At 63.9% G+C, this 120,989-nt stretch overlaps 11 protein-coding genes across 24 annotated transcripts; 5 read left to right on the forward strand and 6 right to left on the reverse strand.

Annotated features, from left to right (window-relative positions):
* Positions 1-2,624: 2,624 nt before the first annotated feature.
* SAFB2 (scaffold attachment factor B2) lies at positions 2,625-22,326 on the reverse strand. Of its 5 annotated transcripts, XM_040990711.1 has the most exons (22): positions 21,995-22,326; positions 20,926-21,016; positions 17,704-17,768; positions 17,405-17,608; positions 16,346-16,408; positions 14,723-14,750; positions 13,678-13,835; positions 13,283-13,635; positions 12,795-12,860; positions 12,331-12,415; positions 11,260-11,409; positions 11,048-11,160; positions 8,501-8,628; positions 8,024-8,115; positions 7,392-7,528; positions 5,768-6,061; positions 5,487-5,627; positions 4,924-4,966; positions 4,274-4,404; positions 3,221-3,333; positions 3,070-3,136; positions 2,625-2,902 (listed from the first exon to the last, which is right to left on the reverse strand). In XM_040990711.1, the coding sequence occupies exons 1-22, from the start codon at positions 22,181-22,183 to the stop codon at positions 2,740-2,742; spliced, it is 2,874 nt and encodes a 957-aa protein (XP_040846645.1). In that variant the 5' UTR covers positions 22,184-22,326; the 3' UTR covers positions 2,625-2,739. The 5 variants fall into 5 exon arrangements, with proteins under 5 accessions (XP_040846645.1, XP_040846644.1, XP_040846643.1 ...); XM_040990710.1 differs by having other exon boundaries at positions 8,501-8,631; positions 12,331-12,449; positions 12,811-12,860; positions 13,283-13,835; positions 16,355-16,408; XM_040990709.1 differs by having other exon boundaries at positions 12,331-12,449; positions 12,811-12,860; positions 13,283-13,835; positions 21,995-22,325.
* Positions 22,327-22,746: 420 nt separating this feature from the next.
* Positions 22,747-45,261, forward strand: SAFB (scaffold attachment factor B). Of its 7 annotated transcripts, none has more exons than XM_040990723.1 (23): positions 22,747-23,059; positions 25,101-25,185; positions 31,245-31,309; positions 31,689-31,877; positions 34,126-34,188; positions 35,394-35,421; positions 36,350-36,507; positions 36,550-36,902; positions 37,339-37,388; positions 37,872-37,966; positions 38,955-39,104; positions 39,189-39,271; positions 39,408-39,547; positions 39,640-39,728; positions 40,070-40,176; positions 40,645-40,651; positions 41,006-41,292; positions 41,799-41,936; positions 42,127-42,169; positions 44,331-44,446; positions 44,592-44,698; positions 44,780-44,846; positions 44,960-45,261. In XM_040990723.1, exons 1-23 carry the CDS (start codon positions 22,871-22,873, stop codon positions 45,087-45,089), a joined length of 2,739 nt encoding a protein of 912 aa, XP_040846657.1. In that variant the 5' UTR covers positions 22,747-22,870; the 3' UTR covers positions 45,090-45,261. The 7 variants fall into 7 exon arrangements, with proteins under 7 accessions (XP_040846657.1, XP_040846659.1, XP_040846655.1 ...); XM_040990725.1 differs by having other exon boundaries at positions 44,598-44,698; XM_040990721.1 differs by lacking the exon at positions 40,645-40,651 and having other exon boundaries at positions 41,002-41,292.
* On the forward strand, positions 34,901-56,379 carry RPL36 (ribosomal protein L36). 2 transcript variants are annotated; one of them, XM_040990975.1, is made up of 5 exons: positions 34,901-34,910; positions 42,127-42,134; positions 55,318-55,415; positions 56,039-56,173; positions 56,251-56,379. In XM_040990975.1, the coding sequence occupies exons 3-5, from the start codon at positions 55,323-55,325 to the stop codon at positions 56,338-56,340; spliced, it is 318 nt and encodes a 105-aa protein (XP_040846909.1). In that variant the 5' UTR covers positions 34,901-34,910; positions 42,127-42,134; positions 55,318-55,322; the 3' UTR covers positions 56,341-56,379. The 2 variants fall into 2 exon arrangements, with proteins under 2 accessions (XP_040846909.1, XP_040846910.1); XM_040990976.1 differs by lacking the exons at positions 34,901-34,910; positions 42,127-42,134 and adding an exon at positions 55,015-55,114 and having other exon boundaries at positions 55,321-55,415.
* MICOS13 (mitochondrial contact site and cristae organizing system subunit 13) lies at positions 46,628-48,716 on the reverse strand. The gene is made up of 4 exons (XM_040990982.1): positions 48,622-48,716; positions 47,276-47,453; positions 46,998-47,049; positions 46,628-46,810 (listed from the first exon to the last, which is right to left on the reverse strand). Exons 1-4 carry the CDS (start codon positions 48,648-48,650, stop codon positions 46,713-46,715), a joined length of 357 nt encoding a protein of 118 aa, XP_040846916.1. The 5' UTR covers positions 48,651-48,716; the 3' UTR covers positions 46,628-46,712.
* On the forward strand, positions 49,930-53,791 carry HSD11B1L (hydroxysteroid 11-beta dehydrogenase 1 like). 2 transcript variants are annotated; one of them, XM_040990911.1, is made up of 7 exons: positions 49,930-50,068; positions 50,162-50,292; positions 50,535-50,646; positions 51,417-51,508; positions 52,468-52,561; positions 53,101-53,266; positions 53,540-53,791. In XM_040990911.1, exons 1-7 carry the CDS (start codon positions 49,996-49,998, stop codon positions 53,736-53,738), a joined length of 867 nt encoding a protein of 288 aa, XP_040846845.1. In that variant the 5' UTR covers positions 49,930-49,995; the 3' UTR covers positions 53,739-53,791. The 2 variants fall into 2 exon arrangements, with proteins under 2 accessions (XP_040846845.1, XP_040846846.1); XM_040990912.1 differs by lacking the exons at positions 50,162-50,292; positions 50,535-50,646.
* A 956-nt stretch (positions 56,380-57,335) lies between the features above and the next one.
* Positions 57,336-66,168, reverse strand: LONP1 (lon peptidase 1, mitochondrial). Its single transcript, XM_040990716.1, has 18 exons — positions 65,734-66,168; positions 63,210-63,298; positions 62,984-63,103; positions 62,432-62,660; positions 61,906-61,967; positions 61,672-61,801; positions 61,509-61,592; positions 60,865-61,085; positions 60,431-60,569; positions 59,924-60,102; positions 59,289-59,376; positions 59,081-59,203; positions 58,876-58,992; positions 58,566-58,706; positions 58,319-58,484; positions 58,022-58,239; positions 57,768-57,932; positions 57,336-57,666 (listed from the first exon to the last, which is right to left on the reverse strand). Exons 1-18 carry the CDS (start codon positions 66,166-66,168, stop codon positions 57,490-57,492), a joined length of 2,883 nt encoding a protein of 960 aa, XP_040846650.1. The 3' UTR covers positions 57,336-57,489.
* A 573-nt stretch (positions 66,169-66,741) lies between these two features.
* CATSPERD (cation channel sperm associated auxiliary subunit delta) lies at positions 66,742-84,458 on the forward strand. Its single transcript, XM_040990222.1, has 22 exons — positions 66,742-66,821; positions 67,502-67,556; positions 68,103-68,179; positions 68,694-68,766; positions 69,640-69,754; positions 70,392-70,459; positions 71,563-71,676; positions 72,669-72,752; positions 73,073-73,223; positions 73,992-74,087; positions 74,847-74,929; positions 75,561-75,737; positions 77,048-77,158; positions 77,620-77,709; positions 78,211-78,269; positions 79,396-79,474; positions 81,065-81,117; positions 81,418-81,492; positions 82,069-82,197; positions 82,847-83,030; positions 83,783-83,940; positions 84,227-84,458. The coding sequence occupies exons 1-22, from the start codon at positions 66,742-66,744 to the stop codon at positions 84,456-84,458; spliced, it is 2,343 nt and encodes a 780-aa protein (XP_040846156.1).
* Positions 84,459-84,942: 484 nt separating this feature from the next.
* PRR22 (proline rich 22) lies at positions 84,943-86,682 on the reverse strand. Its single transcript, XM_040990223.1, has 3 exons — positions 86,400-86,682; positions 86,243-86,305; positions 84,943-86,045 (listed from the first exon to the last, which is right to left on the reverse strand). Exons 1-3 carry the CDS (start codon positions 86,530-86,532, stop codon positions 84,943-84,945), a joined length of 1,299 nt encoding a protein of 432 aa, XP_040846157.1. The 5' UTR covers positions 86,533-86,682.
* Positions 86,683-86,867: 185 nt separating this feature from the next.
* Positions 86,868-90,941, reverse strand: DUS3L (dihydrouridine synthase 3 like). 2 transcript variants are annotated; one of them, XM_040990773.1, is made up of 13 exons: positions 90,835-90,941; positions 90,129-90,429; positions 89,491-89,982; positions 89,342-89,383; positions 89,065-89,217; positions 88,852-88,968; positions 88,673-88,738; positions 88,386-88,496; positions 88,198-88,294; positions 88,040-88,115; positions 87,767-87,955; positions 87,097-87,225; positions 86,868-87,017 (listed from the first exon to the last, which is right to left on the reverse strand). In XM_040990773.1, the coding sequence occupies exons 1-13, from the start codon at positions 90,939-90,941 to the stop codon at positions 86,945-86,947; spliced, it is 1,953 nt and encodes a 650-aa protein (XP_040846707.1). In that variant the 3' UTR covers positions 86,868-86,944. The 2 variants fall into 2 exon arrangements, with proteins under 2 accessions (XP_040846707.1, XP_040846708.1); XM_040990774.1 differs by lacking the exon at positions 89,491-89,982 and having other exon boundaries at positions 90,336-90,429.
* A 12,523-nt stretch (positions 90,942-103,464) lies between these two features.
* Positions 103,465-105,793, forward strand: NRTN (neurturin). The gene is made up of 2 exons (XM_040990954.1): positions 103,465-103,615; positions 105,384-105,793. Exons 1-2 carry the CDS (start codon positions 103,465-103,467, stop codon positions 105,791-105,793), a joined length of 561 nt encoding a protein of 186 aa, XP_040846888.1.
* Positions 105,794-107,665: 1,872 nt separating this feature from the next.
* Positions 107,666-108,742, reverse strand: LOC121163356 (4-galactosyl-N-acetylglucosaminide 3-alpha-L-fucosyltransferase FUT6-like). The gene has a single exon (XM_040990893.1). The coding sequence runs from the start codon at positions 108,740-108,742 to the stop codon at positions 107,666-107,668; it is 1,077 nt and encodes a 358-aa protein (XP_040846827.1).
* Between the last annotated feature and the right edge of the window lie 12,247 nt (positions 108,743-120,989).

Consider the following 120,989-nt stretch of genomic DNA (forward strand, 5'->3'; position numbering starts at 1 on the left):
CTGACCTCCGCGTGGGTCCACCTGCTCCCGCTGGCCAATTTCTCTTTGTATGTCATTTTGTCTGTCCTTTTATAAAAAAAAAAAAATGTTTTGAAGGCAGAAAGAGAGAGAATATCTTCTCACTGGCTCACCCCCCCTAAGTAGTGGCTAGTGCTGGGCCAGGTCCAAATGAGGAACCAGGAACTTCCACTGGGGCATCTGATGCCATAACCTACTGCTTTTCCCTATCAGGGAACTGGTTGAAAACGAGAGAAGCCAAGCCCTGGAACGGCATCCTGACAGGGGACGCCAGCATATTCTGCTATGCCCATCCCCTGAGGGTTCAGCATTGTGCCTTCCCGAGTCCAGCCACCCCCTGCGGCACCCACATTCCGTGTGGGTACTAGTTCCAGTCCTGGCTGTCCCACTTCCCACCCAGCTCCCTGCTAGTGGTCTGAGAAAGCCACGAGGGAAGGACCTGGTGAGGTAGCCTAGCAGTTGAAGTCCTTGCCTTGCACATGCCAGGATCCTGTATGGGCTGGTGTCCCAGCAGCCCCGCTTCCCAGAGGAAGATCTTCCGTCTGAAGGTTTACCCCAAGCAGCTGCTAATGGCCAGAGCTGAGCTGATCCAAAGCCAGGAGCCAGGAGCTTCTTTCCGGGTCTCCCACGCGGGTGCAGGGTCCCAAGGCTTTGGGCCGTCCTCCACTGCTTTCCCAGGCCACAGGCAGGGAGCTGGACGGGAAGTGGGGCAACTGGGACACGAACCGGTGACCCTATGGGGTGCTGGTTTTGTGAGTGCGAACCTTGAAGGCGGAGAAGGGTGTGACTGACCCTGTGGGATGCCGACCCTACAACCAGAGGCTTATCCTACTGCGCCTCAGTGCCTGCACAGCCCAATTTGTTTTTTTAATTTTGACGTAAGGTGGGTCCCCCAGCCAGCTAAACACTGTTCACAGAAGGGGCCTCTGGACTGGAGGGTTACTGCGTAGATCTCCAAGTCTGGGAGAGAGAAGCTGTTGAACTTGAAGGCACTGCAAGCCCCCGGGTTCCTGACTTTGCTACCAGAATCTATTGAGGCTCTGCAGCCAGGTGCCTGCGCTGGACAAATGCCATTGCCAGGACAAGAAGCGGGGCCACTGGGATTAGAACCGGTGCCCATATGGGACGCTGCAATGTGCAAGGAGAGGACTTTGGCTGCTAGGCTACTGTGCTGGGCCCCACACAGGGCCCTTCTGACCTCATTTCTGGCCTCCACCCCACCCTGTGTCATAGTAGTGAATCCAGGGTAGTTGAGCTTCTCCACCAGCTGGGCAGATTTCTGTAACTGTTCTTCAAATTCAGCTTCTCAGTGGGAACAGGCCACACTGGACAGGGGCCGCCTTCTCCCCATGCCAGCCAGCCAGCCCAGAGGGCACTGCCAACGCACTGGGCCGGCCACAGGCCACCTGGTCGGCTGATGAGGGAGCCATGGCTGGCAGGGATTTTAGGGGTGAGAACTGGCATGAGCGTTGGGGTGCAGCAGGTCAAGCTGCTGCTCACAGTGCCGGCCTTCCCCACAGGAGTGCTGGGCTTCAAGATTCCTAGCTACTCTGCTTTCGATCCAGCCTCCTGCTAAGACGTGCGGGGAGGCCACGGTGACAGCCCAAGTCCTTGGGCCTCTGTCCTCACCATGGGGATGTGGGTGGAGCTCCCGGCTCCCGCCTGGCCCAGTCCTGGCTGTTGTAGCCATGTGGGGAAGAGAACCCGCAGAATGCGGGGTCTTTCCTTGTTGCTCTGCCTTCCACGTACGTACACGCGGGAAGGATGCCACTGGGCTCCTGTACACCCTGGCATGCAGCAGGAACCGAGTTCTCCATCCCCCCACCCACGTGGGACACGTGTGGCTCCCGGGCTCCCAGCTGTTGTGGGAACAAAAATTTTGTCCACATTAGATATGTCACCACACAGGATGTCATTCCTGTTCCAGGATGCAGCTGTGGCCCCCGTGGGCAGGGTTCGGGCACTCACAGCAGGGCAGGCAGCCACGGGCCTGCTACACACTCACCCGCTGGCTCATTCCTGGTGTCCATCACCCCAGCCTTGCCCATGAAAACAGGCATGGTGGCCGGGGGCCTGGCCCCAGGCTGTCACGCACCCGTACCCCGAGGACCCCAGATACAGCCAGTGACCAGCCGGGTCCAGGATGCAGCCCCAAGGCAGCCTCCTCCAGTGTAAGCTGGCTTTGGACAGCCTGATCAAGGGAGGCGTGTGCCCGCTCAGGATGCTGAGCCAGTGGAAGACTGGCTGGCAGCTGCTGGTGCTGTCATTAACAATGCCAGAGGCTGGTGCGACTGCCTGGGGATACGGCAGTCCAAAGCACACCCTTCCACCAGCCTGGTGAGCACGGCTGCTGACGGGGCTCGGCTCGGCTCGGGGTCGCCAGCTGCAGTCACCCTGGATGCCCGGTGCCCTCGGTCCCCGCTCTCCCCTGTGACTCTGTGTTAGGTACACATGCGCACGCCAAGTGCAAACCTTATAGACTTTATTCACGGAAAACGGAATGCCTCCTTAAACAGAAACCTCGTCTTCAAAAAAAATGGCAGGACGAGCACATATTTATTTAAAAAAAGAGCGAAACGAAAAAAAAAAAAAAAAAAAAGTGAGTCCCCGTTGCTCTGGCTTGAGCCAGGAGCCGTGGCAGAGCCGGTGTGCGGGACGTCTCCCCACGTCCCGGCCTCTCTGACCCGCAGTGCTGTCCACGTGGGCAAACGCAGCGAGTGTTCAGTAGCGGCGGGTGAAGTGGGGGTACGGGTGAGGGTGGGGATGCGGGTGGGGGTGTAGGACTCGGCCACCCCGGTCCTGGCCGGCCACTCCGCCACCTTCCGGCCCAGCCCCTGGTACCACGTGGCCCTGGGAATGTCCGCCTTGTGCAAAGCCGCCTCGCCTAGGGACAAGGGGACAAAGGTCCGTGTGGGTCTCCTCCAGGCCACAGCTGCATGCCCGCCGCACCATGGGACTGCTCTCCAACCGGTTCCCCGAGCATGCGACCCAGCGAGGTCATCACGCACACCCAAGAGGGAAGAGGGAGCGGAGGGGGGACGGGCTCCTTACCCCGCCACGCCGCCACGACTCGCCGCGTGCGCCGGCCCCGAGGGCCCCACCAGGCCTCTCTCAGTTCCTGCAGGAGGACAAGCGTTAGTGGCCACTCCGCTCCCAGGCAGGGCCACTGAATGCTGGGGACCGGGCTCCCCCCACAGAGTACCTGGCCACCTGGCGTGTTCCCGCACGGCCACGCCCTCGTCCGCAGCACCCTGCCACGCCCGAGCGGGAGGTTCCGGCATTCGCTGGTGGTGCTCGCCCCAGTCTCGGCCGCCCCTGTGCCAACAGAGAACACACACACACACACACGGTTGTGGATGCAAGATGATGCCGCTGCTGCGGGAGGCGCCTGGCAGTGCCCGGGCCAGCTAGCTGTCCAAGGGAGCCGAGAGCGGGTGCTCCAGCGTGGCCTCATGCTCCCACGTGTTCCTGGCAGCGGGATCAGGACGGACTCAAGAGTGGACAGAGCCCATATGTGCGTGAGCACTAGGGCAGCTGAACACCACGCAGGATGCCCACACACCTGGCATCCCGCAGCTGCTGCACCTGCGCCAACAGTGCTACATGGTGGGCAGTGCGTCATCACAGCTGTGACGCCGGCACCCCACAGCCCAGCTCCCTGCTCAGGCACCCGGGAAAGCAGCAGGGAGCAGCGCCTGCCTCCTATGGCTGACCCGGCTGGAGCGCCTGGCCTAGCCCTGGCTGCTGTGGACAAGCAGGCAAGGAACCAGCGGCTGGGTCTCTCTTTTCTTCCCGCCTCTCTGTTCTGGTCCTCTGTTTTTTGGAAAAATCTTCAAAGGGCCCTGGGCACATGGCGCTGCCCGAAGGTGCAGGCCACGGCCCACGGCCATCGCTGCTCCTGGGACAGGCCTGGCATGAACTCCAGGACCAGGTGCAAAGCAGGTGTCAAGTGGGTGAACATGTGACATGCACCCGTTACTTGGGGGGCAGCCAGCAGTCTACAAGGTGGCCAGGGCTAAGAGGGGGGCTGACCTTGGTGGGCAAGGCCAGGGCCAGAATAGAGGGCTTTCTGGCCAGCCCTGGGCCAGGCGGGCAGCCTGTGGCCACTGCACTGGGGGAGGAAGCTCGCCGGCCAGAGCCTGCTCCTCACCCCTCTTGAGAGACAGGGTTCAGAGACGCAGAGAAGGCCGCCACCTCCGGTTCTCCATGACAAGCTGCTAAGAGATGCCCACCCTGTCGTGGCCCCAAGACCCACCTGGGGGGAGGCGGTGGCCCCCGGCCTTCGCTCATCCTCTTGTCAGAGCTGTAGCCCCCCCAGCCATCACGGGAGTCGCGGCTGTGGCGCTCTGGGGCCCCTCCGTGGCCATGGCGCTCATCCGGGTAGTGCTGGAACGCAGGGAGGGATGGGGTGACGTGCTCGCTGTGTCACCCCAACAGGCCTGGCTCACGGAGCCTCGCCTCCCAGGGCCTGTCCTCTGCAGCTCTGTCACGGGCCACCTGCCCTGCTGCCCAGCACTGCCCTGCTGCCCAGCACTGCCCTGCTGCCCAGCACTGCCCTGCTGCTGGGACGGTAAGGGCCCTCTCCCCCGGACAGCAGGACCACCTCCTCACTAGAGACAGCATCAGTGCCCGGCCAGCGGCTCTCCTTGCGACCAGGAGACAAGGGCGCACTTGAGAAGCCTGCCCACCCCCCACCCCGAGGTGGCAGGACAACTCCCCCAACTGGTCACCAAGCTACCACGTGGGTCCTCGGGGGTGCCTGAGCACAGAGGCCAGGAGCCCCTCAGGCAGGAGGGGGGCAGAAGGTGCCAAGCAGTGGCACCTTGAACATGGCCAGCTTCCAGCAAAGAGTGCGCAGGCGCACTGCCAGCTGCCGGCCACGGTGGACGCTGGCAGCAAACTCACCTGCCCGTCGCGCTCGCCCAGCCCAGGCCTGGAGCTTTCCCTCCTGTAAAGGAAAAGCATCCTACTTCCATGGCAGCTAGCGGGGCGGGGAGGGAAAGGGCTGTGTTCCTCCCTCAACCGGCACCCCATCTCACACCCTCACTCCTCCCAGCGAGGCCCCAAGGTGGCACACATCACGATGCCCACACTGACAGGCCAGACAGGCAGGCCTGGAAAGAGCAGGCTGGCCTCCTGCCAGGAGAGCTTGTCCATGCCGCTCCCCGTGCCTCCCCCGGCTGTCCATGCCCTGAAGTGTCACAGTGAAGGGCCACTGCCCAAGCCAGAAAAGCACAGAAGAGAAACGCAGCGGGGAGCCCCACCTTCCTAGGGCTGCTGCGACAGGGAGACGGGCATGGGAGGAGGGAGAGCGGCCGCGGGCTGATGCCCCCTGAGCACTGGGAGGAGGGAGAGCGGCCGCGGGCTGATGCCCCGTGAGCACTGGCCCCCGGAGGAGGGTGTCGCTCCCAGCAAGCTGCTCGGGCAGGACGGAGGATGCGGGTCACAGGGCGGGCATGGCTCCTGACCTGGCGGCTGCGTGCTCCGGGTACTGGCCCCGGTCCCGATGGTCAAAGTCGTGGAAGCGGTGGTCTGGCCGGGGGAAGTCGGCGCGGTACCGATCCTCAAGTGCCATGCGCTTGCTCTCCAGCCAGTACGGGTCCTCTCGCCTGGGCACAGGTGAGAAGGAACATTTAGGGCCCAGCCTGGGGGAAGCAGGCAGGCGGTGGGCAGGTCCACGCAGCCCATCACACGCCCCCCCAGGCCAAGTCGCCTGTCCAGGCAGCCCCCCCTCCCGAGGCCCACGCACCTGCCGTCCAGGTCGTACGGCCGCCGCCCGGCCGGCCGCCGCTCCTGCTCGTAGCGCAGCTGCTCCTGCTGCCGCCGCAGCTCCTCCCGCTCCCGGTGGATGCGCTCCTGCTCCTTCCGGCGCTCCCGCTCCACGCGCATGCGCTCGCGCTCCAGCCGCTCCCGCTCCATGCGCTCGCGCTCCAGCCGCTGCCGCTGGCACTCGAGCTGCAGGCGCTCCCGCTGCAGCCGCGCCTTCTCCTTGCGCTCGTGGAAGGCCTCCAGGCGCTGCTCACGCTCCCGCTGCTCGCGTTCCCTGGGGGGGGGACAGGCACGGAGCACCCTGATGCACCCATCACTGCCCCCCAACTTCCTAACTCTGCCTCTGCCCAGGCTGGGCCCAGTGGGGTGCCCAGGAGTGTCAGGGCAGCCTTGAGTGAAGAACAGCCGGCCGGGCTCGGCCCAGCAAGAAGCCAGCAGGAGAAAAAGAGACAAGGTCATGGAAAATGGCCCCAAGGGGGTGCTGGGCAAGCAGCTCTGCTCTCAGTCAGGGCGTGCGGAAGCTCACTCAGCTCAACTAAATACAAGTGTAAAAAACCAAGCTTATGTGGGTGTAAGAAGTGTTCTGAGGGCCTGGTGTGACGGCCTAGTGGCTAAATCCTCGCCTTGCATGCACTGGGATCCGGGTACGGGCGCCAATTAATGTCATCTAGCTCCCTGCCTGTGGCTGGGAAAGCAGTGGAGGACGGCCCAGAGTCTTGGGACCCCGCACCCGCGTGGGAGACCCGGAAGGAACTCCTGGCTCCTGATTGGCTCAGCTCCGGGCTGTTGCAGCCACTTGGCAAGTGACCTAGCGGACGGAAGGTCCAGGCACAGCCTTTCACAGCCCGCGCTGTGATCCTCTGAGTCCCTGGATTTCAAATCCTTTAACTTCGTTTCCTGCAAACAGTTGCAGGACCCTGCTAGAGAACCACTAAGGACCACACTGGGACGGGCACTCACAGCCCACCTCAACCCCTCCCAAGCCCCAACATGACCCTGCAAGCTGCTCCGCTGCCCACATGGCTCTCAGTCCAGGCGCCTTGATGTACGCAGGCCTCCTGCCTCAATTCCCGAGAGGCGCAAGGTGGACACAGCCCCGGGCTTCGGGACCCGAGATAAGGAAGCCCCGGCCTGCAGTGGCTTCCTGAGGCCACCCTGCTGACCTCGTGTCAGGCCAGGTACATCCCAACCTGTCTCCGCCAAAGGCTGCAGCTTAAGCGACAGCATCATTCTGACGGAGCCCGGGAGGACGCGGGTTCAGTACCCAGTCAGGGCGCAGGTCTCTGCACCCAGCCGCTCTGGGCCTCCCAACCTCAGGCAGTGCTGGGAAGGGCTCCACGCCCTCAAAGAGAAACAAACATGTCCCACTGGCCTCTCACTGCCAGAGCCAGCGGTGGGCAGGGCCGCAGCCCGTCACTTTAGAATGGCAAATGCACCTCGGCTGGCACAACTCAAGGATGCAATCGGTGGACCAGCCCCTTCACGGGCACGGCCCCGGCGGAGGCCAGGCTCGGACAGCCGCCCTGCCCCGTGCCGCGGAGGGGCTGTGCCCAGGCCCGCTCACCGCCCGGCCGGCCCGCTCACCGCCCGCCCGGCCCGCTCACCGGCGCCGCTCCGTCTCCCGGATCTCGCGCTCGCGCTGCCGCTGGCGCTCCCGTTCCCGCTGCTCTTTGATTTTGTCAAAGGACAGGATGTCCCGCTTCTCGTTGCTCTCAGACTTGCGATCCTGACTCTGGGAGTTCTGTTCGTGAGAGCGGCTCTCCTCAGTGCGGGAGGAACGGGGAAGGCCCTGCTCCCCGACACACACACCAAACGCGCTCATCTGCACAGGCCGCTGGGTCAGGGTGGCCAGGTGGCCTCAGGGACGGAAGGTACCCTCTGCAGGCCATGGCCGCGGATGCCCTCGGGCCCCAGCGGGGCTTCGGTCACAGCCAGCGCCCGCCTCCCAGCCTCCCCGACCCTGCGGAAAGGCACGTCTCAGTGTGGGAACACCCCCAAAGCATTCCTGCTGCCCATGGCCATCTGCTCCCAACACCAAGGGCACAGCAGGCATGTGGCATCTGGGGTTGGGGTCAGTACCCGCTCTCCTTTTCTGGCTGCTCCTCATCTCTGGGAAGGGGAACAGGCCACGGGCACTGCTCCACAGAGAACCCAGTCCAGGCTGGGCTCTGCCGGGCTCTTCCCACAGTGCACCCCAAGAACACCAAGGGCCCAGTCAGACGGGGCACCCACTCACCCTGTCCTTGGACCTGCTGCTGGTCTTGACGCTGATGACGGGCTCGCCTTTGGACTTGTCCATCACCACCGTCCGCTCCGGGCCTCTGCTTCCTTCCGGAAGACACTCAGTGACCCACCCCGATGAGCCGGGCCCCCCCGGATGCACCCCCGCCACACCCCCACGATCTGGCACGAAGCCGGTGTGAGGCGGCTTCACTGGGGCTCGGGCACGGCCCCTGGTGTGAGAGCCAGCACGCCCATCCTACTGGCCTGATGGGGATGGCTCCTGGGCCAGGACAAGCAACTGCTGCTTCAATGCCCTCAGTGCCCCCTGCCCTCGCACTGACTCCGGGAAGGGACCGGGACAACCCCGCAAACCCCACACTATCATGTGCCAAGGCCGCGGGGCCCACGAATGCCCAAGGCCCTTGTCCTGCCCCACCTCCCATCATCCGGGGCCCCCGGCTCTGCGCCTCCCTGCCACCCAGCCGCTCACCTGACGCAGTGGCCCGGGACCGCTCCGCAGGCCCTGCTCTCAGCTCGGCTTGCTCTTTCTCCTTCTTGCCGTCTTCAGGCTTCTTCTCGTCTTTCCTCTCCATCTTCTCCTCCTTCTTGGTGGCGGTCCTACTGGCCAACACGGGGCACTGTGGGCCCTGAGAGTGGCCACGGGTGGCTTGTCCCACGGGTCACCTGAACTCACTGCCACAGCCATGCTGAGCAGAGTCACCCAAGGGATGGCCACCGGGTGGGTACTACTGGTGACGCCGCCCTCCGGACGTGCGCCTGCTACGCCCAGACACATTATCTGCACCTTCAGGGGAGGCGGCAGGCGCTCCCCGATTCAGATGTGCCAGCCTAAGGGGCAGGGGGAAGGGCACCGCCTCCTACTCACTGCCAGCCTGTCTCAGCAAGCTGTGTGGGAAGTCAGCAGGGCAGGGATGGCCCCGACATAAAGGGGAGTGCCCTGCTGCTATCACTCCATCACTGGCAGTCTCACTGAAATAGATCAATCACATAAGCCGTGGGGTTCGGTCTCTAAGGTCCCCCTACCGCAGTCACTGGCCCCGACCTCTCCTCCTGTGGCAGCCCACCCCCACTTCCCATGGGCTCCCATGCACAGCCCGGCCCCCCACCCTCAGGACATCCCGCAGACCTGGCTCCTTCCCACGGCGTTCCCAAGGACAGGTGAGGCTGGCCGTAGCCCACAGCGGGGTCCCAGCGCCCCCACTTCCAACCTAGCTCCCTGCAGACTGCCCAGGAGGCAGCCGTGGCGGCTGGAGCACCTGGGGTCCTGCCACCCACGGCGGGGGGCTGCGAGGGGACATCTCCTGGCCTTTCTGTGTCTGTTATTCTGGCTTGAAACTAAGCACGGATATGGAGAACACACTGTGACCCTCGCCTTTCTGGAAGGAAGCTGACCAGTGGTTCTGAGCACACTGACCATGATGAACGGAAGCTGATGAAGGTGTTCACTGGGTAAGAAACGAAACACACTCAGGCTGCTAGGCAAGTGCCTGAAGGCAGCTGTTTTTGGTTTTAAACTTATTCCTGTACTTGAAAGGCCAAGGAAGGGCAGAGCCAGCAAATCCTGGGGCTTAAGCATTGCATGGACTCAGCCAGCCCTGATTCTAACTGGTAGTGTGACCTGGAGCTGGGCTCCTGCCCTCTCTGGGCTATGTAACCTGCAGCCGGGCCCCTGAACCTCCTCCTGCACCCAATACACGGGCCTCCCAGGCCCACTGCCCACTAAGGGGACCGCTGCTACTCCAGGCAGCCCCCCTGATTCTGGTGACCAGGAAAGCAGTGGAGGAGCCGTGCCCTGGGTAGTAAGAACACCCAGGACTTGCAGTTCCTGTTCCACCCACATGGGGCAGGTCCCATCACAGCTGATGGGGAAACCTGAGGTGGCTGCTGGTGAGCAGGAAGCCTGGGCAGGATGCTCAGAGGCTGGGTCCCTGGGCTAGGACCCGACCTGGGCACACGGGGTTCAGAACCCAGGGAGGGGCAGTTGACACTCAGCTTGGGGTGCCAGGATCCCCACCTGGGAGGTCAGGGATGGACTCCCAGCTGCATCTGTGACCCCTGCACCCCGCAGGCAGCAGCAGGGTGAGGGTAAGGCCCCCTGCACCCACGTGGGACAGCCGAGTGAGCTCCCAGCTCCTGCCTTCGACCTGTCTCAGTCCTGGCTGGGGGGTGCACCAACGACTGGAAGATCTACTTCTCTCTCCGTCAGTTGGCCTTGCAAATAAATCATTCTACTGAAACAAAAAGCCAACAGCAGGGCCCCACGCAGTAGACTAGCAGCTGGAGCGCTCAGCTTGCATGCACCAGGACCCCATGTGGATGCTGTTTCATATCCTGGTGGCCCTACTTCCCATCCAGCTCCCTGCCTGTGGCCTGGGAAAGCAGTGGAAGATAATCCAAAGCCTTGGGACCCTGCACCCGCGTGGGAGACCAGGAAGAAGCTCCTGGCTCTGGCTTGGGGCTGGCTCAGCTCTGGCTGCTGCAGCCACTTGCGGAGTGAACCAATGGATGGAAGATTTTTCTGTTGCTCCTCTTCTCTATATATCTGACCAATAAAAATAATCCATAAATCTTGAAAAAAAAAAGCTAACAGCAAAATGGAAACATGACTGCCTGGTTCTCAGCTGGGGGCACGGTCTCTGGCAGTGTCAAGTGGACACAGAGGAAGACACGGGTGATGGTGACCACGGGGACTTCACGCAGTCCCTGGGCTGGCCACGCCTCACACCATGTCCCGTCTGTCCCCGCAAGGGCTGGACCTGTGACTACGGTGCCAGCACAAGGAAGCCACGCCTGTTTCTGCACGGAAGCCCACGGTGTTAGAGAGAGGCCCGTGATGAGGGTGCGGACAGAGGGAGGCCTGCCCCGCTCCAGGGCATTGGAACACCTCTCATTCTGAGGTCAGCTCATGCTGCACCCTGAAGCTGGCCGCCAGGTCACCCCACCCCAGCTTCACGGGGGCAGCCCCTGGCCTGCCCCTTAGGGACCCAAAGGGGAACGCTCTTAGCAAGCACCTTACTTTTCTACTTTGATCTCCACAGAATGGTGTCTGTCGACGCTGGGCAACTTCTCCTTCTTCACCTCGCACTCCTTTCTGTCAGACAGCTTTTTCCCAGCAGGTTCGTTTTTGGCCTGAGAACACACCGGGGAAGTGAGGGGAAGTGAGCGAGCCGCGGGGCAGGCCGGCCCGAGCCCGCGGGGGTGAGCCTCGGCGAGTGGACGCGGTCTCACCTTCTCCACGGAGATCATCCTGCCGTGCAGCTCGGTTCTGTGCAGGTGGCTGATGCACTTGGTGGCCTCGTCAGACGTGGACATCGTGACAAAGCCGTAGCAGCGGGCCCCGGGACTGCGTGCGTTCGTCACCACTTTGGCCCCAACCACCTTCAACAGAAAGGCCCGCTCAACGCCACTCACCGCTTCTCCCGGCTTGTCTGCGCCAGGGAGGCAGGCGGCAGACGGGCTCTGTCCGTCCAAGTCCCAACGCTGGACATGCCGCCCTCACCGCGCAGACCTTGGCGAGCCCACGGAAGCCTCCAGATGCCCCGACCCACACTGACGCAGCACCGCCCGCTGCTGCCCAAAACCAAGACATGGGAGGAATGGCTGGCAGCAGTGTGTGCACACACTGGGCAGGGGTCCCCAAGAGAGAGCCAGGAGGGTCCTGGCCCAGCGCCTGACCACCTCGGGCACTAGCAGTGGGGGCGGAGAGCCCCCAGTCCGCAGAGGGGAGACCTGGGAGAGCCCATGAGCAGCAGCTGCAGGAGGGCGCTCCCTCAGGGAGCCTCAGGCCCAGCCTGGGGTTACTAAAGGCGGATGAGCCACATACTACACCAGCCGCCACCGCAGCCCCTCGTGAGGGGAGGCAGTATCCGGAAGCAGGCTCCAGCAGGGACAGGAAGAGGAACTCCCCACCCCTGGTGGAATCTTCCCTGTCTGCTCCCGAGCCCCGGGCCTGGGCATGCTGTCACCGCCTGCACCTGCACACCCCCGGGAGGGCCAGGCCTCAGACCTAATGACCCAGAGAAAGCTGCAAAGACCAATACCACGGGTCCTCCACTCTGAGGCCCACTCCTGGTCGCGGGATTTCCACAGACAGGGTGCGCACTGCACGTGGCGCTGGGCCTCATTGCCCCATAGAGGGGCCCCAGCAATTGGCAGAGAGCTGGGGCGCCTAGGCAGAGTGGCATGGCACAGCACCTCACGGCCATGCCAGGGGGCTTTCTGCATGCCATGTGCCGGGAGCTGGGGACACAAGCACACCTGGCACTGGGGCTCATGGGGTGCGCTGAGCCACGAGCATACCTTGCCGTACTTGCTGAAGAGGTTCTTGAGGTCTGTGGCGCGTGTGGTGGAGGACAGGCCACTGACCCACAGGTTCCGTCCTGAGCTGCCGCTGCCACCACCACTGCTGCCACTGCGGCCTGCACACAGGCGAGGCGACAAGTCCGATGAGGTCCAACCCAAGGCCCCCCGCCCCATCCCGCCCGGCTGTAGCCTGCACAAAGCCAGGGACTGTGGAGCGGGGACAGGACCAGCGTGGTTCAGAGTGTGCATGGCTGCCACCCCACTGCATCCTCCGCTGCCCAGCCTGGCCCGACAGCAGCTGCTACTCCACTGCCCATGCCATGGCAAGGCACGAGAAAGCTGAGAACGCCGCCACCTGGCAGCGCCCACAGCCTCTCTTCGGGACCCACTGGGTGGCCAGTCCTGGCACCCATGGCCTTCCTGGACCCCACATATGTCCAGGCCGGTCCCTCCCCATGCACACCCGGCCCAGCTCACCTTTTTCTTCCTTAATGACTGGCTTTATGTCTTTCTCTTCTTTCAAAGAACTAGAGACAAAAAGGCGTATCACTCAAGAGGAAACGCGGACGCGAGCGAGCTAAATTTTAAAAAGTATGGTATGTGCTAGAACCGCATACCTACCAGCAAATTAGTCTGAGATACAATGTTAGCAGACACCTCTGCAGGTCTAGCAAAATCTGACCCCACCGATACCATGTCAGATTCGATTTGGCGGAAGATAAACAATTAACGCCCTTAAGGACACAACCGGGGTCGGTTGAGGAAAAGCGGAGGTCTCTAATCACCCGTTTTACAAATGCACCGAGAGAAATCAAACATTCTTTAGAGGTGGACTAGGGCCTCGGCAGCCTGGCAGACCGGCCAATCGCAGACAAAACAGCTTAGGCGTGGCATTAATGACCCATGAAAAGGAGATAGCGTCTTGGTCTAAAACTGAGAAACAACAAACCTCATGTTCTGATCAGCGCCCTCACTGGTTGAGGACTCGTTAGGAGCCGGAGGGACTTCATTACAAGCTTCAAAAGCAAACTTCTTCACGTCTTCTTTGCTATCTCTGGGCTCTGGGCTTGGGGCTTCCGTGGGCGCCTCCGCGACCTCCTGGCTAGAGGGCTCCGCGGGCTCGGCGGCCGCCGCGCTACTCTGCCCAACTGGCTTCGCTAGCCCTACAGGCTCACAGTCCGTCCTGGCGCCTCCTCCGCCTGTCTGCTCCACGGGCTCCCTACCCGCGGCTAACCGGGGCTCTGCCTCGCTCCACTGAGCTCGTGTTGACTCGCTGGCCAAATCTAAATCTCCCTCTTCCTCCTCCTCCTCCTCCAATGCCTCCTCCTCCTCCTCCGGATGAGCATGAGCGCTGTCAAAAAGGTCCTCTTCCTCCGCAAGCTTTCTGTCTGGCCCCACGCTACTTGTTTCCTGTGCAAATGGCTGCTCCAGCTCGGAACCTTCTTCTTTTACTGGCTCAGATTTACAAGTTTCCCCCAAAATGTCGAGTATTTTCTCATTTTCTACGGATTTAACAGGAATAGAATGGCACAAGGTTTAATTACCAGGGAAATCAAGCAATCACAAATGCGGCACGGGCACGGCGGCCACGCTCACACGCAGAGAACCGCTAGCTACACAGAGATTGGAAAACCCGCGGGACCCACGGTTACGCTGCTGCGCTCCTAGCTGGCCGCTACACTACGCGGATGTCAAAAGCCCCCAGACTTAACACCTGCACCCGCTGGGCAGCTTCTCGGCTCTTCTTCAAGGCTCTCTTCTGATTGGTCTTCACAGCGCAGGCGCTCCACCGAGCAGTCATCCCTGAAGGCTCCCAGCGTCTTCAGGTCCCGTGGGACGCGACAGTCCTCGTGCACACCCCGCCGACTCTTCGGGTGGGCGTCGGCAGAGGAAGGCAGCCCGCGAGGCGGGGGTCGGGGTGCTGTGGGGTCGGAGATTCTCTCCACGAAGGCGGTTCCTCTTCCGGAAGCCGTGGCCGAGTTCTCAGGCTGACTGTGCCCTGACCACAGCTTTCTCTGCCTCAGCTGTACCCACTAGGAGTGCTGCCGCATATCACAAGATCTGTTTCATGTGGGCAAACACGGGGACGGCAGGGGGCAGGCGGCCCCTCACACGGACGCCCTCTGCGGGGTCCTGGGGTTGGAGCGGGGTGGTCATACATGGTGGTTCCCCCCCAACACATGTGCCCTCGGGCAGCCGCACAGCGGCGCCCACAGATCTGGTGATACGAGTGGGTTTCCAATCTCTGGTCCTGGATGAGTTGGAGGCTGCACCGTTAGGTACCCAACATGACCTTGACATGACCTTGGCTTAAGATAGACACAGCTAAGAACCCAGAGCAGCATGTACGCTGTCAGACCACGAGCAAGTGTGCGTCTCCTATCAGTACCTGGCTCCAACAGGGCGTGCTCCATGTCCTAGAGAGAGAGAGAGAGAGAGAGAGAGAGAGAGAGAGAGAAGCTTGGTGGGGGGGCCTGTGTCAGCACACATCTTCTAGTCCTTTCCCCCAGAGCTATGTCCGTGGCGACCTGCTGCCGTGGGCCAACAGCCCGCCGGGAGCGTTCTGTGGTGCCAGCTTTCCTGACGGAGCACTCCACCCATCCTCTCACAGTGTCCCTCCGTCCCGGGTGACCACCGCACCCCGAGCCACCCTTGAGTGGCAAAGGCTCCTGGGGTCAACACAGAGGTCACAGATGTGGCCCCGAACCTGTCATCTTTGAGGAAGGCATGTCTCCACTCAGCCGGGACGGTTCTCCCATCTGGCTCTTGGGGACAGGAAAATCGTTCTTGCCAGGGCACAAGTGCTCTGCGGGCATGGCCCCCATGGCAGCCCCAGTTCTGGGCTCTGCCTGACCTGGGCTGCCCCTCGCCTACTCCTCCTTATCCCCATAAGGCAGCGTCACACCGTGCAGCGTGGCCTTCTGCAAGGGGCCTCGCGGGGTGCACTGCTAACCCCTCACCCTTCTTCCGGCCACTCATGCTGTGCCACCTGTTGGTGCTGCAAGAGGCCTTCAGAAGCTCTTGTGGGAGCCAGCAACATGCGGTATGAGATTAAGCGAATCCCGCAATGCCGGCATCCCACGTGGCCACCATTTGAGTCCCAGGGGCTCTGCCTCTGAGCCCAGCTTCCTGCTAACCCGCCTGGGAAGGCGGTGCCAAATGGCCCAAGTGTTCAGAGCACTGCCAGCTGCAGAGGCCTGAACGGAGCTCCAGGCTCCTGACTTCGGCCAGGCCCATTTCTGGCCCTTACGACCATTTTTTTTTGGAGGGGGGCAGGGACAGAAGATTTCTCTAAAATAAATAAACCTTAAAAACAAACTCATACAAATGCAAAGTAGGGACAAGCTTTCCATGGATTCCAACATTTTTTTTCCATGTGTTAAGTTTTGGGGGGCCTTCACTGGACCGCAGCAGGTTAAGCCACCCCAGTTCAGGGCCTGCTGGATCCAGTGGGCAGCTGGCCGTTTGGCAGTGAACCGTCTTTCCTTCTCTGGCACTGCCTTTGAAACTGAAGACACTGGCTTTCAGAAAGGATTGAGTCCTAGCTCTGCGAAAGGCAGACGGTCAGAGACACGGGAAGCGGGGCGAGGACGAGGAGAGGTCACACGCACCCCCCCCTTCAGTCGGCCCGTGGCCCTCAAGGGCTGAGGCCGGCCAGGCCGACGCCAGGAGCTCCAGCCGGGTGGGCCACTTGGGCGTCAGCCCCAGCTGTTTCCCAGGCACATCGACTGGGAAACAGATTCAAAATGGCACAGCTGGGACTCGAACTGGTACCTCATGCGGGATGCCCGCAATGCACACAGCTTAACCCAACACACCACAATGCCGGCCTCCGAACTGCACTCACACTCCCTCATGTGACCCATCACCTCTGCCCCGTCGCCAGGCTCACCTGTGTCTTGGTGCCCCCTTGGCATGTTCACTAACACACTGTGACAAACACAACCCCCGCTCGGCAAGCTCGCCCACGCGCCCTGCAGAACCAGCCGCTCGACAGCCGAGGGACCCTTACCGGACTCACTCGGAGGTGCAAGGCCGACGCGTCCAGGGTGTCCTCGAAGGCTTCCTCATCCACCTAAAACACATCACGTCACATGACTGTGGGGACCCGGCTCTCCCTGGCTGCACTGGGCAGCGGGGCCAGCCCAGCACCTCGCCTGCGAGCAGTGACAGGCGCCCTGACCTTTGAGAAACGGGCGTCCTCGCGCCCACTGCATTTAAAGGCTGCTGCCTCCCGAGGGCTCACGTCCCGCGCAAGCAGCCTGCTTTCTCAGCCCTTCTCTTTGAGCCCGCCAAGTTTATGCCCCGTCAGCCCAGGACCTGCCCCGCAAACAGCAGTGTGGTCACAAGGCGGATACAGGGCAAGCCGAGCTGCTTGCCACACCCCTATGCCAACCTGAGACAAACCCCAAATATACGAGTTTTGAGGCCAGAGCCAGCAACTCAATGCAGGCCACTGGCAGGTGGCTGGCACTCAAATACTTGAGCAGTTAGAGAAAGAGAACGCCCATCCATCCACTTGTTCACACCCCAAATGACTTAGAATTCCATGGCCAGGCGGAAGCAGGATGCAGAAGTCCCAGGGGGACAGGGCCCAGGCACTTGAGCCACCCTCAGCTGCTTTCCTGGGACATCAGCAGGAAGCTGGGTTGGAAGTAGAACAGCGGGGACTCAAAGTGGCGCGAGTACAGCACACCAGGGTCGCAGGTGGTGGCTTAACCCAGTACGCCCAGGACCTGCTCCGTGAAGCACTGTTGCTCGCACACAGTGGTGTGGCACTGGCCTAACATCGGCCCCCAAAATGAAGCTTTGAAAGGGAAAAAAGTTGTTAGCTGCGCCTGCTGTGCATTTTATAAGCGTTCTTCACTCCAGGCCTGCGACAAGCCACCTGCCGGCTAAGGCCGGTTCTCGGGCGTTCCATTAGGCAAGACGTCCCCGACTCTTGGTTTGGAGGCCATTATGCATTTGCGGCGAATTCAGCTGTGCTCCACTAGACCCCCAAAGCCCCTGGCGCTGGCGGGCAGGGAGGACAGGGCGAGAGGGTGCCACTGTGGGGCCCCCAGCTACCTACAGCGTGCTCCGCGAGCTGGCCTGGAAGGGGTCTCAGCTGTGTGGCCCCAAAGTCTTTACTGTCACAAAAGGGGGCGAGGAGGCTGCCGCCAGCAGCCTCCCCCCAGTCCGCAGTGCCGCCACTTCCCGCCTCGGCCTCATCCAGCACGCTAATGTCCACCATCTCCATGCTCTGCCAGGCCTCTAGGCCCGTGTCGGCGTCCTCCTGCAGGCGGGAAGGAGGCAAGCCGTGAGCGTCGGGCGCGTGGGGGCGGGCACAGGGGTGCAGCCGTCCTCTGCCCACCACGGAGGGCACCATACCTGCCCATCTCGGGAGTCTTCCTCCAGGCCGTTGTCTTCAGGGCCTCCGTCCTCGGTCTTCTGCCCTAATGACGGGTAACACTCACCGTTAGCGGCCCCGGCGAGACAGGCTGCAGGGCATGCTGCAGCCCTGCTTCAGCCGGCTGGCGGTGGCAAGGGGAGGTAGCAGCAGGATGCCAGCAGGGCCGGCCCCTCGGCCGTGGGGGGGTCTCCACGGGGACTGAACATCTGGGGTGTCCGTCGTGTGCATTCCGTGGATTCTGTACCCTCACCAACACTGGGAAGCCCCAGGAGCCCTCACCAGGGACCCCAATGGAACCGAATGTCGACTCGAACAGGGGTGGGCGTTCTTCGTAGGAGCCTAGCGCAGTGCCTGGTGGAGGGGTGGGGGCAGTCCTTGAGCCATGGGGCTGGCATGGCCTCTGGAGCTCTATAGCTCAGGAAATGTTCTTTCCTAAGGCCCAGGCTTGAAGCCCGCCAGGTGGAAAGCAGTTACACGGGGTTTTGTGAATGCCAAGGAAGGAGTCTGCTCTGCCCGTGCCCACCCCTACCAGAAGCCTCAGCCACGGTCAGGCTGGCCCTGCAGGTACAGCTGCCACTTGTCTCGGCCATGCGCCCTGAGTTCCGGCCGTTCCCTTCTGCAGCAGGTGCCTGGGAAGGAGGCTGGCGGATGGATGTAACGCTTGGCCCAGGCTCCGGTGGCAGGCAGAGGATCTCTCTTCTCTTCACATCAGTTAACGCCCAGACCCGCGTGAACACGTGCACGCATGCACACACAGACGCCCTCCATCCGGGAATCCCACCCGGGATGGGCCCTAGCCGCGGCCCAGGCGCCTTCCCCGTCGCACGCAGCGTGCCAGCGGGTCCCTGCCACGTGGCATTTTCCATCTGGAGAAAAAAAATCACTGCTCTCTCCTGAAGCAGTTTCGTGTTCCCACGTGCGCTCCGTCATTTTCGTATGCTGCAAGGGTTCTGATCACTGTGCCAAAGAGTCAGACTTAACCTAGCCGGCCACATCCAAGCAGTGGGTCTACCACACCAGAAGGGCTGCTGCTCCGTCAGCAAGGCTAGCGCCACGCCTCAGGCACCAAGCACACACTGCCCCTCACCGCCGAGCCACCAGCAGGGCTCAGCTCCTGCGGCCACGTGTCAGAAGCGGATTCTGACCTCCCACATGCCACCGCCTCATGGTGCTCTGCCCGTGAGTACCCCTGGCTGTGCCCACCTCCAGGCAGCAGATGCCAACAGGTGCCAGGCTGCAGACTAAAGCACAACCTCGACCGGTCCCAGCCCACAGCGGGGCCTTGGCGGCCTGGACAGGCTGCAATGCCCCCTCTCACAGAAACGCATCCAGGCTGCAAGTGGGCAGGCCCTACAACCTCCAAGCATGCTGCCCGAGGCCCTGAGCACCAGGGCCGCCCACAGGAGCGACTTCTTTAGCTGCCACGGGAGGCGGGCACTGGCCAGTACCCGGGATGGGCTGCACAGCCTCTGCAAAGCTCTGACACCCGCTAGCTGCCACCTGGAGAACTCGCCTTGTACCAGGCAGCTGCCAGGTCAACATCTCCTGCAGCAGCCCCGCCAGGGCACTCTGTGTCCAGGAAGCGACTGAGCCCCGTGGCTCCAACACAAGGCTAACGCCCACGCGCTCCTGACTCCACGCAAGCTGGCTGCGTAAATTCCTCACCTACCCAAAAGGCTCGAGCAGAGAGCGAGCGATCTTCCATCTGCTGGGTTGCACCCCAGCCCCTCAAGAGCTGTGGCCGGGGCAGGCTGAAGCCAGGAGCCACAGCTCCACCCATCGCAGCTCTCCCCTGCAGGGCACACAGTTCTGAATGTGCGAGCTGCCAAACGCACCGAGCCTCGGCTCAGGGGCTCTAACTTCAGGGAGCGCCTTTCCGTGCGCTCGCCTGCTCGCCTGCACCTTCACACACGCACGAGGTTCCCCAGCTGACCGCTCAGTCACACGCTGCCTTCCAGCCCCCCACGACCAAACTCCCATTCGTGCAGCAGACAGACATGAGGGCATTTCCTGCTAGGCGCAGCGGGCAGGCAGAAGTCACAGTGACAGAAAAGAACAAAAACAAAACCCACACAGTTAGATGTCAAGTGGGCTCCATCAGGTCTGCTAAGTGTCACCCAGAGTGGTCCTTCACCGGGAAACCCATTACACAGACGCTCAGAACTGGGGAGACATCCTGCTGGCACCCCCTGCCTGACTCGGGCACACAGCCTTGCAGTAAGAGGAGCCTGCCACACGGGCACCCCACGCACGCTGTACCATCCTCGATCCCTCGCTGGAAGACCCACGTAGGTCTGCAATGCCCAGCCTGATGCAATGATTCCTCCCCTAAGTGGCCTCTGCCGGAAGGATAAGCAGAGCAGCACGCGTGGGGACAGAGCTGGCACCCAGACGCCCGGGATATAAACCGTCTGCTACAGGCAGCTCCGTGGGGACAGAGGAACAGGATGGCGACCACCGGCAGGGATGAGATTCCCGGGGGGCGGGGAGGGGGGAAGGGAAGGAGAATGTTCCAGAATGAGATGGTGAACAGGAGGGCCAGGCTTGCCAACCACACCTTCAGACAAAACAAAACAAGATCGGGGTCGTGGCGAAGCGTCTCGGGCTGCCTCCTGCGATGCCCGACCTGGAGTCCCAGCTGCTCCACTTCGGACCTAGGTCCCTGCTGAGACGCGCCTGAGGAAAGCAGCCGAACACGGGCCAATCCCACCACCCACTCACGTGGGAGACCTAGGCCGAATTCTGGGCTCCTGGCTTCAGCCTCGCCCAGCCCTGGCTATGGCAGCCATTTGGAAAGTGAACAAAGTGGAGGGGTGGATGAAAGATCTCTGGGTGTCAACTTCAAATAAATCATAAGCCACACACACACACACACGAAGCAGCAAGGACAGAGCCCCCGGCTGGCAAGCCCAGAGAAGCTGGGTCCTACCCGGTCTCGGCTTGGTGACCTGATTTGAGGGGGGAAGCCAAGCAGGTGACTCGGGGTCGCCGTAAGCCTGCATGTCACTGTGGTCCTTTTCTGTCTGGCCCTGGTGATCAAGGGCGTCCCTGCCCCAGCGCACTGCGCCTGCTTGACCCCTGACTGAGCCCCCCAGCCCACCACGGCATGGCCACGAGGTGAATGACAAGTCTCAGGCCAGAAGGGGACGCTGGCGGTCTGAGCTGCAGGCAGGCAGGCGGGTAGGCGTGGGTCCGAGTACCTTTAAGGCAGCATCTCCTGGGGGTCTTCCTGCTGGCGCCCTCCAGCTCCAGGCCCATGTCATCTGGATCTTGCCCCTCCTCCTTCACCGCCTGGGGATGAGAAGTTGGAAGAGAGACGGTCAGGACCAAGGCAGGTAAACGCTGTGCCTGGGGGGGGGCAGCCACACCAAAGACAGAGGGGGGGAGCGCGTGTGGCTACACTCTTGCCCACAGGAAGGAAGAGGGTGGCAATGAGGGCGCCAGGGGTCAAGGACCCGGTGTGCAATGGCCACAATCACCACACCACGCCCAGGCTGCGGGAGAGAGAGAGAGAGACAGAGAGAACAGAGGCTGTGCCAGTCGGGTCCGGCTCCCGGCCACCAGCAAAGGGTGGGTGGGGATGGCACTCCTTTCTGGCAACAGGTGCGTCAAGCACCCTACTACGCTCCCTGCGGTCAAGGCAACAGGAGCTGGACACTGGACGCAGACACGATGCACCTGCTTGTTCACACACACACACACACACCGTGGATGTTGGAGGGCATGGGGGGTGGGGACAGGTATTCAACCCCACGCCATGACAAGGAGCTTTCAAATGGCCTTTGACCGGGGCAGTCCCTGGCGGAGGGCACCCCCCCCAAGTTCAAAGGTCCAAGTCCAAGGGGAGGGGTGCAGGGACCCCCGCCCCCCAACCCCTCTCCTCTTTCCGGAGACCCATGCTTGAAGGATGCGGACACAGGAAGGCACTTGCCCAAGGTCACCGGGGCCCCTCAGGAAGTGGGACTGCCTTTCGGGGGGACATCTTTTTTTGGGGGGCGGGGGGAAGGGTGCAGCGGCCTTCTAGAAAAAGAAAGGCTAGCAAGGGTGGGTGGGGGACAAGCAAGGCGTAGGCCACCAAGCAGGAGGGGGAGCAGTGACGGGGCCAAGGTCACACGCACGCAGAGCTCGGAGCACCCCCTTTTCTAAATTGCTGTGCTATGGGGCCCGGGACTGCTCCGTCCGTGGGGAGGCGGTGTCACCCCAAAAGTGACAGCTCCCCGCTCGCGGGGTGCGGGTGGGGGGCGTGCCCCTCGGGTACGTGCCCCTCACCTTCTTGAGGCGCTCCATGAGGGCGCTCTTGTTGCCGCCCGTGTCCAGGTTCCGCTTCCTCAGCTCCGCTCGCAGCTCGATCACCCGCAGTTCGCTCAGCCGCCGCGTCGCCGTCGTCCCGCTCTCCGACACAGCGGCGGCGGCCGTGCCACACCCGGGGTCGCCCGGCTCCGTCAGCGTCTCCGCCATCCTCCGCCTGAGCCAGCTGCTTAGCTGCACTCAGCCGCTCATCGTCCTCCCGCGCCGTGCCAATAGCCTCGTCCGCGTCCGCAACGACGGCGGCGGCGGCGACGGCGGCGGATCGGGGCACAAAATGGCGTCGCTTGAGAGGGGGGGAAAAAAAAAAAAGCCTTCTCTTCTTCCCGCCCCGCTTAGCGACCGCGCATGCGTACCGCCACCTTAGCAACCAGCTCGCCCAATCACTCTCTTGTCCTCCCTCCCCGCCTCAAGGCGCAGGCGCAGAGGCTGCAGCACGCACGCGCGCCGCGCCTTAGCAACCAGCTCGCCCAACCATACGGTTGCCACCCTCCCCAGCTCAAGGCGCAAGCGCGGAAGCGGCAGTACGCATGCGCGCCGCCCTTGTGTTTTTTTTTGGTTTTTTTTTGGGGGGGGGGAATGCCTCCCGGGAGCCGCGCGCGTCTGAGTGTCCGCTCCGCCTCTCCGGGAGATTCTCCACTACGCATGTGCAGAGGCGACCGGGCGCGTCGGGCGCGCGCCGGCGGCGCTTGCGCACAAGGCCGGCGCGTCGGGCGTCTGGAGCGGTTCCCTCTCAAGCGGCGCCATTTTGTGTCTAGACGCCGACCTCAGAAAAAAAAAATAAACAAGCACCGGGCCGGTTCTGTGGGGAAAGTGGACAGCCGAGCCAGGGTTCCTGGAATGGCGGAGACTCTGTCGGGCCTGGGAGATCCGAGTGCGGCGGGGACAGCGGCTCTGAGTTCCGCGTCGTCGGAAACCGAGACGCGTCGCCTGAGCGACTTGCGGGTGATCGACCTGCGGGCGGAGCTGAGGAAACGGAACCTGGATTCGAGCGGCAACAAGAGCGTCCTCATGGACCGGCTGAAGAAGGTGAGGCCGGCTGCGGGGGGCGGACCGGGGGGCGCTCTCGGGGACCCCCCACCACCCCTCAGAGCCGCGGCCTGCTCTGGCGTCTCTTGTTCGGAGAGGCGGGGACGTGGGGAGAGGGAAGGCAGAAAAAGAAAGAAAGAAAAAGAAATCATGGGAACGCGGGGTCCCGAGGGACAGAGGGTCTCAAGCCGCTTCTCTGAACTCGCTGGCCAGGGCACCCCGAAATCGCACTTCCGGGATCAAGTTAGGAAAGGGATTCGGCCAAGGTCAGCGTGCCAGAAAGCTGGCGGGGTGGGGGGAGTTGGGGTTAGAATCCGGGTTAATGGTGGTGGGTGACGGGGTGAGGTGAGGTGAAGTGGGGAACCCCCCCAAAAAAAAGGCCGACGGAAGGGGTTTGGCAGCTCTGCCTTGGAGGTGGGGAAGGTTGGGGGTCCGCGGTCGCAGGGTGGGCTTGCCTGGGCGGCCGGGCTTTCTGCCGTTCTTGCTTTTCCTGCCAAAAAAACATGAGAGAGGACAGGAAGAGAAAGTGCTTTGTTTGGGGGTGCCAGCCAGGCCCTGGGGCTTTAACCCACCTCCCCCCAGCTGCACCTGCTGGGCAGTGGTTAGCGCCCCTTGGCCAGCTTGGCCAGCTGCTCCGCCCTGGCCTCCGGGTCACCCCCACCTCCGCAGCAGGGATTTTTGTTGTCACCTGCAGAGGATGGGGGGGCTGCGTGGGTGTTTGGGGGGTGTCTTGGGGCCTCCTGGAAGCTCCAGCTTGGGCTCAGGACCCCTTGGCCTTCCTCCCGCCTTCTTGGGGAGGGAGATGCCCACCTCCCCGCCACCCCACCCGATTGCAGGCAGGGTCCTCTCTCGGGGTGTTGTCTAGAGCAGCAGGCGGGGAGGCGTATGGAGCCTTCGGGTGGCTCGCCTGAGGACGCTGCCCGCGGGGAGACATGGCCCACGGGCGCCCGGCCTGCGGGGTCAGGCGCTGCAGGAGGTTCAGGGGGGCCGGGCCCTGTTCCCTGGGGGCTCCGCTTTCACTGTGATTTGTTTGAGAGGCAGTGGGACAGAGCTGTTCTGTCTGCCTGTTCACCCCCAGATACTGCGCAGCCAGGTGCAAGCTGGGAGCCAGCCCTGGGCACGTGGGCCCTCACCCCTGCCGGGCAGGAGTGCATCAGCAGGCAGCGGGCATGGAGATGTGGAGCTGGCACATGCATCCAGGCGCTCACGCGTAGGATGCGGGCTCCCCACGCAGCTGCCTGGCTGCTGCAGGAAACACAGCGTGTGCCCACGGGATGCTGCAGTGAGGAGAGGCAGGGGTGCCAGGCACTGTGTTCATGGCGGTGGCAGTGGCAGCATCGCCCGTTTGGGACTGGTCTGCCAGTGTCTGCCGGGTGCCAGGCACTGGCTGAGCGTGGGCAGTGTCTGCAGGGTGAATGGTGCCGGCTTGACAGTGGGAGGGCGGGCCACCTAGCACCCCAGCCTTGTGTGTGATCGTGGGGGCTTAGGGTGAGGCAGGCCGCTGCTGGTCTCTGGCCCGCCACGCACCGGGTGCTCCTCCGTGGCGGCCTGGATGGGGTTGCCACGGGGTTGGCAGCACTGTCTGGAGTTCATTTTCAAGTGGCCCAAAGGCAGAGGTAACGTCTGTTGTTCACTCCCCAAATGGCCTTAGGAACCAGTAGCTCCCCTGGGGCTCTCCCCCGTGGGGGCACGGGCCCAGGCCCAGGGAGCTGGACGGGAAGTGGAGCAGCCAGGCCAGGAAACGGGTATGCTGGCGTCGTTGGCAGCAGTTTTACCCACTGTGCTGCAGCGCTGGCCCAATTGTTGAAGTCTTTGCCGTGGGGGATGATGTGTTCAGCGCTTACTGTGACTAAGCGATAGTTTGAGTACAGCTTTGTTAGGTAACTAGCCCTGAGTCCCAGAGGACGAGGGAAACTCCGTGGTGGCTGAGCCCGCCCGAGCCCTGGGCCCGATGGCTGCTGGAGCCCTGCGGGGCTGAGCGGAGGGCGGGCCGGGCTCTGGGGGTGCCTTTGGGGGTAACTGGCGTTTGCTTTGCCCTTAGGCCATCGAAGATGAAGGAGGGAATCCCGATGAGATTGAAATCCCCTCCGAAGGAAATAAGAAGGCTTCCAAGAGGTCCAGCAAAGGTACCGCTGGGCGGGGCGGGCTTGGGGTGCCCCCCAGGGCAGGGGCTCCCGGCGGCCTCCTCTCGCAGGATGGGTGACTTGCCCCTTGTCACACCGTAGGCCCATTTGGGTAGAGCGCATTCAGGAGCGAGGCCTCGATGGCTTCACCGTGCAGCAGGTGGCTTCCTCCGAGGGCCACCGGGCTGAAGCAGGTGTGAGCTGTAGGCATGCAGACCCCAGGCCACGTTTCACGGCGCTCATGACTTTGACCTCAGCCATGCTGCTGCCTGGGGCTCACACCTCTGGCCCTCTGGCTGCCCCGTCTGCACAAGCACGGCCTGCAGAAAGGACAGCTGCTGTCCCTGTCGCAGGTGCTCAGCCCCCTACCACCCTGGGCTCAGTGCTGGCGGGGCTGCGCCCTGTGCCCTGGCCCGGACTTTGTCCTCCGTGGCCTCCCGCGGTGACATTCTGTTGCTCATGGCAGAAAGAAGCCACGGCAGCCGCAGATTGGCTGAGTTGTCATCCAGGCAAGTGAAGATCCTGTTAACTCGGCACCCCAGCCAGGCGTGGGGCCTGGGGCATGGTCGGGGTTCAGGAGCAGACCTGTCAGCCGCAGCGTCTGTCCCCACAGGCCCTCCTCCTGCAGAGAAGTCACGTGGCGGGTCCACGCTGTGTTGTCATCCATGCTAGCTTTGGGCCAAGGGTCAGCGGTGTCCTGGAGAATACGCCAAGGGAGGCAGTCACCCGCGGGGCTCGTGGCTCTGCTCAGCGCAGTCAACAGGACCTGGCCCCGAAGGCTGTTGGGGTGCACGTCAGGCCAGCAGTGGAGGCAGCCATTGTTAACAACGGGGGTGAATGTCCGAGACCCATGCCCGCCTGCTGCACGGCCTGTCCCACATGCTGCTGCTGCTGCCGGTGGGGCAGCCCGCTGGGCACCTGCCAGCTGCCCGGGGAGTCGCGGGCCCGTGTTCACCGCGACCAGGGCCGTCTGTGGAGGAAGGGCTGCTGGGGGCTGGCACTGACGTCAGGGCAGGGCTCCGACGTTTACTTTTGAATTTTAATTGGTTTTTACCAAATTCGGTTTTCACGGAGACCTTTCTGAGAATATGGTTCCCTCTTCCAGCCTCCTTCCCGCCCGCTGGCATCCTGCTTTAAAATAGCTGCTATCTACACAACGCTGAACGGTAGATACTGCCTGTGTGGGTGCTGTGAGCTGCGTGGGTGCTATGTAGGTGCTGTGAGCTGTGTGGGTGCTTTGTAGGTGCTGTGAGCTGTGTGGGTGCTGTAAGCTGTGTGGGTGCTTTGTAGGTGCTGTGAGCTGGGTGGGTGCTGGGTGCTGGGTGGGTGCCAGGTGCTGGGTGGGTGCTGTGAGCTGTGTCACCTGTGCAGGTGCATGGTGTGTGGCAGGATTTTGTCACGTTCGTGCGCATCTCTCGCAGGTAGGCAGCCTCTTGCTGCGTTCTGCAGGGCACCCTGCCGGGCCCTGTCCCCGCAGTCCTGTTCCCCGGCTGCTTCGGGGCGTTCTCGTGCGGGGCTGCCCTGCCCTGGTCTTCTGACGCAGCGTGGTGGGGAGCAGATTTTATTTTACGGGAAGTGTTCCCTGAGACTTGTAGGTTTTGTGTTGTGTTCCGCAAGGCAGCCCTTGACGTTAGTTCTTCCAGCTCCAGTGGAGTCATCTTTGCATTCAGTGTTTAATTCCTTTAGCGTGTTTGCATGCGATGGGGGGTGGCAGGAAGCCAAGGTGGCACGTCTGTCGCGGGGAAGTGGCCGTGCGGCTGCCGGTCCCGTGGGCGCCAGCAGGAGCGGAGCCAGAGCGCCGGTGTCCTTACGGCTGCTCGGACTCGGTCACGAGGTTTCTCTTACTTGCCGAGCCGTGATTGGTCTTACTCTAAAAGCTTACAGATTGCCTTTGGTTTTTGTTTGGTTTTCATTATTCAGCAAATCTACCCCTTTCGCTGAATCATTTTTTGCTACCTTGCCATATTTTTTTTTATGATTTCTATATTTTTACTTGAAAGCCAAAGTTCCAGAGAAATGGAGAGCGCTGTGCACCTGCCGGCTCGCTCGTGCCGCGCGGCCGGGCTGAGAGCTTGCACCGGGCTCTCCCGGCGCCGTGCCCCAGCTTGCCCGCCACGGGACCCGAGGGCTGCTGCTGAACGAATGAGCTCCTGTCGCTTTGCAGTCCTAGCAGGCCCACCCCAGGGCGTCACCCCAGGGCGTCACCGCGCCCTCGCAGAGGCTTTACACCAGTAGCAGGCCGAGCGACAGCCTGTCGTTTCTTGTTTGCTTGCAAAGTAGGGTTTATTCGGGAAGATGGGGGCGAGGGGCTCCCGCCGTAGTGGCAGGAGGAGGGAAGACCCCAGGTAGTGCTGGAGGCGGGGTCCTCGTTTTATTCTTTTCTACATGTTACAATTCTCGTTCCTTTTTTTTTTTTTTTTTTTTTTTAAATTGGGAAGTTAGACTTGCAGAGAGGAACGTCTTTGATCCGCTGGTTCTCTCCCCAAGTGGCCACAATGGCCGGAGCTGAGCTAATCCAAAGCCAGGAGCCAGGAACCTCTTCTGGGTCTCCCACGCGGGTGCAGGGTCCCAAGGCTTTGGGCCGTCCTCCACTGCTTTCCCAGGCCACAGGCAGGGAGCTGGATGGGAAGTGGGGATGCCGAGGTTAAACCCGGCACCCATATGGGAACCCGGCGCATGCAAGGCGAGGGCTTTGGCTGCTAGGCTACAGCACTGGGCCCGAGATGGTGTCTCTTTTGCACCAGCCAACGGGAGTTACTCAAAGGACAAAATCTTTCGCAGTAGCATCTGGTTTTGCATCAGATCTTGTTTAGCAAACTCTAATTGTCTGCAGCAGTAGATGCCGCGTGGTGAGGTCGTCACGGAAGTTCCTGACTGTTCTGTCCTGTTGGGCGCTGGGCAACTGGGCAGCCGGCCTGTTTGCCTAATCCTGGGCTGCTCTAGAGGAGAGTTCCAGGAATGGCGTAAGGCCTTCCTCCCCGGATGTCCTCAGTCCAGGGTTGGCCTTGCACGGCCTGCGCCTCATTCTGTTGACGGAGTCCCACGTGCTGGAGCATTTCCCCAGAGCAGCTGTTACATAACCACAGCTGGAGAGGCCGCCTCCTGCTTCAGCTAACCTTGGACCTTGTGGGACTCGAGCTGCTGCCTCTGATGTTTATGCTCTCTCTCTGTTTTTAAAGATTTATTAGGTTTTGTTGTTGTTGTTGGAAAGTCAGACTTACAGAGAGGAGAGGCAGGGAAAGGTCTTCTCTCCACTGGTTCACTCCCCAAGCAGTCACAGTGACTGGAGCTGAACCAATCTGAAGCCAGGAGCCAGGAGTCTTCTTCCGGGTCTCCCACGCAGGTCCAGGGTCCCAAAGCTTTGGGCCGTCCTCCACTGCTTTCCCAGGCCACAGGCAGGGAGCTGGATGGAAAATGGGGCAGCTGAGACATGAGCCTGTGCCCATGTGGGGTCCCGGCGTGTGCAAGGCAAGCCCTTTGCCGCTAGACTAGCATGCCTCGTTCTGCTGGGCCTCGCGGGAGATGCAGGGCTGTGCTGTCTCCCGACAGCTGCCGGCGAGGTACAGACCCCCGTCTGCTGTCTTGTTCTCAACTTGACCTGTATTATTTTGGGTTCTGCCTTACTTCCCTGTGGGATCCAGTTGATGCCTGCCTGCCCATCTCAGCCAGCGGCAGGTGCTGGCCCCCCAATCCCCCACTGCGGGGAGCAGCACCTCGCTGTCTCAGCCCGGGGAGACATGGAGACCGTGTAATAGCCATTCACCCCTCAGCTCTTCTCCCGGAATGCTTGAATGCCATGTAGGGATTTTGGGGTCCAGATCTCCAGCTGTCGGCAGGGTCCCGCGCTTAGCTGAGGTGGGTGGGCTGGGTCAGGGTGCTCCCTCTGTGGGAGCCCAGCACCCCGCCCGCGTCTGCAAGGTGCAGCCAGAGCCCTGTGGGCTTTATCTTGCTGTGTTTTGTGTGGCAGTGGTGGCTTCTCGTTGCCATATTCTTCTGTTCCTTGCTGGGAAGACCTAAAATGAGACAAACACAAGGTGTGGAGGAAACGTGCTCAGCCCCCCGAAGGAAGGTGGCATCAAAATGAAGAAGCGCAGCGTGAAGGCAGGAGACCCTGAGGCGCGGGACGGACGGCAGTGAGCACTCTCCCTGCCGCCCGGTGGGACGGCAGCCTGGGGCTCAGACACGAGTGCGAGGCCCAGCTGTCCACTTCTGATCCGCCTGCCTGCGGACAGCTGGGAAAGTTGCCGGAGTTGGACCCTTGCGTTCATTTGGGAGACCCCAAAAAGCTCCTGGCTTCCAGCTAGCCTGCTTGTCTATTCTGATCGTCCGGTGCATGAGACAGTGGGCGAAAGAAAGAGTCAGTCTGTCTCTCTCTGTCTCTCTCACAAATGCTTCTCTTTCACATCAGTAAGGTTTGGGTTTCTTGTTTTGTTTCGGATCCCACGCACTGTCTCGGGCTGGGTTCTCACCCCGCAAGTATCAGGATCCACATGGATGTTGGTTCATGTCCCAGCTGCTCCATTTCCCGTCTAGCTCCCTGCTTGGGAAAGTAATAGAGGCCGGCTCCCTGCTTGTGGCCTGGGAAAGCAGTGAGACCCTATACCGGCGTGGGAGACCCGGCAGAGTCTCCTGGCCCCAGATAAGTTCAGCTTTGGCCATTGCAGTCACTTGGGAATGAAGCAGCAGATGGAAGCAGGTTGGCAGTTGAAGGTGGCCTGGCTAGTCCAGCCCTCCTGACAGGACCAGCATGCTGTGTGGGCCCTGTTAGCGTCCTAGCTGTGTCGCCTCTTCTGCAGCTCCTGGCAGTGTACTGGCGGGCCGGCTCGGTGGCTCACAGGCTCGTCCTCTGCCTTGCACTGCCAGCATCTAGTAGGGGCGCCGCTGCTTGTGCCGGCTGCTCCACTGCGGAGCCAACTCCCTGCTTATGGCCTCTGAGGATGGCTCAGGTCCTTGGGCCCTGCGCCTGCGTGGGAGCTCCTGGCTGCTGGCTTTGGATCGGCTCAGCTTGGCTGTTGGGAGGAGTGAAGTAACTTTTTAAAAATGCATGCAGCCCTGCTTCCCATCCAGCTCCCTGCCTGTGGCCTGGGAAAGCAGTGGAGCACAGCCCAAAGCCTTGGGACCCTGCACCCGCGTGGGAGACCCGGAAGAGGCTCCTGGCTCCTGGCTTGAATTCAGCTCAGCTTAGCTCCAGGTGTTTTGGCCACTTAGGGAGTGAACCATCAGACAGGAGATCTTTGTCTCTCCTACTCTCTTTTTATTTGTATTTATGAATAAATATTCATACACAGTGCACACACTTGTGGTTGCTGCAGCTCCCCTTTCTGGTTCCAGAGTCAGAGTGGCAGGGAGTTGTGGAGAAGAATACCAGCAAGATGCTGTTAGATTTCGGGCTGTGGAAGAACGTGGCGGGGCCAGGGGAGCAGCCCTGCTGGAGCTCCATGCCGCCCGCCTGGCTCCTGTGCTCATTGCCCTGGCCCTCAGCCTGGGGGCGGCAGGTGGTGGCCCCTCTTAGCCACAGCGAGGCATGGAGGCAGCACCTGGTCTTGGCCTCAGCTGGGCATTTGAGGAGGGAATTGGCGGGTGGAGAATCTCTTTCAACTCATTCTCTCTGCATTTCAACTAGCTGAAAAGAAAACATTTTAAAAATCCATGCCAAGCTGTTTGAAGGTTGTTCAGTGAAAAGCCTGCGCAGAGCTGCGTGCGGGGCCCCTCGTCATCGCCGTGGTCTTCCCCAGCACCTGCAGGCCGGCACGGTGGCGGGAACAGGAGCTCACTCGGCTCAGCTCGTTTGTGCTCCACGCGCTAGCGTCGTGTCCGTGGGAAAGGGTGCTTTGCAGGCCCCGCTACAGAGTGGCCTGTTCTCGGCCTGGGCTCTCCCCGCAGCGCCTCCTCTGCGGGCTGGCTTCACGGAGTGGGCTCCTGCAGTGGATGGGGCACCGCCGGGTCCCCAGGCCGTGGCCCTTCTGGGCCTGCCTTGGGAGGGCCCTGCGAACGTGAAGGCCCTGCACAGCGTCGGAAAGAGCGTCTCGTTGGTCTCATGCTGTGCCTGCTCATCTCTTTAGGGCGGAAACCAGAAGATGAGGGTGTGGAAGATAATGGGCTCGAGGAGAATTCTGGGGATGGGCAGGTATGTGCAGCCCTGCCTGCTGAGTCGCTTCGAAGGGTGGATGCCGGGAGGCTGTTCTTGGAGGATGGGTGCCGGGTGGGATTCGTGACATCCTTGGAGGGACCCCTGATGTCCTGGCAGGGTGGCCGCCGGCTGGGGACCCGTGACGTCCTGGCAGGGTGGCCGCCGGCTGGGGACCCGTGACGTCCTGGCAGGGTGGCCGCCGGCTGGGGTCCCGTGACGTCCTGGCAGGGTGGCCGCCGGCTGGGGACCCGTGACGTCCTGGCAGGGTGGCCGCCGGCCGGGCCGTGATGTCCTGGCAGGGTGGCCGCCGGCCGGGCCGTGACGTCCTGGCAGGGTGGCCGCCGGCCGGGCCGTGACGTCCTGGCATCCGCCACAGGAGGATGTGGAGACCAGCTTGGAGAACCTGCAGGACATTGACATGATGGACATCAGCGTGCTGGACGAGGCCGAGATTGACAGCGGGAGCGTGGCGGACGGCACGGAGGAGGACGACGCCGACCCCCTCCAGGAGGCCCTGTGTGACAGCAGAGAACTGGCGGAGGCGGAGCTGCTGCCTGAGCACGCTGTAGGTAACTCGCCGGGGCAGTGCCACCAGCAGCCCAGTGGGTGGCAGGTGCCCATTTGGTAGAGTTACTGCCCCAGTCTTCACGTGCCAGGGCGAGAGCCTTCCCCAGGGCAGCTGGCGGCCACTCGCATTGGAGGCAGTAGCTCCCGTGTGTCCCTGCAACCGGGCTGCCAGGACAGCGCTGAAGGGGTGTGGTGGTTGCGTGCGGGTTCGTGGAGCTCCATGAGCAGACGCGAGGCACGAGGGCTCCTGGTCCGTGGACATTGGTCATTGGGGCTCCCGTGGGCCTCTTTTCCAGCTGAGGAAATGGAGTGGGGGGCAGGGAAAGGAGAAATACTGCAGGCAGCAGCACCCGACTCGCGCTGGCTCAGTCCCCGCGTGGAGCTGCGGGCTGCCACGTGAGCTTGGCAGCGGTCACCATGGAATGTGATTGACATGGGGGTTCGTGTCTGTCAGGTCAGTGGGAGGCCACGGAGATGACCAGCTGTGCGGCCCCTATGGGAGCTCCGAGTGCTGGCCCGGGGGGCCTCAGCCCAGGCGTGGGGACCTGCCCGCGTGCCTATGCCAGCCCTCAGCAGGGCCCTTCCGCCACGTGCTTCTGCGTTTCCTCTTGGACCTCGTCCAGAGTGTCCTCAGCGGGGACAGCCACTCTTCTCCAGTGGGGCTGGGACTTGGGGACACGGCTGGACGCAGAAGGAGCGCACAGCCTCGATGGGCTGCGGAGGGCGGGAATGGCCGCAGTGTCCGCACAGCACGGGGCGCCCAGCTTGGCTCCTGGGCTCTGACCACTGCTTCTCCCTGCCTGTCTAATAACTTGCAACACAATCCTGGAACCTCCTCCACGTGCATAGACAATGGTCGAGTAGTTGTCCCTTAGTGAAAATAGGATGGCTGACTGCCTTGTTGGTTTGAAAGGAAGAACAGCAGAGAAACAGAGAGGGAGACAGATCTTCAACTGCTGGTTCCCCACCACACAGGGCTCCAGGAGCCAGAGCTGCATCCGGGCTCCCCCGTGGGGTGCGGGCCCTTGGTGGACCGTGGCTGACATCTGACATCCCTTGGGTGTGCGTTAGCAGGAGGCTGGATCAGAAGAGGAGGTGGGGCCAAATCCCAGATACTCCCTTGTGGGGCGCTCAGGAGATGGCTGCCCGGGTGTGCAGTGCCCATTGGCCCCGAGAACAGACACCGAAGCCCTGTGCAAGTGCCTGACGCTCGTGGTTACAGAAGGGACCAGCCTGGAGATCGCACAGGGCGTAGAGCAGCCACCCTCCGGCTGGCCGTGCCCGTGGTCGGCAGGGAAGCTTGTCTGTCGCTGCTGCTGCCTGCGATGGCTTCCTAGCTGGAAATCGTCCCTAGTTCCTGCCTACAGGAGCTCGCCCGGCCTAGAGTCAACGCCCAGCGTGAGCAGGCCCTGTGAGTTAGGGACCTCCCAGCCGCCAGCACTGCAGTATTGACCAGAGACAAACTTGAAAGGGCTGTGGTAGACAAAAGCCAGCTCCAAGGAAGGTTGCAGGTGTGGCACAGTTGCCCCGGGGTCCCAGGAAGGAAGGAAGGAGTAAGGGTGGTGGGGGTTTTACTATTTGACCTTCTTGGTGAGTCGGTCTTAGTTCAGGGAAGGTAACAGTAAACTGTACTCACTGTAAGACGGTGGAGAAAGTCCTCTCTGAACATCTGCTCGACTTACAGGATTCAGCAGCAGGCGGCCCCAAATCTTTGGAGCCACCAAGCACCGGAACCCCTTTCTGTGTCTGGGGAGCCCTTTGCCTTGTTGGGCAGAGTCAGCCTGGGAGAGAGGAGTGTGCGGCCTGCCAGGGTGGCTTGGGTGGGGCCGGCCCCATCCACACACGTGGCTTTGGGGTTGATGCCACGGCACAGATTCCAGGATGCTGTTTCCAGTCTGGACCACAGTCCCGGCCTCGGGGCACCGTGGCTTGGGCTGAGGGCTCACTGCCCAGTTAGAAGTTCCCAGAACAGCCATGCCCACATGCAGTGCCACATTGAGCCCAGAGATCGCCTCTACGTGCCTTTGCACATTGGGCTCCCTGTGGGCGGGAGGCGTCCTGGCCTCGCTCTAGGTGGCCCTGTGCAGGTGGCATGGTGGAACTGTCCCACGCCGGGGCTGCTGGTGTGCCTGCAACCTGCTGGAAGGGACGCCACACGTGACGGCCCAGGCTGGCGGCTTTGCAGCACACAGGTGCACGGGGTCGCCTCGTGTCGCCGTGCGGACCAGGTCTGCCTTGTGTTGCAGGTAGAGGACAAGGAGCCTGTAAACAATGTGGATACGTCATCGTCTGACTTCACTATATTACAGGTAAATGGTTTTGTGTCTTAATGTTGGCATCGAAGTTTAGGCCAGCCTTGGTAAACAGCTGCTCCGGGCCTTTTGTAACAGCTGGGCATCGCGCCCACTGGGAGGTTGGTCACTTTGTCGGGGTCTCCATCAGCGGGGCGTGCGTTCTCACCTTCCTCTGTCCCCAAGGACGAACTCTCAGCTCTCCGTGTGGCTGGCCTTCTTGCTCAGGCCACGGCACGGGCGGGGCAGCATCCTTCGTGGTGGCCGCCCCTACACAGACTCACATGGCTAGGAGGGGTGCCCGTGCCCAGGGCACAGGGCGGGCGGAGGTGGGCAGAGCAGCACCGGGCACGCAGGCACAGGGCGGCCCTGGGCATTGTTCCCACAGACACTGCCCGATCTCTCGTGAGCCTCTGTCAGCCTGGCTGTTTGTTCACCCCGTGTGTAAGTAGGAAGTCGAGGGGAACTAACTTTGAAGTTTGCTTTCATAAATGTGGGTCTTCCCGTCCTGCTGCACTGCCAGAAGGAAGCGGGTGAGATGCGCTGCCTTCAGGACGTGTTCTGTGAGGGGGTGAACACGGGGGTTGCTGTGTCAGCCCTCCCTGTCCCCCCCATTCTTCCTTTTAATTCCCCCTGTGCTGCTGCCATGGAAAATGCTGGGCAGAGGGCAGATTGCAGGCACCCCAAAGCCCAGGCCCTCCCCGACTGGCCTCTCTCTCATACTCCCGAGGGCCGTTCTGGTCCGCGGCGTCCCGGTTAGAGCGGGCCCACCCAACGCCCTTCTCAGAGGCAAGTTGGAATCGACCGGCTCCCAGCCAGAGAAGGACTCCGAGAAGCCTCATTGGGCGGCCATGGCCCGGCTTCATTCCCAGCAGGGTGGGCTGTGGGAAGGTGGGAGATGGCCTGGGTCACGGCCAAGGGCGGGACAGGAAGCAGGGAAAGGGCCAGCACCTCGCTGAGAGCCAGGTAGCCTGCACTGGCAGCAGCAAGGTGCCAGCGGGTGGGGTGGGGTGTTCATGGATGTGCCCGGATGCCAGCCGTGTTCTCCAGAGGAGCAGGGCCAGCTCCCCAGGCCCGTGGCCAGGAGCACACGTGGCCCCGGGTGGGGTGGGTGCCGGGTTCGGAGCCCTGACCGTTCCCTTCCAGCTGGATCCCGTGGTTCGGGCGGTTCAGGGCCGGTTCCATCCCTCAGGCACCATCTCATCGATGTCCTTCTGTTGCAGGAAATTGAAGAGCCATCCCTGGAGCCAGGTACTGTTAAACGAAAAACTTAGCAGCGGGGGTTTGGAACCATTCTAGTTTTCCACCTTCTCTAATTTGAATCCTTTAATTTTGCAAGTTGCCTTAACTGTAGTGTACCTTGTTCTAAGGGCTGCCGGCCCAGAGCACACCAGGGGCATAGAGATTGGAAACCCACCATATCACAAGATCTGTGGCAGTGGCGCCTTCCGGCTGCGCACGCGCATTGGTGAGGGGACGCGCCTGGCGCCTTTGGGTGCAGGGCAGGCTTGGAGCGGAAAGAGCGCGCATGCCTCCTCAGACTTGGTCCTCGCGGCGGCCCACAAAACAGATCTTGTGATATCGGGCAGTACCCGAGCTGTGTGGTGTTTGGTGCAGGCAGCGCAGGCAGTGCTAGGGGGACACGTGTTCCATCTCTGAGCCTCGACCGGAATCCAGAAGAGGAGAGAGAGCAGCCTCGCGACACTCGCAAACAGAGCCCGCTTGCCTTCGGGACCGCGGCACCTCGGCGCCCACGCAAGAGATTCTGGCTCTCACGTCCGACTCCTGTCGCTAAAGAAACGCAAAGCATGTGGAAAGGAGCCCGTCAGTCACGGCGAGACACTGAGTTCAGCGACTTGCTCTTCGGAAGCTCAATGTGGAAGAGTCATATATTTGTACTCGGCGACAGAACGAAGACTGCCAAGAATCAGCCAGAAGGTTTTGGGGGTTAAGTCTCTGGGATCCTTTTCCGTGTAGCGTAGAGGCTTGAGCTAGCAGTCGGTCGCAGCGCAGCTAGGAGCGCAGCAGCGTAACCGTGGGTCCCGCGGGTTTTCCAATCTCTGTGTAGCTAGCGGTTCTCTGCGTGTGAGCGTGGCCGCCGTGCCCGTGCCGCATTTGTGATTGCTTGATTTCCCTGGTAATTAAACCTTGTGCCATTCTATTCCTGTTAAATCCGTAGAAAATGAGAAAATACTCGACATTTTGGGGGAAACTTGTAAATCTGAGCCAGTAAAAGAAGAAGGTTCCGAGCTGGAGCAGCCATTTGCACAGGAAACAAGTAGCGTGGGGCCAGACAGAAAGCTTGCGGAGGAAGAGGACCTTTTTGACAGCGCTCATGCTCATCCGGAGGAGGAGGAGGAGGCATTGGAGGAGGAGGAGGAGGAAGAGGGAGATTTAGATTTGGCCAGCGAGTCAACACGAGCTCAGTGGAGCGAGGCAGAGCCCCGGTTAGCCGCGGGTAGGGAGCCCGTGGAGCAGACAGGCGGAGGAGGCGCCAGGACGGACTGTGAGCCTGTAGGGCTAGCGAAGCCAGTTGGGCAGAGTAGCGCGGCGGCCGCCGAGCCCGCGGAGCCCTCTAGCCAGGAGGTCGCGGAGGCGCCCACGGAAGCCCCAAGCCCAGAGCCCAGAGATAGCAAAGAAGACGTGAAGAAGTTTGCTTTTGAAGCTTGTAATGAAGTCCCTCCGGCTCCTAACGAGTCCTCAACCAGTGAGGGCGCTGATCAGAACATGAGGTTTGTTGTTTCTCAGTTTTAGACCAAGACGCTATCTCCTTTTCATGGGTCATTAATGCCACGCCTAAGCTGTTTTGTCTGCGATTGGCCGGTCTGCCAGGCTGCTGAGGTCTTAGTCCACCTCTAAAGAATGTTTGATTTCTTTATTTATTTTACACTTGATTATATAATCTTTTTTTGTTTGTTTGTTTTCTTTTCTCAACCTATCATGGTTGTTTTCTTTAATTCTTCCTAATTATCTTTTGCCCAGCAGAATTAATTAACTCCTGTGGGTCTGAAATCTTATGGTTAGGTCAGATTTGCAATACCAGTTTGTCGGGGTGTTTTTTCAGAACTAAATTGCGGGTAGGTATGCGACCTCAGCACACGCTTGGTGACTTTGAGTTGGTCTCCCGTGTGCCGCTGCGTCCGGGCTGACACTGTCTTTTCTCTCTAGCTCTGTGGACGAGGACTCGGAAACGAAGCGGCTCTCCAGAGAGGAGAAGGGTAGGTCACCGTGGCCTGGCGGGGCCCCTCTGTTGGTCGCGTGCTGCGTGTCTCGCCCCCTGTGCCCGGTGGCCTGAGCCCTTGGAGCAGATCGGGACTTCTGAGTTTGGCCCCTGCCGCTCCGTGTTTCTGGCTCGTTGGTTCCATGAGCTGTTACCACAAGCATTCAGTGAAAAGGAGTTATAGAAATAGGCATCAGGCGTACCGATGAGTGGGAGGAAGCAGCCGCGGCCGGGGCCTAGCTGCCCGATTGCGTGGCGAGCCTCGCCGTGCGCTGCTTGTGCGGGGACGAGCTGCCGGCTGCGTGTCTGGCCAAGTCATCTTGCAGAGTTCTGCTGAGGGCAGTGACCGGACCTCGCCCCCCTAGCCAGGTTGAGTGATGTGCTGTGTTGGGGACAAGTGGGGACATGTCTGCTCTTGGGATGGGCGTCTTGGTTCATAACCTTTGGGGGTTGTTTTTGATGGAGAACTCTTGTGACGCAGGTCGCAGCAGCTGTGGCCGCAATTTCTGGGTTAGCGGGCTGTCCTCTACGACCAGAGCTACGGACCTAAAGAACCTCTTCAGCAAGTACGGGAAGGTGAGCACCACAGGCCAGTCCCTGTGCCCACCCGTGAGGGTCCTGGCGCCCCACTGCTGCCGCTGTGGGGCTGCTCCCATGGCCCACGTCCACTGTGGGGCTGCTCCCATGGCCCACGTCCACTCGGTCGCCTGCCCCGCGACTTCCTGTGCCTCCAGTCCCATGTCTTAGGCCCTGAACGCCCAGGACGGCTGCTAGTGTCAAAGCGGGGCAGCCGATGGCCCTGGGCATTCCTGCCGCTCGAGCTTGCCTCTCCTGCTCCTCAGAGGGGCTTCTTGGGTTCCACACGGAGGCCACCTCCGGCCCCTTCTCGTCTGAGACACCTGGTGGTCCCCCCAGATCAGCCTCTGGGAGCACAGACCACCCGCTCTGTGTCTGCCCTCTTTACTGATGTCCGGGGCTCACGGGAGGAGACCTTGAGCCATAGCTAAGGGCCGCCTGGGCTGCAGCAGCACGGAGGGGTGCTGGGTGTGCCATGCCTCTCCCCTGTGGGGTCCCTGGGCTGGGGTGCTCGCCGGGCCCCACGGGGCAGTGTTGTCGCTTAGCCTGTGATGTCTTGGGTGCGCCCTCGGTTGATGAGGACACAGTGAGTGAAGTGGCCTCTGCCGCCACAGGCAGGTCCTCCTTGGCCAGGATAGCTGCGCCACTCGCTTCCCGCAGCATCTTGAGAGCTCGCCTGTGGAGGACACTTCCTCACCAGCTCTCCCGCATGCAGGGGCACGGCAGAACTGCCACTCTTCCTTCGCTTCCCTCTGCTCCTCCGCGCTGCAGCTGGGTCCCTCTGACATGCGAGGGGGTGCTTGAAGGAGTGCGGAGACAGCCTTGTCCTGCCCAGGGCCTGCGCCTGCCACATGTCCTGGGGCTGGGGCTGGGCAAAGCTGCGTGCCCTCCCTGCCTCCCCAGTGGCTCGGCTCCCGGGACCCTGGGGCCTTGTTGCGGGAGCAGGTGTGGGCTCCGAGTCCGAGCCATGGTACCTGCCTGCCTTTAGGTGGTGGGCGCCAAGGTGGTGACAAACGCCCGGAGTCCTGGAGCCCGCTGCTACGGATTTGTCACTATGTCCACAGCAGAGGAGGCGACCAAGTGTGTCAACCACCTGCACAAAACAGAGCTGCACGGGAAGATGATCTCCGTGGAGAAGGTGCGTGCCCGTGGGCTCTTGGCTCGGGGTTGCTGTGTCGGGATACGATCGTGCGCTAACGCCTGCCGCGCCTGGCTATTGCAGGCCAAAAATGAACCCACGGGGAAGAAAACCTCTGACAAAAGAGACGGTGAGGGGAAGAAGGAGAAGTCGAGCAACAGTGACAGGTAGCTGTGGGCCCCGCCTGGCCGCGACGGGTGGGAAGATGAGCCGCCCGGGCAGCGGGGTGTCCTCAGCAGGCACTGGCACCCGCTGCGCGGCCAGGGGCTGGCCAGCTGCCTTAGACGCCCACTCTGCCTGCAGGGCTGCCAACGTCCGGAGGGACGAGAAAGCCGACAGGAAGGAGGAGGCTCGCAGGAGTGAGGATGGGCCTGGCGACAAGAGTAAGGACCCAGACGAGCAGAAGCCAGGGCCCTCGGACCCGTCCCGGGCTACCAAGTCAGGTAACTCCCTTCGTGGCACCGAGATTCGAGTGGGCTGGTTGCGCTGCTGTTTGGGTGTTGGTTCTCATCGTGCCCGGGCCCTTGTCCTCTAGGGAGCCGCGGCACCGAGCGAACCGTGGTCATGGACAAGTCGAAAGGGGTGCCCGTGATTAGCGTCAAGATGTCGGCGACCAAAGAGCGAGTGAGTGTCCTGCCCGAGGCCCCGGCTCTCCTCCCTCTGCCACCAGCGCGCTGCTCTGCCCCAGCAGCAGAGCTTTGCGCCTTTCCAAATACGGAGCGGGGGAAGCTTGTACCTGGGGGGGGTGGCGAAAGCACACTGCAGGAGCGGGGAGCAACCTCGGCGTCCCTGGGTTTGGCTTTAGGCGCCTGGCTCACTCGGGCCGCCTGGCGTGTTGGGGAAAGCATGTCCCACGCGGGACGAGCCTCTCGCTGAGTAGTTCTGGTCTCCACGCTGGCTGCACAGACACAGCTGAGGGTGTTCCTTTGTCCCTGCCCCCCTGACGTTGTATTTTTGTGAACTAGGCCTCCAAAAGCCAAGACCGCAAGTCAGCCAGCAGGGAGAAGCGGTCCACCGTGTCCTTCGACAAGGTCAAGGAGTCTCGCAAGTCCAGGGACTCAGAGTCCCGCAGGTGAGAGCCTGAAAGGGCAAGACGATGCCAGGGCCTCGGGCAGGGATGGGCGGCTTGGGCAGCCTCGCTCGTGTCCCTGCCGGAGTGCAGCCAGCTGGGCAGCTGCCCGAGGGAAGGCGCTGCTCGGCCTCGGAAGCCCTAAAGGGAGATGCTGAGGAAGCTGAAGGGATTGAACTGCACTGTGGAAAACCACACAGATGGGAAAATGAGAGATGGGCAGAGGCCATGACAGCAGGCCCCGAGAGCTCACCGGGGGGAGGACATTGACTCGCACCCAGGCACAAGCTGGGGAGGCAGGCGTGCCGTCGGGTGGGTGCTGGCCGTGGCATCCTGTGGGTGCGGGGCTCTCCATCATGGGTGAACCAAGGAGGCCACACCGACTGGTGTGAAGTGAGGCAGGCTCACACGTATCCGTGGGTGCGAGTACTTGCGTCTGAAGACACGCGGACATGGGATCCGAGGTGTCAGCCGTGCCGTGCCAGCCACCCTGCACAGCATGCTGTGCTAGCCTTCGGCTGAAGTGCCTGTTGTCAGACACCCGGAGGCCGGTTCCGGCTGTCCAGAGGCAGGCCCTGTCCCAGCTGGCTGCCGTGTCCGCGAGGCTGGGGTCCCGGTCACGGCCCAGCGACTCCTGCGTGTCAGTCCCACCTTGCTCTGTGTCTGCCAGCGTTGGCATGACTGGGAGCAGGTGCTCGCCTCCTGCGGGGGCTTGGGAGGCAGCGGTTTTCTGGCTGCCCCCAGTGAAAGGCGGTGGTCCAGGACAGGGTGCCCCATGCTGGGTCTGCCCCCCGTGACGCTGCCTTCACGGCTGCCGTCCCCACGCAGGGAGCGCGAGCGCAGTGAGCGGGAGCAGCGGCTGCAGGCTCAGTGGGAGCGCGAGGAGCGAGAGCGGCTCGAGTTTGCCCGCGAGCGGCTGGCCTTCCACCGGCACCGGCTGGAGCGCGAACGCATGGAGCGGGAGCGGCTGGAGCGCGAGCGCATGCACGTGGAGCAGGAGCGGCGGCGTGAGCAGGAGCGCATCCACCGGGAGCGGGAGGAGCTGCGGCGGCAGCAGGAACTGCGCTACGAGCAGGAGCGGCGGCCGGCCGGGCGGCGGCCCTACGACCTGGACGGCAGGTGGGCCCGCAGAGGCCTCTGCTCTAGTCGGGGCTGGGCGTGGGCCGAGCTTGAAGATGGGCTTGGGTCCCTGCAGCTAGTGGGCTGTCGGGCTCTGTGAGCAGCCAGAGGCCACCAGGCACCAGGCCAGGGTCAGCTTGACTTTCCTGAAAAGACCCCAACAGGCTGCACATCAGCAAGGGAGCCCACGGCCAGGCCTAGCCGTCTAAAACTGGGGACTCGGCCAACATGCTCGCGGCTGGCCTGGACCCCGCTTGCCATCCCTTTGCTGTGTGGATTAGCACGCATGGTGCTGTCGGGCCCAATGCCTTCGGGGTCCACCGGGGTCCTCTGTTGAGGCAGCCCAGTTGGTGCTGCTGCCCAGCAGCGCCTCTGCCAGCTTCCCACAGTGCGGGCCCCTGCTGCCCGGGTGGGACCAACGGAGCACAGGCCAGCAGCCCTGGGCGCGGACCCGGCCCCCTGCTGCTGCCCCCCAGGGATGCATGGTGTTCTCTGTCCCCACGCAGGCGAGACGACACCTACTGGCCGGAAGCCAAGCGGGCTGCGCTGGACGAGCGCTATCACTCGGACTTCAACCGGCAGGACCGTTTCCACGACTTTGACCACAGGGACCGGGGCCGCTACCCCAACCACTCGGTGGACAGGTGCGTGGGGGCCCTGCGTGCGTCTCCGACGGGAGCAGAGGCTGGCCGTTCCCAGCCCTGGGCGCTCTCCACCCACTTCAGCCGCGTGTGGGGCCAGCCCCGCATCCCTGGCCTCGCGCCAGGCGACAGCGTCGGCCTCTGCTGGCCCTGCCCCCTCTGCTGCTGGTTTGATTTGAACTCCCTTTTTCAGGAGAGAAGGTTCGCGATCCATGATGGGAGAACGAGAAGGACAGGTGAGTCGGAGCCACGGTCTGCACGCTGCTTTCGCTACAGTGCGCCCCCTCATCCCGCCTTGCGAGGTGGGGAGCGCAGCACCCCTGTCGGAGGGATGTCGCCGGGTGTGTGTGCGTCTAGAGTTCTCGGTGCCCTTGCACGGGGTTCCGTGGGCCGTCTGCGTGACCACACGTGTCTGCGATGCTGCTGTGTCGCCGTGTCCCCGCCCAGGCCTGCTGCAGCCGTCCTCTACAGAACAGAGAGAGGGCGCAGAATCGGCACAGAGCTCGGTTTTCCGTGCTCCCCTGCATCCGCTGGGGTTCAGGCTGTCCCGGCAGGGCCCCCGCCTTGCTCGCAGGGCCATGGTTTTTTGTTTGTTTTTTTTTTATAAGATTTATTTTTATTATTTTTTAATTGGAAAGGCGGATATACACAGAGGAGAGACAGAGAGGAAGATCTTCCATCCAATGATTCACTCCCCAAGTGAGCGCAACGGGCCGATACTATGCCAATCCGAAGCCAGGAGCCTCTTCCGGGTCTCCCACGCGGGTGCAGGGTCCCAAAGCTTTGGGCCGTCCTCGACTGCTTTCCCGGGCCACAATCAGGGAGCTGGGTGGGAAGTGGAGCTGCCGGGATTAGAACCGGCGCCCATATGGGATCCCTGCATGTTCAAGGCGAGGACTTTAGCCACTAGGCCACGCCGCCGGGCCCACCAGCTTTTCTTGACTTGCATGTGGCTCCCTTTTGAGCCTTACGTCCACCTGCCTCGCTTCCTTAGTGTAGCTGAGGGGACGGCCCTTCCGCTCTCCCAGGAGAACCCGAGGGACCCTTGGTCCCTGCTGTGGCAGTGATGAGATGCAGTGCCATGGCGAGCCAGCCTGCGTGAGGTTTGTGCAGGCAGGGGAGGGCAGCCCAGTAGTGAATGTCCAGGCTGCAGAGTTTGGGAGGACAGGCCCCGGGGAGCGTCTGTCCATGTGCACCAGGACAGGAGGGTGTGATGTGTGCCATGTCACACCTGGGCTCAGGTGCCAGCTGCCTTTCCTTGCTGCCCAGGAGGGGTGGCACACTGGCCCCAGTGACCAACGCTGACACTGGACCCGAGCCATCCTTCGGGACCTGGTGAAGCTAGTGTGGGTCGGAGAGGCGGCGGCCGGGCAGGTCTGAAGTGACAGGGAGGGAGGCTGGTCCTGAGAAGCAAGTCTTGCCACGCGTCCCCTCCCATGTGGGCTCCTGAGCCAGAGGCCGTGACGCAGCCTGCCAGGCCTGAGCTCTGCCCTGCAGGACACCTGAGCCTGCGGCACCGGGGCTGCCGTCGTGCGCAGGTGGGGGGGGATGGTCACCGGGGAGACCCGGGCTTGTGGTGCTGTGTGCTCTGGGCAGGTGAATGTGGATTGACGAGACAGTGGAGTGTGCAGAGGGGCCGCTCTGGCGCTGTTCAGCTGTGTTGGCTTGTGAGGCAGCAGCCCCAAGGGCCGTGGCCCCTGAGAGTCTGGGTACAGCAGTCTCCCCGCTGCACAGACAACCTCTGGGGTAAAATTTACCTTCACTGTAAAAAAATGTGCTTTAGGTGGCGGCTTCAGACAGCAGGTGGAACAGGCCCAGGAGCCCACGGCCTGCTGGCCGCACAGCCGACAGCAGCTAGGACTCGGAGCAGGGAGTGGGTGGTTGGCCGAGTGGACCTAACAGAGGCGCCAGGCTTTGGAGGGGCCCTGCGGACTGGGATCCCAAAAGGGGCACGATGGAGTCACTGCGTGGTTTACTCCTGTGTAGCTCGTGGAGATTGTGCCATCTGTGGCAGCCGCTCAGGGACAAGGGGCCGTGACGTGTAACTGAAACACTGGTACAAGGTCGAGGTTTACAAGCTGGGGTTCCTTCATGGTTGCCACGGTCAGCCAGGAGCCAGGAGCCGCATGCAGGTCGGCTCTGTAGACGCAGGGCTGAGCACTGGAGCCATCTCCCTCCCGCGCGGGGAGCTGGAGCCACGCCACGGGCTGGCTCTCCGGGAGGCTGCTCTGGCAGAGACCGCACCTGGACGCCTTGGGCCTGCCTTGCCCTCACTGTTGTGGGTGTCCTGCCTGTCCCCATCCTGCCCAGGGGCATCAGCTGTGGCCGCCAGCTTCCCCGGGGGCTCCGGGCCTGGGCTTGGTTCCTGACCTTCCCTTTCCTTCTGGCTCTTTCCAGCATTACCCCGAGCGCCACGGAGGACCCGAGCGCCACGGCCGAGACTCCCGTGACGGCTGGGGCTACGGCTCAGACAAGAGGATGAGCGAAGGCCGGGGACTGCCCCCGCCCCCAAGGTTTGTGTCCCCCACCTCCCACGTCAGCTGGTGCGCAGTGAGCACCCAGGGCCCAAAGCCCACCCCTGCACCCCTGCGCGGAGGGGTGAGGCACAGCTTGTCCTCGGAGCCGGGGCAGCCCAAATCAGAGATGTCTCTTTCCAAGGGGCAGACGCGAGTGGGGGGACCACAGCCGGCGGCTGGAGGATGAGCGGGCGTGGCAGGGCGCCGCCGACGGTGGCATGGTGGACCGGGATCACAAGCGGTGGCAAGGTAGGGGAGCGGCTCCTGCTGGACCGGGGTGGCAGAGGGCTCGTGCCCAGGGCTCCGGGCACAGCATATCCTGTATTCCAGGTGGAGAGAGAAGCATGTCGGGCCACTCGGGGCCGGGCCACGTGATGAGCCGGGGAGGCCTGTCAGGGTAAGGGGCCTGCCCATGCCTCCCACGCCTCCTTCCTGCTCAGCCTGCGGGGTCGCGGGGGGCCCTGCTGGGCCACAGGGAACTCCACAAACCGAGGCCTGCCTCTGTTGCAGGCGGGGCAGCTTTGCGCCTGGCGGGGCCTCCCGGGGCCACGTGATCCCACGCGGTGGCATGCAAGGTGGCTTCGGAGGACAGAGCCGGGGGAGCCGTCCCAGCGACGCCCGCTTCACCCGCCGTTACTGAGGCCTCGGGCGCCCGTGTCCTGTCATCCCCGGCAACCAGGGGGGCCCTGGGAGTTCACCGCAAACCTTGTACAAATCATTTTTTATCTGCTGCCACGTTCTAGCTAAATACAATGTGAATTTGTTTCTTGTTTTTGTTCTCGTTTTTTGTAATAAACGTGTTTCTGTTCATACACTTTAAAGTGTCATTTTGTACATTTTCTGCCTGTGTGGCACACCGAGGCGAGCCCTCTCCTGTCGCGCTGGCATCCGCTTGGCCACCAGCTCGGTCCTGCGCCCAGGGAGGCCCGGACGCGCCTCAGGATTGGTGGAAGAGCTTTTCTCTGTGTGACTCTCGTTTCGAATAAATAAGTTTACTAAACTCAGTTGTGCTCTGTGTGGTTGAGCCCCAGCTCCTCCCTCAGGAGCTTCCAGAAGCCAGGGGTCTGGCTGGAGGACCTGTGGCGGCCAGCGTGAGGGACAAGCGGGTGGCTTTGCATCCCCTGGGAGCCCTGCCCGTGAGTCTGCCATCCCCAGGCTGTGCACGCCTCGCCACGTCACAGGACTCCAGTGTTTCCAGGGTCATGCCGTGTGGGGCCGGGCAAAGCTGCCCCCTGCCATGCCAGCGTCCCCCACTGCACCATCCTGTCCAGCCCCCTGCTTGTGTGCTTGTGCCACTGCACCCACGGGGGAGCACCAGGGACCCTGACTGCCCTGGCCAGGCGACGGGAGACCTGTTGCTTTGCTTTAGTGTTGGGAAGTCGGATGTTTATTTTGCTGTCAGATTTTTAAAAGGCAGGATCGGTGCAACTGCTCTTCGACTCCCCAGAAGGCCCTGGCAGCAGGGAGCTCCCACGTGGGTGGTGGGCACCCAGGGACCCATGCCGTCACCTGCACTGCCCTCCAAGATGCACTAGTGGCAGCTGGGCCATGATGCCCACCCCAAACACCTAATAGAACTTTCTGCTGGCTTCATAACGCCCTCACCCCTGTGTCCCTCCAGACGGGGGCCAGTTCCAGCAACGTGTCGGACACGGACACGCCTGGTACGGTGCAGGGCCTGCCCCCTGCCTCCACACTCAGCCCAGGCACCACGCCGAGAGCAGCTCGGCCAGACGGCAGGCTCAGACGTGCGCCTGACTGAGGATGGGCACGCTGGGCGCACGCGCTGGGGCTGAGGGCTGCCGAGGTCTAGGATCACTGCGAGGCAGCAGGTACTCGCCACCAGGAGACCTGGATGGAGCCGCCCCCCGACGGCCGCTGCTCGGGACACTGGCACATCCACCTCGCACATCCTGGCCTCCGGTGCCCAGCACCAGCCCGGACGACAGCACCACTCCTAGAACCCAGGCCAGTGTACGGCTCCCCACCACACCCAGAGCAGACCCTGAGCTCCACTCGCCCTACCCAGCCTCGTGGGACACCCACTGGTGCTGTGGAGGTGCGGGGAGCAGGACCCGGAAGAGCAGGGGGCTTGGCCGTGGGCCCCGGGACGGGATGGAGACAAGACCCCTTAACCTGCGGTCCAGGGGGGCAGCACACAGGTCAGCAGTGGCGGGGTACTTGCAAAGTCCTTTATTGGGCCAGGCCAGGCCGTGAGCTGCCGCTGTGGGGTGTGGGGTCCCGGCGTCCAGGCAGCCGTCCACTACTTGATGCGTTCCCTCACGTACTCCCAGCCCTGCCTGGAGTACTCGTGGGCCTTGGCGGGGGCGGTGGACAGCGCCGACATGACCCTCAGGATGCCTGCGGGGAGCAGTAACCCCGAGGGGAAACAGCCATGGGGCTTACACAGACCCGCCCCTAGACATGTCCTCCCTTCCTTGTCCCCGGGTCCCCAAAGAGGCACGCACAAAGCAAGGAAGCAAGGGGAGCAGGAAGCAGGGGGCTGGGGGGGGGGTGTTGGTCCCAAGCTGAGGGGGCAGGACGCTACCTGAGTTCCAGGTGTCCTGGATGGGGAAGTTAATCTTTGGAAGAGCTGGAAGCTGGGGAAGAGAGGGGTACCAGGGGGCCAGTGAGGAAGGTAAGAGCTCCGGGGCCTCTCCCAGTTCCCCCATGCCAGCCCAGGGACCCCCCCGGGCCCCCATCCTGGCCCAGGGCATCGCCCCATGCCGGCCCAGAGCCAACCCAGTCCAGGGCCCCCCCAGTGCCCCCCATGCTGACCCAGGACCACCCTGGTCCCCTCCAACCCGGCCCAGGGGCCCCCAGTACCTGCGGCATCTGCAGGCCCGTCTGCTGGCAGACGTACTGGCTGAACTGGTACATGGCTGGGGGTACCAGCTCCTCGGCCTTGTGCAGGGCCGCCTCGCCCCTGTCACTGGAACCCAGCAGATCCTGGTCGTACGCCAGGTACACGGCGCCCCCGGCCACGCTGCCCTTGAGGAGGAACCTGCAGGGGACACACAGGCGCTCAGGCTGCACCCCAACCCCGCCAACCAGTACCCCACTATCCAGGGAGCTCAGGGAATGCCTCCCAGAGCTGACCCCTGACCCGTCCTGGACAGGGCTCCCCAGAGAGTCGGGTCCAGCCCCCCACTCACCCCATCACTCCCTCCAGCCCCCCACACCCCCCATCACTCCCTCCAGTCCCCCACACCCCATCACTCCCTCCAGCCCCCAAAACACCCCATCACTCCCTCCAGCCCCCAAAACACCCCATCACTCCTTCCAGCCCCCCACACACCCCATCACTCCCTCCAGCCCCCCACACACCCCATCACTCCTTCCAGCCCCCCACACACCCCATCACTCCTTCCAGCCCCCCACACACCCCATCACTCCTTCCAGCCCCCCACACCCCATCACTCCCTCCAGCCCCCAAAACACCCCATCACTCCCTCCCCACACCCCATCACTCCCTCCAGCACACCCCATCACTCCCTGCAGCCCCCCACACACCCCATCACTCCCTGCAGCCCCCCACACACCCCATCACTCCCTCCAGCACACCCCACACCCCATCACTCCCTCCAGCACACCCCACACCCCATCACTCCCTGCAGCCCCCCACACACCCCATCACTCCCTCCAGCACACCCCATCACTCCCTGCAGCCCCCCACACACCCCATCACTCCCTCCAGCCCCCAAAACACCCCATCACTCCCTCCAGCCCCCCACACCCCATCACTCCCTCCAGCACACCCCATCACTCCCTCCAGCACACCCCATCACTCCCTCCAGCCCCCCACACACCCCATCACTCCCTCCAGCCCCCCACACACCCCATCACTCCCTCCAGCACACCCCATCACTCCCTCCAGCACACCCCATCACTCCCTCCAGCCCCCCACACACCCCATCACTCCCTCCAGCCCCCCACACACCCCATCACTCCCTCCAGCACACCCCACACCCCATCACTCCTTCCAGCCCCCCACACACCCCATCACTCCCTGCAGCCCCCCACACACCCCATCACTCCCTCCAGCACACCCCAGCACCCCATCACCGCCCACCCCCCACCACTCCCTCCGGCACCCCACAATCCACCCAGAGCTGACCCCTGACCCGTGCTGGACAGGGCTCCCCGGAGAGTCGGGTCCAGCCCCCACACACCTCATCAGCGCCCACACTCGGGCCACCATGGTCACTCGGCTTCGCGAAGGACACCCGCTTCGCCCGCCGCTTCCGCCGGCGGGACCGCGCAGAGCACACTGGGAGTTGTAGTCTTGGGGAGGGGGACGCGAGCGAGCGGGTCCTACCGCAGAGAGGCTTCTGGGAAATGAAGGCAGGAGGAGACGCGACGGCGCCGCAAGGACGTCACTCACCCCTGGGCCGCGGCGCCTCCTGGGAAGTGCAGTCCGGACTTGGCCCTGGTGCTGTGAGCGGACAGAAAAGTCCGGAAAAGGAAGTCTAAGGTCGGAGTCGCCCGCGCGCGCCTGCACGGTTGCCACGGAAACACCAGAGCGAGGGGCGGGGCTTTTCCCGTCACGTGCTCGCACACTCACGGAGGTAGCCGGAACTTCCGTCCGCGGAGGGGGCGGGACCAGCGCCGGGAATGCCCGGGCGGAAGCCGTTGCCAGGGCAACGCCGGGGCGCGCTGTCCCCGACAACCCCCACCCCGCCCTCGAGGAAGCGGGCTTGGTGTCACGTGACTCGGGCCCTCCGGGAGGGGGCGCGCTCGGGGGGGGGACCCTGAGAAAGGCAGACCTTTAGGGGCGTCGGTGTGTCCCCCCCGAGCGAGGGCTGACGTGGGTGAGTGCTCCGTGGGGGACACGCCGTGGGGGCGCCTTTGTCTGGACGCTGAGGTCCGAGGGCAGCACTGCGAGGGCCCCCGTCTTCCCCCCTTGGACCCCCATCTTCCCCCCTTGGACCCCCATCTTCCTCCCTTGGACCCCCTTCCCTTCATCTCCACTTGGACCCCATCATCTCCCCTTGGACCCCATCGTCCCTCCTTGGACCCCCATCTCCCGTTGGACCCCCATCATCGCTTCTTGGGCCATCGCGCTGTCCAGAGTCCCCCGACCCACCTGCCTGCTGCCCCCTTCCTCTGTCCACCTCGACCTACCTGCCCGTCACCCTGTCCTCTGTCTACCCGACCCACCTGCCTGTCGCCCCTTCCTCCACCTGCCCATTGCTGCCCCTGTGTGTCCATCCCTGGAGCCCTGCTCTCCTATCTCCCAATCACTGTGGTCAGATCAGGGTTGGGGGGAGCCTGGGTGACCCACCACCCTGTAAGCTGTCCTGGACTTGGAACGTTGCTCAGGGGATTACCTGGCCTGGCCAGAAAAAGGGGAGGCATGAAGGGTGGGAAGGTCCCCCCAGGAGGAGGAGGAGGGCTCAGGGGTTCACACCTCGCTTGGCTCCAGGAGCTGCAGCAGAAGGGGAGCAGGAGGGCCAGGCACCAGATGCCCCATGCCACAGGTGTGGCTGTGGGTGGGCCCAGGCTTGCCCCCATCCCTCCCTCTCCAGGCCCAGGGGAGGGAGACCATGAAGCTACTACTGCTTGCAGGGCTGGGGGCCCTGTTCTTTGCCTACTATTGGGATGACCACTTCGACCCAGGTGAGTGTCTCTTGGGTGGAGGAGGAGGCAGGGCTCTGGCTGGCCGTCCGCTCCCGCCCCTCCAAGGCTGATAAACTCCTACCCCGCTGCCAGCCAGCCTCCAGGGAGCTCGGGTGCTACTGACCGGGGCCAGCGCGGGCGTTGGCGAAGAGTTGGCTTATCACTACGCACGCCTAGGCTCCCATCTGGTGCTCACGGCCCACACCGAGGCCTTGCTGCAAAGGGTGAGCCTGACAGCAGCCAGGGGAGGCCGGGGGACAGTGCCTGGGCTGCTCCACCTCTGCCATAACTGTGTCTCCAACCCTTGCCAGCTTCCAAACCCAGTGTTGGGGAAGAGGCCTTGGGGCCTGAGGCTCAGGGCAGGGGAGCGGGGCTTCAGGCTGCAGACCTCTCGGGACCAGCAGGTGGTGGTGGGAGGGGGCCAGTAGGTGGGGGACAGGTCCCCCACCCCCCATCTCCCCATCAGGTGGTCGGGAACTGCCGCAAGCTGGGAGCGCTCAAAGTTTTCTACATAGCAGCCGACATGGCCTCCCCCGAGGCCCCGGGACACGTGGTGCAGTTTGCACTGGACAAGCTAGGTGAGAGAAGGGTTGGCCTTGGTGTCGGCGGGAGGACTGGGATGGGGGTGGGGGAGTGTGGGGGTACTGTAGAGGGTGGAGATGTCTGGGGGTCCTGCAGGTGTGATGGAACAGAGTCACAGCCTCACTGCTCAGGGCGCTGGACAGGGCCAGGTGGGCTGGGGTCCAGGAGGGCTGGGGTCCAGGCGGGCTGGGGTCCAGGCGGGCTGGGGTCCAGGCTGGCTAGGGTCCAGGCGGGCTGGGGTCCAGGAGGGCTGGGGTCCAGGCTGGCTAGGGTCCAGGCGGGCTGGTGGGGTCCAGGTGGGCTGGGGTCAGGAGGGCTGGGTTCCAGGCGGGCTGGGGTCCAGGTGAGCTGGGGTCCAGGCAGGTTGGGTCCAGGTGAGCTGGGGTCCTGGCGGGTTGGGGTCCAGGTGAGCTGGGGTCCAGGCGAGCTGGGGTCCAGGCAGGTTGGGTCCAGGTGAGCTGGGGTCCAGGCGGGCTGGGGTCCTGGCGGGCTGGGGTCCAGGTGAGCTGGGGTCCAGGCGGGCTGGGGTCCTGGCGGGCTGGGGTCCAGGTGAGCTGGGGTCCAGGTGGGTTGGGGTCCAGGCGGGTTGGGGTCAGGATGGTTGGGGTCCAGGTGAGCTGGTGGGGTCCAGGCAGGCTGGGGTCCAGGCGGGCTGGGGTCCAGGCACCACGTGGGGCTGAGTCTCACACAGTGGGCGGATGCGGTCCGGGGGTGCCCAGGGCGAGTCTCGGGGTTCACTCCCCGCTGACCCCGTGTTTCTGCGCAGGCGGGCTGGACTACCTGGTGTTGAACCACATCGGCGGTCTCCCGGCCGGAACGCGCGTGCGCAGCCCCAAGGCAACCCGCTGGCTGCTGCAGGTGCTCCGCCCCCGTGCCGGCCACGCCCCGGGCCCGAGACCCCGCCCACAGGGCCGGACTACTGGCCCTGACCACGCCCTGCTTCCCGCCTCGGCCCCGCCTACAGGGCGAAGCACGTAGCCCTGGCCACGCCCCCACTTCCTGCCTTGATCCTGCCTACAGGGCGGGCTCGTAGCCCTGACCACGCCCTGCTTCCCGCCTCGGCCCCGCCTATAGGGTGGGGCTCCTAGCGCCGACCACACCCCACTTCCTGCCTTGACCCCGCCCATAGGGCGGGCTCCTAGCTCTGACCACGGCCTACTTCCTGCCTTGACCCCGCCTATAGGGCAGGCTCCTAGCTCTGACCACACCCCACTTCCTGCCTTGACCCCGCCTATAGGGCAGGCTCCTAGCTCTGACCACACCCCACTTCCTGCCTTGACCCCGCCTATAGGGTGGGGCTCCTAGCTCTGACCACACCCCACTTCCTGCCTTGACCCCGCCTATAGGGCGGGCTCCTAGCTCTGACCACACCCCACTTCCTGCCTTGACCCCGCCTATAGGGCGGGCTCCTAGCTCTGACCACACCCCACTTCCTGCCTTGACCCCGCCTATAGGGCGGGCTCCTAGCTCTGGCCACACCCCACTTTCTGCCTTGACCCGCCTATAGGGCGGGCTCCTAGCTCTGGCCACACCCCACTTCCTGCCTTGACCCCACCTATAGGGCGGGCTCCGAACCCTGCCACGCCCTGACCCCACCTACAGGGCGGGGCATTGCCCCTCCTACTCCTGGCCATACCCCTTTTGTCCAAGGCCCCGCCCCTGGGTGGGAACTCCCCGCCAACAGTCACCCCACCCCGGGCCACGCCCGTCATTCTGGGGCTCCACCCCTTCTCTGCGCTCCACCCTCCTGTGGCCCGGGCTCTAAGCTCCGCCCCTTCTCTAAGCTCCGCCCCGTGACGTGTGGGCTCCTGCTGCAGGTGAACTTCCTGAGCTACGTGCAGCTGACGTCACTGGCGCTGCCCAGCCTGACGGACAGCAAGGGCTCCCTGGTGGTGGTGTCCTCGCTGCTGGGTGGGTGCGCGGCCCTGGCTCCCCGGGGGCGGCCGGTGGGGTCTGCAGGGGCTCCCCGGGGTGGGGGTCCCCTGGGTCTGCAGGGGCTCCCCGGGGTAGGGGTCCCCTGCTCGGTGGGTGCATGGCATGGCCCGGCTCCCCGGGGGCGGCCGGTGGGGTCTCCAGGCTCCCTGGGGTGGGGGTCCCCCGGGTCTGCAGGGGCTCCCCGGGGTGGGGGTCCCCTGGGTCTGCAGGGGCTCCCCGGGGTAGGGGTCCCCTGCTCGGTGGGTGCACGGCATGGCCCGGCTCCCCGGGGGCGGCCGGTGGGGTCTGCAGGGGCTCCCCGGGGGGCGGCCGGTGGGGTCTGCAGGGGCTCCCCGGGGGGCGGCCGGTGGGGTCTGCAGGCTCCCCGGGGTGGGGGTCCCCTGGGTCTGCAGGGGCTCCCCGGGGTGGGGGTCCCCCGGGTCTGCAGGGGCTCCCCGGGGTGGGGGTCCCGGCCCCCTGCCCCTGGGGAGGCCTCGGGGAGCAGGCCGCTGAGGGCCGCCCTCCCGCACCCCCAGGCCGCGTGCCCGCGTCCTTCTCGGCCCCCTACTCGGCGGCCAAGTTGGCCCTGGACGGCTTCTTCGGCTCCCTGCGGCGGGAGCTGGGCGTGCAGGACGTGAACGTGGCCATCACCCAGTGCGTCCTGGGCCTCGGCGACCGCGCTTCGCCCTCCGAGCGCTTCAGGTGAGACCACCCGCCCCGGGGAGGGACGGGGGGCTGCCCAGGGGCGACCCCAGCACCCCCAGCACCCCCTGCACCCCCAGCACCCCCTGCACCCCCAGCACCCCCTGCACCCCCAGCACCCCCAGCACCCCCTGCACCCCCAGCACCCCCAGCACCCCCAGCACCCCAGCACCCCCAGCACCCCAGCACCCCAGCACCCCCTGCACCCCCAGCACCCCCAGCACCCCCAGCACCCCAGCACCCCAGCACCCTCTCCCTCCCTCCCTCCACCAGGGGCATCTCCAGAGCCAAGGCGGCCCCGGGACCCAAGGCTGCCCTGGCCGTGATCCGCGGCGGCGCCACGCGAGCGGCCGGGGTCTTCTACCCGTGGCGCCTGCACCTGCTGTGCCTGCTGCGGGCCTGGTGGCCGCACCCGCGGGCCTCGTGGTTCGTGCGCCAGGAGCTCAACGTCTCGGCTGCAGCTGCGGCCTGAACCGGGGACAGACCCCCGGGGGTCAAGGCGGACCCAGCACCGGGTGGACGCGGGGGACACGGGCCGGGGGCAGGCGGAGGCTGCGTGTCCCGGACACAGGTCGTGCTGCCCCGGAGCTCTGCTCTCCCGCCGCGGCTACCGTTGTCCTTGCTGTCCCTTCCCCGCCAGCACCCCCGGACTCCCAGCCAGGGACTCGGGGTGCTGCCGCGGGCTCCTGGGAGCAGCACGGGCTCTGCCACGCTCCCCGATTGTGTAATAAAAACAGACTCTTGCACACCTGTTTTTTTTTTATAAAGTTGTATTACTAGTTTTTTTTTTTTTTTTTTAAGCTTTATGGTTGAAAAGTCAATGAGAAAGAGAGACAACGTTCTTCCATCTGCTGGTTCACTCCCCTGTGTAGCCACAATAGCCAGAGCTGTGCCAATCCAAAGCTAGGAGCCAGGAGCTGCTTCCAGGTCTCCCATGTGGTGCAGGGTCCCAAGGCTCTGGGCCGTCCTCCACTGCTTTCCCAGGCCACAGGCAGGGAGCTGGATGGGAAGTGGAGCAGCCGGGAATAGAACCAGTGCCCCTGTGGGATCCTGGTGCATGCGAGGCAAGGACTTGAGCCACTAGGCTGTCATGCCCGACCCTCATACAGGTTAAAGGTTTCGGTTCTTCCCCCCTTGCTGGCAGGGTGGCCGCTGGGGCTTGCTCAGCCCACACCCGCCTCTCAGGGGGGAGGAAGGTGAGGCGGGAGCGAGGGCGGATGCGCTGGGGCCCAGGGGCTTTGCGGAAAATGCACTTGGGGGGGAGCGCTCCTGCTGCTGCGGTGCACCGGGCTGGGCCGGGCTGCAGCCGGGAGCGGGGCGGTCTGTGCTGGGGGGGCTCGCGTTGCGGGCTGGGCTCAGAGCAGGTGCGTCACGCGGTGGTGGTTGCACAGCCAGCGGGAGAGTGGCAGAGCACGGGCCTGGGGCTCTAAGACCAGCCGCACCCGGAGAAGAACCCCGGGTGCCGCACCTGCACTTGTTCATGCGACTTGCAAGCAGCTTGGCGTGGTGGCTGCCCTCGTGTGACAGACGGAGGAATCGAGAGGTCGCGCTGGGTCGCTCGGTCCACGCACAGCCGCGGCGGGGCGGACGCGGGACTCGAACCCTGAACGCAACGGTGGAGGGGGCGGAGCCGCCGCAGCCACGCCCTCCGCCACATCTCCGTCATCACGCTCCAGGAGGGCAGGCGCATGCGCCCAGCATTCCTGCAGGGACTCCCTCCCGCCGCCAGAGAGAGCGCGCGTGCGCCGTGCCGGCCTCTCTATCCCGCCGCGTGACGTCACGGGTAGCTATCCCAGCGTTCCGCGCGGCAGCCGTCCTTCCTCCTCGGGTTCCGGCGGCGAGCGGCAGGTGTGTGGGTCGGCGGGGCCGCATCCGCGTCCATCGGGGTCCGTGGGGGTCCGTCCGCGTCCGTCGGGGTCCCCCGGGGTCCGTCCGCGTCCGTCGGGGTCCCCCGGGGTCCGTCCGCGTCCGTCGGGGTCCCCCGGGCGCGGCTGGCAGCGGCCAGGGCCCAGGTCCGCCGAAGGCCTCACCCGCACCCGGCTTTTCCCAAGCAGCCATGGCTGTGCGTTACCCCATGGCCGTCGGCCTCAACAAAGGCCACAAGGTGACGAAGAACGTGAGCAAGCCGAGGCACAGCCGGCGCCGCGGGGTGAGTGGGGGGACGGGGGGCTGGGGGCGCGGGGGCTGCGCGGGGGAAGAGGGGTGGTCCTGGGGATGAGGGGTGGTCCTGGGGATGAGGGGTGATCCTGGGGAAGCGGGGGGCTGCCCGGGGGATGAGGGGTGGTCCTGGGCAAGTGGGGAGCTGATCCCGGGGAAGCGGGGTGCGCTCGTCCACGCCATCCTACGTAAATGGTGGTTGGGGGGCCGAGGGGTCAGCTGCAGCATGTTCTGGGCATCTTGGGGTGTCCTTGGTGGGGGCTGAGCGCAGGCATCGCGGTGCTGTCTGTCTGTGCGCCCCAAAACACACACGTACACCTCCCAGCCATGCGAGGGTCCCCCACCACACAGGGACAGACAGGACAGACAGGGTGGGTCTCAGGGATGCACCCCAGGACAGGTGGAAGGGTGGGTGAGGGGGTCAGGGGGTGCTGGAACGGGGGACAGTGGGGTCATCCTGGGTGAGGGGAACAGCGGGGTCAGGCTGGGCGAGGGGTCAGGGGGTGCTGGAACGAGCAACAGCGGGGTCATGCTGGGTGAGGGGACTGGAGGGGCTGGAACTGGGGGACGGCGGGTCGGGGCCACCCCGTCCTCACGGCCGGCCGCGTCCCACAGCGGCTGACCAAGCACACCAAGTTTGTGCGGGACATGATCCGGGAGGTGTGCGGCTTCGCCCCCTACGAGCGCCGCGCCATGGAGCTGCTCAAGGTCTCCAAGGACAAACGGGCGCTCAAGTTCATCAAGAAGAGGGTAGGTGGGGGGCGTGCGGGTGAGGGGGCGCCCGCCGAGGCCGAGGGGGCCAGCTGACGGGGCTCTGCTGCCCGCAGGTGGGCACACACATCCGCGCCAAGAGGAAACGGGAGGAGCTGAGCAGCGTGCTGGCCGCCATGCGCAAGGCCGCCGCCAAGAAGGACTGAGCGCCCTGCCCCGCACCCCGAAATAAAGCTGTAAAACTAGAGATGGCTCGTGGTGCTCGTTCTTCTCCCCGCTGGCTGGGGTCGGTGGGAGGCAGCCTGTCCACCCTCTGTGAGAGGGACAGAGGGTCTCTTGGGTCATAGAGATCTTTATTTGTTAGAAAGTCAGAGTACAGACAGAGGAAGAGGTTCCATCTGATGGCTCCCAAGCCCTGGGCAGGCGCTGTGCGCCGACCCGGAGCCAGGGAGCCGGGAGCCCCCTCCAGGTCTCCCGCAGAGGGTACAAGATTCCCAAAGCACTAGACCGATCCTCAACTGCACTGCTCTTCCCAGAACACAAGCAAGGAGGTGGATGGGAAGTAGAGCAGCCGGGATACGAACCGGCACCCTTTGGGATCCCGGCGCGTTCAAGGCCAGGGCCTTTAGCCTCTAGGCCACGCCGCCGGGCCTGCAGTCAGGGAGGATCTTAACCCCTATGTAGATCTGCCTGCATGGTCTCCACCTGCGCCCAGGAAGGCTGCGGCTGCCCAGCCAAGGCAGCGGCTCCCATCCCTGAGGGGTCAGAGGCCACCCCTGGAGCACTCGGGGTACAGTCCCCCCTCTACACCCCGGGGCTGAGGTGGGGCTGGCTTGGCCCTCCTGGGATGAAAGGAAAGGCAGACACAGGAGTAACGGGTGCACTTCACCCCCAGCGCTGATTGAGTCAGGAGCCTCTTCCAGGTCTCCCACGCGGGTGCAGGTCCCAAGGCTTTGGGCCGTCCTCCACTGCTTTCCCAGGCCACAGGCAGGGAGCTGGATGGGAAGTGGGGCCTCTGGGATTAGAACCGGCACCAGCTTGCTGATGCCCATCCTCTCCCTAGAAGGCCAGCAAAGCCCCACTGGGCACACAGCGAGACACTGTGGGCTAAGCTGCTGCCTGCACGCGGGGTTCGATCACGGCCTGGACTGCACTGTCCCCCGTGGTGCTCCATCTCTGGGTAGGGGGACACACACAGCTCTACTAGAAAGCGTCTTTAATCAACATGGTTATTAAATATTCCCTGTGCCCCACGTTCCAATCAAGCCATCATCCAGGTGTCCAGGGCCGAGCCCCCCAGCGCGCCCGGCAGCGTGCCCAGGCGTCCGTGCAGCCGAGCGTGGCCGAGGCGGCCGTCACCGCTCCACGGCCAGGGCTTCTGCCTGCGGCTCGGGGAAGGCGATGTGGAAGATGTCGCTGTACTGCTCGGCGAAGTGCACCTCCAGGCCGTCGGTGATGAAGGCCGCCAGGTCGTGGAAGTCCTTGCGGTTCTCGGCGGGCAGCACGATGCACGTCACGCCGGCGCGCTTGGCCTGGGGGAGCCCGTGTCCCAGGTCAGCACAGCCCTGCGTTGGGGTGCCCCCCCAGGGCAACTCGCAGGAGGGCTTGGGGGGCATGGGAGAGGGGCGCTCACCGCGATGGTCTTCTCCTTGATGCCGCCCACCGGCAGGATCTTGCCCGTGAGGGAGACCTCGCCCGTCATGGCCAGGTTCTGGCGCACGGGCCGCTCCATGGCCAGCGACAGCAGGGCCGTGACGATGGTGCAGCCGGCGCTGGGGCCGTCCTTGGGGGTGGCACCCTGTGGGGAGAGGCCAGTCACCCACCAGCAACCCCGCTGGGGGCCCGGGGTGGTGGCTGGGGGCCCGGGCAGCAGCAGGGCGGCCTCACCTCCGGCACGTGCAGGTGGATGTGGGAGGTGAGCAGGCGCTGGTTGGCGGGGTCGTGCCGCATGAGGAAGGCCCTGGCGAAGGTGTAGGCGATGCTGGCGCTTTCCTTCATCACCTCGCCCAGCTGGCCCGTGAGCTCCAGGCTGCCGTCCCTGTCCTTGTCCCCCGTGCCCGTGGGCGGCCGCCTCAGCGAGGTCTCCACAAACAGCGTTGAGCCTCCTGGGAGACACGGAGGCCCCTGTGAGCCAGCTGCAGGCCCCCCGCCCAAGGGGCGACCACCCACATCTCCCCCACTCACCCATGGCTGTCCAGGCCAGGCCCATGACCACACCGGGCGGCGTCACGTCGTACATGCGGTCCACGGTGAAGATGGGCTTGCCCACGAAGTCCTGCAGGTTCTCGGGCGTCACCTCCACGGTCTCGGCCTCGCCGCTGACGATCTTGTAGGCCGACTTGCGCAGCACCTGGGCGGCAGGCAGTGAGGTGCTGGGGACTGGGTGCCCGCAGAGCCAAGTGTGGGGGGCCCTGGCGGGGCGGCCACTCACCTTCTCCACCTGCTTCTGCAGGTTGCGCACCCCGCTCTCACGGCAGTACTGCCGGATCAGCAGCGTCAGCACGTCCGACGACAGCCGGGCCTTGCTCTCGTCCAGGCCGCACAAGGCCCGGGCCTGAGGCACCAGGTACCGCTGCGGACAGACGGACGGCTGGGGTTCCGCTCCAGGCCGACGGGGCCTGCACCCCTGCCCCGACGCTGGGAGTCCCACCCTGGAGCCGAGGGCCCTGGCCTCCCCACCCGCACCTGCCCAGGTCAGGTCCCACCCACGCGCGGGCCATCCACACGGTCTTCGTGCCCACCTCGGCGATGGCCAGCTTCTCCTGGGCCACGTAGCCGGACACGTTGATCATCTCCATGCGGTCGCGCAGCGGCTCAGGGATGGTGTCCGTGATGTTGGCCGTGCAGATGAACAGCACCTGCCAGGGAGGTGGGCAGGCCAAGCTGCAGCGCCGGCCCCCACTGCAGCCCGCAGGGCCGGCCGCGCCCACGCGGGGGCGCTCTCACCTTGGACAGGTCCACGGGCACGTCCAGGTAGTGATCCAGGAAGTTGGCGTTCTGCTCTGGGTCCAGCAGCTCCAGCAGTGCGGACGAGGGGTCCCCCTGGTAGCCCCGGCCGATCTTGTCCACCTGGGAGCCAGAGCGGGCGCCGTGAGCACCGGGCAGGCCTGGGCGTGGGGTGCGCAGGGAGCGCCGAGGGGTGTGCCCCCCGCACCTCGTCAATGAGAATCAGGGGGTTCTCCGTCTTGGTCTTCTTGAGACACTGGATGATCTTGCCGGGCATGGCTCCCACATAGGTACGCCTGCACGGGAAAGCACGGTCAGAGGCCAGCCTAGGCCTAGGGTGCCTACCAGGGCCTCTGGGCATGCGCAAGGTGCCACATGCCTGCCCCCACCCAGTCCTGAGCCCCCAGGGTCCCACAGGCCCAGCCCTGGTGGCTTAAGCCGCTCCTAGGGTGTCTGCACTCGGGGTCCAAGCACGGGCTCAAATCCCAGCTGCTCTGCCACCAACCCCGCCGACTTGCTGCTAGCGCACTGGAAGGCAAGGGTGGGCCCAGGACCCCAAACATGGCCCCGTGGGGAGGCCGTGTTGGAATTTCCAACTCCTGGCCCTGGCACGGCCCGGCGCCGACGGCTGCATGCCTTCAGGGAGTGACCCTTCAAATACGGAATCGAATCGGTGTAACCCAACAACAGTGCTGCGGTATGAGGATGCCAGTTTGGTGGGCAGGCCTCAGCCACAGGCAACCGCCTGCTGGTTTGGGGTGGCCTCGTGCCCTGGCAGTGCCCACATTGACCTGGGCCTGAGGCCTGTCGGGGTGGGGGACGCAGCACAGCAGGGCGGCCTACCTGTGCCCTTTGATCTCGGCCACGTCCGTCATGCCCCCCACACTGAAGCGAAAGTACTCGCGGTTGAGGGCACGGGCGATGGAGCGGGCGATGCTGGTCTTGCCCACGCCAGGCGGGCCATAGAAGCAGAGGATCTTGCCCTGGGTGGTGCCCCGCAGCTGGCTGACAGCGATGAACTCCTGTGGGCGGGCGGGGAGGCACGGTGGGCTCAGCGGCACCTTCTCCAAGGCCCTGCCTGCCGATCCGGAGGCAGAGCTGAGAGCTGCCAGTGGCTGGGGGAGAGCCAGCTGTGGGCCTGGCCCCACTCTGATGGCCACCCTACCTCAGGGCCCATCCCCACAGCGCGGTCCACACCCCCAGCCGGCCTTGTGGCCGTCCCATCCCCAGCCACACATAAATCCCAGCGTGGCCCATCCGGCCCCTCCGTGCCCCAGGGGAGATGGGATGGGCCGTGACTCTGGGCTGGGATGGGGATTATCGGGAAGCGGCGGCTGGGCCCCAGCTCACCAGGATGCGTTTCTTCACGTCCTCCATGCCGTAGTGGTCCTCCTCCAGCACGGCCTGCGCCCGGGCCAGGTCCAGGTTCTCATCGCTCTGCTTGCCCCACGGCATGGACGTCAGCCAGTCCAGGTAGTTCCGGGTGACACTGCACGAACAGGCCAAGGCTGCTGATGGTGTGGGAGGGTGCTCTGTGGTGTAGCACAGGTGCGCAACATCCCGTCGGGCCCGCACGGGCCACCCGGGAAGCAGGCCTGGTCCGGGGAAGCCACAGGCCAGGATGGAGCCCATGAGGCTCACGCTGTAACACGCCACTAGCGTCCCAAGGAGCAGACTGGGCCAGCCGGTGCACGTGGCGGTGAGTGGCCAGAGGGTGCCAGGGCTGAGGACGAGCCCGCTGTGAGCCCGCCTCCCTCCTGGGACCCCGGTTAGTGGACGCTCACTTGAACTCGGACGAGTGGTTGTCCAGCAGTCCCAGCTTGCTCAGCTCCTCGTCCACCACGTCCATCACGTGCTTGGGCACCACCAGCTGCGCCAGGCGCTCACGGAACTTCTCCTCGATGGCGTCCTTGTCCTCCTTCTCCAGGCCCAGCTCCTTCTTGATGATCTTAAGCTGCTCCTGCAGCAGGTACTTGCGGTGCGTCTGCTTAATCTTCTCTTCCACCTGCGGGGCTGGGGCTCAGCGAAGCGCAGCACAAAGGGCCACTTCCCTCACCAGCGCCCCCACCGCGGGCCCCTGTCCCCCGCCAGCACGCACAGCACCCGCCCAACAGTGCTGACCACACTGGGGCACTGGGGCACCGGGCCTCGGGCCACTCTCCTGAGCAGATCCCCACCCCTCACGCCAGCCCTGGGGTCAGGAAGCGAATTCTCTAGCTGCTGCGGGCTGCAGGACCCAAGCCCCACCCCACCGTCCTCAGCGTCCACTGTCCACTTCAATGGCAGCACGACAGAGAGAGAGAGCTCCCGTGACGGCCACAGCAGCCAGGGCTCCAACCCAGGACCCCAGAGTTCAAGTGACAGCACAGCCACTGGGCCCCCGCCCCTGCACACTCCCGGGGCCGTGCGGGCGAGGCCGGACACTCACCTCCCGGCCCAGGCGCTGCTGCAGCTTGCTGAGTTCGAACTCCTTCTTGAGCAGGGACAGAGCTTTGTACAGGCGCTTGGGGATCTGCAGGGAGGCGGGGTGTGGGAGGACGGCAGGGGCAGCCCGCAGGGCACCACACGGGCACGGGGCGCCCAGCACTCACATTGGTCTCTTCGAGGACGTCCTGTAGCTCGTGGGACTCGGCCCCGGTCAGCGCGGCGCCCATGTCGCTCAGGTAGATGGGGTTGTCCACCACGCGCTGGCCGGCCTGCATCATCTGCAGCACCGACTCCCTGCGGATGCCCAGAGCCTCGTCACGGGCCCCGGGCATCCGCAGCCCCCGGGACCCTCCCCAGCAGGGCCTCCCGGGGGGCAGCCGCCCACGCGGGACACTGACCTGTACAGGGGGTTCAGGGCGATGATGTCCCGGATGGTCTTGACGATCTCGGCGGTCAGGGCCTACAGGAGGGGAGGGAGGGGGCAGCAGTCATGGCGGCCCGGCGGCCCCAGCAGGCAGCGCCCGCGCCCCACAGCACCCCGCCAGCCTAGCCAAGCCTGTCCCTGCAGAGCAGGCAGGCCAGGCGGGCTCCTTCTGTCGTCTGCCTTTGACACACACCCTGTGCAGTGTCAGTCCGGGCAGGGCTCCCCACACTTGGTGTCCCCCACGTGCACACGGTGGGCACGACCAAGGCCTGGGAGCTACGGCGAGGCCAGTGGGCAGTCCTGGCCAATCAGCAGCCACGGCTTGGCACTGCCCTCGCCTGGCCCCGACCTGCATGAACTTCCACCGATGGCACCGAGGCTGCCTGGAGGCCCCCACTCATGGAGTCAGACACAACACACACTCTGAGCTCTTCTAGAGCCTTCCACGGCGCAGGGCAGGGCCCGGGAGGACACGTTCCGCCTGGAACCTGCCTTCTCACCTTGACCTCCTCCGTGACCTGGAAGTCCTCGTGTGCCACGTTCTCCACCTCCACCATGAGCACCTCGTCCTGGCCGGCCATCAGCGGCTCCGTGGGCGCCCCCTGCAGCCGGGCGCCCGGCTCCTCCTCCGCCTCTTTCCGGGACCGCTTCGTCTTCCTGCGCGTCTTCTGCTTGGGGTCCGCCTCGGCCTCCTCGGGCTCCACCTCCAGCTGCCGGCTGATGTGAATCCTGCGGGCGGAGGAGGGAGCTGGGGCGAGTGCAGCCCTGCCCCTGCAGGACCCTCCGCGCAGGCCCACACCAGGGTCCCCAGCACCCAGCCATCTCCTGCACCCCTCAAGGTGCCAGGGACGGGGGCCTCCCATGGCAACGGCATCCGCTCGGCTAACACAGGCCTGCCCTACCCTGGCTCCTTTCCTCTGGCCTTGGTGTGAAGGAGGCCTCCTCCAGGAGGCCCTCCCTGACCACCTGACCACCTGAGAAAGGCAGCGTCACCCATCCCAGGGATCCAGCATGTGGGCAGCGACCGCCCAGCCCCGGGGGCAGCCGCGCACCTGCGATGGCCCGTGACGATCATGCGCAGCTTGTCCCCGAGGTCCTGCAGCTCGTGGATCTGGGCGAAGGTCCCCGTGTGGTAGATCTCATCCAGGCTCCCCACCACGTCTGACTCATTGCTGGGGGCACAGACACAGACGCTCGCTGGGGCAGGTGGGCACCCGGTAAACCGCCGGAGGGTGCCACCTTGCAAGGGGCCCTGGGCGCCAGCCCCCCGCCCCTCACCTGTCATCTCTCTTCAGGAAGACGCCCACGTAGGGCTGGGCCAGGCGGACTTTCCTCCTCAGCAGCTCTATCAGCTTCTTGTTCTTCACCTGGAGACACAGCGCCCCCCCGAGGCCAGTTGAGCACGGGTGGGGCCTGCCGGCTGACCTCCAGCCCGGAAACACGCCCTTCCCCCACTCCCCAGCTTCTGGACAGTTCTGTAGGGGCACAACCAGAACGGGGACTCTTGATCCAAATACAAATCAAATAGCTGCGGTGGAGCGAGGGGGGCCTGCCTCCTTCTCAGCAGCAGCAAGCACAAGCCCCAGCGGCCCACTTCCTAAGGAACACTCCAGTGGCCAGGACTGGTGCCGACGCAGCATCCAGCTACAGCACCTGGCTTTTTTTTTGGGGGGGGGGGGGTGTGAAACTTTGGTTTGAAACCCAGAAGCTGGGTGCTCTGCTAAGTCACGCCTGGAAGGACAGCACATCATGGGATCTGACGCCAACACAGCGCCCCCACCCACTCCCTCTGCCCCCCAACATGACTCGTGCTCAGCAGTCCCTAACCCCCGGTGGCCGCTTGGCGAGTGAACCAGCAGGTGGAAGACCTTTCCGTGAGTCGGCCTTCCCAAGACAAATGAAATGAACATTTGGCACCATGGGCTGTCGTCTGGTGAAGCCCCTCCCCGCCCCGAGCTACACACCACCCCCTTAGCTCCCATCTCGACCCCCGTGGGCAGGTTTCCAAACCCAGAAAGTCCACAAGGCCATGCCTGTGACCCCCCCCCCACTGCTGGCCCACTGTGCCAATGAGCACCCTGTGTGCCAGCTGCAGAGCACTGGGGGTGGCAAAGACCCCTCCCGCCACGCTTTTCTGGGTCGCAGGCTCCCACGGTGGCGCGGGAAGAAGGGTAGGTGTGTTTCTGGGCTCAGACCACGAACTGTGGGCCTCAAGACCCCCCAGGGCTGCACAGAGGAGCAAGTCACGCTATTACCACCGCCACTACCGCCACCCCCGGTCTCTGGACTGGTGCTGAGTAGACACGACTCACCCACCCACACTCGGCCCGCCCGTCTTGGGTGCGATGGGCAAGGGGCGGGCATGCAGGAGGACCCCAAGGCATCCCGGGGCGCAAGTCCAGGTCCTCAGTCCCCAGGCAGCATCAACAGTTCTGGTGCTCCGTGTGGGCCCATTTTCTGGCTGGGAAGACCAAAGCCCAGAAGCCAAACATGCTGAGGCTCTCGGAGCTGGGGGAGGGGGGCGAGGGATCCTCGCAGTACAGAGGGAGCCGCCTGGGGGTTAAGGGGAGGCCCTGAGAGGGGCACACAGGCTCAGGGTGGGGACGGGGAGGCCCTGAGAGGGGCACACAGGCTCAGGGTGGGGACGGGGAGGCCCTGAGAGGGGCACACAGGCTCAGGGTGGGGACGGGGCGCCTTGGCCCCCCTCCAGCTGCTGTCCCTGTCAACCTTCACCTCTTCCTCTACACCCAGGGATCCCTGAGATGCCGAAGGGGGGCGGGGGGAGGCCAGGCAAGGCAGCGCTGACGCACGCAGTGGCCTTGCCCGGAGAATGACCAGATAAACCAGAGACAAAGACAGAAATTTCCAGAGCTTTCTGCCCCTTGCATCACCCCGCGCCATCCAGGGCTGAACGGTTCCAATCTCCCCGACCTCAAGCCGCGTGCATCTGAGGCCTGGGAAGTGTCCCCTCCTACCGTCCCCAGCGCGTTACAGGGTGGGGAGTGGGGGAGGTGGGGACCGGGGCGCGCTCCGCCCCTCCCAGGAGGCAATCCAGCTGGTGCAACAAGATGCAACTTAAGTTACTACTGTAGTTACAACTTAAGTTAACGCAGCATGTAAGCCTCACCGCCCGGAAGTCCAGTTCACAGGACCACCGAAAGGGGAACAAAGTAGGGCGGTGGTTCCAAAGCATCGCCCAAGACGGGAAAAGACAGAAGCAGCAGGGGCACTCACAACATGGCTGCAACCCCCACCCCAACCCCAGGGGTAGGACTTAAAACAAGACCTGGGGGGTTCCTCTGCCCATCCCCGCATGCTTCCCCGGAACCCATAAAGGCATAGGGAAGCGCCAAGCAGCCACGCACGAGCTCCAGCCGTGGAAAGAATTTAGTACATTTAAAACAAAAAACTTTGGGGTGTTATGGTGGCAGGTGCCCCTCCTTCCAGTGCAGGTGCACGGTGCGGGAGGCCCGGCTGGCTCCTCCGTGCACGGTGCGGGAGGCCCGGATCGCTCCTCCGTGCACGGTGCGGGAGGCCCGGATCGCTCCTCCGTGCACGGTGCGGGAGGCCCGGCTGGCTCCTCCGTGCACGGTGCGGGAGGCCCGGCTGGCTCCTCCGTGCACGGTGCGGGAGGCCCGGATCGCTCCTCCGTGCACGGTGCGGGAGGCCGGATCGCTCCGTGCACGGTGCGGGAGCCCGGATCGCTCCTCCGTGCACGGTGCGGGAGCCCGGATCGCTCCTCTGTGCACGGTGCGGGAGCCCGGATCGCTCCTCCGTGCACGGTGCGGGAGGCCCGGCTCACCTCGATAATCTTGATGAACCGCGGAAACACAGGGTTGCGCGTGATGGCGACCAGCGGCAGGTGCGGGAACACGTCGGGGATGGTCATGGGCGTGAGCGCCGTGATGACCGGGCCCTCCCCGCCGCCCGAGCCGCCCGAGCCGGCCGAGCCCCCGGCCCCTTCCTCCGCGCCGCCCTCCGCAGCGTCCTCGCCGCCCGAGAAGGCGCCACCGCCGCCGCGCCCCGGGTTCGAGTCCCACAGTCCCCGCCACTGGCCCAGGCTGGCCGGGGCCCGGCCCCACAGCGCCGCGGGGGCAGCAGGGCCCTTCCGCCCGCCGGCCACGCACGCCCCGGCCGCCGTCCGCGCCCACCCCCCGGCCGGGGCCAGCAGCGGCCGCCGCAGGGACAGACACCGCGCCGCGCTCCACAGGCGCACGTAGCCTGCGCCCGCCGCCATGGCCCGGCCATACTGGCGGCGCGCGGCGCTTGCGTCACCAGCCCTCGCCCGCGGTGGGGCGCACGTGACGCTCGGCGCGTGCCTTCGACACCCCGCCCCCTGGAAGGCGGGGCCGAAGGAACACCTTCCCGTGAGGGCGTGGCTTAGGGTGGAGGGGCGGGGCCTGAGCACGCGCCTTTTGGCTAGCGGGGAAGAACAGTGCGCATGCCCGATCCTGGGGGCGTGGACTAAGTTACGTATGCCCCGTGGGCGTGGCATGCATAGTAAGGGTCGGGTCTGAGTCCACTCCTTCCGGAAGAGTGCGCACGGCTACGCTTTGGGGCGTGGCCTGAGACGGAACGCCCTCCCTTGTGGGCGTGGCTGCGGGCGACAGGCGGGGCCTAAGTCTGCTCATTAGTTACGCTCCTCCCCTAGTCTCCCCTGTGGGGGGGGTCTTGTCACGGGAGGGATCAGTGCGCATGTTCCAGTGGTGGGGCGGGGGGGGGCTGAGCGGCTCCGTTTCCCGGGAGATGGCGTGCGCATGCTCAGTCTGCGGCGGCGACGCCCGCAGCGGTTGAGGGCTGTGCTGGCGGGATGCTGCTGTGGCTGCGGCTGCTGGCGATGGCGGCCGGCGTGTGGCTCTGCCCGGTGGTCGGAGCTCATTCTCTGTGCCGGTGTGAGGGGCTGCCCTGCTGGGGCCTCGGCTAGGGACCCGGAGGGGGCGGACCCGTGGGGAGGACCCCCTACCTACCCCTCACACGGGGTGCACCCAGCAGAGAGCTTGGATGGAAAGCAAGCAGCTGCCAGGGCTGGGCATGCATGCAGCCCGGGGCGCGATGCAGGCGTGCCAGGCGGGTCAGTCCGCGCCCGATGCAGGCGGGCCAGGCGGGTCAGTCCGCGCCCGATGCAGGCGTGCCAGGCGGGTCAGTCCAAGCCCCACCCGGCTGCACCTGTTACATGTGCCTGCGGAGGAACACCCCTTCTAGAAAGATGGACTTAAGCAGGGCTTAGCTCCAGATCTGAATGTAGCTAGTTCGTCTCCCCACATCGTCTCTCGTCCCTGGAATTTGTGCAATTAGCTGCCGGGACATGACACGGTCCGAACAACACACACACACACACACACACACACACACACACACACACCCCTGGGGTCGCAGTGATTGCCACCATCCTTCCAGGGTGACCTGCCTAACTTGGGCTCAGCCCTCGCGAGGCAGGGGGGTCCCGTCTACACCAGGGCGGGATTCTGTAGCACGCTTCCCTCAGGCGACCTGGGCGGGGAGTGGAAGGGTTTTCCTGCAGTATCGATTCCACGCACACTGACCAGCGGTCTCTCTTCATTCACACCCAGTGTTCACACAGTGAGGACAGCAAAAGTGTTCAATGTCGTGCAGCGACTTCATGGGGTAGGTGACCGCACACGTCACATCAACGCTTCACTTTAAAAGCTATTTAAACTGGGCCCAGCACGGTAGCCTAGTGGTCAAAGTCCTTGGCTTTGCACGCACTGGGATGGGTGCTGGTTTAATTCCAGCAGCTCTACTTCCCATCCAGCTCCCTGCCTGTGGCCTGGGAAAGCAGTGGAGGACGGCCCAAAGCCTTGGGACCCTGCACCCGCATGGGAGACCAGAAGAGACTCCTGGCTTCAGATCGGCTCAGCTCAGCTCTGGCCTCTGTGGCTGTTTGGGGAGTGAACCAGCGGAGGGAAGATCTTCCTCTCTGTCTCTGCTCCTCTCCATTTATCTGACTCCAATAAAACTAAACAAATGCTTAAGAAACAGCCGGCGTCCCCTCATTGCCAGGGGGGTGTTGGGCAGAAGGCAGACATTGCGTGTGCGTGTGTGTGTGTGTGCGTGTGTGTGTGCATGTGTGTGCATGTGTGTGTGTGTCTGTGTGTGTGTGTGTGTGTGTGCGCCCACGGATCCACTAAAGTTCTGTGCTTTTCCTTCCAGGAGCGCCTGTACTTTGACGCTTCAGCCCCTCGCTTGTTGAAGCATCCTTGCCACAAGCACCTGGCCCTGTACCTGGGGTAAGCACCTGCCGGGCGCAGCGTTCCTCTGCTTCCAGGTCCAGCTCTTCCGCTTGCCCTCGGCCAGCACGCACACAGGAACACGAGGGAGTGTGGCCTGGTGCCACCAGGGGCTCCAGGAGGAGCCAGGAGCTTCTTCCGGGTCTCCCACGCAGGTGCAGGGTCCCAAGGCTTTGGGCCGTCCTCCACTGCTTTCCCAGGCCACAGGCAGGGAGCTGGATGGGAAGTGGGGCTGCTGGGACACGAACCGGCACCCCATGGGATCCCGGTGCGTGATGGGCTCCTTGGCGGCCACACCTCCATCCCCATGACGTCACCCTAACAAGCACGAAGACCGCAGAGGCAGCTCTAAGCCAGGAGCAGCAGTGCACACGTGACAAGCGCTGCGTGGCTCGCCGGGGGCACAGGGCCGTTAGAGCGAGGCAGTTTTGTAGCCCCCCCCCCGCCCCCCCCCCCGTTTGCGATCTCTTCTCGTGTGAGGCTGTCCTAACTCGTCTCTTCTTGTTGATTTCAGAAAGCAGGTGTTCCTCACGAGGGATGATTTCAAGAGCAGCCTACTTCCCTTCACCGTCCCCGAGTCCATGGCGGTAACTACCCTGCCCGTCACAAGGACATCTGCCATAAGGGACACCTGGAGCCCTTCAGAAAGTTCCCACATGGGGCCCGGCAGGGCAGCCTAGCGGCTAAAGTCCTCACTTGACATGCACCAGGATCCCATAGGAGCACAAGTTTGTGTCCCGGCAGCTCCACTTCCCATCCAGCTCCCTGCCTGTGGCCTGGGAAAGCAGTGGAGGACGGCCCGAAGCCTTGGGACCCTGCACCTGCGTGGGGGAGACCCAGATGGAGCTCCAGGCTTCTGGTTTTGAATCGGCTCAGCTAAGGCTGTTGCAGCCTCTTGGGGCAATTAACCAATGAATGGATGAAAGAGAGAGAGAGAGAGAGAAATCTGTTTCTCATATTTAACAATAATGTGTGATGGCAAAAGTTTTGGCCAACAAATAAACTGATCTTTTAAGCCCACTTTCCATCTACTTTTGAGAAATGATTTATTTTTAATGGAAAGTCAGATATAGAGAGAAGAGACAGAGAGGAAGATCGTCTGTTCACCAATTCACTCCCCAGTGGCCATGATAGGCAGGTCTCCCAAAGGCAGGAGCCAGGAGCTCCATCCAGGTCTCCCATGTGGGTGTGGGGCCCAAGCCGCTGGGCCGTCCTCCGCTGCTTTCCCAGGCGCATGAGCAGGGAGCCGGCTGGGAAGCAGGGCAGCCGGGACTTGAACCAGTGCCCCTACGGGACGCTGGTGTCACAAGCAGTGGCTCAACCCACAGCACTACAGCACTGGACAGCCTCCCGCCTGTTCCCCGCTCAGCTTCCACCTCACCCCTGGGGCGTGTGGTCCCCATGTGTAAGAACCAGGCCTCGCTGGCGAGGAGCGATGTCCCACGCGTGGCTGCTTGCAGGTGGGCGTGCCCAAAGTCACGTCGGCCCACTTCGCCGGCCCGCTGCTGCTGCTGGTGATCAACTACCAGGTCTATATCTACAACTACCAAGACAACATCTGGGGCAAGGCCACAGGTAGGGCCCGGGCAGGGCTGGGGCTTGGCCGACCCCAGCTGCCACCCTCAACTCCCCGAGGGGAGCCCCTGGGCATGGAGCCGTGGGGTCAGTGAGAGGGGCAAGGCTGGCGCCCTTGGCACCCGCCACGGGCTAGGGGGAGGGTGGCAGGGATGCAGGGTCCCTGTGCGTCTGTGCCATGGGCAGGCACTGGAGGGCACCATGAGTCACGCTGGCGTACACGCCACCTCCCTGTGTTCCCTGTCATCTGGTCATCCGGGGTGTGAACCCAGGCCCCGTTGGGCACTGGCCAGCACGGCACAAGAGGGTGGCTTCCCCTTTCTGTCCAGCACGCATGAGGAGCTGGAGCTGGGGCGGCTGCAAGGGGAGACTGGGCGTTGCGCGCACAAGTAAAGGTGCCACTCACGCCAGAGGCCCCGGGTTCGAGTCCTGGCATCCTGCTTCTCATCCAGCTCCCTGCTCATGCGCACACAGCGGCACTTGGGCCCCTGCCACCCCCAGGGGAGAGACCTGGCTGGAGCTCTGGGCTCCTGGCTGTGGCCTGGCGCGGTTCTGGCTGTTGCAGCCATTTGGGAAGAGAACGAGTGGATGACGGAACCTCGTGCGCGCGCGCTTTCTCTCCACCTCGTCCCTGCAGGCATACAGCAACCCGTGTCCCACGTTTCCGGCGACAACTGCTGTAATGCCAGGAGAGCCTTTTGCCTGGTAAGCGTCGCGTGCCTGAGGGCGGGCGGGAGGCAGGTGCAGGCTCACGTGGTGCCACGGACCCCGGGGCTCGGCGTGGAGTTTGGGGGTGGCGGGCCGTGTGACCTCCCCTCCACCGCCCCTGAATTGTTCTGTGCTTTTTTTTTTTTCCCCATCACTGGTTATTTGCAAATGCTTCTGGATTCCACAGGAAGTTTGCGAAAACAAAACAGGGTTCCACGGGTCCCTCCCCTAGCCCACCCAGAACTGAGAGTTTATGCAGCTTCTGAGCCGCACGGCACAGCCGGGACCCTGGGGTGGTCAGCGGAGGGGGCTTCACGACTCCGGCACTGGATTCCACGCCTGCTTCCCCTACATGCACACCCACCACTGGATCCCGGCTCTGCTTCCCGGCTCAGTGAGCTCAGGGAGCTGGGTCCACCACCACCCCCCAGGGGAGACCCCGAGGGAGCTGTCAGCTCCTCCACAGGGTCTATTCCAATCCAAGGTATTTGGGGAATAAAGGAGCAAAGGGGACGTGTGTGTGTGTGTGCAGGTGCACCAAAAACAAGAATGATATCTAAACAGCAGCACACAGGAACATGCCCCCTTTTTGGGGCTGTATAATACTCCAAGGCCTAGATATACCATTGTCTAGTTTCCATATATTATATATTATATATATACATACACAAATAATTAAAGATGAGTCTCCCATCACAGTCAGGGACAAGTCGTACATTAGTGTACATTTTTCACGTCTCTGAAATGCACATTTACTGGCCTCTTTATATATATATATTTTTTTCATGGTAAGCCCATTCTTATATACATATGTACATATATATTTGAAAAAGAGACAGCAATAGAAATTCCATCTTCATATTCATTGGGTCACTCCCCCAAATACCTCCCCCCCCCCAACACCAGGACCGGGCCAGGCTGAAGCCAGGAGCCGGGAGCTCCAGCCAGGTCTCTGCCATGTGGCTAACAGAAACACAAACACCGCCCCCCACTCCCCTGCTGCCTCCCAGGGAGCTAGCTGGGGGCGGGAGCCGCCGTGGGGACTCGAACCTGGAACTCTGGTAAGAAAACATCTCCCCCTCCCCCGCGTGCCTTTCCAGTCCATCAGTAACTCCGTGTTTGCGTACGCCCGCGGCGAGAAAATATCTCGAACCAACATGTATTTCTCGGACACGGGAGGACAGAGTTTCCGGAAGTACGTCTTCCACAGACAGGTGCGTGGGAGACAGCGAACAACAACAAATCTTTTAGGTCCTGCGGTTCCCCGATCCCCGGAGTCAGTGGGTGAACAGGGCAGATTCCGGATCAGACAGGCTGGCTCCCCCAAAGAACGTGCAACAAGGCCGGGCAGGGCTGAGGCACGCCAAAGCCACGAGCACACAGGTCCCCCCCCGTCCAGCAGCAGGGACCCAGTCAAGTGACCCAGCACCCGCTGCCCTCCAGGGAGCTGCAGTCAGTCACAAAGATGTGAGCGCCCCAAGCCACAGCTTAACCCACCCACCCACCGCCCAGTCCCACGGCACGGCTCATGGGGTGTCTGTGCTGCACACCAACCCTGACCTCTTAGCCGCTCATCCAGACAGATATTTGCAGCAGCAAGGGACGCCCCGGTTGCATCCCACCTTGTGAGGGAGAGAGGAGCAGGTATCATGAAAGGGGCTGAATGCTGCAAAGCAGAGGAGCCAGCAGAGGGCACCCGCGCCCCGACACTGGAGCGCCTGGCTGGGTTTGGGGGTTCGGTTCCCAGCTCTGGCTGTAGTCTGCAGCTCCTGGCTAGGGCACACCCAAGGGGAAGGCGGCAGGCACGGGTCCCCACCCCACTCACGTGGGAGACTCGGATTGGCCTAGACCCGGCGATGGCACACGCAATTTGGGGAGTGGCGATAGATTTCCCGGCCTGGGGACTCAAAGCCCCGCTCGCCAGCTCGGGGCATGGTCCTTCAAAGAAGCTCCTGGATTGGGGTGCCCGGGCGCCCACCCTAGGCTGTTGGACACTGGACCCTTCAGCCAAAGGTGAGAATGAATGGACGTGGCAGCAGTTACAGGCTGAGGGCGGAGGCAGGGGCAGTCTGTGTCCATGCACCCACCCACCGACACAACTCTCCTGCTTCCTGCTGGAGAACCAGCGCTCCGTGCCCACACCGACTGCCACACGCTGGCTTGTGTTCACACTCGCCCTCCAGCGGTGTTTCCCGCTGTGTCACAGGAAGAGCTGAGTGGGACTCTGGGCGGCATCTTCTACTTTCACTCCCTGTCACAAGTCGGGCTGCTCATGGTTAACAACAGGAAGGTAAGGGGCGTCGCCCGGGAGGAACTACTCAGATGGCCTTGGTCAGCGTGCCATGCGGAAGCCCCCCTTGAAGCTTCTCATTCACCCCCTTCACCGATGCTGCACAGCTGGGCCCCGCCAGCGCCTCCATCCTCGGGGCCAGCACAGTTCCTGGTCATGAGGTGTGGCGGCTCTGGGGTCCTGCACGCTGTGGGCGGCACCCCCGGCCTGTGCCACAGATGGCTTCCTGGCACGGCCGGGGGGGGGGTCACCCGAGTGTCACCGCTCACGAGGAGACTCCCGGGGTGACGGGCCCACCAGGGTGGGTGATGTCCACACAGGGCCAGTTCGCGTACTCACACCACCCCCTGAACCGGAGCTTCGGGCTCCCCTTCGACTACAATGGCACCCTCAACGTCCTCACCCTCCCGGGCCAGAGGGGCGTCCTGATCTTCTGGTGCGCCAAAAGTCTGCTCTTCTCACTCAACTCAGGTGAGCCAGCCCCGGCTGGGCAGCCGCCGCCTCTCCGCAGGTGAGGGGGGCAGAATGGGGCAGGACCCTCCCTACTTCCTGCTTCCTCTTTGGCGTGGGAGGGTTGGAGGGGGCAGAGGGAGGCTGGGGAGGGGCAGTGCACCCCCAGCAGGCTTGCCAAAGGAGTATCAGGCTCTGGCACCGCGACTTTGCCAGTGGACTTTAAAAAAAAACAGAATTGAGGGCCCGGTGTGGTAGCCTAGTGGTTAAATCCTCACCTTAAATGCACCAGGATCCCATAGGGGCGCGCCTGTTTGTGTCCCGGCACCCGCGTGGGAAGAGAATCTGGGCTCATGGCTTTGGATCGGCACGGCTCCAGCCATTGTGACCACTTGGGGAGTGAATCAGCAGACAGAAGATCCTCCTCTCTGTCTCTCCTGTCTATAATTCTGACTTTCCAATAAAAATAAATAAATCTTTAAAAGAGAGAGAGAGATCTGCCACTCGCAGTGTCACTTCCTAAATGCCCACAGCAGCCAGGGCCGAGCCAGGAGCCAGGAGCCCCATCCGGGTCTCCCACGCAGGTGTCAGGGAATCAGGCGTTTGGCCCACCCCTGCAAACCCGCCCGCTGTCACTCGACCTTAGCCCACCGCACCCTGAACGCCGTGTCCTCCTCCTAGATCCTCGATGCCTGGACTTGCCAGGGACACGGAGCCTCTGGTGTGGAGGCGGGTGGGGGGCGGGCTGCAGCGGCAGGGCCTCACGGGGCCGCCCTGCTCCCCTCCCAGGCCAGCTCGTGGACACCGTCCAGGTGCGTAAAGGAGACCAGCTCCTGCACCCTTCCATCTTCGACGCTAACATCATCATCCAGGACGTCACCTTCAGTGAGTTCTCGACCCGTCTGGAACGTTCTAGAACACTGAGCCCTGAGTGGGTCTTTAACCACACTACACCAGATCCAACCTGCCTCCTATAGCCTCCCCAGTCCCTGCAAAAAAACAACCGAACAAACAAAACAAAAAACAGAAGCAGACTACAAGTTTTCTTTTTCTTATAAGTCTTTTTTTTTTAAAGACATATTTATTTTTGGGCCCAGCGGCTAAAGTCCTCGCCTTGAACGCACTGGGATCCCATATGGGCACCGGTTCTAATCCCGGCAGCCCCGCTTCCCTTCCAGCTCCCCGTGGCCATCACTGGCATCGCTTCAGCTCACTGCACGCCCCGTCACCGCCACGCTCACACACACACTCACACGCACACTCACTCACACACACTCACTTACACACTCACTCACTTACACACTCACTCACCACACACACTCACCACACACACTCACACACACACTCACACACCACACTCACTCACACACCACACACACACTCACCACACACACTCACTTACACACTCACTCACCACACACACACTCACCACACTCACACACCACACTCACTCACACACTCACCCCACACACACCACACACACACCACACACACACACTCACCACACACACTCACACACACACTCACTCACACACACACTCACTTACACACACACTCACCACACACACTCACTCACACACACACTCACACACACGAGGCCCCTGCCGTTTCAGGCGTGGCACTGAGTCATCTGTGTTTTCCCAGATGAAAACGAGCTGGCCGTCCTGTCCCGGGAGCAGCACCTGTACTACGGGAGCGTGGGTGCTCTGTGGAGCTCCATCCTCAAGGTGGGTGTTGGTCACAGGGGTGGGGGCAGGGTCCGTGCGTCCCTGGGGCCCTTCCTGCCCGAGACCCCAGGCACTCTGACGTTTATTTAAGGATTTATGTATCCGGACTGGCACCATGGCTCAACAGGCCAATCCTCCCCCGCAAGTGCTGGCATCCCATATAAACACCAGCCCGTGTGTCCCGGCTGCCCCGCTTCCCATCCAGCTCCCTGCCTGCGGCCTGGGAAAGCAGTGGAGGACGGCCCCAAGCCTTGGGACCCTGCATCCACGTGGGAGACCCGGAAGAAGCTCCCGGCTCCTGGCTTCAGATCGGCTCAGCTCCAGTCATTGTGGCCACATGAGGAGTGAACCAGCGGATAGAGGATCTTTCTCTCAGTCAATCTGCCTTTCAGATTAAAATAAATAAATCTTAAAAAAAAAATATATATATGTATTGATTTGAAAGAGCTGCCGAGAGAGAGAGAGAGAGAGACAGAGAGAGCCTCCACCTGCTGGTTCACTCCGTGAATTGATACAACAGCTACCGGGGTCTCTTCCGTGTGAATAGGGGCCCCGAGCTCTCGGGCCAAGCTCTCCCACACCTCTCCAGCACGTGCCCCAGGAACGCCCCTCTCCCCTCACCCCCCCTCAGATCTCAGAGGACCTCTTCTGGTCCGCGGAGGTGGCCCTGATGTTCACGGGCACGGGCGTGCTGCACGTGCTGTCCCCGCTCGGCGATGCCTTCTTCCTGGCCTTCGACTTCCAGCAGTGTTCCATCAGTATCCAGGCCACCCTCATGGAGCCTGACCTCCAGGTCGGCAAGTGCAAGGTGCGTGCGTGCGGCCAAGGAGCGACCCCGACGGGCGGCGGGGACAGAGTGGTCCCCTCCCGCCCCCCAGTGCCCACACGGCCTGCATCCGGCCCTCCCACCCGCTGTGCTGCCTCCTGGGGTGGAACTGGACAGGACACAGACGATGCTGGCCACGGCTCTGCCCACAGCACCGGGACGCCGGCCAGCCGGGACGGGCTCTGGAACCTCAGCTGCAAAGCAGAAACCTCGCCCCTCCCCCTGAGTGGTGACGAGGGAAGGGGTCGTGGCCATGGTGTTTTTTTTTTTTAAAGATTTATCTAGGGCCCGGCACGGTGGCGCAGTGGTTAAGGTCCTCGCCTTGCACGCCTGGGATCCCATATGGGCCCCAGTTCTAATCCCAGCAGCCCCGTTTCCCATCCAGCTCCCTGTCTGTGGCCTGGGAAAGCAGTGGAGGACGGCCCAAAGCCTTGGGAACCTGCACCCGCGTGGGAGACCCGGAAGAGGCTCCTGGCTTCGGATCGGCATAGCATCGGCCGTTGCGCTCACTTGGGGAGTGAATCATCGGACGGAAGATCTTCCTCTCTGTCTCTCTGCCTTTCCAATAAAAACAATAATAAAAATAAATATTTAAAGATTTATCTATTATTTTTATTGGAAAGGCAGATTTACAGAGAGAAGGAGAGAAGGAGAGAGAAACATCTTGCATCCGCTGGTTCACTCCCCAAGTAGCCACAACGACCAGAGCTAGGCCGATCTGAAGCCAGGAGTCAGGAGCCTGTTTGGGGTCTCCCACGTGGTTACAGGGTCTCAAGGCTTTGGGCCGTCCTCCCAGGCCACAGGCAGGGAGCTGGATGGGAAGTGGAGCAGCCAGGATTAGTATTAGAGCCCCTATGGGATCCCGGTGCATGCAAAGTGAGGACTTTAGCCACTAGGCTACTGCGCCAGGTCCTGGTGGCTATGTTCTTACACGGTTAACACCAGCAAGCATGGGGAGACTCAGCCACGGTGCACCAACCTGCCAGCGACTGCCCCCCGCCCCCAGCAGCAAAGATCAGGCAAGACCACAGCACCCCCTGGGGACTAAACCTGAGCCCAGCAGGAAGCTGCCAGACGACCCCCAGTGCAATGGGCAGAGGTAACCCGCCCCTGATACGCACCCATAACATACAGACTTGGACCCCAAACCTGGAGTCTGCCCGGGTCGCAGAGCGGCACAGGTGTGGGCTGCCCTGAGATGCTCCTGGGGTTGCAGAAGGTTCCAGAAGGAGCTGAGAGCTCGGCTGCCTTCGTGCTCCCCGCCACGGACGCGCACACCGCCCTGATTGCAGGTGGAACTGCTGGAGGCTATCTTTGCAGCGGTGTACACCATCGACATGAACAGCGAGCTGCTGCTGCAAGCCAGGCTCATTGCGCGGCTGGGCACGTCACCCATCCCCTTGGTACGTGCCACCCCCTGCGGGGGTTTCCTTCAGTCCCTGGCATCGCGTATGAGCACTGGTGGTTCGAGTCCCAGCTGCTCCACTCTCCATCCAGCTCCCTGCTACCGCACCTGGGAAAGCCTCGGGCTTCTGCCACGTGGGAGACCCAGATGGAGCTCCTGGCTCCCAAGCTTCAGCCTGGCCCCATCCGTCCTGGATGCTGTGGCCATGTGGGGAGTGAACCAGGGGGAGCAGGGTCTGTGGTCTGACCTTTCTGTCGGAGCCAGTGTGGGTCCAAGGCCACGGCTTAGGCTGGTGGTGGTGCTGGGGGTCAGCGACGTGGCTCAGGCTAGGGGAGGTACCTTCGGGGTATGGACCTGCAGCTGTGTGGGCAGGAGCAGGCTGGTCGGCCACGGGGAGGTGGGCTGGGGTCACCTGCAGTGCCCGCCAGCCCTGGCCCGCCCCTGCACCCGCTGCTCTAGGCCATGGTGAGCAATCCACACTCACTGGGGCTGCAGGCCTCCATCTCAGAGCGGGGCGACACCTTCGACGGCAGCACCATGTACATCCTGGTGAGTGGGGGGGCCTGCCCATAGACCCAGGCCTCGCCCCAGTACAGTCCCAGGTCCACCAGAGCTGGCCTTCAGCAAGGCCCTGCCCCGCCCCCACCACACCAAGCTCCCTAGTTCCGCCTCCAGGCCCCCTGCTCAGTGGGGACCCCGGCGGGGAACCAAGGCCCACACCACTGCCTGCATCCGGGACCTCCTTAGAGTACCCTCCTGGGGCAGGGGATCCTGTCAGAGGTCATGGGTCTACCCCACCCCAGTCTCCTTTGACCCCAAACCCCAGGAACCAACAGCTCCTGTCCCGCCGGCACAGTGGGGTGGGGACACAGTGACACCTCGTGCTGGGCAGATGTGGGGGAGGGGGGGCTTCCAGGAGCCGGGCCCTGGACCGTGGGGGGCTTCCAGCGTCCTCTCGCCCACAGCCCCCATCCCCACCCTCAGCTTCGTCCTCCTGGGGTACCCCAGGATCAAGAGCGCGGTTCTTTGTCCCCTACCCCACCTCCCCAGGACATCCATCTGAAACAACAGCATCACTGGGGCAGGACAGACCCCAACTTCACCTACAGGTGAAAGGCGTGCGGCCCCGGCCGCCCTGTGCGACTCCGCTCCGGGAATAAATCCTTGTTAAAATAATAAATTCTGAAACCCACACACTGGAGGAGTCTGAGACACTCATACTGTGAATCACGTGACCAGATGGCAAATTTTTTTTTGGTTACTGAAGATCTAATTTTTTTTTTTTTTTAATTTATGGGAAAGGCAGAGAGAAGGAGAGACAGACAGATCTTCCCTCTGCTGGTTTACTCCCTAAGTGGCCACAATGGTTGGAGCTGTGCCGATCTGAAGCCAGGAGACAGGAACTTCCTCTGGGTCTCCCATGCGGGATTAGAACCGGCGCCCATAAGGGATCCCGGTGCGTTCAAGGCGAGGACTTTAGCCACTAGGCCATGCTGCCAGGCCCGAACGTATTTTTCAAGTCTATTTTCTCATAGATTTTTAAAGGGCCATCATACATGCTATTTTCAGGGTAAAACTTAGGCTTGCACCAGATGTATTTTTATGATTCAGAAATAGGAGAACCAGTGAGAAATGAGCTAGATATTTAAGTGAAGGTGTTGGAGGAGTGACAAATGGAAACCACAAGGTAAGATAAAATTATATCACCTGACATGAGGAGGATAAAAGAGAAAAGGTACATCAAGGGGGGAAAGCCCCAGCGTCCTCGTTAGAACCCTACATCCTGATGGGGAGAAGAGAGAACAGAAATGAACGTTAGCAATGGGAGGGGCAGCGCAGTTGAAGGAGACCAAGCGAACGTTCCTACACAGCAGTGTCAGGTGGCCGGGGTCTCTGGCGCGTAAGGCACCTACATGCAGGTTAACACAAGCACAAACTGACAAAGTGGGGGCCAACACAAGTGTGCAGACGAGCTCAGGCGACATTCTGGGACAAAGGGAAGGAGAGCGAGGGGTGATAGGTGGATGGGTGGGTGGGTGGGTGGATGGATGGGTGGGTGGATGGGGAGATGGATGGATGGATGGGTGAGTGGGTGGATGGGGAGATGGATGGATGGGTGGGTGGGTGGGTGTGTGGATGGATGGGTGGGTGGGGAGGGAAGGTGGGCAGACAGGCTGCTGGGGACTCATCCACAGGCCTGAGGGTCTGTAAGAATGCAGTTCCCTTTGCCTCCAGCATCAAGCGACCCACCATCTCCAGCCTGACAGTGGACATAGCCAACAAGGAACTCTCCTGTGTGGACATGAAGCCGCTGGTAGGCTCCAAACCCATGCTGCGCCACACGCGCTGTCACCAGCACGCGGTCACCAGAGCACCCATGAAGGGCTTGCCTGGGGGACCCACCCCTGAGGCCTGTCCCTGGCACATCATATCCCCCACCGCCTTGGAGGACCCAGTGTTAGCTGGGCACCCTGGGGGTACACACCTTAGCCCACAAACTCACACGCCCACGTGGAAACCTCTCACACATCCGTGAATCGATGATGGGACAGACACGGTGTGGTCTGCCCACCTATGAGAGCATCACACAGCCAGGGACAGGAATGAGGCTCTGCGCTCACTCCCGCGTGACAAGAATCCTAAAGGCCACATGGCCTGGGCTCCCCTAGAGGACACACATCTCAGGACACACAGGCTCAGAGAGAGGGACGTGGCAGTGGGTTGTCCCATGGGGGACAGGGGTGGAGAGGAGGAAGGCGTGTGCGTGCACGTTGCGGGGCATCGAGCAGGTTCGGTCGCAAAGCTCACCGACAGAACCCTGCTGGAGCAGGCTGCGAAGTCGCGTGCGTCTCACGCTCACCGACAGAACCCTGCTGGAGCAGGCTGCGAAGTCGCGTGCGTCTCACGCCTACTTCCAGCTCTCAAAACTTGTTCTCCGCCGTGTAACCCAAACCAGGGTCAAACCTACATTTTCCCGGATTTATCTGTAAGGCAGAGTTCTGGAGAGCGAGAAGAGGGAAGATTCTAGCTGTTGGTTCACTGCCCAAATGACTGCAAGACTGTGCCCAGGGCCGGCCCAAAGCCAGGAGCCAGGAGCTCTGTCTGGGTCTCCCATGGCAGGTGCAGGGTCCCAAGGCTTTGGGCCGTCCTCCACTGCTTTCCCAGGCCACAAGCAGGGAGCTGGATGGGAAGTGGGGCAGCCTGTACTCGAACTAAGAGCCCATGTGTGAAACTAAGGCCACAGGCAAGTGGCTTCACCCACTTTGCCCCGATGCTGGTTCCTCACTTTTGTCTTAAGATGGACTTGAAGGACACAAGTCCCACCGCCCTGTGGCATGGAGTGGCACCTGAGGCAGGGCATTTGGCCCAGCAGGGACGATGTCCGCCTCCCACTCAGATGCCTGCCTTTCTTTCCCATGCCCAGCTCCCTGCCCATGCATACCTCAGCAGTAGCAGCTCAGGTACCAGGTGGCAGGAGGGGGTCCCTGCCCCCTGCCAGAGGGGCCCGGGTTACATCCCCACTGTGCCCCAACTGCCCCACATATTTGGGGTGTGTACTTGACGGTGGTAGAATTCTGCACTTCCCACCACCGCCCCCCTCCCCTATATCTCTGCCTCTTGAATTTATTATTCTTTAATGAGGGGTGGGCACAGAGGCACAGTTTCGCTAAGTCCCTGCTTGGGACACCTGCATCCCCTTTAAAAGCTGCGGTTCGAGACCCCGCTGCTCCACTTCCCTACTCATGCTCCTGGGAAAGCAGTGAAGGATAAGGCAAGTCCCTGGGCCCCTGCACCCCTCGGGCTCACCCGAGCCTGGCCCTCTCCAGCGGTGGGCATCGGGGCCCTGCTGCGGCTGCAGGGCGCGGCTCCGTGGCCCTCGAGCCATGTCCTTTGCCTCTTTCAGTCCACGCTCATCTCTCTGGGCTGTGACCTAAAAAAGAAAATCGTGGTCCAGAGGCAAGTGAGGCGGCCCCGGAATGGGGGTTGGGGGGCAGAGGACATGCATGGGGCAGGGGGGTGGCAAAGCCTGGAACCCCCATCCAGGTCTCGCCTGTCTGTGGGTGGCAGGGGCCCAAGCCCTTGGGCCATCCTCTGCTGCTCCCCCACGCGCATGAGCAGGAAAATGAATGGGAAGTGGAGCAGCCGGGGCTCGAACCTGGGTCCACGTGAAGCAGGCAGCAGCTGAACGTGCTGCAGCGCAGCGCCCAGGGCCCGGACAGGTTGGACAGCTCCTGCCCCATCATCTCTGGCTTGCAGCGAAATCACTGCCTGCTCCAAGGGTATCCTGGACCCCGTGGTGCTGCAGGACAACTACTCCTATGTCATCGAGAAGTGAGCCTGGGCACCGGGACGCCGCGAGGCCACCTCGCCTCGGGCGGGGGGCATCCGGACCGACTTCCAACTTGGCATCAGGCCGAGTGGACAACTGAGTCGGGTTGGGCCAGACAGGAGGGCCAAGGAGGGCCTCCGTCAGATACCCGTCCCCCTGGCTTGGAGCGTGGGCTGGGGTCGGGCTTGTGGAGGGGTGGGGTACCCCTCAGCCCCAGCTTGACAGATCTGAGAGCGACTGTGAGCAGCGTGCGTTTATCTGGTGCAAACCTCCATCCCCCCCCAGGCTGGCGCATGCCAAGCCTCTCCAACCGGCAGCCGAGTGGGGTGTGGCACTACACGTGGAGGTTTAGTTTCCTGTGCCAAAGCCCCCCCCCCATTCTTTATTCTTTAAGTTGTTAGCATTCAGGCTTTTGACCCATAGGTGAGGGGAGAGGGGAGGCCCAACCCACAGCTGGTGGGCACTGGCTTCCCTCGAAGCCCACCCACCCGTCTCGGTGTGAACCCCCGACCGGCACGCACGGACAGGGGGTCCCCCAGCTCCTTCCCTGCTCTCCCCTCCCCCTCCCCGCGCTGCAGGGAGTCCTACGACCCCAACTTCAGGGGGCGCAAGGCCGCCAAGGACCTCACCGTGTTCTACCCCTATGAGGACCTGGGCTGCCCGCGCCTCCTCTACTACGACACGCCGTGGCGGCCGGTGGTGGAGCTGTGAGAGGCGCCCCGCACCCCTGGGCCCGACCCCGACCCCCGACCCCCGGCCACCCCGGCCACTGCGACCCCCGACCACCCCGACCACCCCGGCCACCGACCACCCCGGCCACCCCGACCCCCGACCCCCGGCCACCCTGGCCACCCCGACCACCCTGACCACCGCGACCACCGCGACCACCCCGGCCACCCCGACCCCCGACCACCCCGACCACCCCGACCCCCGACCACCCCGGCCACCCCGACCACCCTGACCACCCCGACCACCCCGACCCCCAGCCACCCCGGCCACCCCGACCCCTGAACCCCCCATCCCTTCCACCTCCCTACCCATCTCGGCAGAGCCTGGGGTCGCCCGGTCGTGGAGCCGTGAGGCGCCCTGCAGCCTTCAGGCGTGTCTCCCAGAGAGGACGTCACTCCTGGGCGTGGCTCCCGGGTGGGCGTGTCTCTCTAGTGGGCAGGGCTCCGTGGAGGCGGAGCCGCCCGCAGCTCCACCCCACAACCCTGGGCGTGTCCCGGTGGGTGGGCGTGTCCCTGTGAGGGGGCGTGGCTCTGGGCGGGGTGTTTCTGGAGGGCGTGTCCCCTGTGTGGGGGCGTGGTTTCCAGGTGGGCGTGGCTCCCGCCCCACGCGCCTGCGCCCTTCCCGCAGCTGGCAGGCCGGGCAGTTCCAGGAAGTCGTGACCGCCGAACACGTGCTGCTCGAGGTCAATGGCCTCTTCACCTACTCGTACGCGCTGAGCGCCAGGGCGGCGGGCTGCACGGCGCAGCCGCAGAACTGGAGCACCATCCTGGGGGCGCACGCGGACGGCGGGCCCTCCTCCTGGAACAGGGAGGTAGGGGTGCAGGGCAGAGGCCACCGCCAGGGTGGGCGCACAGAGGGGCTGCAAGGACACTGCAAACCAGGGGACCGCAGACCAGGTGACCACAGAACAAGTGACCATAGACTGACAGAATGACCACAGACCAAGTGACCTCAGGCCACCAAGTGACCACTGTCTGACCGCCAGCCCCAGGCATGGACAGCGGATGCTCGTGGGCCCCACCCGTGACTCCTCAGCCTCCCACCCCTGCCACAGCTGTCCTCCAGCACCCACGAGGGTGGTGGGAGTGCCACGTCAGCACTGCCCCAGCGGCGGCATGGCCCGCTACGCCCTGACACATGACACACACGTCCCAGGACATGACCGGGAGAGCCGGATGGACATCGCGCTGAGCCTCGGGCCAGGAGGTTTCCATCCACAGACGCATCTTCCTCCCACAGCGTCGGAGACCCAGCCACAACCAAAGCCAGGAGCCAGGGACAACACTGGGGTCCCCCACACGTAGAAGACAGGAGCAGGGACCCCCCCCCATCCCAGCTGGGGGCCGCCAGGAGGCCTTGTCTGCTTCCTGTGTGCAACCCCACCAGCATGATCACCCGGGTCCACAAGTGCCTGTCCTCCCCGACCACTACATGGGAGAACCAGCTCCCAGCTTGCACCCTGGCTGCCGCAGGATCCCCCTGCACCCGGCTGGTGCCGGTGCCTGTGTGTGTGGGAGGGACCCCAGACAGCAAGGCCACCATCCCGTGCCACTCCTTCCCCAGAGCTACGTGAGCTGCCGTGACCCCAGCAACACGCAGCCCCTGCGGTGGCCCCAGGCCGAGTACCAGATCCTAGGCGGGTCTACCGACAATGAGATCATCTTTGAGCAACGTAATGGGATTTACGTCTTCTTCCTCGCAATCGTGGACCCGTACTACAGGTGTGTGTGGGTGGACGTGCAGGGCTGACCAGGCTGGGGTTGGAGTAGGGGGTGGGCAGTGCGCTCCCAAGAGGCGCCGGGAATGCCCGCCCAGCGGAGGGCATCCTGTCTGCACGCCCTGAGCGACACCTTGCATCCCACCCCCGGCCTGGGAAGATGAGGATGAGAACTGACAGACATACCAAAGAGGCCGGGGCGCAGGTGCCTGGCCCAGGGTCTAGGGGAGGGGGCGATGGGCCCAGGGGCCTCCATCCTCCCTGCCCCTTCCCATTCCTCCCCCCTGCAGCTACTGCCACCTGCACACCACCTTTAGCGTGTACGTCTACGGGGCCTACCCGCTGTTCAGCATCCCCTCGGACATAGCCATCGCCCTGCTGGTGGCGGCCATCCTGCTGGGCGTATGGCTCGTCTACTGGGTGCCCAAACTCAGGCACAGAGAGCTGGACCACAGCATCCAGGCGTCCCACCCGTGCCAAGACTGCCTGGGCGCCTTGGGCTGTGTCCACCAGCGACAGTGAGCGCTGAACGGGCAGCGGGCAACCCCACCTCAGTCCCTCCCGAGGAGGTGGGCGTCCACTGTGCCCCCACAGTGGCTGTTGTCTTATAATAATAAAAACTTGAAGCAGTAAGCGCCGTGTGTCTGCTGGGGGGGATGGGAGCTCTCTCTTTCCACCTCTTCAAGAACCCAAGGTACACGTGCCCACGGGCCCTTTAAGAAGACCCAATCTCCCTTCACCAACTAAGGATGCCCAGGAGGACAGCAAGAGGCCACTTCCATCACCGTCGCTCAGGGCCTGCCCTGTCCGCTGCCCCTCACCTAGGTTCCCAAGGGCGCCCTTCCCGTGCAGCTGCGGCCCCAGCCCCTGCACGTGGCTCCGTCTGCCCCCAGTCCACACCAGTGCGTGGGACCCCCGCCTCCCCCTCCCTTATGGGTTCCACTCGCAGCCACCGCCCCCCGGGCTGGCCACAGGCGGAGACAGAACTGAAAAGACCAAATGCACTTTAATGGGGGGCATTTCCAGGCTCGACTCTGGGCCCAGCCGCCGCCTGCTTGCTTCTACTCCCCGACTTGCCCTTCTTGGCGGCCGAGGTTCCCCCACCTTTCTTCCTGCTGGGGGGCTCGGGGTGCAGGCTGGGGACAGCAGTGGCGGCGTCTGCAGCGAGGGGCCCGGTGCCAGGCCACGGTGACGGCGGCTCCTCATCCAGGACCTTGAAGTTGAAGAGGCTGTCCACATTGGACACGGCCTCCAGGATCTCGGGCACGCTGTAGTCGAAGGAGAGCAGCTCGGCCGGCAGGTGCAGTGAGCGGATGTCACCTCCCGTGTCGCCGCCATCACCGTCTCCATCCCGTGGGGCTGCGGGCCTGGGCACGGGCACCTGGCACGGGGGCGCCTCGGGCTCAGGGCCGCCGGGCAGGCAGTCGAAGAGCTTCAGGGCGTCCTCCAGCAGCACCTTGTCCGGCAGCACAATGGCCTGAGCCGCCTCTGGGGCCTGCACCTCCCCTGACCCGGCCGCGACAGCAGCCTCAGCTGTCGTTGGTTCACCTGAGCTGGACACATACAGCAAGCCCGGCTCGCTGCGCTCGGTGGCCTCGGGGCCCTGGAACTGGCTGAGGCGGCCCTGCAGGTGGGCATAGGCGCTGGTGGGCAGGGAAGGCTCGGTGGGCAGTGTGATGACCAGCGGCGGTAGCTTGCTGTCCGGAGGCGATGATGATGGTGGTGGTGGTGGCGGCGGGGCGACCAGGCCTTCCTTGACCAGGGGCGGAGGCAGTTCCAGGAAGCCGGGCGTCCCCGCATCCCCCACAAAGCCCAGGGTTTCAGGGCCAGGCCCTTCTGGGGGTGCATAGTAGGGGAGGAAATATTGCGGTCCCCCAGGAGCCGCCGGGTAATGGGGGTACGGCAGCGGTGGTGGCTGGGGGGCAGGGGTCTTCAGATAGTGTTGGGGTTCCAGGAGGAAGCTGCCCCCTGCTGCTGGGGGAGCCGCAGCCGGAGCCCCCGCCGCAGCCACCAGCTTGTACAGGGTGGTCTGGCCGAAGTCAGCGGCGGCCCACTCTATGCGGTAGATGCGGGGGTCGAAGAAGCAACCGCAGGGTGCCATCTGGAAGCCTGCGGGGGTGGGAGGGGCCGTCACAGTCTTTGGGCCTCGCTAGTGGGGAAGATTCAGGTCTCGTTTGGGCCCTGGTGGGGTTCCCGTAGGGGTGGGGACCCAGGCACCGCTCCGGGTTTACACAGGTTGGGGAGGGGTCCAGAGCCCACCCGGCCCCAGGCTCCTCCTCCACCTTGGGGCTGGGGGCGGCCAGTACCTGCCGGGGGAGCCGGGAACACCTCTTTCTCCAGATTTGGGACATGGTACAGGTTTGAGGAGCCTGCAGAACAAGTGGAGGTGAGTTGGTGGGGAAGGGGGGCCCCAGCTGCTGGGTACCCCAGCCCGCTCCCACCCCCAGGAGCCCCCCTACATACCCCCGGCTGGAAGCGGCTCACTGCAGGGGCCAGGGGGCTGACCGGCTGGCCCCTCGCCGGCCTCCAGGCCTCGAGGACTGAAGCTGTCCTGCGTGGCGGCGGCAGGGGTGTGAAAGGATTTGGGGTGCTGCATGGGGCGGCAGACCGGCCCAGAAGACACAGAGGCGGCCTTCCTGGGGAGGAGGCCCACTCCCCTCTGGCTTCTGTTTGCCTGGTTGCCATGGCAGCGCGTTCTAGAGCGCCTGTCCACAGGCAGGGTTCTGGGCAGGGGGCTGGGATGGGGGGCGGTCAGGCGCAGGGCCCTGTCCCCCGTGTCCTTTCCCACGCAGCTCCAGGCGGGCCCACCTAGCGAGGCCCACAGGGGAGCGGCCACAGTGCCTGCCGCCTTTCCCCGGCCCAGGCTCACACGGCGGCAGGGACGGGACATGGCAGCTGGGGCGGCCGCAGGGACACAAAGAGGCCCGAGTCTGGTTTTAAAAGAATAAAATTTATTGGTCCTTCACGGGCGTGGGGAGCTGCCGGGGGGGCGGCGTGGTGGCCCCCAGCTACTTGTAGGCGTTGGCTTTGTGCTTCGGGAGGAAGACAAAGTTGGGGGGCACCGGGCCCAGGAGCATCTCACTGTGGGGCAGGAGAGGGCAGAGTCAGCCCACGGCCGCCAGCCCCCATGCCACCCCCGGCCCCACCGGCGCCTGCAGACCTGATTCGGATCCAGTCGGCGGCCTGCTGGCTGGCCATGAGCGTCTCCAGGTAGTCCCGGCCCAGATAGTATGGCGGCCACTCATTGATCCTCTGGGGAAGGCGTTCCATCAGGCCCACGGGCACGTACCTGAGGGCACGCGGTTAGGGCCAGCCCTGAGTGAGCCTGCGCAGGAAGGACCGCCTGCAACACACGCTTCACAGCAAGGCCCGCCCCAATGCACACCTGCACAGGGAAAGCCCGCCCCCAATGCACACCTGCGCAGCAAGGCCTGCCTCAATGCATACCTGCACAACAAGGCTCGCCCCAATGCACACCTGCACAGGGAAGGCCCGCCCCCTCCCACACACACCTGCACAGCAAGGCCTGCCCCCAATGCACACCTGCGCAGCAAGGCCTGCCCCCAATGCACACCTGCACAGCAAGGCCTGCCCCCAATGCACACCTGTGCAGGAAGACCCGCCTCCAATGCACACCTGTGCAGGAAGGCCTGCCCCCCCAATGCACACCTGTGCAGGAAGACCCGCCTCCAATGCACACCTGTGCAGGAAGGCCTGCCCCCCAATGCACACCTGTGCAGGAAGGCCTGCCCCCAATGCACGCCTGCACAGGGAAGGCCCGCCCCCAATGCACACCTGCGCAGGGAAGGCCCGCCCCCTCCCACACACACCTGCACAGGAAGGACAGCCACTCGAGCAAGAAGCGCCGTGTCTTTTCCACACCGCGCGTGTCGGAGCCCCAGTGCTCCAGGCCGTAGCTGGTGAAGTCGCGCAGGATGTCCAGGCGCTCGGCCGAAGAGATGTCCCAGTGTCGCTGTTCCTTGATCTCCGTGAAGAGCCAGGGTTTCAGCAGGGCACCGCTGCGCACGGGCAGGCAGGGCTCAGCGGGGCGCCAGCACCCAGCACACCCCTCCACCCGGCCCACGGAGGCCACGGGCACTCACCGGCCGATCATGACCCCTGCCACGCCCGTCTCCATGGCGCGGTTGGCGTCCTCGTAGGACAAGATGTCCCCATTGCCTGCGGGCAGACATGGGGGTGTTGGCTACGGCGGGGAGGGCGGGCGAGAGGCCGGGCGGGCCCAGGCTCCCCTGGCACCCACCAAACAGCGGCATGGGGCTGGCGGCGACCGCGCACTGCTTGATGTAGCCCCAGTCAGCCAGCTTGGTGAAGCGCTGTTCCCGGGAACGGCCGTGCAGCTGCGAGGGTGCGAAGGGCAGAGGGAGGCAGTGTGAGGTGCAGTGAGGAGGGCGTGGGAAGACGGGGGGAAGCCGGCGCCCCAAGACCCACCGTCACCAGGGCTGCGCCCCACTCCCTCAGGTCGGGCAGCAGGCGGTGTGCCAGGTTCACGCGCTCCTGGATGCCCGTGCGGATCTTCACTGTGAGCGGCACGTCCAGCACCTGCCGGACCAAGAGAGTGGGGCTGGTGGGCGGAGCCAGGCAGTGGGAGGGGCCGAGGAGCCAGAGGGTGGAGCTATACAGGGGGCGTGGCTGGGTTTGACAGGCAGGTGTGGCTCTGCAGGGTGGGCATGGCCTGCACCATGGGCATGGCTGGGGTTGGGCGAGCGCCCAGGTACCTGGTCCATTCCCCGGACAATCTGCTGGAACTTGGCTGGGCGGTTCAAGAGGGCGCAGCCCCCGCCCTGGAGAGACAGGGATGGGTGAGCGAGGACCCCAGATGAGTGGGAGGACCCCATGTGCCACCCCCCTCCGGCCTCCCCCCACGCTCCCATCCCCCTCAACCCGCAGCAGCTACCTTCTTGTACACGAGGTCGATGGGGCAGCCCACGTTCACATCCACAAAGTCCACCTCAACCGTGCGGTTCAGCAGCTCGGCGCACTTGGTCATGGAGTCGGGGAAGGCGCCCTCCAGCTGTGCGGGGTAGGGCAGGGACGGGTTCACCTGGCTGGACTCAGACAGGTGGAGTGCAGCCTGGAGCCCCACCCCACACCCCGGTCCCCTTCTGACCTGCACCCCGAACAGGTCCTCGCTCTGGTGCCGCTTGAGGAGGGCCCACTCGGAGGTCCGGCCCTGCAGCAGGTTGGTGCACACCGCCATCTCCCCGCACGTCACGTCCGCCCCGAAGCGTTTGCAGATCCGGCGGAAGGGTAGGTTCCCACACTGTATGGAAGGACACCCCCCCACACACACACATGAACACGCGAGGGCGCTGCCAGCGGTACTGACACCGGCAGGGGGACCTGCTGACCTGGCCGCCCCCCGCTCCACCCCCGCCGGCTCTCACCGTGGTAAGGGGTGCCAGGTACAGTTTGCCGTTGATGTCGAGCTGGAAGAGGGGTAGGGAAGCTTGGTGGTAAGCACCAGCTCTCTCTCCCTGACCCCACGCCCAGGGCTCCTGTCCGGCCCCACACCCACTGCCCCACATCCCCGTACCCGCTTCTTCTCACAGCGCCGTAGCTTGACCACGTCCTCGTCGGTGAGTGGTCCGCAGGTGCGCACGGGGCTGCTGCAGGCCGCGGGGGACTCCTGCCCGGTGCCCCCAGTGTCCCCGGGACCCCCGGTGCCTCCGCCACCACCATCACCACCACCACCGCCCCCGCCAGGGCTCAGCTGCTGCAGGGCCTGCTCGGCCGCCTCAAAGCGGACCAGGCGTTTCCGCAGCTGCTGCTGCAGGGCCTTGTCCAGGCCGTTGCGGATCGGGGTGGCCTGCGCCCAGCGCGCCACCACCTCTTCCCGCACCAGGTTCTGGCCGTCGGGGCCCAGGTGGGCGCCGCCGAAACGACAGGTGACACCGTAGGGGCAGCGGCCGAAGGTGTCGAAGAGCACGCAGCGGGGGCCCAGGTCGGCCGGCTTGGTCTCTAGGTAGGGGCCCAGGTCGTGCAGGAAGCGGCAACGGTCGCCGAAGAGACAGGAGGACGCCGACTCCTGGGGGTGCGAGTGGGGGGCTTGGCTAAGGGGCTGCACAGCCCCTCAGGTTCCCTCAAGTGGGCAGGCAGCACGCAGGGCCCCTGCAGCTGCAAGAGGCAGGTACCTGCCGCCCCCTCTCCCCGCCCTGCCGGGCACACCCCCACCTGGATGACGGTGGGGCACAGTCGGTACTGATCGTATTTGGTGGGCTTCGTGTGCGGCCGGCTCTTGTTCTGGCCGCGGGCTTTCTTCTGCTGCTGCTGCTGCTGCCGGGCCCCAGGGGCCGCCCCCACGGGAGGCTGCCCATCTTGCAGGCGGATGCGCTTGGCATCGGGCTCGCCCTCGGGGTCTCCGCCATCCACGTGTGCGGCCTCCTCCTCCTTCTCCTCTTCCTCCTTCGGACGGGCTTTCCCCGGCCTGTTGGCTTCCAGGAACTCATGAAAACTCTCCTTGGTGGTGAGGAACCTGCCAGGGAGGGAAACGGGGTTCGCACGGGGTAGGGCCGCCCCAGTAGCATCCTTCCTGCACCCCCCCACACCGCACCCAACTACAAGTCCCAGCATGCCTTGCAGCGAGTCCGCGCGGGGGTGCGGGCGGTGCTCCCGGCAGGCCTCGCGGCCCCCGTCTGTCCGTCCACCCCGGGGCAGCACGCGGCGGCGGCAATCGTGGCCGTGACCGCTCCCCACGCGCGTCCGCGGCCGGGAACTCAGGGCCCCGACACCCGGGGAGGCCCGGCCGGCAGCATCCCTGCCCCGAGCTCCCGGCATGCACCGCTCCGGCCGCGCTACGGGTGCCGGGAGATTTCTTTTTTCCTCCCTCCTTCTCCCCGTCCTCGCGGTCCACACCAGAGCCAGCCAGGGCTCGACTCACTGGGACTTGATGGACACCACGGCCCGGTCCGAGGCGCCGGCCGCCGCATCGCCGCCGCCGCCGCCGCCCCCGCCCTCGGCCGGGGCCTCTGCAGTGCCCTCCGCCATCCGCGCGCCTCACGCCCGCCGCCCTGCGCGCCAGAAAGGCCTTCCGGGTCACGCGCGCGCGGGGCTCCCTGCCCTTCCCCCCCGCCAGCCCGCGATCGGCCTCCGCCGGCGCGAGTGCGCATGCCCAGACCTCTGGGCCTGCCGGGCGGGGCCAAACCGAGGGGCGGGGCTGTGCGAGTGCGCGTCACGGGGCGGGGCCGAGGCTGTGCGTGCCCCCCGTTATGAGGCGGGACCTCCCCGGGGGCGGGGCTCTCCTTGCCCTTCTCTCTTGCCAGTCCACGAAAAGCGGCCGACGGCGCGAGTGCGCATGCCAGGGCCGCTTGGACCCCGGGTTAGGGCGTGCATGAGCGCGTCACTGGGCGGGGCCCGCCCGGGGGCGTGGTCTGCTCGGGGGCGGGGCTTGGCCTTATAAAAGCTTGAGCGGCGTCGGGAAGTCGCTTTACCCGCTTGACAGTTGTGTCTGTTATGTTGTCCTGATTTTTCATCTTTTTTTCTTTTTTTACAAGCTCCGGACGGGGAGGGTTGGGGGCGTTTCCTGCTGCTTTCAGGGCTGGGGAATCCAATCCATAAAGAGCTCCCGTTGGGCTAGAGGGAAGTTTGCCGGCAGGCTGGCAGGGTGCGGAGGGAGGCGCCCCTGAGTTGGGTGCAATAGAAATGGGGGTGACTGGGGGTGAGCACAGGGATGCGGGAGCTGGGGGGGAGGCGGGCCCGCGTCCCTCCACACGCCCAGGCCTGCCGTCCAGGGTTCGAATCCCGGCCCCGCCACACACTTGGGGAGCCGTGGGCGGGCCGCACTGGGAAGGAAGGGTCCTGGAGGGGCTGACCATCTCCTAGGAAATGGGGACCCCGAGGCCTGGCCTGCTCCCCTAGGTTCCCACCCCTGACCGCTCCGAGGAGCCCAACCCCCGTGCGGGGCAGCCGGGGAAGGCTCCCCGGTGGAGACCGAGCGCTGCACCCTACACAGCACAACCCCGTCCTGTCCCCAGGTCCTCCCACACCCCCAGCGCAGCTTCCTCTTCCTCACCCTCCAGCCCCCCTCGGCTCTCCCAGGCCCTGCCCTTGTTGGGGATCCCAGCAGGACCCCACCGGCCCTTCAGGAGCCGCCCAGTCAGGTACTGGGTCCCCCAGGGGTGCTGGGGAGCCGCCCATCGGGTACTTGGGTCCCAGTAGGGGTACTGGGGTCCCCCAGGAGTGCTGGGGAGCCGCCCGTCGGGTACTTGGGTCCCAGTAGGGGTACTGGGGTCCCCCAGGGGTGCTGGGGAGCCGCCCGTCGGGTACTGGGGTCCCACTAGGGGTACTGGGGTCCCCCCAGGGGTGCTGGGGCTCCCCAGTTCCCTAGACTAGGTCCGTCACTCTGAGGGAGGAAGCATGGAGGAGGAGGCTGCAGGACGCCCCTGGAGCAGGTCACCCCGGTTCTGTCTTCCGCTGCCCCGTTTCTCTCCCCGGGTGGGGTCCTGCCAGGTGCAGCCTGGGCTCCGTGCCCGCTGCTGCCCGCCCGGATTTGCAGCAGGCAGGCGGCGGCTGTTGCTGCTTTATCTGGCGCGCGCGGCAGCAGCTGCCCCTTATCTCCCCGGCTTCAGGACACAAGACTAAGATTAGGGCGGCTGGGGCCAAGGACACAGGGCGGGAGCGTGCGTGCCTGCGTGGCCATGCATGGCTGCATGTGCATGGCATGTGTGTGGTGGTTGCGTGGGCGTGCCTGTGGACATGTGTGCGTGCGCCCCTGCAAATGGTGACCCTGTGGGGGTACCCCCACGGCCCCCTGGGCCGCCCCCACCAGCGTCTGATGGTTTTCCCACCTTGCCTACCCTTGACCTGTGACCCCCAGCTGTCAACGACCCCCTGGGGGAGCCGGGGGAGCTGTTTTTACCATCGTCGCCTGGACCTGGACTGGGCAGCCTCCCTCTCGCCGCCCACGGCTGCCTGGGGGCCCTGCGTCCTGGTCTGGACCCTCGGGCTCAGCCAAGGTAGCTGCCTCCTGCTCTTGGTGTGGGGTGAGAAGGGGAATCCAGGCCATAGTGTTTTGTGTTCCGTGGCCAGGGAGCCCCCCAGGCTCCAGTCCTAGAGAACATTGCAAGGGAGCCACTTAGGCAAAGCACCCTGCTGGGTCAGGGACAGGGGACACTGTGGGCATGCGGCCATCTCCCCTCCCACGCCATGGACCCCATCCGGGAGGTCCCAGGGTATAGCCCCAGGCCCGCTGGACCCGGGCCGAGACCCCTGGCGCTAAAATGGAAACTTTTGCACGGGCCAAGTGCCTGGTATGTCAGCCGCCCGGCCTCCTGGAACCTCCGCCTGGGTTAACAGTGCTCGGACAGCGTGCTCCCCCACCAGGGGCAGCACCGGGGGAGGGAGGAGGAACGGGCAGGGGTCCAGCCCTGGGGGGGGGACGGGGCAGAGCGCTGTGGAGCTGACCATTCCCAGAACCCTGCCTGCCCACTCCTTGCTTGTGACCCGGGGCCCAGCCTGGGCCTCTCTGGGTCCCCAGGCCAGGGTTCCCCAATGTCAGCCGGCAGGGGTGGCAGGTGAGGAGGTCCTGGGCGCCAGTAAGTAATGCCCAGGGAATACAGAGGAGGTGAGACGGGAGCCAGGGCCTGGCCTGTCCTGGATACACGGACACCCACCAGCCAATACACTGAGCCCAGGGCTGCCCGCTGCACCTTTCCCAGCTGTTACCCCACTTCTGTGTGTGGTGATGTTTTAAAAATGCTTTAAAAACAGAGCATTTGGGGCCTGGCGTGATGGCCTAGCAGCTGAAGTCCACGCCTTGAATGCATGTCTGGGATCCCATATGCATGGTGGTTCTAATCCCGGCTGCCCCACTTCCCATCCAGCTCCCTGCCTGTGACCTGGGAAAGCAGTGGAGGACGGCCCAAAGCCTTGGGACCCTGCACCCGCGTGGGAGACCCGGAAGAGGCTCCTGGTTCCTGGCTTTGGATCAGCTCAGCACCAGCCATTGCAGTCATTTTAGGGAGTGAATCATCGGATGGAAGATCTTTCTGTCTCTCCTCCTCTTTGTATATCTGATTTTGCAATAATAAAAATAAATAAATCTTGAAAAAATAAATTACACATTAAAATAATAAAAGAAAACAACAGCATTTCATGACCTGGTGATTCCATATGAAACCGGTTCGAATCTCAGCTGCCCCACTTCCCGTCCAGCTCCCTGCCTGTGGCCTGGGAAAGCAGTGGAGGACGGCCCAAAGCCTTGGGACCCTGCACCCGCGTGGGAGACCTGGAGGAGGCTCCTGGCTTCAGTTCAGCTCAGCTCCAGCTGTTGCAGCCACTTGGGGAATGAGCCAGCAGATGGAAGCTCTTCCTCTCTGTCTCTCCTTCTCTGGGAATCTTGGCTTTCCAATAAGTCTTGAAAACAGAAAAAAGGAAAGCACTGGAAGTAGCCGTGTTTCTGGCAGCGCGAGCAGACCCTCGCAGCAGCCTGGCACCCCTGGAGCTCCCGGCCAGGTTCCCCACTGTCGGGACGGGTGTGGCTGTGTGTGCACCAGTTCCCGACAGGGCATGAGTCAGGACACGGTGCACCTGCCACAGCGCTGGGTTGGTGACCGGGAGGGCGTGGGTGACCAGGCGACAGAATGAGGCGGACCCTGTTGAGTGGGGCAATGTCTCCAGGTCTCCCCTTCTCCCCTCATGTGCAGGGGTCTCCCCAACTGTGGGTCAGGTGGGCGTGGCTCCTGCGTCCCCACCTCCTTCTGCCTCTTGTCCCGCCCCTTTCTAACCCCGCCCTGACCTAATCAGTCAAGTCCCCGTTGCCAGGGCGACCGGTTTCCCAGCGTCCACATGGTAAGCACATGTGCGTGTGTGTGTGTGTGTGTGTGTGTGTGTGTGTGTGTGTGCTGGCCGCCACCCTCCCCCACTCCCCGCCACGCGTCTGCAACCCCTCTGCTCCCCTTCAGGGCAGCGAGGGGGAGAAGGCGGTGCCGGGTGAGCAGGGCCACTGACAGGCAGCTGGCGACAGCTTAACTGCTGCGAGCTGGGGTGGGGGTGGGCAGACGGCTGGGCCTCCAGGCAGGCGCAGTGTGTGTGTGTGTGTGTGTGTGTGTGTGTGCGCATGGGGCCAAAGCCCCCGAGTGTGGCTACAAGGCGCTTACCTGGTGTATGCGTGCATGTGCGTGCACACGGGGGCCGGTGTTCCAGCAAAGCCCCTGAGCCTCCAGCTATGAGGTGCACACCTGCTGTGTGTGTGTGTGTGCGCACACGCGTGTGCAGGCGGCAGGTGTTCCTGAGTCTCCAGCTATGAGGTGCACACCTAGTGTGTGTGTGTGTGCACGTGCAGGGGGCAAACGTCCCAGCAAAGCCCCTGAGCACCCAGCTACAAGGTACACACCCGGTGTGCACGTGCGTGTGTGTGTGTGTGAGCGCGTGTGCGGGCAGGAGGCGCCCCTGAAAAGTCCGGGCGGATGTGAGGGTGGCAGGTGTGTGCGGTGACTGCAAAGTGAACAGTGGGATGGCCCTGCCCGTCGAGGCTAGCCCGTCATGGTAGATAAACTGAGGCAGCGGGAGGAGTGGAACAACTCCCTGCCCACACAGCGCACAGGTCCCCTCCCGTCCTCAGCTGGGCCGCCCACTCCTGCTGCACCCTGGGGTCCCGCACAGCCCCCGCAGGAGGGGCAGGCAGGCCTGCACCTCCCCAGGTGGCTTCATCAGATGTGTGTGCTGCGCAGGTGGCGGGGTGAAGGGGGATCCCCAAGAACTCCCGGCAGTCCCGGCCCCTCCAGCAGGAGCCTGCGTGCGTGGGGGCCGCAAGCGGCTGGGTGTTTCCCGGGAACCGGAGCAGGGTGGGCGGGACGGGGCCAGGTCCCTTCCCGCGGCCGCTGGAGTCGCCAGAGGGCGCCGTGGGAACGCGCAGCCGTCTGGCAGGGAAGGGTTGGGGGGCGGGTTGAACGCTGGGGCAGGTGTGTGCGTGTGTTTGGGGGGGCGCAGATAACATAGGGCGCCACGGGTCTTGGGACACAGAAGGGGGCGCACGTGGGAGCCCGGGGCGGGGAGAGGGGTCCCCCGCAGGGCACCAAGACCAGATTTGGGGGGCCGAGCGGCTTGTGATGGGGGCGCCGCGGACGACGGGAGTCGCCGTTATCTTAGGGTACCGCGAGCTGGCGGGGGCGGAGTTCTGGGTTTCAGGTTCCTGGAGGGCCGGGGGTGGCGGGAGGGTTCTGGAAGTTTGGGGAAGACCTGGGACAGGATTTGGGGTGGGGGCAGAAGAGGCTGGCGTCTGAGTGCGCGACCCGAGGGTAGCCGGAAAGAGTCGTGGGATGTCTTGGGGTTGCGTCTGTATGGGTGAGATGCGGTCGTGGTGGGGAGTCCCCGAAGTGGGAGACAAGCCATCCTGGGAAGCATCGACCTGAGGTTCCCCGCAAGGACATTCACGGTGAGGGGAGCCCTTGGCGCTTCTCTCCCCGGGGAGGAGGACTGGGGGTGTCTGGCAGTAATTCCAGATCCTCAGTGGGGTGGGGGTGTCGGCGGAGCAGGATCGGACCTTGCTGGCGGTGGCGACTTGGGGGTCCCAGCTTTTTCCTACAAGACGCCGTCGGGGTCCCCGGGGCCGCGGTGGTGACGAGGGCGGGGGAGATGGCCGTTTTGGGGGAGTGGGCGGGCGCCGTGACTCCCCAGCCTCTGCCACCTGCGCTCCTCCAGCGCCCCACGGCCGGGACCATGGGCCGGGGGCGGCGCCGGGCCCGGGTAAGCCGCGCTCCGCCCTCGGCGCCGCCCCAGCCCCGCCCCCGGCCCCGCGCCGGGCCGAGCCGTCCGCGGCGGGAGAGCGCGCGCCGTGGAGAGCCGCTCCGATCTCCCGGGCCCCGCGCGCCGCCGTCCCGGGGAGCCCCGCGCCGTCCGCGCGCCCAGGCCGCCCGCGCGCCGTCCGTGCGCCCCCGCGCCCCCTGCGCCCCCGGCCGTCCAGGGCACCCCGAGCCCCAGCTCCCCCACGCCGGGCCCGGGATGGCCGCAGCCCGCGGCTGAGCGAACCCGGGCGGAGGGGGGGTGCCCCCATGGGCCGGCCCGGGCCGCGCACCCCCCGCGGCCGCCTCCTCCGGCCGGGGCTCCCCCCGGGCGCCGCGGGCCCTGGCGGCCCGGATGGCGGTCGCGGCGGCAGGGGCAGGGGCTGGGGCCGGCGCGGCCGCCACTAACGGGTAGCCCCGCGCCCGGAGCAGGTAAGCCAGGGACAGGGGGGTGGGGGATCTGGGGGTGCGCAGGGGACCGGCGAGAGCACACGACCAGCCCCGCGGACCAAACGGGGGACTAGGCGGAGGCGCCAGACTCCCGGAGGACCAGTAGCTCCAGCTGCTGCTTCTGACCCGGAGCAGGCGGGCGAAGGCGGGTGGGGTCGGAGCCGAGGGGAGGTGCGGGGGTGGGGTGGGGGGGACAGGTCCACGGTGCGCGGAGGCCCATCCCGAGCGCCTCTGCCCGCCCGGGGGTGTCCCTGCCCGACGGGGCGGGCGCGCCTCTGCCGCGCCGGACCCCCCACGTGCGCCTCCCGGGCGGGCTGGAAGCGGGGGGGCCCGCCGGCACCCCACCCCCGTCCCCGCAGCCTCCAAGGAAGGCGAGACCGGGACTTTTCCCCACCTCACCCCGTTGTGCCTCGGCGTCTGCTGTGTGCGCGGGGCAGAGGCGGACCCCGACCCCGCGGACCCCGGCCGGGGGGCTGCCGTCGCGGCCCAGCGGCTCTCCCAAGTAAACATCTGTCAGCCGCGCGCTCCGGCCGCCTGCCCTGCGCGCCGCCGCCGCCGCCGCCGGGGACACGGTGTCCTCCGGTAAAGGCCGGGCCCTCTCGGCTCCTGGGGCGGCCCGCTCAGCCACAAGAGGGCGTGAACCCCTCTGGGGAGGTGGAGGGATCCCCGAAGGGCCAAGACTGGCCTGGGAGGGGGCCACACTGTGCCCGTCTCCCCTGCTTTGCGTTATTTTTTTTTTTTTTTCCTTTTAGCGAAGGCGACCTTGACTGGGGGGTGGGACTGACTTTGCGCCCGGCGGTCAGGGAAGTATTGGTGCAACATCCCCACCCCCCGTCTTGGGGTGCCGGGGCGCAGCAGCCTGTCCTGGGGGTGAGGCGGGGGCCACCTGCAAGGCTGAAGGACCCTGCCTGTCCCACTGGCTCCCTGCGTAAAACTTGCCGGACACCCTTGGTGTGCCAATGCCTCAGGGGGCTGAGCTGCCGCAGTGAGCATGAGGGCGGGTGGGCGGGGAGCCTTGCGACACCCCCTTTCCATAAGCTTCCATCCGGGTGGCCCAAGCAGCCCCACCTCCAAGGGCTGCAAAGAGCTGCTTGGTAGTGGGGGGGGGGTGTTGAGGAAAGAAAGGCAAACTGCCCCCCTGCCACTGTGGTATCTGGGGTTCCCCACATCAGGCACAGGGTCCCTGAAGTTGCCTGCCCCAAGGGTTTATGGCAACAAGGAGGAGAGTAAGTGCCAGGGAGAGGAGCCCTGGGGGTGGGAGGGGCATGAAGGAGGGGCCCTGGCACTGGGGCTGGGAGGGATGAATAGGAGTTTTCTGGTTCCCCGTGGCAGGAGATGGCACAGCTGGCGGGTGCCGCAGCCATCAACGGCCCCTGGTGAGTGGGGACAGGCTGTTCTAGAAGATTGGCAGGGGGAGCCTGGACTGGGGTACATGAGCAATGGGGTGTCTAGGAGGTCAGGGCTGGAAGCATGAACGTATCCGTGGCTGGGCTGTTCTTGCTGAGGGTCCCTGGTTGCTGAGGGGGTCTTCCCTCAGCATAGCCCTAACAGGTGCAGGCCAGGGGGCATCCTGCCCAGCGAGGACCTCTGGAACCCAGTTGTGTGTGCCAGACCCTGGGTGGCAAAGACGCGGGCGGTCGGACAGGAGCTGGTGCCTGCCACAGCAGGGCCGGGGCCCACCCAGGGGACGCCTCACGTGGCCTGCGTTGCATAACATGCCAGGGGACCTGACTCCACGGGACCAGCAGGGGTGACTCGGGGAGCCACGGTAGGGGGGCACGAGGGCGGTCGGGCTCTGGGCTGTGTGCGCTGCCCCAGCCCGCTCCTCCTGGCCGGCTTCCTGCGGTGCCCTCCCGGCTGCCGTCGGAGAAGCTCTGCTCGTCTTTCTCGAGCCGCCTGCCATCCGGGCCCTGTGCCAGCGGCTCAGCCGTGCCAGGCCTCATTAGGTTGATCCTGTCATCTCCCCCCCTACCCCACCCCCCGCCCCAGACACCTGCGTGGCCAGCCCCGGGGCCAGCTCGGCCAGCCAGACTCGCCTGGTGCGACTGAGGGTTTTGTGCAACGAGGACGGCCACCGTGGCAGCGGGTCCGAGACCGGCCACCCAGGGGCACGCACGTGAACCTGTACACAGGAACACACACACACATGCCGGCACACGCGTGCTCCACAGACTTGCTGGTCTCCAGGCGCCTTAGCCCCACCCCTGCCCCAAATTCTCCAGATCTCACCTGCCCCATGTCTTCCTGCTTGTCCTCCTCGGCGGAGCCCTCTGGCCTGCCAGCGATCACCGCGGCTTCCACCTCGCCTTCACGCTGCTTGCACTGCCAACAGTGGAATGGTCCTGTTTGTTTCATCCCCTTAATACCTGCCTCCCCGCTCCCCACTCCACCGCCAAGAGGTCACTGGCCCCTGAGTTCCCTGCCGACCCCCTCTCCCCCTCGGTACTCAGCAGGTACATGCTGGGAGCAGAACCCCAACTGGCACTGGGGCGTCCGGCCGGGTGTCACCTGCTGTTTCTCTCTCTCCCTCCCTCCAGGGGCTCCCAGGGAGTGGATGTAGAGTCAGACCCCTCCCCCAGTAGCTCAGCACCCCCCCCACCCGCTTGCTGTGTGCCCTCTGGCAAGACTCTCGAGGTCTCTGAGCCTGTTTTCTTGCATGGGAGACAGAAGCGATGAGGCGGCACCTTCCACAGGGACACTGGGAGGGGACGATGCCAGGAAATCACCTCGCACAGCCGGGATGGCTGGAAGGGACAGGACTAAGGGAGTGGCACGTGGGGCGGAGTGCCCGGTTCGAATCCCGGCTCCTCCATGCCTCCACCTTAGCTAACCCGCTAACACGCACCCTGGGGAGCAGCAGGCGAAGGCTCGAGTGCCTGGGAGAGCCGGATGGAGCTCTGGGCTCCTGGAGGTCGCCTGGCCGGGCCCTGGCTCAGGCAGGTGTTTGGGGAGGGAGCCAACGGCCAGGCTGCTTTTTAAATAATTAAGCCAAATCATTTTTAAACAGATGCGAATGTGGAAGAAGGTGGTACTGGCAGTGGCTCTCTGGGGGTGCCCGGGAGCCTTTCCTTTTTGCCTGCGTGTCTGCCCCAGCCCCGGAATGTCCTCCACACGACACGGTGGTGGCTCGGCTGGCCGTGTACCATGGGCCTCCCGTCCGTGCCCCCTTCGGCGAGCAGCGCTGTCCCAGGCCCCCCCACCCCACCCCGCCGCAGCCAGCAACAGGTCTAGCGGGCGGGCAGTACTGAGCTTTGTTCCGCAGCCCTGGCCCGCACAGAGCGACCCCCAGGCCGGCCCCCAGCCCCAGCCTGGGAACAGCTGTGGCTGCCACATGTTCCTGGTTTTGCCCCAGATGTGTGTCGCGCCGCCCAAGCCGCCCTACCCCACCCCTCCGTGGGAGGGGCTGGCCCCAGGGTCCTGGTGGGGTGGGGGAAGGGAGTGTGGCCTTCCTGTGGGCTGTGGACTTTGGCTGCTTGTTCCACGGGGACACTGAGTCCGGCCTCTGGTGGGGGACAACTCCCACCCTTGTGGGGCCTCAGTTTCCCCATTGGTAGGAGCCACCCCCTTCCCATCGAGGCAACGTGGGGAACCCGGAACCTGCGGGAAGCGGGGGTGCCCTGTGGTGTTGCACAGACTGGGAAATAGGCCGACAGAGAGAGGTGCAGCCCCTCCCCGTCCCCAGGTCTTCACTGACAATACCTCTCACACCAACGCCACCCCTACTGCCCCACAGCGATGGAACCCTGAGTTGCAGAGGTGAAGAGGGGGAGCCCCCCGCCCACTAGCCGAGCCCCTGCTGTCCCTGGAGGGGTCACTCGTGGAGGGGCTTAAGAGATGGGGCGTCACAGCATGTGTAAGAGTTGTCTTAACTCCTGGAAGGCAGAACCAGGCTGTGTCCGAGAAGTGTGGGTGGCACCCGAGCCGCCAGCAGGAGCGGTCCTGGGCCAGGCAGCATCCTCTTTGTCACCGTGCCACCTCTCCATTCAGGTCACCTCACCCTGGGCGGGCTGGGCCTATTCAGCTTCCTGCCGCCAGCGGCCCCACCTGTGGGGCTGGGGCAGCCATGTACCTGTGTGTGTGCGCCTGTGGCTGGAGGCAGCAGGTGGGGGGCTAGGGGGGTCCCTGAGCTGCCCCCCCACCGGGCCGAGCGTCCGCAGGCTGCACCTTCTGCCTGCAAGTGCCCCAGTGTGTGGGCAAGGCAGTGGGCCAGGGGCGTGAGGGGGGTCTTGTTGGGTCGACATGTGTGTGGCAGTGCCCGAGTCGTGAATCAGATGGCATGAGAGTGCCCCCTGCACACGTGACCATACAGGCCCTCTGCCACACCCACGTCGCCCCTCCCGGTCGGTCCCGGTCAGGTGGTTTGTGCAGAGACAAACCAGTCGGGTGGCCCCCATACAGAAAGCTCATTGTTAGCGCTGTCTTATCAATGGCACCTGCCGAGAGGGGACCCACACCCCCCTCCCCTGCTTCCCTGCCACCCCCACTGGCGCTGGGGAGGTGGGTCCACCTGCGGTGTCAAAGGCTGCTGGGGGACTCTCACTCAGCCCCCTGCAGAGATGGCCAGCCAGTACCTGCGGCTGCCTCTGTCTTCACGGGGAAACTGAGGCACGCCCCTCTGCACAAGTCAGGTGCTGAGCTAGGGAGGTCTGGCTCCTGGTTCTGGGCCTCAGTCTTTCCATCCATAAGATGGGGCTGTGGGTGTGTCCTGCTCCTGGGGACCCCTGCGAGCTTGCCTGGGTTCCTTCGGAGCTGGGTCTGTGGACTGGGGGGTTGTGGGGGCGGAGCCTCCTTGTTGGGGGGGGCAAAGCTGACTGCACAGGCCTTGAAGCTCCTGCCCACCCCTCCTCCCATCCCTCCCTGCTTCAGCCCCAGGGGTCTCCCTGCTGCTCTGCTGTCCATTTGACGCTGTCCTGCTCCAGCCCCGTCCGCCCCACCCCCAATGCTGTTTTTGCCTTCACTGTGCACGCATGCGCTGCAAACCTCCTAAGCTCTGGTGAACTGGCTTGGTTCTTACCAGATGCCCCTGTGCCCCTGGGCTGGCTGGAACTTTGCTCCTGCACACCCCCTCCTCCCTCCCGGTGGACGCCCACAGCACTGAGGGCCGTCCGTGCAGGGGTGAGGGTAGGGAGTGTGTTTTTTTTAGCACAACGGCCAGAAGACCCCTGCACCCCATGTTGGAGTGTCCAGGATTCCAGGCCCAGTCACTCATGCCAGGCCCGGATGGAGCTCCAGGCCACAGATGGGCGAGCTCTCCACCTTGCAGATAAATAAACCAAATACAAAAAATATATATATATTTAAAAGAATTCTAGCTCCCCCTTCCCAGCGTCCTCCTATGGCTTCGGGGGCCCCTGAGCAAGTCCTTGCTCACGTTCTCAATCTCCCCTAACTTTATCCAAACGAGTGTCCAGCTTGCGGGCTGGGACTGGCCTGGTAACCAGAGGCGTTTAATAAATGCCTCCTGTGGCTGTCTGGGGTGTTGTTTCTGCAGCCCGCGGGCCATGCGTGGAGAGACAGGCAGCTCCAGCTCCCGGCATCCGCAGGCAGGTGGTGCGCAAAGAAGAACGCAGCCGTTTGGCTGTGGCTGCCTTGCAAGCTGCGCGCTCCGCGCCCGAGGTGCGCGCATGGGGGTGCCTGGCGACCCCGCAGGGCCCAGACCGGGCGGCACAGCGCGCGCTCGCGCGCCCAGGCTTCCCAGCTCCGCGTGTAAATGTTTACACCGGGCCGGCCGCCAGGCTCCGAGGGCCGACACCACACCAGGCGGCCGGGCGGGGAATGTAAACGGGCTGGGGCGGCGGCCCCCCCACTCGGCTGGGCTGAACACCCACTGTGTGCGCCATGCGCGCCTGGCCCCAGAGATCCTCATGGCCTGGGTGGGGAGTGGGTGGGGTGGGAACCGCCGTTGGCCTGGGGGTGTGGGAGGTGGGCAGGGCCCGCGGGTGGGGCATCAGTGTATCCGAGGACGTGAGCGCAGACGGGCGGGAAGTCACTCAGGGACACCCGTGGGTGCAGCCCCGGGGCTTCCCGACCGACCCTGGTCCCACAGTGCCACCTGCTGGGAATGGCCCCAGCCGCTGCTGTCCCTCTTCCCTCTGGCCCCTGGGCAGCAGCCTTCCCTGCCGCCGTCCTGCCCCAGCCTCCTGCTTTAGCGCTGGCAGTACCCTGTGTCCTCGGTTCCTCTGGTCCCCTAGGTGAGGTGGCTGCCCGTGGCCCTGACATACCAGGGGGTACCCATATCCCCCACGTGCTTCTTGAGCTCCCAGCAGCTGGTCAGGGCTGGGGTGATGGAGGGGAAGGAGGGTGGGCACTCGCTGATGCCCTGCCGTGCCCACAGGCCCAGCATGCAGCGCTGGAAGGCGGCAGCCGTGGCCTGGGTGTTCTGCAGCTCGATGCTAACGATGTGGATGTGCCGGGACGGCCTCACGCCTGCGCTGGCCCCGCTGCGCCGCCCGCCTCGCACCCTGGACGCCCGCATTGCCCGCCTGGCTCAGTGTAAGCTCGACGCCCCTCCCTCCCCTGTCCCTTCAGAGGGCATTTTTGGAACGGAATGGGGGTGGAGAGAAGGTACAGCCTTGGGGGTTGAGGTAGGGGGTGGCTGTGGGAATTGGGGTTTCCCCCAGGCACGGTTGTCACGAGGAATTAGGCTCCAGTCCCCAAGGGACTGAATGGATGGAGATTAGGCCCTGGGCACCGGGCCCGGGTACCCCCACAGCACAGCGGAGGTGGTGGACGGAAAGGCCCCCCAGGGGCCCATGAGCGATTGAGGGGGAGAGAGGCCCGTTTGTGGAAATGCCCCCTCCCTGAGGAGGTGCAGCCCTGGCCCGGCTCCCATCCAGCCTGGTGGAGGTCTTGCAGGGTGAGGCAGGGAGGGGGTGAAACCGCACGCGCACACGCGGGATGCCCACGCACGTCCAGGCCTGCCCCGCCGGCTCACACACAATTCCCTTTTCTTGTCCTCACAGTGGACAAGGGTGCCTCCGGGCGCCAGCTCCACTTCCTTCCCCTCACCCCCACCCCAAACGCTTCCTATGACAGCGTGGAGGAGGGGTAGCCCCAGGAGGCAGGGGCAGACCTGCCAGGAGAGGAGTGTGTGTGTGTATGTGTGTGTGTGTGTGTGTAGCCTGGAGGGATACCTCCATGAGACCTCACCACCCCAGCCAGCCAGCTGTGCCTGGGCTGGAGTGGGAAGGCAGGCTGTGGTCGAGTGGGGGGGCATCCCAAGGCGGATGGGCTGGCCAGAGGAGAGGGGTTCTGGCAGGGGGGGCAGTCCTCCATGGCATAGGAGCTACAATGAAAAAACATTACACCTGAGTGATGGCCAGGGTCCCCCGCCAATGTTCCCTGGGCCCCCGACCTTGTACGTCACCCTTCATGCCGACAGGAGACAATCGTGACACCCCATGGTCCACTCTGCCATGGGGAACAGTGGGGGGATGTGTGGGAGACACTGAGAACTCGGGGTCTCCCCTCAGCCTGCGGGTGTCTGGCTTACGAGCTCACCTGCTTGGGGTGCGCACCGATGGCCTTGGTGAGCTTGGCTGTCACAGAGAGGGTCCTGGGGTGTGCACGGAGGAACTTGGTTCCACGGTGAGAGGTCTGGGGTGCACATGGAAGGGCCTGGGGCGTGCACCGACGGTCATGGTGAGCTTGGTTCCACGGTGAGGGGCTTGGGGGCGCACACCAACGGGCATGGCGGGCTTGGTGAGCTTGGTGCCATGGAGAGGGGCCTGAGGCGCACCGACTGGCCTGGTGGACATGGCAGGTTTGGTGCCGTGCAGAGGGGCCTGGGCGCACATGGAGGGGCCTGGGCGCACATGGAGGGGCCTGGGCGCACATGGAGGGGCCTGGGTGCACATGGAGGGGCCTGGGCGCACATGGAGGGGCCTGGGGCGCGCACCAATGGGCATGGTGCCATGGAGAGGGACCTGGGCGCACATGGAGGGGCCTGGGCGCACATGGAGGGGCCTGGGGCGCGCCAATGGGCATGGTGCCATGGAGAGGGACCTGGGCGCACATGGAGGGGCCTGGGCGCACATGGAGGGGCCTGGGGCACGCACCAATGGGCATGGTGCCATGGAGAGGGACCTGGGCGCACATGGAGGGGCCTGGGCGCACATGGAGGGGCCTGGGGCGCGCACCAATTGGCATGGTGCCATGGAGAGGGACCTGGGCGCACATGGAGGGGCCCGGGGCGTGCACCGACGGGCCTGGCTGCCCCGCTGAGTCCCCTCACCGTTCTGACCGACTCTCTCTCCTGCAGACCGGGCCCTGCTGCAGGGCGCGCCGGACGCCGTGGAGCTGACCCCCTGGGCCGGCCGCGCTCCGGGTCCTCGCCGTCGGACGGGGCCTCGGCGGCGGCGCGCACGTGCGCGTGCCCGGCCGTGCGGCCTGCGCGAGCTCGAGGTGCGCGTGAGCGAGCTGGGCCTGGGCTACGCGTCGGACGAGACGGTGCTGTTCCGCTACTGCGCAGGCGCCTGCGAGGCCGCCACGCGCGTCTACGACCTGGGCCTGCGGCGCCTGCGCCAACGGCGGCGCGTGCGGCGCGAGCGGGTGCGCGCGCAGCCCTGCTGCCGCCCGACGGCCTACGAGGACGAAGTGTCCTTCTTGGACGTGCACAGCCGCTACCACACGGTGCGCCAGCTGTCGGCGCGCGAATGCGCCTGCGTGTGACCCTACCTCACGTGGCGGGGGCCTCCGACGACGGCGACGGCGGCGGCGGCGGCGGCACCAACTTCCGCCCCGACCCCTCGACGACGGACTGCGCGTGCGTGGCCTCCTCCTTCTCCTCCCTCTGCTTCCCACTCACCCACAGCCCTGGGCGGAACTCTCGCGATAACTGCCTTGAGAGAAATAAAAGCGCGGGAAGGCGGGCTTCGTGCGTCAGTCACTCCTGGAGTCGGGACGGGGACACACGTTGTCGCCCCTCGTCCCTCGGGGTCCCGGGGGCGACGGGGAGCGAGGAGCAGACGCGGCCCTCTCCCTGGGGATGCACGGGAGCAGGACGGGGTGCAGGGGCTGCAGTCGGCCGGGTCCTGTCCCCCCTGCCAGCGTGGCCCCCCACCCCGGAGCCGCTGGAAAGGGGGTGTCCCCTCAAACACACGGTCTGCCTCCCCCCAGCATGGTGAAAACCAAGCCATGTGTTCTCCTTTTCGAGTCTAAAAATACCCCCTTCCCCTCTGCGCCCGCCCAGGCCCCGGCGGGGACAGCTCCGCAGCCGGCGCCTGCCCAGGGGGGTGCAGAGAGGAGTCCCCGGGGACCTGGGTCCATAAAAGCCCTTGGCCGCAGCCTGCCGGGGGGAATTTATGACGAGGCCCCGGGCAAGCTCTGCCGTGCAATGTTTAGATTTGCCCGCCGTGTCACCTTGATGCTGGGCAGGCCCCAGGCTGCACGGGGGGTGGCGTTGGGGGGGAAAGGCCCGGCAGGTGCCCGGGCCTGGGGATGGGAGGAGGGCTGCACCCCTCACGTCCAGTGTACCATCCCACTCCTCAAAGGGGTGTCCGCAGGGCAGGGTCTTCTCTCAAGCCCCCCAAGCTTGGGCTGGTGGACCACTGGCCCTCCACTCCCCGTCCCGGGCTGCAGCCGGACACATTGCAAGGCAGCAAGACTTTCAGGGGGTGGGTTGGGGTGGAGGTCCAGGAGCAGTCCCTGGCGGCCAGGCTGCAGCCCCCCGTGAGTGGGTGGTCAGTGTGGCCATGCCTGGCTGGGGCCCCTGCCACCCCTAAAGGGAGGTTTGTGTGTGTGTGTGTGTGTGGATTCCTAGTCCAGGAAGCTGACTCAGCCCCCCGCCCGCGGCAGGCGCTGCAGAGGCCCAACGTGCTGCTGTGTGTGCGGCCCCAGTTACCTTGTTCTAGGCGAGGGAAGCAGCCCAGCCCGGGACACGCAGCTGGGAATGGGGTGCTGGGCTTTGTGGCCCCCTGAGCTGCCCTACCTGTCCCGCTAGGGCCTCCCAACCTGAGGGCGCCAGCCAGCCCACCAGCTGCCTGACATAGATACAACTGCCCCTCATTCTATGCAAGGGTTGCAGCTGCACCCTAGAGGGGTTCCGAGTGGTGCGGGGTCCCAGCTGTGGCCTGGCTGTCACAAGCCATGCATGTCCTGGGCTCCCCCCCTATACCCTGAGTGCATGCACACACACACACACACACACACACACACACACACACACAGGTGGGGGAGACCCCGCTGGTTTCCTCTCCAAATAGGCCACACCCACAGCGCTGCAGACATGATGGACTTGATCTTGGAGGTCTGAGGTCTTCATTACCACCGGACACTGACTTGTGCGTGTGTGCGTGGGAGGGCTTCCCTGCCTCTCCCACTCCAACCCTCGTCGCCACTCATCTGTGACAAGCCCTGTGTGCCAGAAGCACCCTGAGGTGCTAAGAATTGGATTGCGGTCAGTTGACCTTCTGCTATTTCCCAGCAGAGGCTGCTGGCCAGGCTGGACTCAGGGGCAGAGTCCCATGCAAATCAGACAACCCCCTCACACGCCTAGCCCGCCGTGGGGCAGCCCGTTCCCAAGTCCCCAAACCCCAGGGTCCCTCAAGTGAACCAGGCAGCAATACTGGGCACCACCTGGTATCTGCTTTCTTGCTGCAGGTGCCAGCAGGCCTTGCAGAAGTCCAGGGCCCAGCTCCCTATGCCGGGCCTCATCGTCTCCCGCCAACGGAAGTAGCTCAGGTAGCGGGCAGGGTCCCGGTCCAGGGCCTGCAGGTGCTGGGCCAGCTCCTTGGGGCTGGCGAAGTCATCGACGTGAATGAAGGCGTCGGCTGGCAGGAAGCGCTCGTAGTTGCTCCGGCTGGGGCCCAGCACCACGGGCACGGCCCCGGCCAGCAGTGCATTGTTCCACACTTTCTCGGTGATGTAGTCAGGATGCTGGGAATTCTCAAAGGCCAGATAGAACTTGTAACGGCTCAGGGTCTCCATCATGGAGGCCCGGGGCAATGACTGGTGGCCAATGCCAAACACGTGCACGGAGAGGTGGTCGCGAAGTTCCTGGTAGTATTTCACCCTGGCCGACTTCGGCCGCCAGTTGGACACCGCCCAGGCCACCAGCTCCGTCTTGGCTGACAGGTTGACCTGCTCCACGACGGCAGGGGCGTCCGGCCAGGGTTCGAGCCAGCCGTAGGGTGTGAAGATGTCCGAGTCGCTACGGTAGGACATGGTCAAGTTAAAGTAGCCGTCCAGGGCCTGCATGTTCCTGCAGTGGCTGGGGGACTCGAGGCTGAACCAGACCCAGCGCTGCCCGGCTGGCCGCGGGGACTGCGGAAGCTGCTTTCGGGGCTGCGCGCTAACATCCCGGTGGTGCACGATGACGGCGTCCGCCCGCTGGTACTCGCTGCGGTTGGCGGTGAATTTGCAGTCATCTGCGCTGGGCCGCAGGTCCGAGCAGCGGATCAGTTTCACAGGGTGGTTGAAAGGCCAGGTCCACAGCAGGATCACCAGGGGCCGGCGGCTGGAGGCATTGGGGGAGATGGTGCCTGGAGCTGGTGGCGGGAACCTGCTGGGGCTCTCATTGGCCACGCGCAAGTAGGAGAATAAACACACAGCCAGCAACAGCTGCAGCAGCAGCAGCCCCAGGAGGTACCGGAGACGCTGAGGCCCGCCGAGCAGCTCCATGGGTCAGAGCGGCCCCGGCTGGACACACACGAGGGAAGCCACCTGCAGGATGCCTCGTCCCAAGGTCGAGCGACTGGCCGTCCAGCAGTAGCGACGGCAGAGGCTGAAGGCTCCCTGGCTCCTGGACAACACGACCTCTGTACCCGGGGGGAGACCCTAGAGGGGGGTGCGGCCCGGGAAGATGAGCGGGAGCCAAGAGGAGATGGCCTGTGAGGGACACGCCTGCCCAGGAGTTTCCACAGTGTAGGAGTGGGCGCTGTGGCCAGAGATGCTGGGGGTGGGCAGGAGAAGGAGAGAGAGAATATGGGTGAGTGCCTGGACAGCGCAGGAGGCTTAGGCCTGCCAGCTGGGACTCAGTGACTTGGCGAGTGAGGACTGGCTCCCCCTGGCCCCGTGGCAGCACCAAGGCATGCCCTGCCACCTCCCCCCTCGCAGGGGGACCAAGGCTGGAGGAGGGAGATTGGACCCTCCCCAATCCGCGTTGCAAGGCCATACAAAGGCCGGAGCCAGCTGGGGAATGGGACAAACAGAAGCTTCCAGAAGATGCTAGGGCATGTCCTAGAGGAGTACGGCAGACACGTGCCAGTTGGGGTGGGCAGCTGGGAGGGTCTCTCAGATAGCACCTGGTGCAAGGGGCACTGCAGACCCCGGCCACTAGGGGGCGGCGTGCCCCGAGCCCTGGCCGGGCCAGTGTCCCTGTGCGTCCAGCTCCTGCCAACCCCACGGCTGGCCTCAGTTCCCTTCCCGGGCTCAGCTCCCCGGCCCAGGGCTGCCCCGCTGTGCTCCTCCAGCCTGCCAGAAGGAGAAACTGAGGCGACGGACCCAGACCCCAACCACCCCCGCCCCTCTTAGTGAGAGAATCCACCTGCTAGTAAGTTCACTCCTCAGTTTCCAGGAATGTCTCCCCCCGTGTTGTCCCCAGCAGGTACAACAGCAGGCTCCCGCTCATCTTCCCGGGTACACAGGAGCAGGGAGCTGGGGTTGGAGGTGGGGTCGGGGCTCTCACTCTGGCCCTGCGATCCTCCCCGTTGTCACCAGCAAACACCTGTCCCCAGGTCGGTGTGTTTGTCAGCAGCGCCCGCGGGCTTCTGAGCCCTTACCAGACACATGTCCCGAAACACGGGCCAAGTTTACGGTGACTGAGCTGTGGTGACACCTTCCCTCGGTAGGTCTGGGGCAGGTGTTTGGCCAAAGGATTATGCCGGCTGTGTCCATACCACATCCGATGCCAGCTCCCTGCGCATGCGCACCCTGGGAGGCAGGTGCTGGGGTCTTTGGCGTCTACACCCGTGTGCCAGGCTGGCACTGAGTTCATGTCCCCCCTGGGGGCATCTGGAGATCGCACAGAGGGCGGGAGGTACCTCCCTCTGACTGCCCTCTGTCTCCTATAAAATAAGTAAGTACATACTTTTAAAAATGGAAAAACAATGGGTTCCTTTCCATTAGACACGACTCCGCTGTTTTGGGGGGAACCCGCAGCCGGACGCTGGCGCCTGCCCCCAGCCTGCCGAGCAGGAGCCTCGCCGGGAGCTTTTCGCTGTTGACTGCACACTGAACTAACCCCTCTAAACATCCAGGATAGAAATAAAATATTCCAATGAGATTAAACGTGCCATTGTCTTTTGTATTGATTTTTTCCAGGCTGTAGGCGACGGGGTTTGTGTACGGGAAGAGTGGGAGAGCCTGAGGTGGCTTGCCTTTGCTGCCTGTCTCCCCCGACCCCATGCATGCCAGGAGCCAGAAGCCTCTCGTCACCTTCCTGGGAATGGGGAACTTGGCACTTTGGACGCGGATGTGAGGGTTTTAAACAACATCTCCACTGCTAAACCAACCCATAAAAAAAAAATTCCTAAGTGATTAAAAAAAAAAAAAACAGTATCGTTTCTTTCAAAACCTAAACTTAGTCTGGCATTGGGGTGCAGTGGGTTAAACCGCTGTTTGCGAGGTCGAAATCCTGTAACAGAGTACCTGGGTTTGAATCCCAGCGGCTCTGCTTCCCCTCCGGCCCCCTGATAATGCACCTCGGAAAAGAGCAGAGGATGCCTGAGGGCCCCTGCCCCGCGTGGCAGACCCAAATGCGGTTCTACGTTCCTGGTTTTGGCCTGCCCCAGCTCCAGCTGTTTAAAAAATGTCACCAGGCCCAGCGCAGTAGCCTAGCAGCTAAAGTCCTCGCCTTGCATGCCTGGGCTCCCATATGAGTGCTGGTTCTAATCCTGGCAGCCCCACTTCCCATCCAGCTCCCTGCCTGTGGCCTGGGAAAGCAGTGGAGGACGGCCCAAAGCCTTGGGACCCTGCACCCGCGTGAGAGACCCGGAAGAGGCTCCTGGCTCTTGGCTGCTGATCAGCTCAGCTCCAGCCGTTGCGGCCATTTGGTGGGGAGTGAATCAATGGACAGAAGATACTCCTCTCTGTCTCTCCTCCTCTCTGCATATCTGCCTTTCCAATAAAAATAAATCTTAAAAAAAAATAATGTCACCTAAGGTTGGAGTCCTCCTTGCCCTTCAAGAATGGCATGTGAAGATCTGGCAGCCATGGCGGGCGGAAGCTGGGCGCCCTGGGACGGTGGACCTGGCATTCCTTGAGCAGCCGACTCGGGGCTGGTCTGCTGTTTGCTACACCTGCTGGGTGACTTTCTGGGATGGGACAGCCACGCGCCCAACCAGATGTCCATGGCGCCGCTTCCCCAGGGAGCCCTGCATTGGGCGAGCAGGGAGGCGGTCCGTGGGGGCAGTGCCCACTCACTTCTTGCCCTGCTTGGTTGCCTGGGGCCAACGTCTCCAAATATTATTAATGGCCATATGGTAGTGTTCAAGTGAGAGTCCAGGCTTACCGTTCGTTGTACCTTCCAGGACATAATGAGACCTTATCACTGAAATTTATCATGGGGCAAAGTGTGGAGGCCACGGTGAACCCCACAGCTTTCTCTTTCTCTTTTTTGGTCTCAGCAAAAATGCCATTGCTCCGAGAGCCTTCAGGGGACAGATACAATGAAACACCCTCCACCATCTGAAACTCTTAGAGAAGTAACCATGGGGGGCAGAGGGAATGGGGGTTTCATCCGGCCCGGGGGCAAGAGGTGCAGCCACCAGAACCTTCCATTCTATACCCCACCTGGGACCCCCTGGCACCTGCGAAGCCACCTGCCCTGGGTGCCTGAGCCCCGACGGCGCTGGGCCGGCCATGGGGCCGGGGATGGGGAGGGTAGAGGAGGGTGGAAAGGCAAGCTAAGAAGAGGCGTGATGCCTGTGCCTCGGAGGCCTTACCTGTTGGTGCTGGCGGGCGGCCGGACTGTCCCCTGGAGAATCTGTGGACACAGGAGCAGGTGGATTTTCCACAGCGGTTGATGGCAAGGACGGTTGACAAAAGAGGAGGAAGAAGGAAGTGGACAAATAGCCAAGGCTGGCGTCTATGTGGTACTGTGTGCCTGCCTCTCTCAACCAGCTGACCTGGGCCGTCTTGTCTGGGTCGCCTTGCGGGAAACTGGAGCCAGCAGGGGTGAGGCCGTGCAGCGTTGGGCACACCCCAGGTGATGGCCAACACGTCACCACCGAGGGGGCAGTGCTAGAGCAGGGGGCTGGCGGGCAGAATCTGCCCATGCTCCTCTTCTCTGGATCTCTCATTCAGTCAATCAACAAACGGGGGTTGAGTGCGTAGAAAGTTCGGTCTTTGGCTGGGCATCTGTGCGGGGCAGCGCTCGCCTGTGGGGGGAATGGGGCACAAGGCCCGAGGTGGCCGCTCCCTGGTGGCTGTGCTGGGTCACTTGCACGGGTCAGCAGCTCAGCCATGGACAGCCAGGGAAGTGCCTCCTGTCACCAAGCAGGTCCTCGCTCCAGGGTGGTGGCCGAGCTCAGCTCTGCCTGTTCATCAAGCTCTTTGCTGTGAGTCACTCCCAGTCCCTGACCCTGCCCGCTCTCCCGTTCTTGGAAGGGCTGAGAGGAATGTTCTGGAAGAAGGTGGCTCTGGCCTCTGCTGATCTCGCTGTGGGCACAGAGCGGGGTCGTCCACTTTCTTGTCCCAAAAGATGTGCCTGGGAGAGCACTTGGCACTGCCTGCAGCTGGCTGATGGCCTGGGTGCCCGGCGGTGCCTGCTGGGCATCGGTGGAGGGGCCAGAGCGTGTCCACGTGCCACTCATTCCCACGCTGGGATGTCCCTGGTCATGAGTCTATGATGGCAGCGACATGGGGCGGGCCCTGAGGGGCACATCTGGGTCTCCTGCTGCTGAGAGGGACAACGCTGGGCCCTTCAGCCCCGGCTCCTCCTTGTTGGGCCTTGCTGGAGGGCTGGGGGGGGGGTGGTGTGGCCCCCAGGGGACCCCGACACTGACAACGTCAGGGCTGTTCCGTCCTGGTGGCCTGTGGGCCAGGTCCGGGTGGCTGCCAGGGACTTTCACTGCACTGCAGGTGCCTCGTGATCCAGGCCCAGTCCCATGAGGTTCGTGGGGGCAGGGAAGGTGATCCTGGGGTGAGCTGAGGTAGCTGAGCTGAGCCCTGGTCCCCACCACCCCGCCAGGCCCCGTCCCTGGGCTGAGCCCCAATCCCAGGTGTATCGTCGCTCAGGGTCCTGAGGTGAGAGCCCCACTCAGGACAGGATGGGTCCTTGCGATGCCAGGGGAAGGCCTCCGCCGCCCTGGAGGGCCTCCGCCCGGAGGGCTTGACTAGCCAGTCCTCGCCTCTTCCTTCTCCAGTTCCCCTTTGTCCTACACCTCCCATCATCAAATTTTATACCCTCAGACCTTAAGTGGTGCAATTGGGTGTTTCCATTTCCCGGTGGCGCCCACCCCTTGTGCTGACAAGTGGCCAAGGGGGCTAGGTGATCGCCTGACTTTGCCGTGTGACATAACACACCCCGAGCCACCTATGGGTGAGCCTCTGGGTGAGGGGACAGGAGGAGCTTCCTGCTCCAGGTGGGCACTGTGACTGGGCCCAGCCCTGCCCGTGCCTGCAAGCAAGCCTGGCCTGGCTTCCCACCCCCTCCCGCCCCATCCTCTCACCACTACCAGGCAGTGGGGGAGAGCGGCCCAGGTGTGGGTGTGGGTGGCAGGTGAGCGATGGGCCCAGGGAGGCAGGCTCAGACCTGGGGTCACCGGTGGGCTTGGCACAGGCATCGTGGGCCCCCCACTCCTTCACCTGCTGGAGGGCCGTCCCTCCGCCTAGGTGTCCCTAGGTGTTTGCTGTTCAGGTGAGGCAGCTGGGGCTTGCAGAAGGCCTGAAGTTCACCAGCCCTCACACCCTGCCCGCCCCGGGTCCAGACAGTAACAATCTTCCCCCAAGCCTGGAAGGTTCCAGAATGTTCTCGAAGTCCTCCTCTAACGTCCCAATTCATTTGCATTGCCCACAAGAGACACAGCTGCGCTGGCACGCGAGCTCCTGGGACCCCGGAGCTCCTGACCCCATGGTTTCGTAGGACACATTTTGCCCTGTGGCAGCCGTGTGGCCTTAAATGAGTGACACCACTTCTTAGGGCCAGGCCAGGCTGTGCGTCTTGGTCCATCTGGGTCAGAATGGTGGGCTACCGTTTGCCATCCTTGGGTGTCTGAAGAAGCCAGCTTCTCCCAGCTCCTGGAGGGGAGGAGAGGCTGAGGGGGACACCCTGCCCCCCACAACCTCCCCTGGCCTTTCCTCACCTGGGGCCCTGTGGCATGTCAGGGTCTGCCCGTGCCCCCCCCAAACACCGGCTCCTCAGCCCGAGGTCGGGTTCCCGAGGCTTAAATTTCAGCCCCTTGGTGTGTAAAGAGGCGGGGGCTGGCCACGCTTCATTTTCCGATTTCTGGAAACAACGGTGGTGTGAATGGGAAAAAAAAAAAAACAAACCACCACCGCCAATCCATGTAGCGCGCTAAGAAAGACTGCAGTGAATGTGTGGGGCACGGAACAAAGGGCCTTTTTCTGCTCTGGGATGGGCTGTGGGGCGCGTGCGGGTGGCGGTCTCCCGAGTCCTGGGTGCCGAGGGAGGGATTTTGCAAGACAGCCCAACTGGGAGATGTGTTGGGGCAGGGAAGGAAACCGCAGATGGGCTTGGCTGGGTTTGGGGGGTGCGCGTGACCTGCCCCCTCCACAGGGCACCTGCCCTTACCCCCTCCGCTCCCCCAGCCATCACCCAACCGGCAGCGAAGGCACGCCTGTAGCCACAGTTACTCCCATCAGCAGTCTCCACAATTTCCCCTCCCCGCCTGTCCTCTCAGAACGTTCTGGAAGCCCTCACAGTCCACCTGCAGCCACTCAGCTCCCAACAGCCCAGCTGCAGCCCCTGGAGGGTGACGGTGGTGGCGGTGCCAGGGCGCTTTGTGACCTTGGTCCAAGGGGACCAGACGCCCGCCTGGCGTTTTCGGTTGTGTCCGGCCCAGGCGCCCCAGGCCCTTCGCCTGTGTCCTTCCGTCCCTGTCCCAACCCCACCATCTGACTGGGTCTCCCAGCTGACCGTTCTAGCCTGTCCCCCCCTCCTCCACACCTGCCCACTCCCAGATCAGCTCCTGAAGGGGCCAGAGCGATGGGGTGGGCTTTCACTCCCTGCTGAGTCCTAAGTGCCTCTGGCTCAGCGACACGGCCAGGACGGGCGAGCAGCACAGTATTAAGCCTGCTGGGAAGCCTTCCCATTCGTTTCCTGCCTTATTGGGTGTGTGTGTGTGTCTGTGTGTGGAGGGGGTCATCCCACATACTTGGGAGCCCCCAGGATGGCGACAGCAGCGGAGGTGCGGCGGCCAGAGCCAGGGTCCCCCATGGGAGCTGGCGTCCAGCAGTGGTGGATGCTGTTACGGGTGAGCATAGCTTAAAAGACCAGGGCAAGCGGAGGCCCGGCCCTTTGAGGTGGGGGTGGCCCCCTGCTGCCCCTGGCCCTGGCAGGTGAGGTGGTGCTGCTGGCCCCGGGGGAGCGTTTGCAGCGCTGGCTGGCCCGGTGGCAGGCGCAGGCAGGCGTGGAATGCTCTGGCCGCGGAGGAGGGCTAAACAGGCTCCTTGGATGTCAGCGACGGCCGCCGGGGGTGGGGGGGTGGAGGCTTTGAACCTCACGCTTGGCTGGGATGTTTGGACAAGGCAGGCGGCCAGGGGGTGTCATCAGGGCTAAAATTAGCCCGTGTTTCCCGCTCAGACCCTCCCCCTGGGCCTCCCTTTGGGAAGCGCTCGCTACAGCCCAGGCCACCCTTCTTACACGAGGGCAGGCAGCCCCGACAGCCGCCGGCCGCCACCGGGTCACCCTGGCTCACAGGTGAGGAGGGTGGGCTCATTGCGACACAGCCAGCAGGGCTGGCAGGGACCAGGGCCGGTGTCCGGGGAGACACTGGGGGCGTTCAGGCAGCCGTGGGAAGGCGGGGGAGCTTAGCAAGCTTGCGGAAAAGGCCTGCCATGAACTGGGCCTGAGTTGCGATGTTGTGGGGGCCAAAACAAATCTGTAATTACATTTCTCCATTCACTGAAAACAAAACAAAAAAAGCTTTTGGGCCCGGTGTGGTTGCCTAAAGTCCTCACCTTGCCTGCGCCCAGGATCCCACATGAGTGCCAGTTTGTGTCCTGACTGCCCCACTTTCCATCCAGCTCCCTGCCTGTGGCCTGGGAGAGCAGTGGAGGACCACCCAAAGCCTTGGGACCCTGCACCCGCGTGGGAGACCCAGAAGAGGCTCCTGGCTCCTGGCTTCAGGTCAGCTCAGCTCTGGTTGTTGCAGCTATTTGGGGAGTGAACCAATGGGTAAATGATCTTTCTCTCTCTCTTCTTCACTCTGTAAATTTGACTTTCCCATAAAAATCAATAAAATTAAAAAAAAATTCATTTTGATTCAAAATCTTCTATCCCCTGGTTCACTCTTCAAATGCCCAGAAAAGCAGGGGCTGGGCCAGGCTGCAGCCGGGAGCTGGGCACTGCACTGGGGTCTCCCCCACGTGGGTGATGGGTTCCAAGCACACACTGTCCCAGGGCACATGTGTGCAGGGAGCTGGAGCAGACGTGCAGCACAGGTGCCCTGGCACGGGGTGGGGTGCCTCCAATCGCCCCGTACGAACTTTTGCAAGACCTGTTGTGTGAAAACACGTCTCCACGCCCACCACGCCCCTCACCAGCAGGTGGATGTGGCCTCAAGTCCCCATCATTCCCTGGGCGCCCCCAGCTCGTCCTGGGCCCTGGGTCTCCCTGACTGGCTTCCGTATCTTGGTTTGCACCCCTATCGCAGTAACGGAGGTCAAGGTTGGAGTGCTGCCAGGGCTGCCCGAGGGGTTGGCCAGTGTAGGGTGGGGCACTCAGCTGAACCCCCACTTCACTTGAGTAACGTCCAGTGTTAAGGGCATGAGCCCAGGCCAGGCCCTGCGTGGGACAGACACGCACAGACACCTAAACTGCCACCGCCCTGGCCACACTGTACTTGCTACGTGGGGTGGTCTCAGCAGGGGGTGGGGGTCCCTGGTGGGAGGGGCAGATGCTGGGAGCAGAGGCAGGCAGCTTCCGCCCCCTCCCACTCCACTCCTAGCTTCCTAATGGACTCCGCAGGCACGCTGGGGCAGCCCTGGGGGAGGGGGCGGCCAGCTGCCAGGCCCCCCACCTCTGCGCCCGCCCCAGCCTGTGCCTGCCCGGTGCTTATCTGTAACAAACGCAGCAGGGACTCTAACACCTGCAGGCTCGGCAGGTGGCCTTGGTAATGGGGTCAGAGTGCGTGAGGGGGTGGGGCTGGCCAGGGGCAAGGAAGTGTCCCCCCCGGTCAACCAGCCACTTTGCATGGTGAGGTGGGAGACCAGGCCGGGTCCCTGGATGCCCTCTCTGTCCCCCTCAACCCCACGCCCAGCCACTGCCAGCTGGAGGGGTTTGCCCCAGGACCCTGAACCCTGGCATGCAGACGACTGCCTGGCAACTCCCGGCTCCTGGCCCTGCCCCCAGGCCTGGCCACTTGTGTCCCCCCACCCCCCCTCCGCCGCACAGGGGTTCTGGAATCTTCTTAGCCACACTGTGGGGGTGGAAATCGCCCAGGCCCAGACGAGGGGCTGCTGGACTGCTCCAGGGGGAACAGCCAAGCTGGACCCCAAGACTTCCCAGATGTTCAGTGGTTGCACTCCCTCTCTTCTCAAACACTGGCTTTATTATTTTATTATTATAATTGTGGCACTGTAGGTTAAGCCACCCTTTGTGACGTCAGCCCACCATATTGAAATGCTGGTTTTTTTTTTTTTTCTGAGCCCTAGCCGCTCCCATCCAGCCCCTTGCTTGCTCATGGCCGCCCTAGGAAGCTGCAGAGACCATTCAAGGGCTAACCCACTAACTGCCCCCTGCCCCTGCCCAGGTCATCTCCTTGGGGGAATCTGCCTGGAGCTGCTGGCTCTGGGCTTCCGCCTGGCCCAGTCCAGGTCGTTTTGGTTACCTGGCGAGTGGACCGGCAGGTATGAGATCTCACTGTCTCTCTCCCTGCCTTTCCAATCAATGGCTGACTCTTTACGACTTTTGAGTTTTGTATTATTGGCGAGACAGCGAGAGACACATAGGGATCTCCCATCACTTTCCAAACACCTGTAACCCCTGGGGTTTGGAGCCCAGAACTCCGTCGGGGGTCTCCCCGCTGGGCTGCAGGGGTCCAACTCTGTCGGGGGTCTCCCCGCTGGGCTGCAGGGGTCCAACCTTACTTCTGCCTAGTGAGCGCTTAGCGGGGAGCTGGGACTCGCAGCAGGCCCTCGGACCCAAGCAACAACATGGCCAGCGCCCCCAGGGCCCGCACCATTGCCCTGCCTCTCTCGGAGCTCCGGCACCTACGCGGCGGGCGTGCCCTCCCGTTGGTATGTGCTCATAGACACGCGGGGTGTGGGATGTTGGGAGCACGGTCGGGGCGCCACCAGGTGCAGCGAACAGAACCGACTGGAGTATCACACTGCCGTGAACAACAACAAGAAGAGAGCAGGAGGCAGCTCGGCGCAGGGCAGGGAGATGTGAGCTGGCCACGAAGGGGGACGGGGCAGAGGGTGGGCCAGGAGCCACCGGGAAAGGAGACAGACCCCTAGAAGGGGAACGAGCCTTGGCCACAGAGAGGTCCTGGGGAGCTGGGATTTTCCTCGGAACACTTTCGGAATCCAGCTAATGGGGGAGGTCAGCATCTGTTTTACCTATTGCAAAAATCACCAACTGTGAGAAATAACCAACTTGTCTAGTTTAGGAAGGCTGCTGTGGGGAGGGGAAGCGAAAAGAAAACAAACCCCAAAGTGAGAGCGCAGGAGTCGGCCAGGGCTCGGAGAGGGGTGGGCTGCAGGCTCCCTCGCAGGCAGCCCCCCCACCCCCGCTGTGGCTTACCTTGCTGAAAGCCTGGCCGGGCTCTTGAGGGGAGCCCTAGACTGACCCTGTGGGTGGGGGACGGAGTTAGGCTGGACCCTTCCTGTCCTCCAGGCAGACCACCCGGCACCCTGGGGAGCCCCTGGTGGGAGGGGTGTGACTGGCTTTGAGAAGGGACCCATGGGATTGCAGGGTGGTGGAGCCGGGCGCTGCCTGAGGGAGGGCTCGCTCAGCACCCAGGCTGTGGGGAGACCTGAGGGGCAGGAAGTCTGGGCTTGGGCTGCCCCGTGCCTCAGTTTCCCCATGCATGATGCCGCTGGTTCTGATGCTCGGGTATCAAGTTAGACGGGGAGGGGGAGGGGGATAGCACTAAGGCAAACTTGGGGTGCTCTGCTAAGGAGTCCTGACCTTCTGCCCACTTCCTGTTTCCCGGATGTGTCCCCTTCTGCTGATGGGGATTCTGGGGGCGCTCGGGTGGTGGGCACATCTCAGCCAGGACAAGGAAGAGTTTCTCGGTGGAAACCAATGACTTGGTGCTGCCTGCAATGCAGCCAGGTGCCAGATGGGTTTGTCTGCCCGTTTCACGGTCAACGGTCAAGGCCCTCTCCACCGGGCAGCCTCCGGTCATCACGCAGCTCACGCCAGCCGGCCGCAGGACACCTGCTGCCCCCGTGGCCGGGAACACCCCCTGCCAGCGCCCCAGGCCGGTGTGTCGCTCAGCAACCTGCTTCCCTCTCAGTTCCGGGTGGAGCACACCTGTTTGCCGGGCTCGTTTGCCTATTTGCTTTTTTAACATGATTTATTTATTTTTATTGGAAAGGCAGATTTACACAGAGGAGAGACACAGGGAAGGATCTTCCGTCTGCTTGTTCGCTCCGCAAGTGGCCACGGCGGGTCCGAGACTGCTCTGTGCGTACGTGCACAGGTGTGCAGCACTGTCTGAAGTCACTCCTCCAAAGGACCTTCACTTTCTTCTTTTTAAAAAGATTTACTTATTTATTGCAAAGTCAGATATATAGAAAGGAGGGACAAAGAGGAAGCTCTTTCATCCGATTCACTCCCCAAGCGGCCATAATGGCCAGAGCTGAGCCAATACAAAGTCAGGAGCCAGGAGCCTCTTCCGGGTCTCCCACGCGGGTGCAGGGTCCCAAGGCTTTGGGTGGTCCTCCACTGCTTTCCCAGGCCACAGGCAGGGAGCTGGATGGGAAGAAGAGCTGCCGGGATTAGAACCTGCACCCATACATAGGATTCAAGGCAAGGACTTTAGCCACTAGCCCACTGTGCCAGGCCCGGACCTCCACTTTCAGATCCTCAGGTGTGGATGCCTCCCTCCCCTGCCCTGCCCCCTGTCACCATCCTGATGTGGCTACGGTGACAGGGGTCTCTGGACGCCACCCTGGCCAGGACATGGAGTTGGGCTGCACAGGACGGAGACTCCTTCAATTGCCCACACGGATGCAGCTTACAGGGTCCCAGCAGGCTGCGACGCCTGGGGCGTCCGGAGGCTCTCACAGCCTTCAGGGAGAGACGCCCAGGGACCCATACGCAAGGCAATGGCAGGGGCTGGAAGGCGAGGCTGCTGGTGTTGCCGGCCAGGCCGAGGGAGGGTGGGGAGTGAAGCAGAGGGAGGGTCGGCAGAGATGTGGTGGGGCAGAGGTGTGCCCTGACTTGGAGGAAGCCGTGTGTGGCTGGAGGGCAAGGCAGGTGGTGTCCGGCCTTGCAGGCTGTGGGCGGGAGAGGAGGGCTGGGTCAGGGTTCGCGCAGGGCACACAGAGCTGGAGGTGCTTGTTAGACCAGAGGCCAGGGTGGTGGCTCCTGCGTTAGGGCCGTGCGCTCAGGGGAGACGGAACTAGAAGGAAATTCTATGTGGAATAACACGGATAACTCAGGGAAGGGGCACGGTATTACAAAGCTGCATGGGACCCCAAAATGACATGGCGAGTCGTCCGCCTGTAAGCACCAATATCCCACAAGGATGCCGGTTCTAATCCTGGCAGCTCCACTTCCCATCCAGCTCCC

This window comes from Ochotona curzoniae, unplaced genomic scaffold (genome assembly GCF_017591425.1).
Source record: "Ochotona curzoniae isolate NIBS_2020 unplaced genomic scaffold, NIBS_Ocur_1.0 contig_605, whole genome shotgun sequence".
NCBI lineage: Eukaryota > Metazoa > Chordata > Mammalia > Lagomorpha > Ochotonidae > Ochotona > Ochotona curzoniae.

Excerpts from the sequence above, each read along its gene's own strand:
- SAFB2 (XM_040990708.1), bottom strand. The coding sequence starts at position 22,183 with ATGGCGGAGACGCTGACGGAGCCGGGCGACCCCGGGTGTGGCACGGCC. Across the intron at positions 12,450-12,810 it reads AGTCATTAAGGAAGAAAAAG|GCCGCAGTGGCAGCAGTGGT; the intron begins GTGAGCTGGGCC and ends GCCTGTGTGCAG. Across the intron at positions 3,334-4,273 it reads GGGCCACCGCCTCCCCCCAG|GGGCGGCCGAGACTGGGGCG; the intron begins GTGGGTCTTGGG and ends CTGTTGGCACAG.
- SAFB (XM_040990719.1), top strand. The coding sequence starts at position 22,871 with ATGGCGGAGACTCTGTCGGGCCTGGGAGATCCGAGTGCGGCGGGGACA. Across the intron at positions 37,389-37,871 it reads GCTCTCCAGAGAGGAGAAGG|GTCGCAGCAGCTGTGGCCGC; the intron begins GTAGGTCACCGT and ends CTTGTGACGCAG. Across the intron at positions 37,967-38,954 it reads TCTTCAGCAAGTACGGGAAG|GTGGTGGGCGCCAAGGTGGT; the intron begins GTGAGCACCACA and ends GCCTGCCTTTAG.
- MICOS13 (XM_040990982.1), bottom strand. The coding sequence starts at position 48,650 with ATGGTGGCCCGAGTGTGGGCGCTGATGAG. Across the intron at positions 47,454-48,621 it reads CGAGTGTGGGCGCTGATGAG|GTTCCTCCTCAAGGGCAGCG; the intron begins GTGTGTGGGGGC and ends TGTCCCCTGCAG. Across the intron at positions 46,811-46,997 it reads CCAGGACACCTGGAACTCAG|GCATCCTGAGGGTCATGTCG; the intron begins GTAGCGTCCTGC and ends TGCTCCCCGCAG.
- HSD11B1L (XM_040990911.1), top strand. The coding sequence starts at position 49,996 with ATGAAGCTACTACTGCTTGCAGGGCTGGGGGCCCTGTTCTTTGCCTAC. Across the intron at positions 50,293-50,534 it reads CCGAGGCCTTGCTGCAAAGG|GTGGTCGGGAACTGCCGCAA; the intron begins GTGAGCCTGACA and ends TCTCCCCATCAG. Across the intron at positions 53,267-53,539 it reads TCGCCCTCCGAGCGCTTCAG|GGGCATCTCCAGAGCCAAGG; the intron begins GTGAGACCACCC and ends TCCCTCCACCAG.
- RPL36 (XM_040990975.1), top strand. The coding sequence starts at position 55,323 with ATGGCTGTGCGTTACCCCATGGCCGTCGGCCTCAACAAAGGCCACAAG. Across the intron at positions 55,416-56,038 it reads GGCACAGCCGGCGCCGCGGG|CGGCTGACCAAGCACACCAA; the intron begins GTGAGTGGGGGG and ends CGCGTCCCACAG. Across the intron at positions 56,174-56,250 it reads TCAAGTTCATCAAGAAGAGG|GTGGGCACACACATCCGCGC; the intron begins GTAGGTGGGGGG and ends TGCTGCCCGCAG.
- LONP1 (XM_040990716.1), bottom strand. The coding sequence starts at position 66,168 with ATGGCGGCGGGCGCAGGCTACGTGCGCCTGTGGAGCGCGGCGCGGTGT. Across the intron at positions 58,993-59,080 it reads TGCCCGTGGACCTGTCCAAG|GTGCTGTTCATCTGCACGGC; the intron begins GTGAGAGCGCCC and ends CCTCCCTGGCAG. Across the intron at positions 58,240-58,318 it reads CCTGGCCTGGACAGCCATGG|GAGGCTCAACGCTGTTTGTG; the intron begins GTGAGTGGGGGA and ends CGTGTCTCCCAG.
- CATSPERD (XM_040990222.1), top strand. The coding sequence starts at position 66,742 with ATGCTGCTGTGGCTGCGGCTGCTGGCGATGGCGGCCGGCGTGTGGCTC. Across the intron at positions 68,180-68,693 it reads CACCTGGCCCTGTACCTGGG|AAAGCAGGTGTTCCTCACGA; the intron begins GTAAGCACCTGC and ends TGTTGATTTCAG. Across the intron at positions 75,738-77,047 it reads TCCAGGTCGGCAAGTGCAAG|GTGGAACTGCTGGAGGCTAT; the intron begins GTGCGTGCGTGC and ends CCCTGATTGCAG.
- PRR22 (XM_040990223.1), bottom strand. The coding sequence starts at position 86,532 with ATGCAGCACCCCAAATCCTTTCACACCCCTGCCGCCGCCACGCAGGAC. Across the intron at positions 86,306-86,399 it reads TGAGCCGCTTCCAGCCGGGG|GCTCCTCAAACCTGTACCAT; the intron begins GTATGTAGGGGG and ends CTTGTTCTGCAG. Across the intron at positions 86,046-86,242 it reads GTTCCCGGCTCCCCCGGCAG|GCTTCCAGATGGCACCCTGC; the intron begins GTACTGGCCGCC and ends CCACCCCCGCAG.
- DUS3L (XM_040990773.1), bottom strand. The coding sequence starts at position 90,941 with ATGGCGGAGGGCACTGCAGAGGCCCCGGCCGAGGGCGGGGGCGGCGGC. Across the intron at positions 88,295-88,385 it reads GGGGCGCAGCCCTGGTGACG|CTGCACGGCCGTTCCCGGGA; the intron begins GTGGGTCTTGGG and ends GCACCCTCGCAG. Across the intron at positions 88,116-88,197 it reads CAGCCCCATGCCGCTGTTTG|GCAATGGGGACATCTTGTCC; the intron begins GTGGGTGCCAGG and ends GTCTGCCCGCAG.
- NRTN (XM_040990954.1), top strand. The coding sequence starts at position 103,465 with ATGCAGCGCTGGAAGGCGGCAGCCGTGGCCTGGGTGTTCTGCAGCTCG. Across the intron at positions 103,616-105,383 it reads CATTGCCCGCCTGGCTCAGT|ACCGGGCCCTGCTGCAGGGC; the intron begins GTAAGCTCGACG and ends TCTCTCCTGCAG.
- LOC121163356 (XM_040990893.1), bottom strand. The coding sequence starts at position 108,742 with ATGGAGCTGCTCGGCGGGCCTCAGCGTCTCCGGTACCTCCTGGGGCTG.